Source organism: Lepisma saccharinum, chromosome 4, assembly GCF_977018435.1.
Source record: "Lepisma saccharinum chromosome 4, izLepSacc3.1, whole genome shotgun sequence".
In the NCBI taxonomy this organism is placed as follows: Eukaryota; Metazoa; Arthropoda; class Insecta; order Zygentoma; family Lepismatidae; genus Lepisma; species Lepisma saccharinum.
Genome location: NC_139232.1, coordinates 105,556,216 through 105,671,667, shown reverse-complemented (window position 1 = coordinate 105,671,667; position 115,452 = coordinate 105,556,216). Strand labels below are relative to the sequence as shown.

The following is a 115,452-nucleotide window of genomic DNA, read 5'->3' as shown; positions in this document are numbered from 1 at the left end:
GGGTAGGAGCTTGCTTTTATCATCTCAGGCGTCGAAAGGTTGTTAAACCTTTCGAACGCGGTAGATCCTGTTTAGATCCACGCGTTTGCCTTTCCAGTTCCTGGTTTTACGGAAGTTACAAGTTAGCGCATTCTTGGGATCACTCGCTGGTCGGACAAGTTCAGGAAATAAACAAGTGTGAATATTAACATGACGAGGTTTTCTCGGTTTAATAGTCTCCATATCTCTACAATATATATATATATATATATATATATATATATATATATATATATATATATATATATATGGGTCATTCCATGTCAAATCACGCAGGTGTTGACACGCATAGTCACCGATTTTGATGATATTTGTTACACAACTTCACTTTGCTCCAAAACCGACACCTGTGAACGGATTTTGCTGAAATATGATTATTGCGAATTATATGAGGGTTGTTCAAAATGTCATTTTAGAGCAACATGCTCTTTTCAGTTAAGTATATCTCGGGAACGAATGAAAATACAGAAGCGTTCTTGAGCTCGTGTAAAGAGGAAAGATGGTTGCATATTATGCGATGGATCAAATATTGAAACTTAGTAAAATTTGAACACTATGATCAAATGTTCAAAATTCAAGTTTCAACAGCTCAAAACACCCTCCCCCCCAAATCGATTTTTCTCAAGTTTGAATATTTTTAACAACCATCCTTCCTCTTCATACTGAGAAAGTTTTATCGACGTGTTATTTTATATAAGGGAGAAACATTAGATTGAAATTTGTCCTGCATCAGCAATGAACTGCGCTGCAGTTTTCCTATGATGAGACTTTTCATTGTGTCGCGCTAAAGGATAAATAATACTTACTGTTCACGGACAGATTATATTCCACTTGATAATTGGCTTCATTTTGTGCTGTTATTGCTAATTTATACGTTACTGTTTTCCATATTTTTAGCCACGCTCGTGGTACGTGATGTGGGCGTTTGTGAAAACTTCTGTGTTAGCCAAAAAAATGAAGGGGAAAAAACGACGAATGTCGGGAATAATTCCGTAAAGATTGATTTTGGTCAGTTGTTAGATCACTACTAGAAGTACAAAATCTCAAAAGTTCACGCCCTTCTCCCCTGTGCTTCCCCTCTAGCATCGAATTCACAGACTTAGTTACTGGCCTGTATCTAAGCAGATATGTTCTATTAATCTTTTGATCCTCATTAGATGGACTGCAGAAAAGGTAATTTTCCCTTGTTCAATAATGTAAGTGGCTTTCACGTTATGTAAGAAATCATCTTTTAAAAAAGACAAGTCTTCCTGTACTTTTAGAAGTTTCTCCATTGATTATTCGACAGAAAAGTATTTGGAATAAGAATTATAACCTAATTTATAAGCGTTAAACTGATATAAGTTTGAATGTATTTAATCAAAAAATCGTCATAAGACGTGTCTCCAAATAGAGAACTTCGTACCCACTATCTTCATTACTGTCCAGCGGCGAAGTCCTCAATGATTGATGAATTGTTACACTTTTTGATAAAAGCAAGAGACTTGGTATTATTAATTTTTATGCCATTTAAGGTTGATTTCCTGTACTTCTCTATTGTTGTCGGGGTGCCAGGAATAAACATCCGTAAATCAAACAATACATAGCTGCCGGATAGTCGACAGTTTACGAACTGTTTGCATAGCACTCCCCGTTTCTGTAGTGTGTTTTCGGGATAGCGACGCGTTGCTCGGTAGTGAGCCCCTCCTTGGCAACTGAACTGAACATCTGGGGGGTAAAAAAATGCAACTGTTGCAAACAGGGGTTGATATCAAATTTTACAAATAAATAAAAAATCAGAACATCCCGGGAAAATAAAAACAAATGTTTTTCTTAATTTCTTCAGGATGATAAAGAAATGGAAGTAGCATGGATTATGGAGGTGGGAAGAAAGAATGGGTTCACCAAACATGAATTGAATAGGATAGCCAGGAAAGCACAGAAAATTTTAAAAAGAGAGACAAACGTTGACACGAATGAGAAATATGGGAAAGAGGTAGAAAAAAGTAAGGGGATAGTTAACTTTGTTGGGATCCCATACTTCAAAGGGGTATCGGAGAAAATTGAAGACACGGTAAAGGGATATGGAATTAAATGTGGGATGAAGGCCCGCCGGAATTTGGAAAAACATTTTACAGAGTATAAAAAGGGGGATAAAGGGTTAGCTCCTTATTGCATCGAGCCCTTCATATGCGAATGTGGAAAAGAGTATATAGGACAGATGGGTAGAAGCCAGTAGCGGCTCGTGCCTAAAATAACAGGTGAAGAAGTACATTTATAGGCAATGGAAAACAAAGAGTAAGTGTCAGTGCTCCTCCCCCCCCCAATTTAAAACGTCTTTTTTGTCTTCATCCGTTCATCTGGAAAATGGTGTCTGCAACAAATTACACACTCAGTCATTTACTGGGTTCATTGTACCGTGTAATTCTTTAGGAAGGCCTCACTGAGGCCTCACCTTTTACAAACAAAAAACAAACAAGAACCGATATTGAATTGGTAACACTGCAGCTTCAATGCCGAAACTCTATGCAAGATAAGGAAGAGCTGCACAGTTGTCAGTCGTGTACACCACACAGCAGAGCAACGTTAACCATGAGTCATCAAGGAATTAGCACAGTGTTTCTTTCTGTGGTCACTCGGCCTCGGAAGAAATATTTGTTGTCCATTTTGAGCTCTCAAGAAATCAGGTTCTCAGCTGGCCATTTATTTCCTTCATGAATGAAAATAGGTTGCTCAGTTTTTCGTTTCTTTTCTCTCTTTTGTCATTATCTCTAAACCAAATATAAAAAGAAAACGAGCAAGGAAGGTCGTTCCTTTCGGCACGTAACAGGCATGTGGTAACTTTGCTATTTTTACGTCCATAATATATCCCTCTTGTTTACTTTCAACGATAAGGACGAATGTTGGAGTGACCGGAAAAAAATGAAGAAACACAATAAGCTCTTAAATATTACCCACGCTTCGAAAATAGATTCCGGCCCCAGTGGCAGAGTTGTTACCACATCACGCTACGACGCCAGGCGTCCCGCATTCGAATCCTGGCCTGGGCATGGATGAGACGAAGACGAAATTTGTGAAAGCCAATCACAAACGTAGGACACAGCCCAAACTTCACAGACCATTATACTGGCCTTGTATCTAGACGCCAGATCCTCGTTAGTCTGCAAAATATACTCCATGGTCACAATGACGTAAGCATTCGTAGAATAAATTTGTATATCATTCTCCCCCCCCCCAAGAAACGTGAACTAAACTATTGCGCATTCTATGATATGTTCATTACTTCTCAGGAACCACTCGCGGCCTTCAACTAATATTCAAAGAATACTGTCACATACGCAGAATGCAAAACATTTCTATTTTCTCATTTCTACTACAACCCTGGCGGAAAAAAGGCGGCTGGAGCGTGGTGCTGATCGTATCACTTCCAAAATGGCCGAGCTCGAGAATATGCGGTGCCCTACTATCACATCCCCTAAATGTGCCTTCATAGCACGTTGCTATACGAACGAGGAACATTACCTAACCTTTACTACAACTAACTACTCATGCCAGGAATTTTGGTATTTTTTATACTTTTTTATTTGCCCATTGCTAACCTGGGTCATGCCCAGCCATAACAGGAATTAGTCGATGCAATAAACATACCCCAAACTTAAAAAGAAACAGGTGTCGGCGTGCGCGCGCGCGCGCGCACACACACACAAACACACACACACACACACACACACACACACACACACACACACACCATCACACACACACACACACACACACAGGGAGGGGCGGTAGGAACACAAAAATCCTCCACAAACTGCCCAGATCATGCCTGACAAGACTCCAACAGATAGCTTTCCGGAAACAAGTTTACGTGCGCGTAGGGTAGTGATGGCCTTGTCTGCAACTGCCTTCCCCCACTTTCTTATCCAATACAGGAGTAATGAAGTGTTTCCAACTGCCTTCCAATCTAACTAAGAGGAGGGAGACCTTTTTTTAAAGTTCGCCAGTGTACAAACCACAGCTCAACACATGAACACAACACGCGATAGGAAACGCGAAATACACACGCGGAACAAGATCTCGCGAGAAAGCAAAGATTTTGCCACAACCACTGGATGCAATGTTTTCTGTCGACGAGAGAACTGCTGCACCTAGATGGCGACACCCGTTCAATTCCAACGCTAGGTGACGTCACCGTTGCCATGACAACCGGCTAAAGTCTTCCGCAACCTGGCGGCGTCTGCTCTTGGTTTGTTTATGCTACGACGAACTCTTCACGTGCGTAGCGCCGAGCGGCGTATTATTTGAGTATTATCGTGTGCGTTCTGCTGGGAAATAGTTTAATTAAACAAGCAAATGAAAAATGTCAATATTAATTTGAAAATTAGGTGAAAACATCTGCACTTGTTGCACTTGGCCAGCCGCCACTGGACTAGAAGCATGCGTGTAAGATGGGGCGAACGATGACATTAGAGAAAGGGTCTCCAAAACAGGGCTATCGGACCATATAATCAGGTGCGGGCATAAAGTTATCAAGAGGGAGGTTATCAGGAAGGAAGGGAATGGATTGAATAGAAATGTTTACGAGGCTGCAAATATTTGCATGGGGAGAAATGTAAAACTTAATCGGGATGATGGTGGTTTGGAAGAGGGATGGGCGAGGCTTTTCAAGGGTTGGGGCGGAGCAACGGAGAGGGAACCTAGCATTGGATTTCGTGTTGCTCCGGAGGTCGTCGGAGCTGCCGGTGTGGTGCGTGAGTTCGCGCTGGAATGGTGACGTAGAAGGAGGGGAGAGTGGGAAGGGGACAGAGGGGAAATAGCATTCACCTCTTCTCGGATGGAAGTTGTTTCACCAGTGCCAGCTGTGCAATCGTGCGTGTTTTTATTCTTTTTTACGAGTTCCCGTTTCTAAGGGATCTTAATGGGTACAGGTGTTTTCTTATTTAATAGGTCTTTTAAATGGTGAGGTTTTTATAAATTGAAATATGTTAGGGACGGTTTTTAAGTGTTTCTAACCCAACCCTCTACCTAATCCTCATATTACACTTTGCAACGCAGCATTGTGTTTTAGTGCTTGGAAAGAGTTGTACCCTGAAACATTCTTGAGAGGCCAGACGTTGGTCAACATTTATATCATTAATCGAGCTAATGAAGTGCTCATTTATCTCATTCGCATGGTCAAACATGGAGGAGATAACATTTTAACTTGTAGCAGTGCATACAAATATGAACTGCTTTCATAAATCTTTCACTGTTTTGGTGGTGGTTTATTGATGTGATGTTCAAAGTAACACTTTTTTTCATTTCGAATAACAGATGTTGTAAAATTTCTTAGCTCTATATTCCTTTCAAGCAGATTCAGTTTCGGTTCTCTTGAATTTATGAGTTTCATTAACAGCTTCACGATTTATATAATCTATGGTATTCTAATCAGGCTGAAAGTATTTATCTAGAAATCTAGAAAATAATTAGAGAAATTTTATTAGCATATTCTGTTTAATGGATGTATAACAGTTTTTCTTGCATGTTTAATTAACAGGTTCATTAGGCTGTTGGAAAAACAAAAGAAGTTGTTGAGGAATTACTCGCAAAATATCGATACATTAGAGAAGTTAGCTGGCATCCAAAATGTTATAGAATGTAAAAACCTCCATTCATATTGGGGGTTAGGTGTAGAGCTGACAACTCTGCACTGCAAAAATACATGTCAAGAAACAGCAATATGAGGCCATGGATGTTCCCAAGGTAAAATATTATAGAGGTATAATAGTCCCCCATTCGGATATCCGGGTGGGGACTACTTTGGGAGGTCTCTGGACTAAGGATAAGATCTACATTAGGAATAAGGATATTAAATTAGGCACCTGGAATGTTCTGAGCCTTTACCGACCTGGGGTATTTTAGTGTATAGTTAATGTGATAGTTAAGTATAAATTAGATGTAGTAGCTGTCCAGGAAGTTAGGTGGCCCGGAGAAGGGAATTGCAAAACTAAAAATTATACTTTTCTCTTTGGTGGTACTGAAAATCATAATTTTGGAACAGATTTTTTCATAAATAATAGAATTATCTCGGCTCTTAAAACAGTAGAATGTATTAATCATAGGATATCATATGCAGTTTTACAGGGTAGGTGGTGTAAAATTATTTTAATAAACATACATGCACCAACGGAAGATAAAGATGATAATACTAAAGATGATTTTTATGCAGAGTTAGAACAGATCTTTGATAAATTTTCTCAGTATGATATGAAAATTCTGTTAGGTGACTGTAATGCACAGATTGGCAAAGAAGAGACATTTAAACCCACGATTGGTAAAGAAAGTCTTCATGAATTAAGTAATGATAATGGTATAAGATTGATTACTTTTGCAACCTCAAAGAATTTAATTGTGAAAAGTACCACTTTTAAACATAAAGATATCCATAAATATACCTGGTCTTCTCCAGATGGTAAAACTCATAATCAGATAGATCATATTCTCATTGATAAGAGAAGGCATACTAGTATAATTGACGTTCGTTCACATAGAGGTGTGACCATTATTTAGTAATTGCTAAATGAAGAGAAAGACTCGCAGTGATAAATCATAAGCAACAAAATCTAAAAGTTTTAAAATTTAATACTGGAAAATTTGCTGATGAAAGAATTAAGAAAAATTACCAAATTAAACTGTCAAATAGATTTGATGTTTTGCAGGATTTAAATGATGATGAAAATATAAATGAAACAGATGTAAATAAGAACTGGGAGCACATGCGTAATTCAATAGAATCAGCAGCTAAAGAAAGTATAGTATGCCATAAACCAAGAAAAAGTAAGCCATGGTTTGATAATGAATGTTATACTCTAATAGAAATAAGGAATCAGGCTAGACTTAGGTGGTTAAATAACTCTGATGATACAAATCTAAGCAATTATAATAGAATAAAGCGAGAAGTTAACCGCACGTTTAGAAGTAAAAAAAGAGATTACTTGAAAAGCAAAATTAACGAAATTGAAACAAACAGCAAAAACAAAAATATCAGAGATTTATATAAAGGTGTAAATGAATTTAGAAAGGGGTGGCAACCTAAAGTAAACTTGATAAAAGATAAAGACGGTCATTTTCTAGCTGACCCAAGCGATATTCTAAATAGATGGAAGAACTACTTTAATGACCTTTTAAATGTTCATGTAGGAGATAAATCAGAAGTAAATGAAGTGCACACAGTAGAACCTTTAGTTCCAGAACCTAACTTGACTGAAGTTAAAGATGCTATTAAAACGCTAAAGAATAGCAACGCACCTGGCATTGATTTAATACCAGCTGAGTTAATTAAATATGGTGGAAATTCTTTAATATGTCAAATTCATAAATTAATTTGTTTAATATGGAATAAAGAAGAAATCCCTCAACAGTGGAAAGAATCCATAATTGTTCCTGTGTTTAAGAAAGGTGATAAAATGAACTGCAATAATTACCGTGGAATTTCTCTACTCTCAACAACATATAAAATATTATCTAACATTATTTTATCAAGACTAATACCATATGCTAATGAAATTATAGGTGATTATCAATGTGGATTTGGAATACCTAAGAAGCTTGTTAGTATGATAAAAGTATGCACCAGTGAAACAGAAAGTAAAACTCGTGTGGGTATTAATGTGTCTGACAAATTTACAATTCATGATGGGTTAAAACAAGGAGATTCATTATCTCCATTGCTCTTTAATTTTGCCTTAGAATATGTAGTTATGAAGGTAAAAGAAACTAACGAAGGACTAGAATTAAACGGTATGACTCAGTTGTTAGCATATGCAGATGATGTAGACTTATTAGGGGATGATATAAATACAATAAAGAAAAATGCTAAAATATTTTTCAAAACTGCTCAATAGATAGGTCTGGAAGTTAACAAAAAGAAAACTAAATATATGCTTACAGGCCGAAACCAAGTGCTAGGTAATAATCAAAATCTAATTATTGATAACATCTCGTTTGAACTAGTTTCCAAATTCAAATACTTAGGAGTAATATTAACAAGTGAAAATTATATTAAAGAGGAAATAAAAAGTAGGCTTAATTCAGGAAATGCATGTTACTTCTCTCTTCATCAACTATTGTCTTCTCGTATAATATCTAGGATCTAGGATTTGATTAATACCTAACACTTGGTTTCGGCCCGTATTCATATATATATTAAGTTTTCTCTTTGCTAACTTCCAAACCTATCTCTTTAGCTGCTTTGAAAAATATTTTAGCATTATTCTTAATTGTATTTATGTCCTCCCCTAATAAGTCTACATCATCAGCATATGCTAACAACATATGTCACACAGTTTAATTTTAGTCCTTCGTTAGATTATTTTACCTTCCTAACAGCATATCCTAAGGCAAAATTAATGAGCAATGGAGATAATGCATCTTCTTGTTTTAACCCATCATGAATTGTAAATTTGTCAGACACACTATTACCCACACGTATTTTATTTTCTTTCACTGGTTCATACTTTTATCATATTAACAAGCTTCTTACATTTTCAGTCACATAAGTTAGAGCTCATTCCAACATCTCGAAATGAGGTCTCAGGCAATAAAATTTTGTATATTTGCCATTTGTCCAGTAAATTTATAAATACAAAAATAGTATCTTAAGTATTCAGTTCATCTAAAATTTAAATTAAAACTTCTAACAAACATTACCCAATATCACAATATATATAATATTGTAATATTGATTCGGGAATATATTTTTAAGACTTCTAACTATAGAAGCGGCGATTTGGTGCCGAACCTTGGGGGATTGGGAAAGGGCAGTGAATTTTTTTATTTGACAAAACTTAGCATTAATATTACATAGTGCGAGGCCAGAAAGTGGGAAAAATTTGGGGGTATTTGTCCCAAGTCGTCCTAATCGCCACCATTGCTTCTAACTCACAGTTATTCTCATAAAATATTATAAGTAATAATGTTGACACACTACTTTGCAGTATGAAGAACAAAAGTTAAACAATGACCACATGTCGTCAGGCTGTACAAGAGTTCCAAAGAGGCATGATTGTTGGAGCACGTTCAGCTGAAGCCACGGTGACGGAAACCGCAAACTTTGTGGGGTGTGCAAGGAGCACAGTATCAGCCGCTATGACAGCGTACACAACACAAGGTAAGATGGCGTCTTCAAAGCACAACAGTGGACGAAAGACAAAGTTTGCTGCTCGGGATAGGAGTTTGTTGAAGCGCATAGTGGTCCGAAAGCACAAGCAATCGTTATCCGAGATAACATCTGAAATGAACAGGCACCTCCAGGACCCCATTCCAACCAAAACTGTCAAAAGGGAACTCCATGCTGCAAACATTCATTGCACAGTGGCAATTCGTATGCCGTTGGTGACATCACGTAATGCTGTCAAGCGACGCAAATGGTGCAGAGCTGACGTAAGTTGGTCCCCACAGCAGTGGCAACAAGTCATCTGGTCTGATGAATCAACATTGGCGTTATTTCAGACCACCGGGCGCGTTTATGTGGGGAGAACGCTCCGAGATGCGTTTCATCCTGACTGCCTCTTGCCGACTGTGAAGCATGGAGGTGGGTCCATTATGGCATGGGGTGCGATATCTTGGCACGGTGTGAGACCACTTGTTTTTCTGCATGGTAAGATCAACGTCAATCACTATGGGAGCATTCTGGGGAATCATCTCCTTCCTTTTGTCCAGACTTTATTTCCTGGGGAGCGGCAGCTTTTTCAAGACGACAACGCTCCTATCCACACTGCTGGGTCTGTCCAAACATGGTTCGAAGAACATGACGATGAAGTAGGACATTTTCAATGCCCCCCCCCCCACACTCTCCTGACTTGTACATTATAGAACATTTGTGGGAATATTTGGAGTCCAAACTGCGTACTCGAAGTCCGCCTCCAACCACACTTTCGGAATTGGAGACTGCTCTGGAGGAAGAATGGCTCCATATTCCCTTAAACATTGAGCATGATTTCTATGCGTCCATCCCACGTCTCATACAAAGTTCAGTCACACAAGTTACTTCATTCCTCGAATATATTTTGAGTATATTGCACATCGTTTACTTGCAGTTACACAGTTACACAGGTGTGTGTAATGTCAACTATTTCAAACGGCAACTCCTCCTCCTCCCCCGACACAATTAATAAGAGACTTCCTGAGGTGGGAAAGCATTTCACTAAAATATATAACTGGTAAAGACCAGTTCCTGAGATGGGACTATTCATTGGAATTTTCATAGTTCCTGAGTTGGGAAGTCTTGAATCGGGCATAAATTAATAGTGAAAGTATGTACAGAAACATGCACTAAAGAGACTGTACATATTAGATCAGAATTTCGTTTGCATGCGGTTGATTTGCCTACTAGAGTTTAGTGGAGAAGAGTACGCGGCGGGTAAAAGATCGCAGACCAAATATTCGTGATTCATTGGACATTAGGCTGGCAACAATGAGTCAGCCTGAAGTGTCATGGCGGAATGTAATCAGGTTTAGTTACAGGCATCTGGAACAAAGAACGTTGAAACCACGAGGAAAGCTTGTTTGTTTGAATCAGTAAATCCAATTTCACAGATAGGCTATCCGGGACTGGACCTACAGTTTATACTCTTGACTCTTATTATTATTATTTTTTAAAATTGTTTAGTACCTCAAAGTTGAATCTACTTTATGAACAGGTAGGATAATCTGAACTAAACGTACAGTTTCAAGTGAAACCCGAACCATTACGTGCTCTGCGAGGGATCTAACCCTGGGACCACTTGATTACAAGGCGACGTCCTACCGGGTGATTCTTGTCTGTTCAAAGGCTGCATATGTTGTCTTGGGCACAAATTGTAACTACATTATCACTATTTAAAGAAATTTAATTGATATTAATATAGAACATGAATATTTTTTATGAACATTATGGTGATTATGTACGGACTTACTGGTATGGACATTCACATATCACCAAATAACTTATTTCTTGTTGTCAAACTTCGTTATATTTTATGGACTGAAATGTCTAAATAAATTGCTTGCATGTTTCAATACCGTCTGTCTGTATATTAGTGCCTCCTGCTATATCATACACTGCAAGAATCACAAATATGAAATTTGGTGAAATCCAATAACGTTGTTGCCTTGTAGTCTTTGAGTCCCGGATTCGATACCAGTTGAGGGCACACAGTGGTTCGAATCCAACTTTACACTGTAGGTCCTGTCCCATTTAGCCTTTCTATGCATAAAATTGGCTTTAAACAGAAACAAACAATCTCAAATAAAATACCAAATATTATATTAGTTCGACCGGTATGTCCGCTTTCTCTGCAACTTTTGGCTAATCGCAAAGATGAGGATGAATGATGATATAATGCAATTGATAAATAGACGCTCGCAAGGAACATCCATGCCCGGTCGGGATTCGAACCCCGAACGCCTGGTGTCATAGCACTGTAATACCGCCATGCCAAATATATCAGTATAGTTATTATTAACCACTACAGAGGCAGGCTTATTCTACAGCAAGCCACTGACTCTGGTAGGCCCAGGCACCTAGCAACCCTTTTGAAGGAATAAAATATTCACCAGGTCCGTTCAACTTGAAGTAGGTTGAGATAAACTTTCCTGGGCAAATCATAAAAATGGTGTTTAGAGCAGCTTCTATCGAATCCGAAGTTTAGCGAGTTCTATCAATGGTGGCTGTTCCAGGCCCGCAGCCAGGAATTCTTTGTAGGGGGGCGAATTCAATCCTAGAGGGGCAATTTTTTTATATATTGTGTCGCATTGGCAGATATAGCAGGGTACACAGAAGCACTTGCCCCCTCCCCCAAAAGAGATAAGTAACAGAAAAGGGATGATATCTTGAAACTGCAATGAACAAAAATAAACTTCGAGCAACATCAAATAGCAATATTTCGATAATGACTTTTCAAATTTCCAAAGAATATAAAGTTTAACATAAATAGGCTAATAGGGACTGTATCTACTTGATATTTACAGATCGATAATGTTAATAGACGATTAATATGTACCAACAGCTTTGGGCCTTTCTGCAGAACTGATTAAGGCAGCCTTTTAAAAATCATACAAGATTTTTACGCACAAAGGAATCTAACGAGAATCCAACAACACCATTGGGTTGTGTTATGCAAGAAAAATCGAATTTATTAAATAATAATGGTTACATATTATCTACACTTTGATAAATTACGTAAAAATTTGTAATACCTTTTTTTGTACTTGTTAAAACTTTAAAACATGGGTCCCTTAGTCCACCACGGACTCTATTTACTTCAAAGGGGAGACTCTTGGATCGCTACAGACAATGTTTGCCTACTGTTTACGTTAATCCTTTTGCAAAATATTGTGTGAATTGTATTATACGTATTATAGTTGAAATACATGTTTTGACACCTGACAAACAAATAGGAATCCTTTGAGTGATCAATGACTTCTTGGATTACAGTGCCATCATTAATATTTCATATTAAGTTTCATAGAAATGAATTGTGTTAATAAGGCGCCATGGCATTCTCTTAAACATTTTTTTTTCATATAGATCGTTTGACTCCCGCCGCCCCATAGCAATGACTCTGAACTTGGACTATAAGAATAGCAGACATTGCGAGCGAAGCGAGCAAGAAAATTTTAGGAAATGTACTTTTATTTGTATAAAATTTGAATTCGAGGGGGCAATTGCCTCTCTGTGCCCCTTGCAAGTGCCCTTGGCCATCTGGAAGAAAAATGCAAGGGACACGTAAAAACTAATTCCATCATGAGTATCCAATTGTCCTGCTATTCTTAGATTCTCAGAGTCTTGTTTTTTTACTTCAATGTTTGCTTTCCCTAGAATGGACTTCCGTCCAAGGTGGGAGGGAAAATGCCCACTGTCCCCCTGTGGTTGCAGGACAGTTTATGAGTTTCTCTTCATCAATTTCACGCCATCACTCTTTGTTGCGATTAGCTAGAAGTGGCAGAATAGAAACACTAAGTAACAAAAACAAATATCCACTCCTCTCTCTACCACATGAATCACTATTACCAAACGTTAGACATGGGAAACAAAACTTTAAGCAGTTCCAAGTTAATAGCAACACATCCAAGAAAAACATCCGAACACATTAGGCACATTTGATACAAGACTACTCAAAATGTCACATGTTCTGGATACTGAAAATTGAGAAATCATTTCCTGAAGTCCGAATCTGGAAGGGAATTTTTTTCCCCGCAATCCTGATACATTGTACGGAATCCAATACACCTTAATAAATCACAAAATCAATGTGTGTCTTTGTTATGTTGCTAGAGTAACACTTGATATAATTGTAAAGATTAGTGAGAATTTTAGGTATTAATGTGTTCTGTATTTTCACAGAGGGGGCAAAGCAGGCTCTCAGAGGGGGCAGTTGCCTCCCCCTGCCTTTCCTCTAGCTACGGGCCTGGGCTGATCTCATATTGTAAATTTCGCCAAGAGTTCTTGAATTCATTATTTCGGCATGACATCCGAATTTATGAATTTCATCGTGTTCAGATCCATGAATATGGTTTCAGGACTTCAATATACCTGAAATATTCCAGATTTTTGTTTGACTCGACACTTTCTGGATTGAAGATTTAGAAAAGACTCACCCCTAAGTTTAAATTGACAGTTTTTAAATTGAAGATTTAGATAAATATGGGGTCTAAGTTTGAAGAGGCTTTTTCTGGATTAAAGATCTACATAAACTTCCGATCTAAGATTCGGCTTAAAGATACTTTGTGGCACATTTTACACCTTGCACTGAATTGGCCCCTTTCCTTCTTTCAAACTGATTCTTCATCACTGCCGTCAGTTTCGGACTTTAGATTTTCTATATTTCCAAGAGACACAAGAAAGGACGTAAATTGTAGTCCTGTAGACTCATTGTACCAGACCTACTTCTTACTTTCATTGTGGCAATGGTAATTTGGATTCTGGTGTGATAGGTAACGCCACAGTCACTATCATCATCCACCTTCAATTACACCGTCCTAAAGAACAAACTAAACAAAATCCTTTTTTTATTTTTCTGGAGGAAAAAGTTCTGATTCCTATTGCAAATTTTGAGTTGATTTCAAATCTGTGTTTAGATATTCTCTGTTAGGAATAGTTTACGAGTAATCGTGATTTTATTTTTCTCTAGAATGCTTGCAATTTTAAGGAGAATACTGAGTGAACTCATGGAATAATTTGATCATCCTTTCTCGAATCCTAGTATATTATGTTTAAATGTTATAAATGTGATATGTGAGACAATATTCGCACACAGAATTGTTATATAATACTTATTTTGAAAAAATGTAATTCATTTAATGCAATTTGTATTGCATATAACATTATATCCATAATCTTTTTCCTTTGTCTGTTATACATTCTTCAAACTCTGGATTTGATAAACTTCTCTAATTTGAGGTCCCACAAAACGCCTTCCGTTCCCTTTTCTGATGAAAGACGAGGCAATTTGTTTGAAATACACTTAAATCTTCTTCCAGTTGTGTCCCTAGTTTTACAGATTGTTTCGTAAGGCCTAGCTTGGTGTGAAGAGGGGGAAGAGGAACATCACACGCTGTACAATTTTTCTCCCACTTGTCAATTTCATTGAGACCAATTCTATTTTGTGTAGCATTTCTTCTGTCACAGGTATGACACTTGCAGAGGAAGCAGGGGTACGTTGTGTAGCCATGTTGCATTCCCAATATCATTGCAACTATCTTGAAGTCGCAAATTATCTTGCACTTATGCTCATTATATTCCATGGATTTCTTCTAATATACCTGAACCTATAGGAGATCGACAAGGATGGAAAATGTTGAATAGATATTGCCTAGGATGGGGACAGATGGAATGCTTGTGTTGGTACAGCCATAAGCCTTTGGGTGTAAGAAGCTAGAGAGTTAGTTAGTTAGCTTCTAATATCTCACAAGTTTCTTTGCGACATCAGAAGAACTTATGAACGTTCATTAAACCACTAACGTCGTTGCGATCAGTCAGTAGGTGCTCAGTTTCAAAATAGGCACGTTTGCCTAATTTAGTATTGTTTGCGCTGGGGTGGAGATTATATTTGTCGATTCCAAGGTAATGTTTGTAGTAATTCTTCATGATAGATCGAATCCTCTTATTCTGCCTTGAAAAAGGCCAACTCTCCACAGATGTAGCAGAAGCTATGTGGTTCATTTCAAAGTATATCAACTTAAACAAGAGCTGCAAACACAATGCTTAGTATATTGACAATAACTTGCAGGTACATCATGTAGCATAGTAAAAGAACTGCCAACATCAGAAACAGAAGCAGATGTTACCAGCTGCTCATCTGACATTTCCCTGCATTTATCACGAACGGTGAATCTCAGTAAAATGAGTCTTTTTCTTTTTCTTTTCCATATTACTTAAAAGCATTCTTGATAGCGAAATTCTAATTATGGATGTGAATTTTCCGTACCAAATTCCTTCAGAAAAACTTTTTTCACACAAGAGAAAAAAACCTTTGTAGAAGAGTGTTATCGTGACTGGATAACATCAGCGACGGAAGAAAATCCCCATTGTGTATTTCCTGTTTATGACACGATAACTCTTCGTTAATGTTATCCGCATGCAATGAAAAAATGGTATTCAACACCATAACAATTGTTGACCTCTATATGACTGCTCCAGAATATGACGTTGATGTGCCGGATGGAGAGTCATGGGGGTGGGGGCGAGTCACTAATGAGTCGCTGGCTGCTAGTCTCATTGCTGAAGTTTGAGTGACCAACACGCTGACTATAGTGAGGAAAAACTCTGGGTAGATACAGGGGAATTCCACATTCATAGATACAAAGATCTTGAACTAAATCCTGAAAGTGAGAACGTAAATTTAGATACTAGTGTAATGCAGAAAGTAACTATAAACCGATACTTGGGTTTAACCAATTTTTCAATTCAGAAATTATTAATTAAAATTCAAATGCGAGCTTTATCAAAATATTGAATCGAGAAATCTTCAATTAAAACTTAGATGCGAGCTTTATCGAAATCTTCAATCTGAAAACTGCCAAATAAAACTTAGCTGCGAACTTTATCTAAATCTTTAATCGGGAAACTGCCAAATTAAACTCAAATGCGAATTTTATCTAAATCTTCAATCTGGAAACTTCCAATTAAAAGTTAGATGCGAGCTTGATCTAAATCTTCAATTCAGAAACCGTCAATTACAACTTGCAAAACAAGAAAGGAAGATACATTGGGTATGAAGTTTAGCAATTTGTCTGAATTCCCGGGTACATCAAAATTTTCAGTGATGTGGAAGTGGTATCGCGTACCGTCGACGCAATCAATATTCATGCAATGTCTAAAGTCGTTTAAAACATAATCAACCGAAAGGAACAAGTGACCTTGGGCAGTTTGTAAACTGTGCATTGTCGGTTGTCCGTTCTTCCTGCGTCTGACCGGAATATGTAGGCGTCAGATGATTGTTGCGTTTCAGTCAATGCAAACATGCATCATACAACCATGTAGCTGGAATGTTTTAGTTCTTATTTATGCTTCCTTGCAGATTGTTAACAAGCGCTGGAGAAGATTGTCTCCAAGAACGCTTTTCACTAAAGTCTTTCGCCGAAGATAGAGGATGAAGACCAGACACATGTCGTGGGCTAGCAAGGTCTTCTTGCCCTTATTACTACTTGCAATTGCCCTACAGTCACAGGGATCGTTGGTCGAGGATGAAGAACCTCTGCACAGACTGAAGAGATACGTCAACGGTGAAACCAGGAACCCGATGAAGGACATTCGCTTGCCAGGAAATCTTATTCCCTCACACTACAAGCTGTACATTAGACCTGAACCGGAAGAAGACGCTTTCTCTGGAGAGGTGGTAATCATGGTCAAGTGTTTGTCTGCCTCCAACAACATCACTCTTCATGCCGTGGATCTGGAGATTCCAGCGGAGAATGTCCAGGTGAAGGACGGAGAGACTCCAGTCACTGTTTCCGGCGTGGAGTTCCAGACTGGAGAACAGTTCTTAGTCGTCAATCTTGACGGAGAATTGGAGGAAGGGAAGGACTACCAAATCAGTATCAAATTCAGCGGGAAAATATCCAAATCTCGAGGATGGTATAGAAAGGATTATGTGGATAATGAAAGCGGGGATATGAAGTGAGTATTCACATTTCATACTTCATCCTAATAGTATCAGTCAATCAATTGGAAACAATATACCCACTATTAATTTTCAATTTCAGAGTTCCAATTCTTAATTGATTTACTTTTCTTAGTTTCTAACTTATTTTGACAGAAAATCTATCTATTTGACAGAAAATTATTTATGCAAATGTATGCACATCTTTTATTGCCATTCATAGCATAGTCATGGATATATTAATTCTAATTGCAAGTTCTGTGTTACAATGGTCCCTTCATATTCTTCACAGCGTGCTCCTGATTTCCGACTTCAGACCGACATTCGCCAGAACTGTCTTCCCCTGCTTTGATGAGCCCCAGTTGAAAGCAGAGTTCGAAATCTCTATCGGAAGGAAAGATACCGTCACTGCCCTCTCCAACACACCTCTCGCCTCTTCCCAAGCTCTGTAAGTTGATTTTTTTAAAATCAATTCCTTGTATCATTCACGTCTACAAAAGACCAAGTGAAGCAATTTGTGTTTTCTATAGGGTATAAGAACTGTAGGAACTAAAGTGTGATGGGCCTAAAGGAAGATTGTAATTATGCTTTGATCTTTCCTTGAAAGGCAGAGATGGCAAGTTTCTTTGGCTACCGCAATAAACTCTCTCGCAGGTTAGATACCCGGTTGGTCGGCCCCTGTGGCGGAGTGGTTAGCACATGACGCTACGACGTCAGGGATTCCGGGTTCGTATCCAGGTCTTGGCATGTATGTTTGTGAGTGCTCATTCATAAATTTCGTCATATAATCACTTATCCCCATCTTCGCAAATTAGCCAAAGGTGGCACAAAAAGGAAGTAAAATAAAGCAAATCAATAATAAAAAATCGTTATCCCGTGGAGGCACATAATTGTTGGGATCCCACTTTCAACTGTAGTTCCAGTCCCGATTAAAGTGGACTTAAAACATCAAATCAAACCAACAGCAATAAAGTTCCTGATGTATATGAGAATTTGATATATTTTTTAATTTATTGTTGAAAACATATAATTACATTGCAAAAATATTGCACCAAATAAAGTTGTATATTCTTACAATTTGATCCACATTACCTAAAGAACGGAAAATTGGCACTGACGTTCTCGGGGGAAAATGGGAAAGGGGGGAACACATAGTGGATCTGAAGATATCCGAATAGTTTGTGTACGCCGATCTATTCAATTGTGATTTTTTTTCTTTTTAGAAACCCAGTCGTAGAATAAACTCTTCTTACTTACTCCCTCTCTCTCTCTCTCTTTATCTGTCTCTTGTAAATATCTCTTCCATTATTTTTTTTCTCTCCACTTTCTTGTCATATTTCTCCCACCTCTCTCTCTAACATCTTTAGTTCTCCTATATCTCCTTTTGTGACTCGCTAGTTTACCGCTTTTATTTCTCTTTGTCTCTTTACCTCTTTCATTTCTTATATTTTCTATTCATTCTTTTGTTTCTTTTGTCTCTTCATTTGCTTCTCTCTCTTTCTCTTTCCCTCTCTAACTTTCATTTTGTTTATCTTCTCTCTCTCTCCTTTTAATTATCGTCTTTCTCTTTGTTTATAGCTTTTTGTTTATCTTCTTTCTGTTTCCAATGCATTTTCTGTCTTACGTCTTTAATTTTTGTTTTTCCTCTCTCAGTCTCTATTTAAGCATTTCTATCATAGAAGAACATCTGTGAACACAAGATCACACGGACTTCTACATAGAACACTTCAAGGACAAGACTTGCTGATTATTACACTTGGATTTTTTTTCTGCGGTTACCTAATGTGCCACTTTTACAACGAAATGTGTAAGTAATGAAATCTTATCGAGTAACTTTTTCCCTCGTTTTCTCCAACTAGCCCCGATCATGAAGGCTGGATGCTGGACTCCTTCCAGAAGACGCCTCCGATGTCCACCTACATGGCTGGAATCGCCCTCACGGAGTTCGAGAAAAGAGAGAGGTCTGCTGGAGTGACCAACGTCGCCCTGTGGACCCCCAAAGGATCCCTCGACACCAAGGAGTATCTTTCGGAGTATGTGGTGGACCTCGTCAAGTACTACGAGAACTACTTCGATACTCCGCATCCACTGGGCAAAGTGGACGTGTTATTCCTTCCTGAATCGCGTTACAGGACATCTGACTGTTGGGGAATGCCTAGCATGAAGTAAGTGTGCTTTACATAACTGTAAAATCGTTGACATGTAATGTGTATAGGATGAGATATGAAGAAATTACAAATTGCGTGCACCTGATTTTATATTGCCAAGAGTATGTTAAATGTAACTATTATTTGCACTATAACGACGACTCTGAATAATAGGAGATGTGTTTGACACATTTAACTTCATAACGATTACAAACAAAACTACTAATTTCAATCCTACATTCTCGTTGGTTTTGTACATATTGATTAATTTGGCTTATTTTATTTTCTCAGCTACGTTTGGCTAATTGGAAAGATGAAGAGAAGTGATGATATGATGAATTGATGCAGGGACACTCACAAACAACACCCATGGTGGGAATCTAACAAAGAACGTCGTACCAAAACACCGTGCCACATTTATCATTTGAAAAACCGATTATACAAGGAAGGTACCGAAGCAGGTAGGATCTTTTCAAGACAAACGAGACAATACGAGACAAAGGGCAAGAAGAAGGGCCTCTGTTAAAATGAGACAAGACCAGAAAGAGAGAGAAGTAGGTTAAGAAAGAAAGATGGGAAGACACACGCTCTCACAGTGAGATGTGGGAGGAGAGAAAGAGAACAGAAAAATGGAAACAAAGAGATAGATTAAAAGAATCTGAAAAATGTAAAGGAAGAGAAAATCTGAGGAAAAAGCAGAGGGGGAGAGAGAGATCGATGAGAGCCAAAAGAGAAGCAGAGGGGAAAAGAGAAACCGAGAAAGAGAAAGTGGCTATGTGTAAGAGACAAGTGTGGCCTATAACGTGCGATATTTCTAAAACAAAATACTTTAGTATGCGATTTCTTCAGACACACGGAATATATATTTACCTTAGCACGTAGTGTTAATGAGACATTATCCATTGGCTAGTGCTTTAAACTATACTTATTCTAACACTCGGTATCAAGAGAAGTGTCAAAAAAGAAATTTCACCTGAAGACAAGAGAAGAGCTTGTTGGAGTAAGTTTAGTTTAAAGCACTAGACATTGGATTAACATTGCATGCTAATGAAGAACAATCGACACTAACATCCATAGAATTATTAGATATTTTTATCTGCTTAGTTATAGGACTTTGTATTTTGCTTATAGTAATTGCAAGAGCGATTCCTTAGTGGCGTGTTCTGCATGATTGTGAAAATTCCAGAACAGCTCCAAAGGGTTTTTCCTTTCTTGGTAGAGTAAGTAGCTCTTAGGCATGCCAAAGGCGATGGCTGATTCCTTATACTTAATGTGTTATATGACTGTTCTTTAATGTCCAAATACCTAAGTATTAAATTTTAATCACAATTAATTGACTTAAATCAGGTTGATAGAAATCTCAATGTAAATCAAGATTATATAACTGGTGAATTTTTAATCACAAGCCAAGTGGATTGACTTAATCAGGTTGATATAAATCGCAATTTAAATCCGGTGATTTTTTAAAAATAAACCACTGATTTTAATCACTTTAAATAAATAATTTATAGAATAATGTACATAAGGATTTTGTAGATATCAGAATCACTTCTGGAGAAAGTACATTAATCTCATAATCATTTAGTGGTGTTTATCAAACTCAAAGAAAGGAAAAGAAAGGAATCTAAATATTTGTACTGATAGGGCTGAGCTCATACGAGAGGAAATGTAATATGTAAACTGCAAACACTTAAATTTATCTTGATTTAAAATTCATTTATTTGTGTAGGGTAAACTGGCAAACATTTTATGAAGAAAAATATACAAAATACTTATCATATTAAACCGTAAATACTGTCATTATCATTAAACTGTAAGAAAAATATGGCAGCTGATAATTTGCAAACTATCATTAAAAAAATTGCAGAATTTAACTTCAAGGACTATAAAAAATATTTTAAGTTACAATTATATAGTAAATCCAGAATGTTTTATTTTGACTGGAGGAAAAGTTAGTGAAATTATGTATTATAGTTTCATTAACACACTCAACAAACGATTCCATAGTTGGTTCATACATATAGAACCAGAAACAGAAAGATGCATATTTACATATAATTTTTTATTTGCTCTAATCAAACTGTTCAATTTCTTTTTGCAGGGCCATTTACTAGAAACAGCCATTCTACGAAGACATATATCTATATTACTTTTCCGGAATGTATGGTGTAAGACAACGCGAACGCGTTCTGATCGCACGTTGCGGGTGTGTCCCTCTTTCAATGACTGTTGGTCAAGTAGTTCTGTAGTAAACATGACAGCTCGCAAGCCTACTAGGGGAATTGTGTATTCTGCACCCTTCCCCACCTAGTCTCACCCCGCCCACAAGATTTCGCCTCTGCAAGTCTTTACCGCAGACATTCCGGAAAAGGAATATATATGTATGGTGCCAAAAAACATACAAGCAAATTTAAACTTTTTTTTAAAAAAATATCGATTTAAATTTTAAGAAATAAATTTAATTTAATGAATCATCAATAATGATTTTTAAATAAAAATCACGATTTTCATCCACCCTGATCACAAGTGTGTTTTTGTAACTATTGTTTCGAACCTAGAGACAAGAACGAGTTTGGCTTCATCAGTCACGAAACGAGACTGTGAAGTCTTTTCTTGGTACCATCATTTCTAAACGTCTTTCGAAAAAAAAATCTACTGTTTTCGAACTATTTAAACTTGTGTATTGTGATATATTTCACTGTGAATGAATACGTTGTCTCTGTCGACAGGAACATTGATTATAAGAGTTCTAAGGATTTGTACATTGGAAAACTTCTAGAAGGTTTTGAAAAGTTGTTCCTTGCAAAAGTTCTAGCAGGCCAATGGCTAGGAGGACTGGTGACTTCTGATTGGTGGGACGACGTGAAGCTCCAAGATGGATTAGCCTTATTACATGCCGTCGAAGCTCAATACGCGGTAAGTGGATGTGGTAATTATTTTCTCAATGTATAAACTTAGTGTCGTGAAGAAGGAATTTCCAATGTCTGCTTCGGATGAAGTCAAATAGTGCAACGTAAGGATATAGCAAAGTTCATTGGTGTGGGCGATTAATTTGGGGCTCTATTGCAATGACCATAGCTACTAAGATATGACTAGGACCATATGTATAGTCATGGAAAAAAATCTTCCCCCATAGAGCCTTAATACGAGTAGTCTTAAGCGGAAGTAATTCTTTCCACGACTGTGCAACTAATTGTTATGACACGTTTATAATTCACACAAGTGTTCTCGGGTTGCCAGTCAGCTTAAATCGGCGTTATCTTCCAACGTTTCGAGCACATACATTGCTCTCGTCATCAGGGAATGTATAAATGGACACAATTTTATGGTTAAACACACGACTATGATGGGGCGGAGTTTGGACGTTTCCTTCCTATTGACTCGCTCTGTATTGTGTTGTGTCATGTGCCAATAAGAACACCGGGATCCAAAGCGAGCCAATAGGAAGGCAACGTCCAAACTCCGTCCCATAATAGTCGTGTACTTAACCCTACATTGGTCTCCATTTCTTACATTCCCTGATGATAAGAACAATGTATGTGCTCTAAACGTTGTAATTTAACATGATGGTAATCCGAGAACACTTGTTGGAATCACGTAGCCAGGAAAGCTACAATTCCTATTAACGTTTATAATTATTAACATACTATTATTTTGCTTTTTCTGTGAATCTTCTATTATCAAGTTCTAGTGTGCTAACTAAACATTCTTCCATGTAGGCAGTTCCCAGCATGCACAAGGAAATGACGTACGTGTACGCATTGTTCTTTGCTTACGGAGACGAGGATGTGTCAGACATATCGCGGGAACCAAAGTGGATAGCACAACATGGTATGAAAGCATTTTTATGTATATATATATATATATATATATATATATATATATATATATATATATACACACACACACAGGGCTATTCATTAGTAACTCCTTGGTTTCTTTTCATTGCAAACTTAAGGTACGTGAGTAGACAACATCTGAACGTTTTTGTAATGTAATTTGATGATTTTTAATAAATCACACTGAGTTTCTTGAGCCGCGGTCTATGGAGTATCCTCCAGACATTTGTTTGTGGCAGGTGAAGTTTCCGACTTGCATCTTTTTGCTGATTTATTTCGGCTTCGTTGGGATAAGGTCCACAGCAGGGCCCAGGAATTTTAAATAAATTCAATTCCGGTTCAGGAGAGAAACTCAGCAAGCATAAACGGGTTCTGGATGGTAAATAGCCTTATTATCTGTAAAGTATCTCCATTCGGTCCAGGAACCTTTCTTCCGAATTAATTTAAATACGGTCCAGGCACCTTTTCTCCGGATCATGTTAAATAGTGTCCAATTTCCGCATTGAAATGAAACAATACGCAAATTGGTCTGAATTTAAATTGTATGAGGAAAGAGGTTCCGGTCCTCTTACGGAACCTAATAGAACCCTTGAGACTTTATGTGTTCCAGTACCTTTAGCTACCCTGGTCCACAGTCTCTTCGGAGGGCCTCGCCGATGGCGCTGTTGTAGCGTCGTCGTCTTGTAATCAAGGAGTCCCGGGTTCGATACCCAGTGGTGGCACATAGTGGTTCGGTTCCCACTTTAAACTGTAGGTCCAGTCCCGATTAGCCTTACTGTGCATAAAGTGGACTTAAAACACCAAACCAACCAAGCAACCACTGATGGCCGGTCTCTGGATTTCCCTTTGCACAAACAAGCAGTAGCTACGAAATGATTGTACCACTTACGAATGCCGTACGATCACAACAGACTTTGTTTCGTGGTATTGCAAGACCCAGAATGTCTTCTTTCCAGACGCCGCCATGTTGCATTGCACACTCCTAGCTACTAAGTATGCGGTTAGCTGTGTACCAAACTATTAGAAGAAAAACTTTTGAACACGAGGCAGAGATGTACCCCCATTAAATTCACCACAATAAAATAAAGAAACCATGGAGTACTTTTTTAATAACCCTGTACATTTTTTAAATCAGTTTGGCTTCATCCTATTTATGTGTACCGCTGCTGTTTATATAGAATATATATAGGAATTAACCAATAAGATTTTTCGTAAATCACGTGGACTTGATTTCACTGACTTTGCTTTAACAGTGGAAAGAGGATAGTCTGGCAAGATTGTCAATACAGCTCTTGTACACTGTGCATTTACTAACATTAGAACTGGTGCTATATAAAGTATTTGCTTAAAATAATGAAATACCCCTATTATTGTTTAGCCTTCGACATACATCGCTTTTAACTATACACAGTGATTTGCACGTTCGTACAGCTTCTGGATGTATCTGTAGAAGTCACCCTTCGCATTGGTGTTTAATGTGTTCGCTGCGGTTTTCTGGATGACCGAAATCGAATAAGATACCCCTTCAAGTGTGATTTCACTTTTGGAAACAAAAGGTAATCAGCTAATCAGCGGGTGCTAAGTCTGGCGAATACGGAGGGTGATTAATCACTTTGTCCAAAAAACTGTGGCAATCAAATCTCGGCAACCTGCAGTTCCTTAGTCTTTCAACACTGAGGCCTCTTCGATGGCGCAGTGGTAGGTAGGGTCGTTGCCTTGTAATTAAGGGATCCCGGGTTCGATATCCGGTGGAGGCACGTAGTGGTTCGGATCCCACTTTAAGCTGTAGGTCCAGTCCCGATTAGCCTTACTGTGCATAAAGTGGATTAAAAACACAAACTCAATCAGTCAATGAATCTTTTAACACTGGAGAAAAAAGTGTGGATCACAGCGCGAATAAACCTGGCGTTTTCTCAAATCTTGAACTACAATCTGTCTCACTGTGTTCTTGCTTATGATATCCTCGTCTGTTGGCGATCTTAGCGAAAGGTGACGGTTTTGAAGCAACAATTGACAAGTTTTCACGACATTGTTTCGTTGCGACACTCGGTTGGCTGGCCGCTCCCGGGCTAGTCTTCAACAGTTTTAATGATTGTATTTTCTTTACAATTATTTATTTTGTGTTAATTGAACATTATTAGGGAATGTTGACACAATGCATACGTACAATTCACTGACGTATAGTCAATTCTCAGGAGAAACAAGTATACAAGGTTTGATCAGAATATTTCAGGACTGCTGCTGCTTAAGGTCAGATATGATCCCACTATGACAGTTCAGGGACGACATGATCTGAAATCATACCGTGCTCAGAATTCTGAATCTAAGAATCGGTTATCACAAAATAGTGCGTGATTAAAATTTGATTGACGTGCCACTGCTTCTATATTTAGCCCTGTGTGTGTCTGTGTAGCATTAAAAAAAAGAATATCTATCCGACATGTTGCTCCTTATTTTTCAGAACGAGTGACATTGTCTATGTTCAACGAAACTCTTTCTCCAGTTAACCACCAGAAGACGCTTAGGAGGTTGATCAAAGAGAAGTAAGTATTCAGATTGTTTTCTTGCATATGTATTTTCATTATATATATATATATATATATATATATATATATATATATCATTGTATTCGTCATCATCTACTTATTCCAGTCTCTTCCCATGTGTGTGTATATTCTGTTTCTCTAGTTTAAAGCCGGTTGTATGTCGTAAATGACGTATTTCGTTTGTTAGCATTATCCAAGATAACACTGTAAGCTTGCTTCAATCTTTTCAGGTAAAGTGAAGAAGCTTGCTGAAAGCATTTGGAAAGATGTAACCTTGCATCTGGCTTGAATCAAGCCAACTGGTTACCACGTGTCAAAATTACAGCAAGCTTGACATGACAGGTTTGCACGTCGAAACGCACGAGAAGCATTTCTGAAAACGTGTTACGTGTGTGACGCTCGAAAAATGATGCAAGGTTTGGCTACATTTGTCTGTAAAGCATATAGGCTACAGATGCTAATGCTTTTTGTTGATGAAATATGCACATTATAGCATTCGCAATTCGCTTTGTTGCTTATTGAGTAGAACCACTTTTCATGGTATTCCACGTTCTTTTTTAAATACGGATTTCTCACCTTTTCTTTGCCTGCCGTACACATACTGGGGATCGTATATGAACTTTACTACAAAAGTTATAATAGCAATTCTCTTCACCAGGAAATTCTCGACCTACACCAAGGAGTATTTCTGGCAAATTTACGATGACATTTGTCACGAGGAAGGAACATTACCGCAGGAGATATCATTTGCTGACATGGCAACCACATGGAGCGACTACCCCAGATTTCCTCTTGTCACCATCAACAGAAACTACGACAACAACACAGCAACGTTGAGCCAGGTAAAATAAGCTTCCATATTTTAATTATACTCTATGGACATTACTTTGCTTACAACGTATAGATTAGGGAATTAGAATGCATAGACACACTTACAGACATATGCAAAATGTGTGTGTGTGTGTGTGCATTATATATACACAATGTTTATGTATATATAATATTAAATTGTAGTGTTTAAGGTAATTCGTATTACAAATTTTGCAAGATATTTGAAATATCTTTTGAGAACTTCTGCACAAATAGAAACAATATTTTCTGTTAACATATTTGTTGCGAATTCTCAGTTTACTATAGTTCTTAACAGTTGTTCTTGACTGTGACAAATATGGTGACAGGTTGCAAGTGTTCGTTTGGTTGTCGGAATACCCGAGATTTGATTGCAGACATAATGAAAATTTTTCAGATGTGCATATTTAAAGATGTGGACCCAACTCAAAGAAAGTGAATGGAATAAACTCAGATACAAACGTACGTTTCTCGTTCCAGAAAGTCTACATTGAGTTTGAGTACAAGGTAGAAGATGAGAACATCTTGTGGACTATTCCCGTGCCCTTCACAACTCAAGACCAGCTTCAATTTGACGACAGAAGAGCCAAAGTCTTCCTTCGGGAGAAGGAACAGGAGATTCAGACAGGGCTTCCAGACAGGAATAACTTCATCCTTGCTAATCCTGAGTATGTAGGTGAGTTACATCGCTGTGTGGTAATGTAACTACTCTGTGAATTTGTTTTGTACCATTGTGCTATTGAATTTGATTTGATTTGATTTGATTTAGTTTATTTTACTTCGCGTTTTGTGCCTCTTGGCTAAATTGCGAAGATGGGGATGAGTGATGAAATGATGAAATTGATGAATGGACATTCACAAACAACCAAGCCCGACCGGGTATTGTGCTATTGAAATAGCATTCAGAAGCTATTGTAGCAATTGGGATATTATCGGGAGGCTTCACCTACGAAACTCTTCATAGATATCGCTGGGACTGTGCAACACATGGCAAGTTTCAAAAATAGTTTCTCTTTCATTTTGTTATCCTGGACTGCATTTTACAGACTATTGAGGCTGTAACGTATGAACTCACGATCAGTATTCTCCTCTTTGGAGCTTGTGCTGTCCTAGTGAGTTTGTGATTGTCTCTTTAACAATTTCATCTAATCCCGTTCATCCTCATCTTCGTAATTAGCTAAAAGTGGTAGAAAAGCAAAGTAAAACTTTCTCACACCTAATGCAATATTATATTTAATAAATATGACAAATTTGTACCTGACATCACAATTAAAACATTCATTTTTTAAACTTGTTCTCCACAAAATCAGTCTTCGGTTATTAGATTCCTAGATACAGATAAGACCCTTTCCACACCCAATGCATCTATTGGACCACTACCAAAATTCCAATGGGCAACTTATGTTAACACGCAACATACTGTATATAAAACAATCAAAACTTATCGACCCGCCTGATGTACCTCTTACAGGGCGTTACACAGTTTGTTTAGTTTTAACGTAATGATTTTTTTATTTGTCTTGCAGTTTACTGTTGATACAAGCATAAAAACACAGTTTTTTGTTTTGACGTTTCAGGAGAACACTCTCCTTTCATCAGATATTTATTTTTAGTTCAGTAAACTGTGTTTTGATGCTTGAAACAACCGTAGACTACAAGATAAATAATTTTACAATGCGAGCAATACGTACAACAAGAAAAAAATATGATTTATTTTATACTAGAGATTTGTATGAAGGATCTTTCAACATATGCATTCAGTTTTCACAGCATTGTTGTATTCTTCCAGGCTTTTACTATGTTAACTACGACACAGACAACTGGGACCTGATCACGCGGTATTTGAACAGCGACAACTTCAAGAACATCCCCGCCCTGACTCGTGCCCAGCTGATCCACAACACTGCCTACATGGGCAAGTCACGTGACCTCTCCTACGCCTACCACCTTCGACTGCAGCTTTTCCTTAGGAGGGACTTGGACACCGACGAGCCATGGTTTATGGCGTTCGTAATGGCAGACCACTTGGGCAGATCCATTGACGGTACAGACGCTTGGAAGCATTACAAGGTATTGTCATAGTTAAATAATTGGCGAATGTGAAGTGTGAAGCACAACTCTTTCCTAAAGTTCGTAATGATTGAAGATTTTGCTCAATTTGCAATGGACTTGTGTACATTCACGTGTGCCTACGTATAAAGTTTTAGACATTTTTCTACCTACTTAAAATTTTAATTTCATTTTCTTGCTTCCCTCTATGGCTGTTTCTATCCCTATCTTACTCCAGTTATGCTCTCTCTCTCTCTCTCTAAAATGTATTTGCATTTAAATATTTAAATAAAGTAGCGTCGTTGTATTATTTTAATATTAAGTTTCGTAGTCTTTCAGCGAGAAAATTGAAAATGTGTATTGAAATTAAGTAGCAATATTGCAATTATTAATTTGTTGCTCTTGATAAGACACGAGACGTCCAGGAATGAAAAGCCCTTATTCCAAAATTTAATACACAGCAAATTGATATTTTGAGATTTCTTTAATGAAATTTATAAAAGTGTTTTGGAAATGCTATTTTTTTACTGCTATTAGTCTAATTGAATGATAATGAAACAAGTAATATCTTTAATAATTTTCTTGCTTTAGTGGAATATAAATCCTGTTCAGTGGCGTCGAATCTGAAGGGATTAGGGATACATTGTTCCTCTCAAATTTAGCAGATCTCACTTGCAAATATTTACAGTGGGTATATTTTATTTAGTAATTAATAATATATATAATGTAAATATATACAATATGTATCAATATATACGTATGTATTAGGTATCTACAGTGATATTTTTATGTGGTTTGTGTACCCCTTTCAACCAAGAACGTACGTACCTACAACACTGCATATACACGACAGGGTTAAATGGCAATGGCTGTCCTTGTCACACCATTTACTTTATCATCATTCATCCTCACCGTCGCGCTAACAACAGAAAAGTGAAAAGTGACTTCAATGAGTGAAATTAAAATTGTTGATTGATTCATTGATTGGGTTTATTTTACTTCACTTTCGGCCACTTTTGGTTATTCGCGAAGATGAGAATGAGTGATTATATGATGAAGTTGATGAAGGGACACTTACAAGGAATACCCATATCAAGGCCGGGATTCGAACCCGGGACTTCTGTCGTCGTAGCACGGTGTGTTAACCACTCCGTCACGGAGGCGGTCGAAATTAAAATTGTCTTGATAGCAAATGTGAGACATGTTTTAGAATTATACATACATTATGTATCTATATTCTTATATGGCTACGCTTTGCAGAATTATCTCATTTACCTGTCAAACCCAGCCTATCAGGAGCTGGGAGAAGAGGACCAGGAAGGGGATTCCCCATCAAGAAAGGAGGCGAGGAGAAACGTACGAAGATTAAGGAGTTCTTTCGGAGCTAGCGAGCAGGTAGCCAAGTACAGGCAGGAAGTGAAGAAGTGGATGGATTTGGAGAACCCCGACAATGAAGTACCGTGAGTATTTCTATAATGTTTTCTAATAGTAACTGCAGTGCTGAATGTAATGTGCTTTGTTGTTAGATTATTGTTTGTATGTAGTGCATGTACAGTCACGGACACTTCTGGGTCGTTACATCTCCATTGACTTTCAATGTGATCATTACAACCCAGAAGTGTCCGTGACTGTACAACTGTTGTGTTCATGTGGTTCATCCTCTTCGCATTATGGCTTACCAGCACAAGATTATCTAATTTGAATCCTGTCCGCCATTTTTGGAAAAGCAGGAAATCTTGGTTGAAAATATTTAAAATCTGGGAAATTTGCTATGTATCAAGGATGGCTGCATGAACAACAGTCAACAATAATTGAAATAGGAACAGCCAGCCGAGAAGAAATTAAGCTTATTCCTAAAATATTCAGGTAACTTAACTAATGGTACATTCCCACAAATATATTTATTTATGTATAGGACTAAGGCTAGTGGCTAAAATTGACTAATATGACTAAACCTAACCTAACCTGAAGTTATTTCTTATTATGCTACCACTTTGTATGGTTTTGTAAATAGATTACTTTCTGTATAACCATTATCCACTTCGTGTTTTGTTTTTATGTTTATGTTAATAATAATAATAATAATAATAATAATAATAATAATAATAATAAGTTGGCGAAGTTCAGCCTGTAGGCTGCTCTGCCACCTAACCCATGTGAATGTAATGTGACACATATAATAACCTGCATATAGAGCAGTAAGCTACGTGCAAAGTGGTACATACGTAGCTGTAAGAGATGGACAAAATTAAATTAATATCCAAAGTGTCTACCCACAAACGGAATATAATAATAATGTTAATAATAAAAATATAATTTCACATAGAGATTGATACCTTCAATATGTAGCACGACTTTGCCATAATTCCATTAACAGTAAATCTTTTACTTCACTTCATAAAGATATACGTTCCAAATTCGTTGATGTTCGCGTTGATCATCATGTACAACAGAAACCATTTCAGCTTAAATTAAGGGAAACAGAAATTCTTGTAACATGTCGGTTGTGTCATAAATCACATTGTCGTCTGCTGATAAGCCATTGAGCGAAACTGGAACACACTGTTCACGTTTTGAATTGAACAATTAAACACACACACACACACACACTTTCATGTTGTGTTACAGTTGTTCTTTCTTTTTTCTAGCATGCATCTACGTCACCTGTGCAATGTTGCAGAATTTGGATCAAGAGAGGAATGGGACTTCCTGTTCGAGAGGTATCTCAACCTACCGACCTCTTTTGACCTTAAGGACAGAAACTACTTCATTGGAGTGATTGCCGGCTGTGCTAGGGACACTTACAAGGTTCAAAAGTAAGTAATGGAATTCACTAATCGAGTGGCGAAGTCATTTTCTTACGCTCTGCTTAAATATAAATATTTGAATTAAAGAGGTGAAACCTAGTGGTATGCGTTGTCCAATGTTTCGTCATTAACCACCAAAAAATAGGGTGACATTGAAAAGACGTCGCTGAAAAAGAAATCACCCTCCTGAAAAATTCATTCCGAATTAGAAAAGAAGCCAACGTTATATTATTATTTCTGCATGTTACTTTACAACGGAAATAAAGTTTATTTAATTCGTGTTCCAAAAGCATAACAGAAATTAAAAATAATTACATCGAAAATTATGTCTACCATGTTTTCATATTCCACCATTTAATCCGTCTACAATTTAGAGAACTCCAAACACAAGATATTTATGTGAGAAACTTACATTTCAAAGATTTTTCTAGAACGAGGGATATAAACATTTAACAACAAAATATAATAGCTACATGGAATGTAAGAGCATTTTTTAAAAACTGTGTAATGGATAACCACCTACTTCTTGCCTTCTCTCCCGAAGTTTATAATAATGTTAATTTTGAAATAAACAATTAATGGTCTATTATTAGTAATAAAAAAACATTTTTTATTTTCTTGCAATTTTCTACTTTATATCACGATCTGAAAACCCCTACGAAAATGTCTGGCAATTTTCTACCACAACTCCAAAACCAATGAACATTGAGACTTAAGCTTTCAAAGTGCTCCTTACATTACATAAAATGTTATCTTCATTTTGTCTCCACAGGTAGCCATTTTTTACATAATTTCTACCTGAAGTAAAAAAAATATTAAAATTGCTATAAAAATAAGTTTCATTGAAGAATAAAATATTCAAGAGAAAAATGTGAAGAAAGCCGATACTTGGTGACAGATTCCTTCATTCCTAAGATTTGTCGTGGAGAGGATAGATCACTAATTGACTATGTGTTTTAATTCTTGCAGGGTTCTGGATCATATTTTGGAGGGGAAGGAGGGAATAACCAAGCAGCAGGCTAATATGGTGTTTATTAAATTGACAAGTAACTCTTATGGTTGGAACAATCTTCTGGACCATCTTGCGGAACATTATGATCAATGGAAAGACCTGTGAGTATCGGTTTAATGTGTACTGAAATGCATTCCTTGTGAGTAAAAAGTATGTCTTGGCTGCTAAAACGTTGGCCATTCTTCCTGGCTGATCGCCCTCTCCCCCGTTTGACAATTCTGTCTGAATTTGATTCCTTCTTTTTTTGCATCTCCATCCCTTCTTCTCCTGGCCCCCCTCTGTCTTTGACCCTTCCGTCTGTTTATTTCTCTCTTGCCTGTTCATCTCTCTTCCTCCTCTCTCTCTCCCCTCCGACTCTGTCTCTGCTGCCTATCTCTCCCTCTCTCTGACTCTCTCTCTATTACTGATTACCCAGAAGTCTTTTATTATATCGCCCTTTGCATTAATCCCCATCCAGTACAATCTTCTGTATTAATCGATGATGTATGTGTTGAGTGCTAATCTACAGCCTCTGATTTTATCAATAATGTGAAGATTTTTGTACTCGCGTATCTGTATTTGTTATATTTGCTGTTAGGGGGTTCATTTCGGTGACGTGAATTATATTTCAGGTACTCCTGCTTGTTTCTACACTGAGGAAAAAGTTTGTTATCCTAGTTACAGCAACCAAATCCCTTGTTTGTTATACGCGAGCAAAACGTGAAGGTTGAGAGTACGAAATTATTTGATTGACTTAATCTTGTTCATCCAAACAAATCAGCTGTTTGTTGTATCTAATTGGGTCCAGTTCTCTGAACAAGATGCTTGGTACCATCAACCAAATCAACTTGTTGGCAGTAAAGGTTATTCTGTTGGAATTATTATTATTAAAAATATTAATGAAATCCTGGGGACGGCGGGGGGATTTCCCGCCACAAACAATTTTGTCCTGCAAGAATCCAGTTGGTAAACGAACTGGTTTGTTAGTTTATGAATACCTGATGTGTATGTTTGTGTGCATATACACATATGTATATAAAAATACACATATACTTATACATATCAGGTATTTAAAAGTAGCAAGCCATTTCCTATACCAACTGAATTTTCGTAGGACAAAATTGTTGGTGGGTTGAAATTCTCCCATCCCAGGATTTTACACTGCTTTTTAACATAAACTATGACTATATAAACACACACACACACACACACACACACACACACACACACACAGAGATTTTTTTTAAGTTTACAGGATTATTCTCCAAGTTTACTCCAATAACATGATTTAAATGTGTTTTGAATTAAATTTTGTACACACGAAGTGTGTTTTGTCAAGTTTAACCCTTTCCGGTACACACAAGGTCTACGCGGAAAGAAATCGTGTAAGCGCTCCTTTTCTCACCGCACCACCACCCGAAACGTCCCCCCTTACTCCACCTGCCCCCGGGTACCAACAAGGGCGGTAAAACCAGAGCGTGTGGTATGTAACGAGGACGCTACTTTTCTGCCACCTGGTGTGGAAAATAGTAAGCTCATCCCACACGTTGCATTGAAATTTGCCACCCTGTGGGGACACGTGAAAAACAAATTTGCCGAAGTAAGGATGCTATGCATCAGGTTCTTGCATATATTTCCTATTAGGTAATTCCGTTATCATTCCTCAAAAATTCAAGGGCAGTGATCCGAGGCTTGTAAATGTATTTTCGTAACGATTTCCTTGTGGGGACCGGACTTTGGTCCCCACAAGGTGGATTCACAACTGACGAGTGTCCCCATAAGGTAGCATCTGCAAAAGCAAACACACACACACACACACCATCACACACACACACACACATGTATATATATTGTTGTAATCCCGTCTTACCTGGGATCTGGGGTCACAGGGATGTTTCAATTATACATTTTAGGTAGAGCTTAATTGTACCTGTTAGCTGAATCTGCTCCGATTAAGAGGGAAGAGATATGGAAGGTTGAATTTAAAGGTTATTCACGCTTGTTCATACCTGGTAGGCGAGTGATGTTCTTGTCCAGATGGTTCTTGCAGACCGAATGGTGACTGATGCCAAGGTTCGATTCCGTGACCCTTGGCTCACAAATCCGAGCGATCCCGCGCGACTCGCTGCATGCTAGGCAGCCGTAACTTCGTGTTCCGTCGTCGTAGTTCTGTAGTTGTAATGTGTCGTAGAGTAATTCAAATGTAATCTGAGACTAATGATCCAGAATGAGCGTCGAATGAGAGTCAAAATCCAATCAGAGTGAGCTCCCTTTTATAATCTTAGGCTTCGAAAGGTTGTTAAACCTTTCGAACACGCTGGATCTTGTTTAGATCCACGCGTTTGCCTTTCGGTCATTGTTTTCACTGAAGTTACAAAGTTAGCGCATTCTTGGGATCGCCCGCTGGTCGGACAATTCCAGGAAATAAACAAGCGTAAATATTCTCTTGACGAGGTTTTCTCGTATTCGTAATCTCCATATCTCTACAATATATATATCATAATAATAATTCTCTCACACATACATACATATGTACTTGTGTGAATTAAGTTTTTCCCCCTCCTTCACCAGTCTTCAATGATTTCTTTCCATCCTGAAGTAAAGTAATTCGCTGTTAATTACAGCGGCATGCTGGTGCAAAGGGGCATAGAAGGCCCCCATATATTTCCTTTTTATCTTCGAAAGTGGAGATGTGATCAGAACTATGCTGTAGCTTCCTTTACACCCCCAGTGATATGAGGGTGGATGTGTGCCATAGCTGCTTGTACTAGGACAGATCAAAAAATTTCCTCCCAAAATCACATATCTTGATAACCAAAACCAGGTGTCCTATATGGTAGTCGGACATCCTACCGACTGGATCAACATGTTAAACAAGACCACCGGTTACAATGGACATAGGAAATCTACACTTAGCTAAAAAAAAATGGAACTTTATTTTTGAGGCACTGCCTTGTGAATGTTGCAAATACAGATTGCAATTTCATTATTTTTTTTGCATTATGTTTCGTAAAGGCATATTCACCATAGCTACAAAATCTATATGGTATATTTCATTTCTTCACACTGACATTATAGACAACAAATAATATCTTAAAGTATTATTAACCCTAGAACACTAGCACGTTCCCATACTACAGTGTAACCTTTAACAGTAGCATGTTCCCATATTTCAGTGTAACTAGCACTAAAGTGTAAATCAAAAACACTGAGACCTTCTGTAAACAAAAGGTCTCACCGATTCGATGTATCACTCCGCGTCAGCTGATTCATGACCACCATCATCTGCTGTTACACTCATAGTTCGCCGCACTTATTCATTTTATATAAGAGCCTCTGAATGTGAGAACCCGCTCTCAAAACATCAGACGAATATGCAGCCGCATACATTGTTACTCTCCCGATCATTCTCTCTTTCATAACCCTTAAAACTGCAGACACTGACACACCACTGCACTGGGATACCAACTTAAGCACTTCATTTACTGGATTCTCAGGATACCACTGACAGAACGTTACATAAATATTGAGTAGAATCTGTTTCTCACCCCTTTTCAAAGGCTGTCCTTGCTGGTGCTTTGAAAACAAGCTCCGAGAACACGGAGACCTTCCCGCACGCATAGAACTCGGCATGTTATTTTTCTAAGGATAAGTCAGGCAATATTACTAAGTTGCACTACTTCCTTGCTGTTCACATGATTATTTTTAGAAAATAACCAACGTTATAAAATATCATTATGTACACAAATCTCTAAGCTCATTGAAAGTTACAATGCATATTACTACAAAATGTTCACACTTATCTTGCCTTGCCATGTCACCAAGTTATTTTACGAAGTGCACTATACTTGGCGGAACAAAAATCGTTATTAGGATGCTTGTCAAAGTTTCCAACCGCAATAAATTTACGAACTTTTTGTCTTGTTTTGATCATCATCATCAATATATTTATCGGACTTACAGCAATGCATATGGCTGTTTATGCCCATTATATATTTTATTTACATAAGATACAATATACATAAAATCTACAAACAAATTTCAAATACACTCCTACCTATATCATCCTTAGAAATATACATTACCATGTTATATCATTTTGTCTAAAAAAATGCAAGTAAAATATATTCAATTCACATGCAAGAAAGAAGCCAAATTTATGGGAAATGATTACTGGTGCAACGAGTTAACCATAAAGGTGAAGCAATAAGTAAAAAAGAAAGAGCATTGGGTTTAAAGTGAGATTTCATTTGCGGCAGCGTTTCCCATACTACAAATTGGCCATTGTTTTACCTTACGTAATGAATCCTGTAACAACGCTGGATTTTCGTGTGGATTATTTTACTTCTATGAGTTTGCAATGCTTTCCGCATGCAGGTGGTTTTGTTTACAGAAGGTCTCAGGGTTTGTGATTTGAACTTTACATAAATTTTACTTACATGAAGCAATCTATTTTCAACACAACCTCTACACCATGAAAACAGTGTGACGATTCCTTTTGAAAATCAACTTACGTATATTCCTTATATTGGGGTTTTATTCTTCATTTTTAAAAGTATAAACATGGTTTTATTAATTCTAGTTTTTGGACTTTTAACAACTGTAAACTAGAATGAATAAATCACCACTGATTAGCTACAAAGAAGAATGGTTTTATTAAACATATAACATTTTAATAGAATGTCTTGATTGTCAAGCCAATATGTACATTAAGAATGAAGGTGAAAAGTTCAAACAATGAAAAGTAAACCAAAAAAATATTCATAACACTGTAAATAAGGAACGAATGCAATATTGTAATCCTGCAAGAAAATAGTGCATGCTTCTAAACGTTTTTTCAAAATCTAACTATCCAAGTCGAATTTACGAATGTCAAAATTGTGATTTTTTTTCTCGTTTTACTAGAGCTACGCAAAATTGACATACATTGCACAACATAACACACAAAATCAATATGATCAGCACTTACCTTCTCCGTATGTCTGACAGACTGGTCGAGGCACTGCTAGGTGGAGGGACTTGTATCTGAGAGGTAGGGAAGGGATTTGAGAGAACACCACATGTAAATTTTACTTACACTAGTGTTCTAGGGTTAAACCATTCGATATATGGAAAAAAAATATAAATCAGTCCTATTGTTGTGTTAAAAGATAAAATGCAGGTCACCTTTTGTCACACAGGCAGAGTGGTGAGATTGTTTGCAATGGAAAGAGCCAACATGTGGTCGGAAGTTATTAAAGGTTAGGAAGGTGGGTGGTTTTGGTTATTTTTGCGTGAACTTGTGCTTGTTGATATTTCATGATGGGTTTTGGAGCAGTAGTCAAGTAGTTTCGAAGCACATGGCAAAGTGTCATCAGCTCACAGACCTTTCACATCATACACAATGGTGTCTCGCATAATGAATGCAATCCATTCCAGGACAGCATGTGTTAAGTGGCACACTGTGTTAAACAAGTTTACTACAGGAATCATTTTAGTCTGTTTCCAAGCCAGGTTCAAGACCTGGAAACATCATAAAAAAAACTAGTAGAGGAAATATAGAACACACCACAAAGGCAAGAATGTTGAAAATGCTATGAATTTACCAAATTATAAGTTGTAGAAAATACAGTATGTACTGTACAATAGTTCTAGAGTGTGTGCACATGTTTGTTATGCGGGATGTTCACTGTGTGAGCAACCTCTGTATTTTTAACATGCATCGTAATATTCAATGAAGGATAGAGAGAAAGGGGAAAAAGTATGAATACTTCTTTATTGATATGAAGTTTCTCAATATATTTAAATTTTGATTGTCTTTCACCATTACACTACTCCAGTGCACAAACATAAAAAAAAATATTAACGCAGGGGCATTTAATGTTACAGCAGTTGCACTAAATTGCTGTAAAAAGTAGTCGAACTACAATTAAAGAAAACATTTTAATATTATATCATCATTGATATATGCATGAGAAATAATAAGGGAACACATATTAGTGTTCCAAAATGTCTGCGAAAGTTGCATGCATTTTAGAAACTTCTTTTACACGTGTGAGCACAAGCAGTTAAATAGGTGCCTCAATGTTTAAAAAAAAAAAAAAAAACATTCCACACTAGCAATTTAAGAGTACCAAAATTCTTCTTGCACATGTAGCAATTAAACATATTGATGTGGAACAATAATATTTTTATTAGGAATAGTCAAGTATCATGAATTTTTTGTGATCACATACCCACACATACACCACATATTAAAACTTTTTTGATCACATAAAAAAGTTCTTCTGTATTAGATTTCTGGAGACATTCAAAGGATGAAGTACAAGAGTTGTTAACGTAAATATTGATTCAATGTTCCATATCCTCCTGAATCGAAACGTGTATGGTTACTTTTTCAGCTGGCAATCCATCAAAATAGGAATAAAAGAAAATCCTCGACTGTTTGAAACAGATAGTGCTCTCCAGTGGATTCACGGAAGATGTTATTTGCTAAGAAAGAAAGAAAAATATAATAAATAACAGAGTTAGCTGGTTGGTTGGTTCGTCAGATCAATTAGAATTATAAAATTCTATGACCATCAAAAATGTTGAGAAACATTCTGAACTTACACGTAAGGAAATATTTGCTGCAGAACGTATTGTCAAAATAACATTCTGTGAAGTATAGAGAGTGGTTCGAATCCCAGTTAGGGCTATTCCAAGTTAGCCTCTGTGGAATTTGCAACTTTTTTGTATTTATTTAACCAAAACTGTTTTCAAATTATCCTCTTTCTTTTGTTTGTTCAGTGGATGTACGAGTGTTGCTCGGCAAACTAACCATGACTATTTCCATTGATTTTTTTCTCTTGCACCCTGGATGTTTTTAGCTGGGTTTTCACCTGGTGGTTGCAGTGTTTTTCAGCAGCTTCTTTGGCATGTTGTTTCAGTTTTGTGCTTTGAAGGTATCATTGTCTAAAACAAAGAATAAACACGTTCGGGGAAAATTTGCTTGGTAATACTTATATATCACACTCAGTAGCAGCGATTAGGGGGGAGTTGTAATGCCCTCTACTCAGAGTTACCTTTACACATAGTTCCCATTTCGTTAGATGCATCTGAGCGAGAGTTTTACCCAGGCCTCAAAAGAAGTTTGGAAAAATTCTACAGAACGCTCCCTGTCCAACCGTTTACCAATGTGATAACATTATGAAACTATTACATCATAAAAATATAGTCAGGAAATATCCTTTGGTCAATAAGAAATAGCAATGGAAATACTGTATACACCAGCAAAAAATAGAAAAATGAAGCTCCTGGGAAAGATAGATGTGTGTAGCACCCAAATAACAGGAAAAAAGTATTGAGCAGTTTAAATTGTTTATAAATCTTTCAACTTATTCCCTTACAAATAAATGAGACAAGTGCTTACGAATATGCGTACATCCCAGTTTCTGCTGTAGCACTGCCTAATGCTCCAGGTATTGTGGCAATGCATTAGCACCTCTGGCCATGGTTCATTGCTTTGGCCAGCCAGGACTTACTGTTTTATTGGTTGTCTATAAGATATACAGAAAACAAGTAAATATTAATCTACATATTCCACTCCAACACATTTCTGAACTTCAGTAATGATACAAATAAATTTAAAATATTTTATTTTTGGCTAAGCTCATAATTCCATTGATTCCTGTCATATTAATTCTTGAGTATTTCTTAGCAATTTAAATAAAGCTAAATATATACTAGAATGAATGAGGCAGGCTAATCGAGAATACACAGAAGTAGGTTAAGTGATTAGGCTTAGCGTTCCCCCTCTCCCCAAATTACATTTAATTCATGTATAAATGTATGATTTTATTATGATTTGATTCACACATTTCAAGCACAAATTATGCAGCTCCAGCGTGCAAGAAACATACCGTTTCGGAATAAATTCTAACTACCATAACTCCATAATTCTAAAACTTCTGACACCACCTTTATGTAGTATATGTGTATGTGTGTGTGTGTGGGGGGGGACAACAAATTGTCACACTAGACTAGCTACTTTCACAATTTAACTGCTTAACATACTAAGCCTACGGATTTTTCACAGATTTTATATATATATATATATATATATATATATATATATATATATATATATATATATATATACAGGGTGACTGGTAATTAGATGTATTCCCTGAAAGGGGTTAAAGTAGAGACAATTTGCAATAAATTTGACCATATGATACCCCATCCGAAAATTAGTAGTTTTCGAGATAATCGAATTTCTTTTGTTTCTTTAAAAAATGACAATTTTCCACATAAAAACATGAATTGAGAAAAAACTGCTCATTGTATGGAACTTGTTTCAGCGTTTTCTGATAGCTAACGAATAAGTGGTAATAATACTTCATTCATCTTCATGTGAATGGAATGAATGAACAATACAATTAAAGAACATTACACGTCTTGCTCAAAGTGGGCACCTCCGTTTCGAATGCAGGCACGCAGGTTTTTACGGACATTTGGTCTCTTAACTCGTGATGTGATGGTTTCCTTGATGTTTTGACCAGCTGTTAAGATCCTCTCCCTGAGCTCTTCTTGCGAGTTTACCTACCGGTGTCTTGTCATGTGGCTCCAAATGTAAAAGTCGCAAAGCGACAAATCGGGGGATCGAGCCGGCCAGGGAAACGGGCCGCCTCTGCCAATCCATTTCTTTGGGTAATTTTCATCCAGCCACTGGCGCACGCCCTGGCAGAAGTATGGATGGGCGTCATCAACAATCATTTGATCGAGCCATTTTTCCTGCCACAAATCTTAAATGGCATCACTTATGAACATGTTTTGAGGAACGGGATGGCAATGTTATTGGAGGATGTGGCTCTAGCTACAAGACGTGACATGATTTATCAGCATGATGACTGCCCAGCTCGATCCCCCGATCGATTTGGCGCCTTGCGACTTTTACATTTGGAGCCACATGACAAGACACCGGTAGGTAAAATCGCAAGAAGAGCTCAGGGAGAGGATCTTAACAGCTGGTCAACACATCAAGGACACCATCACATCACGAGTTAAGAGACCAAATGTCCGTAAAAACCTGCGTGCCTGCATTCGTAACGGAGGTGCCCACTTTGAGCAAGACGTGTAATGTTCTTTAATTGTATTGTTCATTCATTCCATTCACATGAAGATGAATGAAGTATTATTTCTTGTACACAAATATGAATGTTAGCAACATTTGTACCTTGTTGGATAGCAGATGACACAAGGAAGTAATTTAAGTAATTTGTACGCTTCGTGTCATACCATTTTTGTTATTAATACGTTGCCAATTAAACTAAGAGTGCATTTTTTTTATTACCACTTGTAAGTCTAGACCCACCCGGTACTTACATGTGATTGTTATTTGGGAAAAATTCTTTTTTCAACGACCCACTTATTCGTTAGCTATCAGAAAACGCTGAAATAAGTTCCATACAATGAGCAGTTTTTTCTCAATTCATGTTTTTATGTGGAAAATTGTCATTTTTTAAAGAAACAAAAGAAATTAGATTATCTCGAAAACTACTAATTTTCGGACGGGGTATCATATGGTCAAATTTATTGCAAATTGTCTCTACTTTAACCTCTTTCAGGGAATAAATCTAATTACCAGTCACCCTGTATATCTATTTGTAAAAGTCACACTGAATCTAACAACCAGAGGAAACAAGTGTGATTTCATGCAAACCATAAGTAACTACATTACTTATGAACAAAAACTGAACCTGTATCCAAGTGCTTAACCTAATCATCATTACGATTAAGAAATAAATCTTTTTTGGTGAAGACCAAAGGAAATACCACTTTCGGACCACGGTATTCTTTTTTTTACTACTTACAATTGCATTTGTATCCGTACGTGTATACATTTTCGTAATACCAGTGACTTTCGTCTATTGATCCCCCTCCCCCAAAAAAGGATGAAATTCAGAAACTGCTATTCTGCGCCTCTCTTGCATTTGATGCCTTTCTTTACACTCCTGGCAACCCTGCGCTACCAGGTATTATCGTTTCTTCAGCTGCGTTCATGTCGCTTACTTCTGTTTTAACATCCAATTTCAAATAACCTTACTATTCACTTCTCACCTGGCAACCATTTTTGTGTTAAAACTTGGAAATATCCGAGTAGGCAAAGGGAACATAATGACATACTATCACGATGCACCATTTTCATGCGCACAAGCTTAAAATACTTATTTTGTGGAATGTTGATGAGTGAAAGAATAAAAATGTAATAAAAATTTCAAAACTTCATTTCACGCTGTTTGATCTTTTTAACATAACAATGTGTTTAACCCTCTCAAGAAAATGAAATATTTTTTTTTGCATGTTCCCTTGCTTTTAGCCTGCAGAATTGCGTTATTGTGAAAAGAAGTACACCTGTTACTTTAACATGAAGTAGAACAGCCTGAAAGTTTCATGCAAGTGAATGTAGCACCCAACACGACATATCACAACAGCAGTTATAATATTACATTGTTTGGTTAGGAGGGTTAGGTACGGGGCTGATAGCAATTTTCGATGTGTTCTTTAGCTATTTGAGTGTGCACACAACCGGTTTTTACTCATAAAAACTGGCGAAACAACTTAGCATGGCAAGTTGATACTTACGCTGACCATATTTTGGGATTAAATGTCTCAGCTATTTGCGTTTCCACATGTTTGAACCAATTTTATATTACATAAATGGTCGAAATATCTCGTTTAAAAGAAAGCACAAAGTAATTTTCGACGGAGTACAGTGAGACTACGGACCCCATAATGTAACAAGGTGCAATATACGATAGAAACCAACACGATACACGTTGCACTGCTACGTCAGTAGCTTACAAACAAAAGGTAAATTGTTATAAAAGTTATTTTAACTGTTGGGAAAATGCCTGGCCCAGATCATCTAACCCGAGGATCGAACACAGGTCGACCGTATGGTAGTCAAGATGCTATATTGACTGAGCTATTGTGCCTGTGTTAACGTAAAACACGCTTGCACCACTTGTAATGTATTGTAGCTATTTTATATTCAGCATGATCAGATATTACATATTTACTACATAAGAATTACAAATTAAGATACGAGACAAAACCACATTAAAATTTTGCATTGAACTTCTACGCCTGTATGTATATATTTCTATGATTTACACTTCCTACTTAACATATTTAACAACATTTAACATCAATACTGTTACACTTACCAGCAAATGTACGTATCAGTGTTTCAAATCTCCACGACTTTAAAGTACTCGAAGAGTACGGGTTTGTAGATCCGCCATGTTTGCTCTTGTCACACTTGCCAGTACGAGTATCATGTTGTTTTTCTTAACGGAACAAAATATTTCTTTCGATGTAATGGACAATGTTTCAATGGACAAAAGTAACGTCAAACTAATATCTTTGTTAAGATAACTCAACCAAATGATTTATGTAAACAGTCACTCTGTAGGTGAAATGAAACCTTGTTTGACTATAAGAAATTTTCTGGGACATAATATATTTTGCATCTTGAACTCATCCTTTCTTTCAGTGAGTCGTAGTAATATTCAAATATCCTATTCTTTGTAAATTGTGACAGGTGTAAATAAGCCTCATTGTTAACTCAACCAACCAACTGGAAGCACAAAGTGTAACTTATTTAACTCGGTTTAAAGTAAAAGGTACTGGATTTGAAATATGTCGTTAAGGGAAATTAATATTTGAACTACATAGCCTACTAGAAGCTTTTTGAAACTCTTTTTAAGGCATTGAATGTAGTTGAAAGTTAAAAGATGAACCCTACATGAACCTCCTTAATTACTATTCGTACTAATATTTCATTGAATAAAATCATTCTAATATGTTACCTCATGTTTATCTGTGTCTATATATATATCATGTGATTTTTTGGCCAGATATGCCGACGACCCTGATATTTGGAGAACGAGAGTTTCAAAATCTTTTGGGCGCATCAGGACACAGGAATATCTGGACAAGGTATGAACCGTTTTATTCTTTTAATCTAAAGATGCATTCTCGTTATTTCTTGATTACCATCAACCCTTTCGGATCATTAACAGTACAGTGAGATCCTTAAGCTGTTCCTATTTACTTTTATCTTACATGTAGTCAAACCCATTTGTTTTACGCATTGGCATCATTTCAGGATGCTTTATTTCGCCAGCAGGAATATCGGAATTATTTCATTGACATCAGCAGAGAATTTTTCAAGAGGGTGTCTGTTGCGTCTAGAAATCCGAAAGGTTGCGGTCTTTAGCTGGTAAATGGCGTCGTGTTCACTTGTAATTATATTGAGAACCCAAGCTGACGATCGAACCTGTGCAGAACAGCAGGTGCATTGTAGTTGTATGTGGAGGAAAGAGGTCGAGTGGAACAGCTTTCCTTATTGCCCGAGCTGGACGAATGGAGGGGAAGAGGCGCGAGGTCTTCTGGCCGAAGGTTATTTTGTGGTAGCTATAATGAAGATAGTAGTATTTTAAGGTGAAGAAAAAAAGACATAGAAAGGGCGTTAGAAAATGGGAGTAGGGAATAGGAATAAATGAAGGGGAAGAAAGAGCGAGAAATAGAAGGGATGGAAAGAATGGAGAATGAAGAACATAGAGAAAGACAAAAGAAGGGAATCTACGACCAGACAGAGAGAGAGAGAGAGAGAGAGAGAGAGAGAGAGAGAGAGATACAGAATCGAGCAGAAACGAGAAAGATAGAGAGAGAGAGAGAAAAAAGGAAGGAAGAAAGTAAATGTACAAGATAGAGAAAGAGACAGAGAGAGAGAGAGAGAGAGAGAGAGAGAGAGAGAGAGAGAGAGAGAGAGAGAGAGAGAGAAAATAAAAATGGACAGACAACGGGAGAGAAATCAAGTCAAACGAAATGAGCAAAAGTAGAGTAGATAAGTAGGAACTAAGGAAATAAAGGTAGAAAGATACAGGAAAAGGTGGACCTAATAAAGATATAAATAGAAGAGAGAATGGAAGAATACATTTTCATTCCAGAGGGCAGAGAGATGTTGGTGTTGCATTGTGAGCCGTACCTCTCAGGTTCGAGTCCTTGCATGTATCTTCCTCTTCGTTTAGCTGACAAAGGTCAACCATAGGATCTTACACCATCTAGCCTTGTCATTGCCTACATAGTTAATAACATACATAGATATACAATAAACAAAAGATAATGAATACAGAAGTAAAATAAAAACAAAGAATTTCACATAAGCCCATACGTACAGCATATCCGTAAATGAGCATGGAATAATAATAAAAATAATTGCAATTTCAAGAACAGCATGGAAATAATTCATCCTCAGTATCCCGATTAGCTGAACTTTTTAATGTTTGAATACCTTCTCTTCTTCAGTTAAATATTTCCTATGACAATTGAACATAAAATCAAGGATATTTGTTAACTTACTTGCAATGCTAGTAATATCCAGAAAATCAAAGACCTTTATGTGATGTTACTCTACCTGTAAAACGAGTGAAAATTATGTCACTGAGGACCTCCTTACAAAATGTCAGGGTCTACCCTGAGGATAGTGCACACAATCACTAACCAACCGTTGCTTTGCTTGCAGGCGAACAAACTATACGAGGACCATAAAGGAGATTTTGGTGTGGCTGAAGACTTAGTTGAGACCCAACTTGAGAAACTAAAGGTACAGGTTCCGAGGACACAAGTCATCGCCTCTGAAATTAAAGAAGTTTTGGATGAAATTAACCAGAAATTCGAAGACGAGGACTTATAAAAGATTTTCCTTTCAGGTTTTTCTTAGTATTCTTTAGTTGTAACAATTGTGATGTTACAACCAACGTGCGCCATTTGTATTCAAAGTTCTTATCCACCGATGAACTTTTTCATCGTTTCTTGTTTAATTTTTCAATGAGAAAGTACAATACTAACTACTGTTATAATTCTAGGAGTACATGCTCTCAATTGGTACATGATATAATTATAGGTTATGTGCCACGTAAGCAGTATTTGTGTAGTACTTTTGTATAAATAAAGTTTAGTTTTATATGTTGAATAAACAATTTGCACTTCAGTACAATTTTTTCTATCCCCAAATGATCCTTAGATTTACCACAAGTACTGTTACTGTCCGACAGAGACTAACGAATATGCTCGCCATGGGGGGGGGGGGGGTGAGGTGATGTCCCCACTCAGGAACGGTGACCAAATTCACAATTCAGGAACTTATATTTTCATGTGGAATGTTTGAAGTAGAATGTTACCAACTCAGGAACCCCTACCTCGAGAGGAAAGGGGGAGAAGTAAGAAAAGGTTTTTGAGAGGATCTTATCGTTGCTGCACGTTACCTTGGAATACTGCGTTTGGGTGTGTGTGTGTGTATAATATCTATCTATCTATCTATCTATCTATCTATCTATCTATCTATCTATCTATCTATCTATCTATCTATATATATATATATATATATATATATATATATATATATATATATATATATATACATATGTATATGGGTCATTCCATGTCAAATCACGCAGGTGTTGACACGCATAGTCACCGATTTTGATGATATTTGGTACACAACTTCGCTTTGCTCCAAAACCGACACCTGTGAACGAATTTTGCTCAAATATGATTATTGCGAATTATATGAGGGTTGTTCAAAATGTCATTTTAGAGCAACATGCTCTTCTCAGTTAAGTATATCTCGGGAACGAATGAAAATACAGAAGCGTTCTTGAGCTCGTGTAAAGAGGAAAGATGGTTGCATATTATGAGATGGATCAAATATTGAAACTTAGTGAAATTTGAACACTGTGATCAAATGTTCAAAATTTAAGTTTGAACAGCTTAAAACACCCTCCCCCCAAATCGATTTTTCTCAAGTTTGAATATTTTTTAACAACCATCTTTCCTCTTCATACTGAGAAAGTCTTAAAGACGTGTTTTTTTATATAAGGGAGAAAAATTAGATTGAAATTTGTCCTGCATCAGCAATGAACTGAGCTGCAGTTTTCTTATGATGAGACTTTTCATTGTGTCGCGCTAAAGGAAATATGATACTTACTGTTCACGGACAGATTATATTCCACTTGATAATTGGCTTCATTTTGTGCTGTTATTGCTAATTTATACGTTACTGTTTTCCATATTTTTAGCCGCGTTCGTGGTACGAGATGCGGGAGTGTTGTGAAAACTTCTGTGTTAGCCAAAAAAATGAAGGGGGAAAAACGACGAATGTCGGGAATAATTCCGTAAAGATTGATTTTGTTCAGTTGTTAGATCACTACTAGAAGTACAAAATCTCAAAAGTTCACGCCCTTCTCCTCTGTGCTTCCCCTCTAGCATCGAATTCACAGACTTAGTTACTGGTGTGTATCTAAGCCGATATGTTCTATTAATCTTTTGATCCTCATTAGATGGATTGAAGAAGAGGTAATGTTCCGTTGTTCAATAATGTAAGTGGCTTTCACGTTATGTAAGAAATCATCTTTTAAAAAAGACAAGTCTTCCTGTACTTTTAGAAGTTTCTCCATTGTAACTTTCGAATAAATTATTCGACAGAAAAGTATTTGGAATAAGAATTATAAGCTGATATAAGTTTTAATGTATTTAATCAAAGAATCGCCATTAAGATGTGTCTCCAAATAGAGAACTTCGTGCCCACTATCTTCATTACTGTCCAGCGGCTAAGTCCCCCATGATTGATGAATTGTTTCACTTTTTGATCAAAGCAAGAGACTTGGTATTATTAATTTTTATGCCATTTAAGGTTGATTTCCTGTACTTCTGTATTGTTGTCGGGGTGCCAGGAATAAACATCCGTAAATCAAACAATACATAGCTGCCGGATAGTCGACAGTTTACGAACTGTTTGCATAGCACTCCCCGTTTCTGTAGTGTGCTTTCGGGATAGCGACGCGTTGCTCGGTAGTGAGCCCCTCCTTGGCAACTGAACTGAACATCTGGGGGGTAAAAAAAATGCAACTGTTGCAAACAGGGGTTGATATCAAATTTTACAAATAAATAAAAAATCAGAACATCCCGGGAAAATAAAAACAAAGGTTTTTCTTAATTTCTTCATTAGAGCAGGAAGATTATGCAATAAAGAGGATGAAATAGAAAAGGAAGTAGCATGGATTAAGGAGGTGGGAAGAAAGAATGGGTTCACCAAACATGAATTGAATAGGATAGCCAGGAAAGCACAGAAAATTATAAAAAGAGAGACAAACGTTGACACGAATGAGAAATATGGGAAAGAGGTAGCAAAAAGTAAGGGGATAGTTAACTTTGTTGGGATCCCATACTTCAAAGGGGTATCGGAGAAAATTGAAGACACGGTAAAGGGATATGGAATTATATGTGGGATGAAGGCCCGCCGGAATTTGGAAAAACATTTTACAGAGTATAAAAAGGGGGATAAAGGGTTAGCTCCTTATTGCATCGAGCCCTTCATATGCGAATGTGGAAAAGAGTATATAGGACAGATGGGTAGAAGCCAGTAGCGGCTCGTGCCTAAAATAACAGGTGAAGAAGTACATTTATAGGCAATGGAAAACAAAGAGTAAGTGTCAGTGCCCCCCCCCCCCCCCCAATTTAAAACGTCTTTTTTGTCTTCATCCGTTCATCTGGAAAATGGTGTCTGCAACAAATTACACACTCAGTCATTTACTGGGTTCATTGTACCGTGTAATTCTTTAGTAAGGCCTTACTGAGGCCTCACCTTTTACAAACAAAAAATAAACTAAAACCGATATTGAATTGGTAACACTGCAGCTTCAATGCCGAAACTCTATGCAAGATAAGGAAGAGCTGCACAGTTGTCAGTCGTGAACACCACACAGCAGAGCAACGTTAACCATGAGTCATCAAGGAATTAGCACAGTGTTTCTTTCTGTGGTCATTCGGCCTCGGAAGAAATATTTGTTGTCCATTTTGAGCTCTCAAGAAATCAGGTTCTCAGCTGGCCATTTATTTCCTTCATGAATGAAAATAGGTTGCTCAGTTTTTCGTTTCTTTTCTCTCTTTTGTCATTATCTCTAAAACAAATATAAAAAGAAAACGAGCAAGGAAGGTCGCTTATTTCGGCACGTAACAGGCATGTGGTAACTTTGCTATTTTTACGACCATAATATATCCCTCTTGTTTACTTTAAACGATAAGGACGAATGTTGGAGTGACCGGAAAAAAATGAAGAAACACAATAAGCTCTCAAATATTACCCACGCTTCGAAAACAGATTCCGGCCCCAGTGGCAGAGTTGTTACCACATCACGCTACGACGCCAGGCGTCCCGCATTCGAATCCTGGCTTGGGCATGGATTTGTGAGTGTCCATTCATTAATTTCATCATATCGTCACTCATCCCCATATTTGATTGAGTTCGATTGATTGAGTTTGTGTTTGAAGTCCACTTTATGCACAGTAAGGCTAATCGGGACTGGACCTACAGTTTAAAGTGGGATCCGAACCAGTATGCGCCTCCACCGGGTATCGAACCCGGGAACCCTTGATCACAAGGCGACGATGATACCACTGCGCCATCGGGGAGGCCTCCCCCATACTTGCAACTTAGCCAGAAATGGCACAAGAAGCGAAGTAAAATAAAGTAAATCAATCAATCAATCGAACATAGGGTCTCTTGTTTCATAGAGCTGTATGCAAAGCACTCGGCCATGAAGACCAATTGATAACATGGATGTGATGGGGCAAACATGCCTTAATCATGGTTCGAACTTAAGACCTCTGTCTTCAAAGCACGTTACAATCTGCCACGTGTGTCTTTTCATCTCCAGTCACCATTAATTTCAAGAGGTAGAAAACGACGTTACTCAAACAAATTGTATAAATAATTTTCATGACCATAAAGATTTGTTGCACTTGTTGAGAGAAATCCATACCCTCGTAATGTTATAAGTAAACGTCGAACTAGTTAATGTCCCAGGAACCCTTCCTTGCACGAAAATCACACTGTGTCCACAGGATTTACGACTGAATGCTTACTAAAGTAATAGAAATGTGCATCCCCATTTCCATTAATCGTTCACTCTTCGTATATTTTGAGGTCGGCTAATTCGAACATACGACCCTAAGACAGCTACGCACTGCCAAAAAAACTGTAGTGTCAACAAAGTAATTACTGTATCTTTATATATTTTATTTTTGGTAATGGAATATTTTTCCCTTCAGATTCTTATTTATGTTTGATTTGGTTTATTTTACTTCGCTTTTCTGCCACTTTTGGCTAAACGCGATGATGAGAATGAGCGATGAAATGATGAAATTGATGAAGGGACACTCACAGTGAAAACCGAATGAACACAATGCCAAGGCCGGTGTTTAAGCAAGCTGTGTAAACCACTCTAACACGGAGGCCGGAATCCTTTTTAGTTATGAGAAATCGTTCCTTGACAGCGAACCAAGAACAGGTAATATGCGTCACGTCAGAGTTATAATATTTTAAATTTCTAACAATCAATCGCGATTTACTCCTAACCATTTTTTTTCCTACGTATAAACTTCCACACAGTTAAGATCGTTTACGCTAAGGACAACAGCGTTAAAGTCTATGCTTTAAGGAATGATTAAGAACACTATGATGACGGAAAATAATAATACACATGACTATAGTGACGCATTACATCGGTGGAACATTAATTTTCGATCAGAAAGAAATATTGAAAAACGCAGGGACACAATGACCAATTGATTTATTTATTTTACTTCGCTTTTCTTCCACTTTTGAGTAATCACATAGGTAAGGATGAAAGGTTTGTTAAGACGAAATTTGTGAAAGGCAATCACAAACGTAGGACACAGCCCAAACTTCACAGACCATTATACTGACCTTGTATCTAGACGCCAGATCCTCGTTAGTCTGCAAAATATACTCCAATGGTCACAATGACGTAAGCATTCGTAGAATAAATTTGTATATCATTCTCCCCCCCCCCCCAAGAAACGTGAACTAAACTATTGCGCATTCTATGATATGTTCATTACTTCTCAGGAACCACTCGCGGCCTTCAACTAATATTCAAAGAATACTGTCACATACGCAGAATGCAAAACATTTCTATTTTCTCATTTCTACTACAACCCTGGCGGAAAAAAGGCGGCTGGAGCGTGGTGCTGATCGTATCACTTCCAAAATGGCCGAGCTCGAGAATATGCGGTGCCCTACTATCACATCCCCTAAATGTGCCTTCATAGCACGTTGCTATACGAACGAGGAACATTACCTAACCTTTACTACAACTAACTACTCATGCCAGGAATTTTGGTATTTTTTATACTTTTTTATTTGCCCATTGCTAACCTGGGTCATGCCCAGCCATAACAGGAATTAGTCGATGCAATAAACATACCCCAAACTTAAAAAGAAACAGGTGTCGGCGTGCGCGCGCGCGCGCGCACACACACACAAACACACACACACACACACACACACACACACACCATCACACACACACACACAGGGAGGGGCGGTAGGAACACAAAAATCCTCCACAAACTGCCCAGATCATGCCTGACAAGACTCCAACAGATAGCTTTCCGGAAACAAGTTTACGTGCGCGTAGGGTAGTGATGGCCTTGTCTGCAACTGCCTTCCCCCACTTTCTTATCCAATACAGGAGTAATGAAGTGTTTCCAACTGCCTTCCAATCTAACTAAGAGGAGGGAGACCTTTTTTTAAAGTTCGCCAGTGTACAAACCACAGCTCAACACATGAACACAACACGCGATAGGAAACGCGAAATACACACGCGGAACAAGATCTCGCGAGAAAGCAAAGATTTTGCCACAACCACTGGATGCAATGTTTTCTGTCGACGAGAGAACTGCTGCACCTAGATGGCGACACCCGTTCAATTCCAACGCTAGGTGACGTCACCGTTGCCATGACAACCGGCTAAAGTCTTCCGCAACCTGGCGGCGTCTGCTCTTGGTTTGTTTATGCTACGACGAACTCTTCACGTGCGTAGCGCCGAGCGGCGTATTATTTGAGTATTATCGTGTGCGTTCTGCTGGGAAATAGTTTAATTAAACAAGCAAATGAAAAATGTCAATATTAATTTGAAAATTAGGTGAAAACATCTGCACTTGTTGCACTTGGCCAGCCGCCACTGGACTAGAAGCATGCGTGTAAGATGGGGCGAACGATGACATTAGAGAAAGGGTCTCCAAAACAGGGCTATCGGACCATATAATCAGGTGCGGGCATAAAGTTATCAAGAGGGAGGTTATCAGGAAGGAAGGGAATGGATTGAATAGAAATGTTTACGAGGCTGCAAATATTTGCATGGGGAGAAATGTAAAACTTAATCGGGATGATGGTGGTTTGGAAGAGGGATGGGCGAGGCTTTTCAAGGGTTGGGGCGGAGCAACGGAGAGGGAACCTAGCATTGGATTTCGTGTTGCTCCGGAGGTCGTCGGAGCTGCCGGTTTGGTGCGTGAGTTCGCGCTGGAATGGTGACGTAGAAGGAGGGGAGAGTGGGAAGGGGACAGAGGGGAAATAGCATTCACCTCTTCTCGGATGGAAGTTGTTTCACCAGTGCCAGCTGTGCAATCGTGCGTGTTTTTATTCTTTTTTACGAGTTCCCGTTTCTAAGGGATCTTAATGGGTACAGGTGTTTTCTTATTTAATAGGTCTTTTAAATGGTGAGGTTTTTATAAATTGAAATATGTTATGGTCGGTTTTTAAGTGTTTCTAACCCAACCCTCTACCTAATCCTCATATTACACTTTGCAACGCAGCATTGTGTTTTAGTGCTTGGAAAGAGTTGTACCCTGAAACATTCTTGAGAGGCCAGACGTTGGTCAACATTTATATCATTAATCGAGCTAATGAAGTGCTCATTTATCTCATTCGCATGGTCAAACATGGAGGAGATAACATTTTAACTTGTAGCAGTGCATACAAATATGAACTGCTTTCATAAATCTTTCACTGTTTTGGTGGTGGTTTATTGATGTGATGTTCAAAGTAACACTTTTTTTCATTTCGAATAACAGATGTTGTAAAATTTCTTAGCTCTATATTCCTTTCAAGCAGATTCAGTTTCGGTTCTCTTGAATTTATGAGTTTCATTAACAGCTTCACGATTTATATAATCTATGGTATTCTAATCAGGCTGAAAGTATTTATCTAGAAATCTAGAAAATAATTAGAGAAATTTTATTAGCATATTCTGTTTAATGGATGTATAACAGTTTTTCTTGCATGTTTAATTAACAGGTTCATTAGGCTGTTGGAAAAACAAAAGAAGTTGTTGAGGAATTACTCGCAAAATATCGATACATTAGAGAAGTTAGCTGGCATCCAAAATGTTATAGAATGTAAAAACCTCCATTCATATTGGGGGTTAGGTGTAGAGCTGACAACTCTGCACTGTAAAAATACATGTCAAGAAACAGCAATATGAGGCCATGGATGTTCCCAAGGTAAAATATTATATAGGTATAATAGTCCTCCATTCGGATCTCCGGGTGGGGACTACTTTGGGAGGTCTCTGGACTAAGGATAAGATCTGCATTAGGAATAAGGATATTAAATTAGGCACCTGGAATATTCTGAGCCTTTACCGACCTGGGGTATTTCAGTGTACAGTTAATGAGATAGTTAAGTATAAATTAGATGTAGTAGCTGTCCAGGAAGTTAGGTGGCCCGGAGAAGGGAATTGCAAAACTAAAAATTATACTTTTCTCTATGGTGGTACTGAAAATCATAATTTTGGAACAGATTTTTTCATAAATAATAGAATTATCTCGGCTCTTAAAACAGTAGAATGTATTAATAATAGGATATCATATGCAGTTTTACAGAGTAGGTGGTGAAAAATTATTTTAATAAACATACATGCACCAACGGAAGATAAAGATGATAATACTAAAGATGATCTTTATGCAGAGTTAGAACAGATCTTTGATAAATTTTCTCAGTATGATATGAAAATTCTGTTAGGTGACTGTAATGCACAGATTGGCAAAGAAGAGACATTTAAACCCACGATTGGTAAAGAAAGTCTTCATGAATTAAGTAATGATAATGGTATAAGATTGATTACTTTTGCAACCTCAAAGAATTTAATTGTGAAAAGTACCACTTTTAAACATAAAGATATCCATAAATATACCTGGTCTTCTCCAGATGGTAAAACTCATAATCAGATAGATCATATTCTCATTGATAAGAGAAGGCGTACTAGTATAATTGACGTAAGTTCACATAGAGGTGTGACCATTATTTAGTAATTGCTAAATTAAGAGAAAGACTCGCAGTGATAAATCATAAGCAACAAAGTCAAAAAATTTAAAATTTAATACAGGAAAATTTGCTGATGAAAGAATTAAGAAAAATTACCAAATTAAACTGTCAAATAGATTTGATGTTTTGCAGGATTTAAATGATGATGAAAATATAAATGAAACAGATGTAAATAAGAAGTGGGAGCACATGCGTAATTCAATAGACCAGCAGCTAAAGAAAGTATAGGATGCCATAAACCAAGAAAAAGTAAGCCATGGTTTGATAATGAATGTTATACTCTAATAGAAATAAGGAATCAGGCTAGACTTAGGTGGTTAAAAAAATTTTATGATAATACAAATCTAAGCAATTATAATAGAATAAAGCGAGAAGTTAACCGCACGTTTAGAAGTAAAAAAAGAGATTACTTGAAAAGCAAAATTAACGAAATTGAAACAAACAGCAAAAACAAAAATATCAGAGATTTATATAAAGGTGTAAATAAATTTAGAAAGGGGTGGCAACCTAAAGTAAACTTGATAAAAGATAAAGACTGTGATTTTCTAGCTGACCCAAACGATATTCTAAATAGATGGAAGAACTACTTTAATGACCTTTTAAATGTTCATGTAGGAGATAAATCAGAAGTAAATGAAGTGCACACAGTAGAACCTTTAGTTCCAGAACCTAACTTGACTAAAGTTAAAGATGCTATTAAAACGCTAAAGAATAGCAACCCACCTGGCATTGATTTAATACCAGCTGAGTTAATTAAATATGGTGGAAATTCGTTAATATGTCAAATTCATAAATTAATTTGTTTAATATGGAATAAAGAAGAAATCCCTCAACAGTGGAAAGAATCCATAATTGTTCCTGTGTTTAAAAAAGGTGATAAAATGAACTGCAATAATTACCGTGGAATTTCTCTACTCTCAACAACATATAAAATATTATCTAACATTATTTTATCAAGACTAACACCATATGCTAATGAAATTATAGGTGATTATCAATGTGGATTTGGAATACCTAAGAAGCTTGTTAGTATGAAAAAAGTATGCACCAGTGAAACAGAAAGTAAAACTCGTGTGGGTATTAATGTGTCTGACAAATTACAATTCATGATGCGTTAAAACAAGGAGATTCATTATCTCCATTGCTCTTTAATTTTGCCTTAGAATATGTAGTTAGGAAGGTAAAAGAAACTAACGAAGGACTAGAATTAAACGGTATGACTCAGTTGTTAGCATATGCAGATGATGTAGACTTATTAGGGGATGATATAAATACAATTAAGAATAATGCTAAAATGTTTTTCAAAACTGCTAAATAGATAGGTCTGGAAGTTAACAAAAAGAAAACTAAATATATGCTTACAGGCCGAAACCAAGTGTTAGGTAATAATCAAAATCTAATTATTGATAACATCTCGTTTGAACTAGTTTCCAAATTCAAATACTTAGGAGTAATATTAACAAGTGAAAATTATATTAAAGAGGAAATAAAAAGTAGGCTTAATTCAGGAAATGCATGTTACTTCTCTCTTCATAAACTTTTGTCTTCTCGTTTAATATCTAGGATCTAGGTTTTGATTAATACCTAACACTTGGTTTCGGCCCGTATTCATATATATAATAAGTTTTCTCTTTGCTAACTTCCAAACCTATCTCTTTAGCTGCTTTGAAAAATATTTTAGCATTATTCTTAATTGTATTTATGTCATCGCCTAATAAGTCTACATCATCAGCATATGCTAACAACATATGTCACACAGTTTAATTTTAGTCCTTCGTTAGATTATTTTACCTTCCTAACAGCATATCCTACGGCAAAATTAATGAGCAATGGAGATAATGCATCTTCTTGTTTTAACCCATCATGAATTGTAAATTTGTCAGACACACTATTACCCACACGTATTTTACTTTGTTTCACTGGTGCATACTTTTATCATATTAACAAGCTTCTTACATTTTCAGTCATATAAGTTAGAGCTCATTCCAACATCTCGAAATGAGGTCTCAGGCAATAAAATTTTGTATAGTTGCCATTTGTCCAGTAAATTTATAAATACAAAAATAGTATCTTAAGTATTCAGTTCATCTAAAATTTAAATTAAAACTTCTAACAAACATTACCCAATATTACAATATATATAATATTGTAATATTGATTCGAGAATATATTTTTAAGACTGCTAACTATAGAAGCGGCGATTGGGTGCCGAACCTTTGGGGATTGGGAAAGGGCAGTGAATTTTCTTATTTGACAAAACTTAGCATTAATATTACATAGTGCGAGGCCAGAAAGTAGGAAAAATTTGGGGGTATTTGCCCCAAGTCGTCCTAATTGCCACCATTGCTTCTAACTCAAAGTTATTCTCATAAAATATTATAAGTAATAATGTTGACACACTACTTTGCAGTACGAAGAGCAAAAGTTAAACAATGACCACATGTCGTCAGGCTGTACAAGAGTTCCAAAGAGGCATGATTGTTGGAGCACGTTCAGCTGAAGCCACGGTGACGGAAACCGCAAACTTTGTGGGGTGTGCAAGGAGCACAGTATCAGCCGTTATGACAGCGTACACAACACAAGGTAAGATGGCGTCTTCAAAGCACAACAGTGGACGAAAGACAAAGTTTGCTGCTCGGGATAGGAGTTTGTTGAAGCGCATAGTGGTCCGAAAGCACAAGCAATCGTTATCCGAGATAACATCTGAAATGAACAGGCACCTCCAGGACCCCATTTCAACCAAAACTGTCCAAAGGGAACTCCATGCTGCAAACATTCATTGCACAGTGGCAATTCGTATGCCGTTGGTGACATCACGTAATGCTGTCAAGCGACGCCAATGGTGCAGAGCTGACAGAAGTTAGTCCCCACAGCAGTAGTAACAAGTCATCTGGTCTGATGAATCAACATTGACGTTATTTTAGACCACCGGGCGCGTTTCTGTGTGGAGAACGCTCCGAGATGCGTTTCATCCTGACTGCCTCTTGCCGACTGTGAAGCATGGAGGTGGGTCCATTATGGCATGGGGTGCGATATCTTGGCACGGTGTGAGACCACTTGTTTTTCTGCATGGGAAGATCAACGTCAATCACTATGGGAGCATTCTGGGGAATCATCTCCTTCCTTTTGTCCAGACTTTATTTCCTGGGGAGCGGCAGCTTTTTCAAGACGACAACGCTCCTATCCACACTGCTGGGTCTGTCCAAACATGGTTCGAAGAACATGACGATGAAGTAGGACATTTTGAATGCCCCCCCACACTCTCCTGACTTGTACATTATAGAACATTTGTGGGAATATTTGGAGGCCAAACTGCGTACTCGAAGTCCGCCTCCAACCACACTTTCGGAATTGGAGACTGCTCTGGAGGAAGAATGGCTCCATATTCCCTTAAACATTGTGCATGACTTCTATGCGTCCATCCCACGTCTCATACAAAGTTCAGTCACACAAGTTACTTCATTCCTCGAATATATTTTTGAGTATATTGCACATCGTTTACTTACAGTTACACAGGCGTGTGTAATGTCAACTATTTCAAACGGCAACTCCTCCTCCTCCCCCGACACAATTAATAAGAGACTTCCTGAGGTGGGAAAGCATTTCATTAAAATATATAACTGGTAAAGAACAGTTCCTGAGATGGGACTATCATTGGAATTTTCATAGTTCCTGAGTTCGGAAGTCTTGAATCGGGCATAAATTAATAGTGAAAGTATGTACAGAAACATGCACTAAAGAGACTGTACATATTAGATCAGAATTTCGTTTGCATGCGGTTGATTTGCATACTAGAGTTTAGTGGAGAAGAGTACGCGGCGGGTAAAAGATCGCAGACCAAATATTCGTGATTCATTGGACATTAAGCTGGCAACAATGAGTCAGCCTGAAGTGTCATGGCGGAATGTAATCAGGTTTAGTTACAGGTATCTGGAACAAAGAACGTTGAAACCACGAGGAAAGTTTGTTTGTTTGAATCAGTAAATCCAATTTCACAGATAGGGTATCCGGGACTGGACCTACAGTTTATACTCTTGACTCTTATTATTATTTTTTTTAAAAATTGTTTAGTACCTCAAAGTTGAATCTACTTTATGAACAGGTAGGATAATCTGAACTAAACGTACAGTTTCAAGTGAAACCCGAACCATTACGTGCACTGCGAGGGATCTAACCCTGGGACCCCTTGATTACAAGGCGACGTCCTACCTGGTGATTCTTGTCTGTTCAAAGGCTGCATATGTTGTCTTGGGCACAAATTGTAACTACATTATCACTATTTAAAGAAATTTAATTGATAATGTAGAACATGAATATTTTTTATGAACATTATGGTGATTATGTACGGACTTACTGGTATGGACATTCCACATATCACCAAATAACTTATTTCTTGTTGTCAAACTTCGTTATATTTTATGGACTGAAATGTCTAAATAAAGTGCTTTCATGTTACAATACCGTCTGTCTGTATATTAGTGCCTCCTGCTATATCATACACTGCAAGAATCACAAATATGAAATTTGGTGAAATCCAATAACGTTGTTGCCTTGTAGTCTTTAGGTCCCGGATTGGATACCAGGTGAGGGCACACAGTGGTTCCAATCCAACTTTACACTGTAGGTCCAGTTCCATTTAGCCTTTCTATGCATAAAATTGGCTTTAAACAGAAACAAACAATCTCAAATAAAATACCAAATATTATATTAGTTCGACCGGTATGTCCGCTTTCTCTGCAACTTTTGGCTAATCGCAAACATGAGGATGAATGATGATATAATGCAATTGATAAATAGACGCTCGCAAGGAACATCCATTGCCGGCCGGGATTCGAACCCCGAACGCCTGGTCATAGCACTGTACTACCGCCATGCCAAATATATCAGTATAGTTATTATTATTAACCACTCCAGAGGCAGGCTTATTCTACAGCAAGCCACTGACTCCGGTAGGCCCAGGCACCTAGCAACCCTTTTGAAGGAATAAAATATTCACCAGGTCCGTTCAACTTGAAGTAGGTTGAGATAAACTTTCCAAAGCAAATCATAAAAATGGTGTTTATAGCAGCTCTATCGAATCCGAAATTTAGCGAGTTCTATCAATGGTGGCTGATCCAGTCCCGTAGCCAGGAATTCTTTGGGGGGGAGCGAAGTCAATCCTAGAGGGGGCAATTTTTTTATATATTGTGTCGCATTGGTAGATATAGCAGGGTACACAGATGCACTTGCCCCCTCCCCCAAAAGAGATAAGTAACAGAAAAGGGATGATATCTTGAAACTGCAATGAACAAAAATAAACTTCGAGCAACATCAAATAGCAATATTTCGATAATAACCTTTTCAAATTTCCAAAGAATATAAAGTTTAACATAAATAGGCTAATAGGGACTGTATTCATTTGATATTTACAGATCGATAATGTTAATAGACGATTAATATGTACCAACAGCTTTGGGTCTTTCTGCAGAACTGATTAAGGCAGCCTTTTAAAAATCATACAAGATTTTTACGCACAAAGGAATCTAACGAGAATCCAACAACACCATTGTGTTGTGTTATGCAAGAAAAATCGAATTTATTAAATAATAATGGTTACATATTATCTACACTTTGATGAATTATGTAAAAATTTGTAATACCTTTTTTTGTACTTGTTAAAACTTTAAAACATGGGTCCCTTAGTCCACCACGGACTCTATTTACTTCAAAGGGGAGACTCTTGGATCGCTACAGACAATGTTTGCCTACTGTTTACGTTAACCCTTTTGCAAAATATTGTGTGAATTGTATTATACGTATTATAGTTGAAATACATGTTTTGACACCTGACAAACAAATAGGAATCCTTTGAGTGATCAGTGACTTCTTGTATTACAGTGCCATCATTAATATTTCATATTAAGTTTCATAGAAATGAATTGTGTTAATAGGGCGCCATGGCATTCTCTTAAACATTTTTTTTTTCATATAGATCGTTTGACTCCCGCCGCCCGATAGCTATGACTCTGAACTTGGACTATAAGAAAAGCAGATATTGCGAGCGAAGCGAGCAAGAAAATTTTAGGAAATGTACTTTTATTTGTATAAAATTTGAATTCGAAGGGGCAATTGCCTCTCTGTGCCCCTTGCAAGTGCCCTTGGCCATCTGGAAGAAAAATGCAAGGAACACGTAAAAACTAATTCCATCATGAGTGTCCAATTGTCCTGCTATTCTTAGATTCTCAGAGTCTTGTTTTTTTACTTCAATGTTTGCTTTCCCTAGAATGGACTTCCGTCCAAGGTGGGAGGGAAAATGCCCACTGTCCCCCTGTGGTTGCAGGACAGTTTATAAGTTTCTCTTCATCAATTTCACGCCATCACTCTTTGTTGCGATTAGCTAGAAGTGGCAGAATAGAAACACTAAGTAACAAAAACAAATATCCACTCCTCTCTCTACCACATGAATCACTATTACCAAAAGTTAGACATGGGAAACAAAACTTTAAGCAGTTCCAAGTTAATAGCAACACATCCAAGAAAAACATCCGAACACATTAGGCACATTTGATACAAGACTACTCAAAATGTCACATGTTCTGGATACTGAAAATTAAGAAATCATTTCCTGAAGTCCGAATCTGGAAGGGAATTTTTTCCCCGCAATCCTGATACATTGTACGGAATCCCATACACCTTAATAAATCACAAAATCAATGTATGTCTTTGTTATGTTGCTAGAGTAACACTTGATATAATTGTAAAGATTAGTGAGAATTTTAGGTAGGAATATGTTCTGTATTTTCACAGAGGGGCCAAAGCAGGCTCTCAGAGGGGCCAGTTGACTCCCCATGCCTTCCCTCTAGCTACGGGCCTGGGCTGATCTCATATTGTAAATATCGCCAAGAGTTCTTGAATTCATTATTTTGGCATGACATCCGAATGTATGAATTTCATCGTATTCAGATCCATGAATAGTTTACGAGTAATCGTGATTTTATTTTTCTCTAGAATGCTTGCAATTTTAAGGAGAATACTGAGTGAACTCATGGAATAATTTGATCATCCTTTCTCGAATCCTAGTATATTATGTTTAAATGTTATAAATGTGATATGTGAGACAATATTCGCACACAGAATTGTTATATAATACTTATTTTGAAAAAATATAATTCATTTTTTGCAATTTATATTGCATATAACATTATATCCATGATATTTTTCCTTTGTCTGTTATACATGCTTCAAACTCTGGATTTGCTGAACTTCTCTAATTTGAGGTCCACAAAACGCCTTTTGTTCTCTTTTCTGGTGAAAGACGAGGCAAATTGATTGAAATACACTTAAATCTTCTTCCAGTTGTGTCCATAGATTTACATATTGTTTCGTAAGGCCTATTTTGTGTAGCGTTTCTTCTGTCACAATTATGACACTTGCAGAGGAAGCAGGGGTACGTTGTGTAGCCATGTTGCATTCCCAATATCATTGCAACTATCTTGAAGTCGCAAATTATCTTGCACTTATGCTCATTATATTCCATGGATTTCTTCTAATATCCGTGGACCTATAGGAAATCGACAAGGATGGAAAATGTTGAATAGATTTTGCCTAGGATGGGGACAGATGGAAGGCTTGTGTTGCTACAGCCATAATCCTTTGGGTTTAAGAAGCTAGAGAGTTAGTTAGTTAGCTTCTAATATCTCACAGTTTTCTTTGTGACATCACAAGAACGTATGAACGTTCATTAAACCACTAACGTCGTTGCGATCAGTCAGTAGGTGCTCAGTTTCAAAATAGGCACGTTTGCCTAATTTTAGTAATGTTTGTGCTGGGGTGGAGATTATATTGGTCTATTCCAAGGTAATGTTTGTAGTAATTCTTCATGATAGATCGAATCCTCTTATTCTGCCTTGAAATAGGCTAACTCTCCACAGATGTAGCAGAAGCTATGTGGTTCATTTCAAAGTATATCAACTTAAACAAGAGCTGCAAATACAATGCTTAGTATATTGACAATAACTTGCAGGTACATCATGTAGCTTAGTACGGGAACTGCCAACATCAGAAACAGAAGCAGATGTTACCAGCTGCTCATCTAACATTTCCCTGCATTTATCACGAACGGTGAATCTGAGTAAAATGAGTCTTTTTCTTTTCCATATTACATAAAAGCATTCTTGATAGCGAAATTCTAATTATGGATGTGAATTTTCCATACCAAATTCCTTCAGAAAAACTTTTTTCACACAAGAAAAAAAAACCTTTGTAGAACAGTGTTATCGTGACTGGATAACATCAGCAACGGAAGAAAATCCCCATTGTGTATTTCCTGTTTGTGACACGATAACTCTATGGTAATGTTATCCACATGTAATGAAAAAAATTGTATTCAACACCATAACAATTGTTGACCTCTATATGACTGCTCCAGAATATGACGCTGATGTGCCGAATGGAGGGTCATGGGGGTGGGGGCGAGTCACTAATGAGTCGCTGGCTGCTAGTCTCATTGCTGAAGTTTGAGTGACCAACACGCTGACTATAGTGAGGAAAAACTCTTCGTAGATACAGGTGAATTCAACATTCATAGATACAAAGATCTTGAACTAAATTCTGAAAGTGAGAACGTAAATTTAGATACTAGTGTAATGCAGAAAGTAACTATAAACCGAGACTTGGGTTTAACCAAATTTTCAATCCAGAAATTATTAATTAAAATTCAAATGCGAGCTTTATCAAAATATTGAATCGAGAAATCTTCAATTAAAACTTAGATGCGAGCTTTATCGAAATCTTCAATCTGAAAACTGCCAAATAAAACTTAGCTGCGAACTTTATCTAAATCTTTAATCGGGAAACTGCCAAATTAAACTCAAATGCGAATTTTATCTAAATCTTCAATCTGGAAACTTCCAATTAAAAGTTAGATGCGAGCTTGATCTAAATCTTCAATTCAGAAACCGTCAATTACAACTTGCAAAACAAGAAAGGAAGATACATTGGGTATGAAGTTTAGCAATTTGTCTGAATTCCCGGGTACATCAAAATTTTCAGTGATGTGGAAGTGGTATCGCGTACCGTCGACGCAATCAATATTCATGCAATGTCTAAAGTCGTTTAAAACATAATCAACCGAAAGGAACAAGTGACCTTGGGCAGTTTGTAAACTGTGCATTGTCGGTTGTCCGTTCTTCCTGCGTCTGACCGGAATATGTAGGCGTCAGATGATTGTTGCGTTTCAGTCAATGCAAACATGCATCATACAACCATGTAGCTGGAATGTTTTAGTTCTTATTTATGCTTCCTTGCAGATTGTTAACAAGCGCTGGAGAAGATTGTCTCCAAGAACGCTTTTCACTAAAGTCTTTCGCCGAAGATAGAGGATGAAGACCAGACACATGTCGTGGGCTAGCAAGGTCTTCTTGCCCTTATTACTACTTGCAATTGCCCTACAGTCCCAGGGATCGTTGGTCGAGGAGGCGGAACCTCTGCACAGATTGAAGAGATCCATCAACGGTGGAACTGAGAACCCGAAGAAGGACATTCGTTTGCTAGGAAATCTTATTCCCTCACACTACAAGCTGTACATTAGACCTGAACCTGAAGAAGATGCTTTCTCTGGAGAGATGGACATCACAGTCAGGTGTCTGTCTGCCTCCAGCAACATCACTCTGCATGCCGTGGGTCTAGAAATTCCAGCGGAGAATGTCCAGGTGAAGGACGGAGAGACTCTAGTCGCTATTTCCGGTGTGGAGTTCCAGACTGGAGAACAGTTCTTAGTCGTCAATCTTGACGGAGAATTGAAGGAAGGGAAGGACTATCAAATCAGCATGAAATTCAGCGGGAAAATATCAACATCTCAAGGATGGTATAGAAAGGATTATGTGGATAATGAGGGTGGGGATATGAAGTGAGTATTCACAACATTTCGTACTTCAGCCTAATAGCATCGGCCAGTCAATTGGAAACAATATATCCATTATTAATTTTCAATTTCAGAGTTCCAATTCTTAATTGATTTACTTTTCTTAGTTTCTAACTTATTTGGAACATGTGCTATTTGACAGAAAATTATTTATGCAAATGTATGCACATCTTTTATTGCCATTCATAGCATAGTCATGGATATATTAATTCTAATTGCAAGTTCTGTGTTACAATGGTCCCTTCATATTCTTCACAGCGTGCTCCTGATTTCCGACTTCAGACCGACATTCGCCAGAACTGTCTTCCCCTGCTTTGATGAGCCCCAGTTGAAAGCAGAGTTCGAAATCTCTATCGGAAGGAAAGATACCGTCACTGCCCTCTCCAACACACCTCTCGCCTCTTCCCAAGCTCTGTAAGTTGATTTTTTTAAAATCAATTCCTTGTATCATTCACGTCTACAAAAGACCAAGTGAAGCAATTTGTGTTTTCTATAGGGTATAAGAACTGTAGGAACTAAAGTGTGATGGGCCTAAAGGAAGATTGTAATTATGCTTTGATCTTTCCTTGAAAGGCAGAGATGGCAAGTTTCTTTGGCTACCGCAATAAACTCTCTCGCAGGTTAGATACCCGGTTGGTCGGCCCCTGTGGCGGAGTGGTTAGCACATGACGCTACGACGTCAGGGATTCCGGGTTCGTATCCAGGTCTTGGCATGTATGTTTGTGAGTGCTCATTCATAAATTTCGTCATATAATCACTTATCCCCATCTTCGCAAATTAGCCAAAGGTGGCACAAAAAGGAAGTAAAATAAAGCAAATCAATAATAAAAAATCGTTATCCCGTGGAGGCACATAATTGTTGGGATCCCACTTTCAACTGTAGTTCCAGTCCCGATTAAAGTGGACTTAAAACATCAAATCAAACCAACAGCAATAAAGTTCCTGATGTATATGAGAATTTGATATATTTTTTAATTTATTGTTGAAAACATATAATTACATTGCAAAAATATTGCACCAAATAAAGTTGTATATTCTTACAATTTGATCCACATTACCTAAAGAACGGAAAATTGGCACTGACGTTCTCGGGGGAAAATGGGAAAGGGGGGAACACATAGTGGATCTGAAGATATCCGAATAGTTTGTGTACGCCGATCTATTCAATTGTGATTTTTTTTCTTTTTAGAAACCCAGTCGTAGAATAAACTCTTCTTACTTACTCCCTCTCTCTCTCTCTCTTTATCTGTCTCTTGTAAATATTTCTTCCATTATTTTTTTTCTCTCCACTTTCTTGTCATATTTCTCCCACCTCTCTCTCTAACATCTTTAGTTCTCCTATATCTCCTTTTGTGACTCGCTAGTTTACCGCTTTTATTTCTCTTTGTCTCTTTACCTCTTTCATTTCTTATATTTTCTATTCATTCTTTTGTTTCTTTTGTCTTTTCATTTGCTTCTCTCTCTTTCTCTTTCCCTCTCTAACTTTCATTTTGTTTATCTTCTCTCTCTCTCCTTTTAATTATCGTCTTTCTCTTTGTTTATAGCTTTTTGTTTATCTTCTTTCTGTTTCCAATGCATTTTCTGTCTTACGTCTTTAATTTTTGTTTTTCCTCTCTCGGTCTCTATTTAAGCATTTCTATCATAGAAGAACATCTGTGAACACAAGATCACACGGACTTCTACATAGAACACTTCAAGGACAAGACTTGCTGATTATTACACTTGGATTTTTTTTCTGCGGTTACCTAATGTGCCACTTTTACAACGAAATGTGTAAGTAATGAAATCTTATCGAGTAACTTTTTCCCTCGTTTTCTCCAACTAGCCCCGATCATGAAGGCTGGATGCTGGACTCCTTCCAGAAGACGCCTCCGATGTCCACCTACATGGCTGGAATCGCCCTCACGGAGTTCGAGAAAAGAGAGAGGTCTGCTGGAGTGACCAACGTCGCCCTGTGGACCCCCAAAGGATCCCTCGACACCAAGGAGTATCTTTCGGAGTATGTGGTGGACCTCGTCAAGTACTACGAGAACTACTTCGATACTCCGCATCCACTGGGCAAAGTGGACGTGTTATTCCTTCCTGAATCGCGTTACAGGACATCTGACTGTTGGGGAATGCCTAGCATGAAGTAAGTGTGCTTTACATAACTGTAAAATCGTTGACATGTAATGTGTATAGGATGAGATATGAAGAAATTACAAATTGCGTGCACCTGATTTTATATTGCCAAGAGTATGTTAAATGTAACTATTATTTGCACTATAACGACGACTCTGAATAATAGGAGATGTGTTTGACACATTTAACTTCATAACGATTACAAACAAAACTACTAATTTCAATCCTACATTCTCGTTGGTTTTGTACATATTGATTAATTTGGCTTATTTTATTTTCTCAGCTACGTTTGGCTAATTGGAAAGATGAAGAGAAGTGATGATATGATGAATTGATGCAGGGACACTCACAAACAACACCCATGGTGGGAATCTAACAAAGAACGTCGTACCAAAACACCGTGCCACATTTATCATTTGAAAAACCGATTATACAAGGAAGGTACCGAAGCAGGTAGGATCTTTTCAAGACAAACGAGACAATACGAGACAAAGGGCAAGAAGAAGGGCCTCTGTTAAAATGAGACAAGACCAGAAAGAGAGAGAAGTAGGTTAAGAAAGAAAGATGGGAAGACACACGCTCTCACAGTGAGATGTGGGAGGAGAGAAAGAGAACAGAAAGATGGAAACAAAGAGATAGATTAAAAGAATCTGAAAAATGTAAAGGAAGAGAAAATCTGAGGAAAAAGCAGAGGGGGAGAGAGAGATCGATGAGAGCCAAAAGAGAAGCAGAGGGGAAAAGAGAAACCGAGAAAGAGAAAGTGGCTATGTGTAAGAGACAAGTGTGGCCTATAACGTGCGATATTTCTAAAACAAAATACTTTAGTATGCGATTTCTTCAGACACACGGAATATATATTTACCTTAGCACGTAGTGTTAATGAGACATTATCCATTGGCTAGTGCTTTAAACTATACTTATTCTAACACTCGGTATCAAGAGAAGTGTCAAAAAAGAAATTTCACCTGAAGACAAGAGAAGAGCTTGTTGGAGTAAGTTTAGTTTAAAGCACTAGACATTGGATTAACATTGCATGCTAATGAAGAACAATCGACACTAACATCCATAGAATTATTAGATATTTTTATCTGCTTAGTTATAGGACTTTGTATTTTGCTTATAGTAATTGCAAGAGCGATTCCTTAGTGGCGTGTTCTGCATGATTGTGAAAATTCCAGAACAGCTCCAAAGGGTTTTTCCTTTCTTGGTAGAGTAAGTAGCTCTTAGGCATGCCAAAGGCGATGGCTGATTCCTTATACTTAATGTGTTATATGACTGTTCTTTAATGTCCAAATACCTAAGTATTAAATTTTAATCACAATTAATTGACTTAAATCAGGTTGATAGAAATCTCAATGTAAATCAAGATTATATAACTGGTGAATTTTTAATCACAAGCCAAGTGGATTGACTTAATCAGGTTGATATAAATCGCAATTTAAATCCGGTGATTTTTTAAAAATAAACCACTGATTTTAATCACTTTAAATAAATAATTTATAGAATAATGTACATAAGGATTTTGTAGATATCAGAATCACTTCTGGAGAAAGTACATTAATCTCATAATCATTTAGTGGTGTTTATCAAACTCAAAGAAAGGAAAAGAAAGGAATCTAAATATTTGTACTGATAGGGCTGAGCTCATACGAGAGGAAATGTAATATGTAAACTGCAAACACTTAAATTTATCTTGATTTAAAATTCATTTATTTGTGTAGGGTAAACTGGCAAACATTTTATGAAGAAAAATATACAAAATACTTATCATATTAAACCGTAAATACTGTCATTATCATTAAACTGTAAGAAAAATATGGCAGCTGATAATTTGCAAACTATCATTAAAAAAATTGCAGAATTTAACTTCAAGGACTATAAAAAATATTTTAAGTTACAATTATATAGTAAATCCAGAATGTTTTATTTTGACTGGAGGAAAAGTTAGTGAAATTATGTATTATAGTTTCATTAACACACTCAACAAACGATTCCATAGTTGGTTCATACATATAGAACCAGAAACAGAAAGATGCATATTTACATATAATTTTTTATTTGCTCTAATCAAACTGTTCAATTTCTTTTTGCAGGGCCATTTACTAGAAACAGCCATTCTACGAAGACATATATCTATATTACTTTTCCGGAATGTATGGTGTAAGACAACGCGAACGCGTTCTGATCGCACGTTGCGGGTGTGTCCCTCTTTCAATGACTGTTGGTCAAGTAGTTCTGTAGTAAACATGACAGCTCGCAAGCCTACTAGGGGAATTGTGTATTCTGCACCCTTCCCCACCTAGTCTCACCCCGCCCACAAGATTTCGCCTCTGCAAGTCTTTACCGCAGACATTCCGGAAAAGGAATATATATGTATGGTGCCAAAAAACATACAAGCAAATTTAAACTTTTTTTTAAAAAAATATCGATTTAAATTTTAAGAAATAAATTTAATTTAATGAATCATCAATAATGATTTTTAAATAAAAATCACGATTTTCATCCACCCTGATCACAAGTGTGTTTTTGTAACTATTGTTTCGAACCTAGAGACAAGAACGAGTTTGGCTTCATCAGTCACGAAACGAGACTGTGAAGTCTTTTCTTGGTACCATCATTTCTAAACGTCTTTCGAAAAAAAAATCTACTGTTTTCGAACTATTTAAACTTGTGTATTGTGATATATTTCACTGTGAATGAATACGTTGTCTCTGTCGACAGGAACATTGATTATAAGAGTTCTAAGGATTTGTACATTGGAAAACTTCTAGAAGGTTTTGAAAAGTTGTTCCTTGCAAAAGTTCTAGCAGGCCAATGGCTAGGAGGACTGGTGACTTCTGATTGGTGGGACGACGTGAAGCTCCAAGATGGATTAGCCTTATTACATGCCGTCGAAGCTCAATACGCGGTAAGTGGATGTGGTAATTATTTTCTCAATGTATAAACTTAGTGTCGTGAAGAAGGAATTTCCAATGTCTGCTTCGGATGAAGTCAAATAGTGCAACGTAAGGATATAGCAAAGTTCATTGGTGTGGGCGATTAATTTGGGGCTCTATTGCAATGACCATAGCTACTAAGATATGACTAGGACCATATGTATAGTCATGGAAAAAAATCTTCCCCCATAGAGCCTTAATACGAGTAGTCTTAAGCGGAAGTAATTCTTTCCACGACTGTGCAACTAATTGTTATGACACGTTTATAATTCACACAAGTGTTCTCGGGTTGCCAGTCAGCTTAAATCGGCGTTATCTTCCAACGTTTCGAGCACATACATTGCTCTCGTCATCAGGGAATGTATAAATGGACACAATTTTATGGTTAAACACACGACTATGATGGGGCGGAGTTTGGACGTTTCCTTCCTATTGACTCGCTCTGTATTGTGTTGTGTCATGTGCCAATAAGAACACCGGGATCCAAAGCGAGCCAATAGGAAGGCAACGTCCAAACTCCGTCCCATAATAGTCGTGTACTTAACCCTACATTGGTCTCCATTTCTTACATTCCCTGATGATAAGAACAATGTATGTGCTCTAAACGTTGTAATTTAGCATGATGGTAATCCGAGAACACTTGTTAAAATCACGTAGCCAGGAAAGCTACAATTCCTATTAACGTTTATAATTATTAACATATTATTTTGCATTTTCTGTGAATCTTCTATTATCAAGTTCTAGTGTGCTAACTAAACATTCTTCCATGTAGGCAGTTCCTAGCATGCACAAGGAAATGATGTACGTGTACGCATTGTTCTTTGCTTACGGAGACGAGGATGTGTCAGACATATCGCGGGAACCAAAGTGGATAGCACAACATGGTATGAAAGCATTTTTATGTATATATATATATATATATATATATATATATATATATATACACACAGGGCTATTCATTAGTAACTCCTTGGTTTCTGTTCATTACAAACTTAAGGTACGTGAGTAGACAACATCTGAACGTTTTTGTAATGTAATTTGATGATTTTTAGTAAATCACACTGAGTTTCTTCAGCCGCGGTCTGTGAAGTATCCTCCAGACATTTGTTTGTGGCAGGTGAAGTTGCCGACTTGCACCTTTTTGCTGATTTCTTTCGGCTTCGTTGGGACAAGGTCCACAGCAGGGCCCAGGAATATTAAATAAATTCAATTCCGGTCCAGGAGAGAAACTCAGCAAGCATAAACGGGTTCTGGATGGTAAATAGCCTTATTATCTGTAAAGTATCTCCATTCGGTCCAGGAACCTTTCTTCCGAATTAATTTAAATACGGTCCAGGCACCTTTTCTCCGGATCATTTTAAATAGTGTCTAATTTCCGCATTGAATTGAAACAATACGCAACTTGGACTGAATTTAAATTGTATGAGAAAAGAGGTTCCGGTCCTCTTACGAAACCTAATAGAACCCTTGAGACTTTATGGGCTCCAGTACCTTTAACAACCCTGGTCCACAGTCTCTTCGGAGGGCCTCGCCGATGGCGCTGTTGTAGCGTCACCGCCTTGTAATGAAGGGGTCCCGGGTTCGATACCCGGTGGAGGCACATAGTGGTTCGGATCCCACTTTAAACTGTAAGTCCAGTCCCGATTAGCCTTACTGTGCGTAAAGTGGACTTAAAACACCAAACCAACCAAGCAACCACTGATGGTCGGTCTCTGGATTTCCCTTTGCACAAACAACCAGTAGCTACGAAATGATTGTACCACTTACGAATGCCGTACGGTCACAACAGACTTTGTTTCGTGGTATTGCAAGACTCAGAATGTCTTCTTTCCAGACGCCGCCATGTTGCATTGCACACTCCTAGCTACTAAGTATGGGGTTAGCTGTGTACCAAACTATTAGAAGAAAAACTTTTGAACACGAGGCAGAGATGTACCCCCATTAAATTCACCACAATAAAATAAAGAAACCATGGGGTACTTTCTTAATAACCCTGTACATTTTTTAAATCAGTTTGGCTTCATCCTATTTGTGTGTACCGCTGCTGTTTATATAGAATATATATAGGAATTAACCAATAAGATTTTTCGTAAATCACGTGGACTTGATTTCACTGACTTTGCTTTAACAGTGGAAAGAGGATAGTCTGGCAAGATTGTCAATACAGCTCTTGTACACTGTGCATTCACTAACATTAGAACTGGTGCTATATAAAGTATTTGCTTAAAATAATGAAATACCCCTATTATTGTTCAGCCTTCGAAATACATCGCTTTTAACTATACACAGTGATTTGCACGTTCGTACAGCTTCTGGATGTATCTGTAGAAGTCACCATTCGCATTGGTGTTTAATGTGTTCGCTGCGGTTTTCTGGATGACCGAAATCGAATAAGATACCCCTTCAAGTGTGATTTCACTTTTGGAAACAAAAGGTAATCAGCTAATCAGCGGGTGCTAAGTCTGGCGAATACGGAGAGTGATTAATCACTTTGTCCAAAAAACTGTGGCAATCAAATCTCGGCAACCTGCAGTTCCTTAGTCTTTCATCACTGAGGCCTCTTCGATGGCGCAGTGGTAGGTAGGGTCGTTGCCTTGTAATTAAGGGGTCCCGGGTTCGATATCCGGTGGAGGCAAGTAGTGGTTCGGAACCCACTTTAAGCTGTAGGTCCAGTCCAGATTAGCCTTACTGTGCATAAAGTGGATTAAAAACACAAACTCAATCAGTCAATGAATCTTTTAACACTGGAGAAAAAAGTGTGGATCACAGCGCGAATAAACCTGGCGTTTTCTCAAATCTTGAACTACAATCTGTCTCACTGTGTTCTTGCATATGATATCCTCGTCTGTTGGCGATCTTAGCGAAAGGTGACGGTTTTGAAGCAACAATTGACAAGTTTTCACGACATTGTATCGTTGCGACACTCGGTTGGCTGGCCGCTCCCGGGCTAGTCTTCAACAGTTTTAATGATTGTATTTTCTTTACAATTATTTATTTTGTGTTAATTGAATATTATTAGGGAATGTTGACACAATGCATACGTACAATTCACTGACGTATAGTCAATTCTCAGGAGAAACAAGTATACAAGGTTTGATCAGAATATTTCAGGACTGCTGCTGCTTAAGGTCAGATATGATCCCACTATGACAGTTCAGGGACAACATGATCTGAAATCATACTGTGTCTCAGAATTCTCAATCTAAGAATCGGTTATCACAAAATAGGGCGTGATTAAAATTTGATTGACGTGCCACTGCTTCTATATTTAGCCCTGTGTGTGTCTGTGTAGCATTAAAAAGAGAATATCTATCCGACATGTTGCTCCTTATTTTTCAGAACGAGTGACATTGTCTATGTTCAACGAAACTCTTTCTCCAGTTAACCACCAGAAGACGCTTAGGAGGTTGATCATAGAGAAGTAAGTATTCAGATTGTTTTCTTGCATATGTATTTTCATTATATATATATAATATGTATATCATTGTATTCCTCATCATCTACTTATTCCAGTCTCTTCCCATGTGTGTGTATATTCTGTTTCTCTAGTTTAAAGCCGGTTGTATGTCGTAAATGACGTATTTCGTTTGTTAGATTTATCCTAGATAACACTGTAAGCTTGCTTCAACAATCTTTTCAGGTAAAGTGAAGAAGCTTGCTGAAATTATTTGGCAAGATGTAACCTTGCATCTGGCTTGAATCAAGCCAACTGGTTACCACGTGCCAAATTACAGCAAGCTTGACATGACAGGTTTGCACGTCGAAACGCACGAGAAGCATATCTGAAAACGTGTTACGTGTGTGACGCTCGAAACATGATCCAAGGTTTGACTACATTTGTCTGTAAAGCCTATAGGCTACAGATGCTAATGCTTTTTGTTGATGAAATATGCACATTATAGCATTCGGAATTAAAAAATAATAATTTTCAGATTAGTTCGTCTTGTTGTTTATTGATTAGAACCACTTTTCTTGGTATTCCACGTTCTTTTTTTAATACCGATTTCTCACATTTTCTTTGCCTGTCGTACACATATTGAGGATCGTATATGAACTTCACTACAAAAGTTATAATAGCAATTCTCTTCACCAGGAAATTCTCGACCTACACCAAGGAGTATTTCTGGCAAATTTACGATGACATTTGTCACGAGGAAGGAACATTACCGCAGGAGATATCATTGGCTGACATGGCAACCACATGGAGCGACTACCCCAGATTTCCTCTTGTCACCATCAACAGAAACTACGACAACAACACAGCAACGTTGAGTCAGGTAAAATAAGCTTCCATATTTTAATTATAAGCTATGGACATTAGTTTGCTTACAACGTATAGATTAGGGAATTAGAATGCATAGACACAGTTACAGACACAAGCAAAATGTTTGTGTATATATAATATTAAATTGTAGTGTTTAAGGTAATTCGTATTACAAATTTTGCAAGATATTTGAAATATATTTTGAGAACTTCTGCACAAATAGAAACAATATTTTCTGTTAACATATTTGTTGCGAATTCTCAGTTTTCTATAGTTCTTAACAGTTGTTCTTGACTGTGACAAATATGATGACAGGTTGCAAGTGTTCGCTTGGTTGTCGGAGTACCCGAGATTTGATTGCAGAAATAATGAAAATATTTAATATGTGCATATTTAAAGATGTGGACCCAACTCAAAGAAAGTGAATGGAATAAACTCAGATACAAACTTACGTTTGTCGTTCCAGAAAGTCTACATTGAGTTTGAGTACAAGGTAGAAGATGAGAACATCTTGTGGACTATTCCCGTGCCCTTCACAACTCAAGACCAGCTTCAATTTGACGACAGAAGAGCCAAAGTCTTCCTTCGGGAGAAGGAACAGGAGATTCAGACAGGGCTTCCAGACAGCAATAACTTCATCCTTGCTAATCCTGAGTATGTAGGTGAGTTACATCGCTGTGTGGTAATGTAACTACTCTGTGAATTTTTTTTGTACCATTGTGCTATTGAATTTGATTTGATTTGATTTGATTTAGTTTATTTTACTTCGCGTTTTGTGCCTCTTGGTTAAATTGCGAAGATGGGGATGAGTGATGAAATGATGAAATTGATGAATGGACATTCACAAACAACCAAGCCCGACCGGGTATTGTGCTATTGAAATAGCATTCAGAAGCTATTGTAGCAATTGGGATATTATCGGGAGGCTTCACCTACGAAACTCTTCATAGTGTAGAGATATGGAGACTATTAAACCGAGAAAACCTCGTCATGTTAATATTCACACTTGTTTATTTCCTGAACTTGTCCGACCAGCGAGTGATCCCAAGAATGCGCTAACTTGTAACTTCCGTAAAACAAGGAACTGGAAAGGCAAACGCGTGGATCTAAACAGGATCTACCGCGTTTGAAAGGTTTAACAACCTTTCGACGCCTAGAATGATAAAAGCAAGCTCCTACCCGGAGCTAGCGCTCTTTGGATTCTGACACTCATCGACGCTACATGGATACTAGTCCGATTACTTAAACAACACTTTACACTGCTGAACTACGACGATGGAACACGGAGTTACCGCTGCCTAGCATGCTACAAGGCGCAAGGGATCGCTTGGCTTGGTGAACTGAGGCTCGCTGGATAGAACCTTGGAACTGTCACGATTCGGTCTGCGAGAAGCATTAGGACAAGACATCACACACATCTACCAGGTATGAACAAGCGTGAATAACTTTACACCAACTTTCCATATCTCTACCCTCCTAACGGAGCAGGTTCAGCCATCAGATATTATTAAGCTCTACCTAAATGTTTAAATGAAACTTCCCTGTGACCTCTCTAACCCCGGGAAACGGGGTTACAACAATAGATATCGCTGGGACTGTGCAACACATGGCAAGTTTCAAAAATAGTTTCTCTTTCATTTTGTTATCCTGGACTGCATTTTACAGACTATTGAGGCTGTAACGTATGAACTCACGATCAGTATTCTCCTCTTTGGAGCTTGTGCTATCCTAGTGTGTTTGTGATTGTCTCTTTAACAATTTCATCTAATCCCGTTCATCCTCATCTTCGCAATTAGCTAAAAGTGGTAGAAAAGCAAAGTAAAACTTTCTCACACCTAATGCAATATTATACCGTGCGTCCATTTCGATCTGCAGCCGAGAGATCGGGAGAAGCGTGGCGGGCGGCGCTGGCGGAGATGCCGACATTTGCGGCCTGAAATGCCCGCTTATTTTTATGGACATATGCAGACATTTATATAAATATTGCAAAACGAGCACTAACCTGTGTTATAAGAGTATGGTTTTAATTTTAGTAGCTTAGTGGCTGTATGTGCTGATGATTTTGACACTCCCATCTCCTGTGAAACACGGCGTAGAGGTTTGTTTGGATAACTTTCTAACGCTGCCCCAATTTCATCGAGTTCATCGAGGAAGCTCACGAAAACCATTGACTTTTAATGGTTTCGTCGGCAGCGTAATCTTGATACAGTGTTGCACATTCGAAACCTCCAAACGATCCCCATCGACACAAAACTCTTTCAAGGATATAAACTTAAGCAGGACGTTGCTGGTCAAAACTATGATTAAAATGTTTTATTATCTGTGACTCTTATCGTCACTTCTAAAGCGTATTTTTTTGTGTATATAATTGCAGAACTTGGATGAATTACAAATGATGAATTATAACCCAGCTTAGTGCTCGTTTTGCAATATTTATATAAATGTCTGGGTATGTCCGTAAAAATAAGCGAGCATTACAGGCCGCAAATGTCGGCATCTCCGCCAGCGCCGCCCGCCACGCTTCTCCCGATCTCTCGGCTGCAGATCGAAATGGACGCACGGTATTTAATAAATATGACAAATTTGTACCTGACATCACAATTAAAACATCCATTTTTTAAACTTGTTCTCCCCAAAATCAGTCTTCGGTTATTAGGTTCCTAGATACAGATAAGCCCCTTTCCACACCGAATGCATCTATTGGACCACTACCAAAATTCCAATGGGCAACTTATGTTAACACGCAACATACTGTATATAAAACAATCAAAACTTATCGACCCGCCTGATGTACCTCTTACACGGCGTTACACAGTTTGTTTAGTTTTAATGTAATGATTTTTTTATTTGTCTTGCAGTTTACTGTTGATACAAGCATAAAAACACAGTTTTTTGTTTTGACGTTTCAGGAGAACACTCTCCTTTCATCAGATATTTATTTTTAGTTCAGTAAACTGTGTTTTGATGCTTGAAACAACCGTAGACTACAAGATAAATAATTTTACAATGCGAGCAATACGTACAACAAGAAAAAAATATGATTTATTTTATACTAGAGAATTGTATGAAGGATCTTTCAATATATGTATTCAGTTTTCACAGCATTGTTGTATTCTTCCAGGCTTTTACTATGTTAACTACGATACAGACAACTGGGACCTGATCACGCGGTATTTGAACAGCGACAACTTCAAGAACATACCCGCCCTGACTCGTGCCCAGCTGATCCACAACACTGCCTACCTGGGCAAGTCACGTGACCTCTCCTACGCCTATCACCTTCGGCTGCAGCTTTTCCTTAGGAGGGACTTGGACACCGACGAGCCATGGTTTATGGCGTTCGTAATGGCAGACCACTTGGGCAGATCCATTGACGGTACAGACGCTTGGAAGCATTACAAGGTATTGTCATAGTTAAATAATTGGCGAATGTGAAGTATGAAGCACAACTCTTTCCTAAAGTTCGTAATGATTGAAGATTTTGCTCAATTTGCAATGGACTTGTGTCCATTCACGTGTGCTTACGTATAAAGTTTTAGACATTTTTCTACCTACTTAAAATTTTAATTTCATTTTCTTGCTTCCCTCTATGTCTGTTTCCATCCCTATCTTACTCCAGTTATGCTCTCTCTCTCTCTCTCTCTAAAATGTATTTGCATTTAAATATTTAAATAAAGTAGCGTCGTTGTATTATTTTAATATTAAGTTTCGTAGTCTTTCAGCGAGATAATTGAAAATGTGTATTTAAATTAAGTAGCAATATTGCAATTATTAATTTGTTGCTCTTGATAAGACACGAGACGTCCAAGAATGAAAAGACCTTATTCCAAAATTTAATACACAGCAAATTGATATTTTGAGATTTCTTTAATGAAATTTATAAAAGTGTTTTCGAAATGCTATATTTTTACTGCTATTAGTCTAATTGAATGATAATGAAACAAGTAATATGTTTAATAATTTTCTTGCTTTAGTGGAATATAAATCCTGTTCAGTGGCGTCGAATCTGAAGGGATTAGGGATACATTGTTTCTCTCAAATTTAGCAGATCTCACTTGAAAATATTTACAGTGGGTATATTTTACTTCGTAATTAATAATATATATAATGTAAATATATACAATATGTATCAATATATACGTACTATTAGGTATCTACAGTGATATTTTTATGTGGTTTGTGTACTCCTTTCAATCAAGAACGTACGTACCTACAACACTGCATATACACGACAGGGTTAAATGGCAATGGCTGTCCTTGTCACACCATTTACTTTATCATCATTCATCCTCACCGTCGCGCTAACAACAGAAAAGTGAAAAGTGACTTCAATGAGTGAAATTAAAATTGTTGATTGATTCATTGATTGGGTTTATTTTACTTCACTTTCGGTCACTTTTGGCTAATCGCGAAGATGAGTGATTATATGATGAAGTTGATGAAGGGACACTTACAAGGAATATCCATATCAAGGCCGGGATTCGAACCAGGGACTTCTGTCGTCGTAGCACGGTGTGTTAACCACTCCGTCTCGAAGACGGTCAGAATTAAAATTGTCTCGATAGCAAATGTGAGATATGTTTTAGAATTATACATACATTATGTATCTATGTTCTTATATGGCTACGCTTTGCAGAATTATCTCATTTACCTGTCAAACCCAGCCTATCAGGAGCTGGGAGAAGAGGACCAGGAAGGGGATTCCCCATCAAGAAAGGAGGCGAGGAGAAACGTGCGAAGATTAAGGAGTTCTTTCGGAGCTAGCGAGCAGGTAGCCAAGTACAGGCAGGAAGTGAAGAAGTGGATGGATTTGGAGAACCCCGACAATGAAGTACCGTGAGTATTTCTATTACGTTTTCTAATAGTAACTGCAGTGCTGAATGTAATGTGCTTCTGTTGTTAGATTATTGTTTGTATGTAGTGCATGTACAGTCACGGACACTTCTGGGTTGTTATACCTCCATTGACTTTCAATGTGATCATTACAACCCAGAAGTGTCCGTGACTGTACAACTGTTGTGTTCATGTGGTTCATCCTCTTCGCATTATGGCTTACCAGCACAAGATTATCTAATTTGAAACCTGTCCGTCATTTTTGGAAAAGCAAGAATTCTTGGTTGAAAATATTTAAAATCTAGGAAATTTGCTATGTATCAAGGATGGCTGCATGAACAACAGTCAACAATAATTGAAAGAGGAACAGCCAGCCGAGAAGAAATTAAGCTTATTCCTAAAATATTCAGGTAACTTAACTAATGGTACATTCCCACAAATATATTTATTTATGTATAGGACTAAGGCTAGTGGCTAAAATTGACTAATATGACTAAACCTAACCTAACCTGAAGTTATTTCTTATTATGCTACCACTTTGTATGGTTTTGTAAATAGATTACTTTCTGTATAACCATTATCCACTTCGTGTTTTGTTTTTATGTTTATGTTAATAATAATAATAGTAATAATAATAATAATAATAATAATTTGGCCAAGTTCAGCCTGTAGGCTGCTCTGCAACCTAACCCATGTGAATGTAATGTGACACATATAATAACCTGCATATAGAGCAGTAAGCTACGTGCAAAGTGGTACATACGTAGCTGTAAGAGATGGACAAAATTAAATTAATATCCAAAGTGTCTACCCACAAACGAAATATAATAATAATGTTAATAATAAAAATATAATTTCACATAGAGATTGATACCTTCAATATGTAGCACGACTTTGCCATAATTCCATTAACAGTAAATCTTTTACTTCACTTCATAAAGATATACGTTCCAAATTCGTTGATGTTTGCGTTGATCATCATGTACAACAGAAACCCTTTCAGCTTAAATTAAGGGAAACAGAAATTCTTGTAACATGTCGGTTGTGTCATAAATCACATTGTCGTCTGCTGATAAGCCATTGAGCGAAACTGGAACACACTGTTCACGTTTTGAATTGAACAATTAAACACACACACGCACACACACACACACACACTTTCATGTTGTGTTACAGTTGTTCTTTCTTTTTTCTAGCATGCATCTACGTCACCTGTGCAATGTTGCAGAATTTGGATCAAGAGAGGAATGGGACTTCCTGTTCGAGAGGTATCTCAACCTACCGACCTCTTTTGACCCTAAGGACAGAAACTACTTCATTGGAGTGATTGCCGCCTGTGCTAGGGACACTTACAAGGTTCAAAAGTAAGTAATGTAATTCACTAATCGAGTGTCGAAGGCGTTTTCTTTCGCTCTGCTTAACTCGTTGTACATCGAGTTCAGGGCAAGCAGGCTTTGAGGTAAATATTTGAATTAAAGAGGTGAAACTTAGTGGTATGCGTTGTCCAATGTTTCGTCATTAACCACCAAAAAATAGGGTGACATTGAAAAGACGTCGCTGAAAAAGAAATCGCCCTCCCTGAAAAATTCATTCCGAATTAGAAAAGAAGCCAACATTATATTAATCGAAAATTATGTCTACCATGTTTTTATATTCCACCATTTAATCCGTATACAATTTAGAGAACTCCAAACATAAGATTTTTATGTGAGAAACTTACATTTCAAAGATTTTTCTAGAACGAGGGATATATACATTTAACAACAAAATATAATAGCTACATGGAATGTAAGAGCATTTTTTAAAAACTGTGTAATGGATAATCACCTTCTTCTTGCCTTCTCTCCCGAAGTTTATAATAATGTTAATTTTAAAAACAGTAATTAATGGTTTATTATTAGTAACAAAAAAGCATTTTTTATTTTCTTGCAATTTTCTACTTTATATCACGATCTGAAACCTCCTACGAAAATGTCTGGCAATTTTTTACCATAACTCCAAAACCAATGAACATTGAGACTTAAGCTTTTAAAGTGCTCCTTACATTACATAGAGTGTAAAATTTTATCTTCAACTTGTCTCCAAGGGTAGCCATTTTTCACATAATTTTACCTAAAGTAAAAAAAAAAAATATTAAAATTGCTATAAAAATAAGTTTCATTCAAGAATAAAATATTCAAGAGAGAAATGTGAAGAAAGCCGATACTTGGTGACAGATTCCTTCATTCATACTTGTGGTATATTGGACTTCATTCCTAAGAATTGTCGTGGATAGGATAGATCACTAATTCACTATGTGTTTTAATTCTTGCAGGGTCCTGGACCATATTTTGGAGGGGAAGGAGGGAATAACCAAGCAGCAGGCTAATATGGTGTTTATTCAATTGACAAGTAACTCTTATGGTTGGAACAATCTTCTGGACCATCTTGCGGAACATTATGATCAATGGAAAGACCTGTGAGTAACGGTTTAATGTGTACTAAAATGTATTCCTTGTGAGTAAAAAATATGTCTTGGCTGCTAAAACATTGGCCATTCTTCCTGGTTGATCGTCCTCCCTCTCCCCCCTTTGAAAATTCTCTCTGAATTTGATTCGTTCTCTGTTGCTTCTCCATCTTTCCTCTCCTGTCCCCCCTCTCTCTTTGACTCTTCCGTCTGTCTTTTCTCTCTTGCCTGTTCATCTCTCTTCCTTCTCTCTCTCTCTCTCCCTCCCCCCTCTGACTCTGTCTCTGCTGTCCATCTCTTCCTCTCTCTGACTCTCTCTCTATTACTGATTACCCAGACGTCTTTCTTATATCGCCCTTTGCATTAATCCACAGCCAGTAGAATCCTCTGTATTAATCGATGATGTATATGTTGAGTGCCAATCTACAGCCTCTGATTTTATCAATAATCTGGAGACTTTTGTTCTCGCGTATCTGTATTTGTTATATTTGCAATTAGGGGGTTCATTTCGGTGACGAGAATTATGTTTGAGGAACTCCTGTTTGTTTTTAGTCGCAGTAATTGTCAAATATTCTATTCTTTGTAAATTGCGACAAGTGTAAATAAGACTCATTGTTAACTCAACCAACCTACTGGAAGCACAAAGTGTGACTTATTTAACGTAAAAGGTACTAGATTTGAAATATGTCGTTAAGGGAAATTAATATTTGAACTGCATAGCCTACTAGAAGCTTCTGGAAACTCTATTTATGGCATTGAATGTAGTTGAAAGTTATAAAATGAACTCTACATGAACCTCCTTAACTACTATTCGTACTAATATTTCATTGAAGAAAATCATTGTAATATGTTACCTCATGTTTGTCTGTGTCTATATATATATATATATCATGTGATTTTTTTGGCCAGGTATGCCGACGACCCTGATATTTGGAGAACGAGGGTTTCAAAATCTTTTGGGCGCATCAGGACACATGAATATCTGGACAAGGTATGAACCGTTTTATTCTTTTAATCTAAAGATGCATTCTCCTTATATTTCTTGATTATCACCAACCCTTTCGAAGCATTAACAGTACAGTGAGATCCTTAAGCTGTTCCTGTTTACTTTGATCTTACACGTAGTCAAACCCAATTGTTTTACGCATTGGCATGGTTGCATATCATTTCAGGATGCTTTATTTCGCCAGCAGAAATATCGGAATTATTTCATTGGCATCAGCAGGGAATTTTTCAAGAGGGTGTGTGTTGTGGATAGAAATTTGAAAGATTACGGTGTTTAGCTGATTATAATGGCGCCATGTTCACTTGTTATTATATTGAGAAACCAAGCTGACGATCGAACCTGCACAGAACAGCAGGTGCATCTTAGTAGTAAGTAGAGGAAAGAGGTCGAGTCGAACAGCTTTCCTTATGGCCAGAGCTGTACGAATGGAGGGAAAGATCCGCGAGGGCTTCTGGCCGAAGGTTATTTTATGGTAGCTATATTGAAGATAGTAGTATTTTAAGGTGAAGAAAAGAAGACATAAAAAGAGCGTTAGAAAATGGGAAATCTACGACCAGAGAGAGAGAGAGAGAGAGAGAGAGAGAGAGAGAGAGAGAGAGAGAGAGAGAGAGAGAGAGAGAGAGAGATAGATACAGAATCAAGCAGAAACGAGAAAGATAGAGAGAGAAAGGAAGGAAGAACAGAAGGAAGTAATTACAAGATAGAGAAAGTGACAGAGAGAGAGAGAGAGAGAGAGAGAGAGAGAGCAAAGAAAAATGGACAGACAACGAGAGAGAAATCAAGTCAAAAGAAATTAGAAAAATTAGAGTAGATAAGTAGGAACTAAGGAAATAAAGGTAGAAAGATACAGGAAAAGGTGGACCTAATAAAGATATAAATGGAAGAGAATGGAAGAATATACATTTTCATTCCAGAGGGCAGAGAGATGTCAGTGTAGAATGGTGAGCCGTAGCTCTCAGGTTCGAGTCCTTGCATGTATCTTCCCCTTCGTTTAGCTGACAAAGGTCAGCCGTAGGATCTTATATCATCTAGCCTTGTCATTGCCTACATAGTTAATAACATACATAGAAATACAATAAACAAGAGAGAATGAATACAGAAGTAAAATAAAAACAAAGAATTTCACATAAGCCTACACTTAACAGCATATCCGTAAATGAGCATGGAATAATAATAAAAATAATTTCAATTTCAAGAAGAGCATGGAAATAATTCATCCTCAGTATCCCGATTAGCTCGACTTTTTAATGTTTCAATACATTTTCTTCTTCCGTTAAATATTTCCTATGACAATTGAACATAAAATCAAGGATATTTGTTAACTTACTTGCAATGCTACAAATATCCAGAAAATCAAAGCCCTTTATGTGATGTTACTCCACCTGTAAAACGAGTGAAAAATTATGTCACTGAGGACCTCCTTACAAAATGTGAGGGTCTACCCTGAGGTTAGTGCACACAATCACTAACCAGCCGTTGCTTTGCTTGCAGGCGAACAAACTATACGAGGACCATAAAGGAAATTTTGGTGTGGCTGAAGACTTAGTTGAGACCCAACTTGAGAAACTAAAGGTACAGGTTCCGATGACACAAGTCATCGCCTCTGAAATTAAAGAAGTTTTGGTCGGAATTAACCAGAAATTCGAAGACGAGGACTTGTAAAAGTTTTTGCTTTGAGGTTTTTCTTAGTATTCTTTAGTTGTAACAATTGTGACGTTACAACCAACGGGCGTCATTTGTATTCAAAGTTGTTATCCACCAATGAACTTTTTCATCGTTTCTTGTGTAATTTTTCAATGAGACAGTACAATATTAACTGCTGTTATAATTGTACGAGTACATGCTCTCAATTGATACATGATATAATTATAGGTTATGTGCCACGTAAGCAGTATTTGTGTAGTACTTTTGTATAAATAAAGTTTAGTTTTTTTGGTTGAATAAACAATTTGCACTTCAGTACAATTTTTTCTATCCCAAAATGATTTACCACAGGTGCTGTTACTGTCCGACACGCCATTGGGGGGGGGGGGGGTGAGGTGATGTCCTAACTCAGGAACTTTTACCAAATTCATAATTCAGGAACTTAACTTATATTTTTATGTGGAATGTTTGAAGTAGAATGCTACCAACTCAGGAACCCCTACATCGAGAGGAAAGGGGGAGAGGTAAGAATAGGTTTTTGAGAGGATCTTATCGTTGCTGCACGTTAAATTGGAATACTGCGTGTGTGTGTATATAATATATATGTATATATATATATATATATATATATATATATATATATACTGGGTGATTTTTTAACCTGAATCATTTGAATATCTTGAAACAAAATCATTCTCCAAAAAAATGTTCCAAATAAAAAGTTGATAGTTTGGAGTGGAAAGTTTAGTGGTGCAAAAGAAGAACACCCTCTCCCCCTCTTGTAGGTGCGGCGGGCGGCAACTTTGAAATTTCAAATAGTAGTAGGAAAGTATATAGGGAGAGCACCACTTACAAGTGTAGAAAAGGAGAGGCTATTTGATTGAACAATCCGATTTGCCTACACTTATAACAATGCCAAGAGGGGCTTATACCCCAATTCTTCCAGTGTGATATGCTCTTAATTTTAAGAATTTTGAATTCTAGTGTAGAAAGGGTGAAGCCCCTCAGACAGATTTGCTTATACTTAAAACTATGCCAAGTTCCCATATGATCTTATTGTTTATAGTGTGTTTTTCTGTCAAAATCCCAGGAATTGAATTCTAGTGTAGAAATGGTGATCCCCCCCCCCCTCAGATTGATTCTGCCATGTATATTAATATAAAGCTCATAGCTACTGGGTTCTGAGATCCAGTAGAGTGTGGTGCATGGTTTTTATTGCCTTGTAATCGGGAGGCTCGGGTTTGAATCCTGGTAAAATGTGAAGCCTCTTCTGATAGCAAAATGTTAATATTGCTGCCTTGTAATCGGGAGGCTCGGGTTTGAATCCTGGTAAAATGTGAGGCCTCCTCTGATGGCAAAATGTTAATATTGCTGCCTTGTAATCGGGAGGCTCGGGTTTGAATCCTGGTAAAATGTGAGATTGAAATACATGTGGCAAAATAATATCTCCATATGTGAGATTTTGAGAATAATTATTGCTAGTTGATAGCCCCCAGATCTGAATCCCCCCTTTTTTTCTCCTCAGACAGATTCGGCCATGTATATAAAAACTATATCTGTGTGATTGTTGTTCATAAACTTATCAAAAATATGGCTTTTTTTATATTATTTTTGTCCATATTCCTATGCTCTACAACTTACAAATCTAATTCAATACAAAAAGCAAGCAAAATTTGAGCTGTTGCCTGCTTTTTTTCTAATCTCTGATTAATTCTATTGAAGCAATTAATTAGCTCAGAAATGCATGAATTGATATTAATCTATCAAAAAACTAATGTTTTGTTTGCATGTCTTGCCGGCACGCAAGAGATATAATCTACATAGCTAAAAGAGGCTATTAATCTTTCTGTACGACATGTAAAAATGTAACAAAGATTATTGAGATAAAGATATATTTTTTCTGTGCGATTCACTGAAGAGGCCATTAATCTTTCTGTGCGACATGTAAAAGTGTAACAAAGATTATTGAGATAAAAATACATATTTTCTGGCATAGTGGCAATGAACTGCTCTTCATGCTAAAAGCAATTCTATTCCGATAATATGAACCTAGGCAAGACTTAGAGGATATTATGGCAGTTCAAAATCCAATTTTGTCTGTATTAGGGTCTCAGAACCCAGTAAAATATGGATATATTCCATATGGAGAAGTGTTAATATTGCTGTTTTGTAATCAGGGGCTCTAGGTTTGAGTTCTGATAAAATATGTAAGATTGAAATACATACAACAAAATAATATGCCCACACATAAGATATTCACTGCTAGCTGATATACAGTTGAGGTTTGTGTGTTGTACAACAGGATAATAGAGCAAATATCTTCTAGAATTGCTCTGTGACCCTCTCATTTCTTACATCATAAACATATGATTTTTCTCCTATGAGAATAACACTACATATGGTGTCATCAGGTAATGCCTCATGGAATTCAGATAATTTTAATGTTTGTCCTGTCATTAACCACAACTTGTTTTCTTTTTGAAGTGCTAATTACAAACATGGGTCTCTGTGCTTTGGATTCATCTGGTGTGTAATACATGTCAGTATTGCCTGTAGTGACCCGTTTGAATGCCGAAAATGCCTCATATAATTTGAGGAAATCATCCTTGGACATGTCTAAATTGTAATTTTCTCTAGGAAATACCTCATTTCTGCCATTTTTAAGATAAATGTTCTTGATGTTGCAGTTATCAAATTTACTTGAATTTTTTTCCTGATTATTGTGTCTTCCAGTCTGAAACAATACCACTACAAAATCAGGCATGTCGTATTGTATGCTGGAGAATGAATTTGTAGCATCAAACTCATAATAAGAACCAGATGCGGGCTTCTGTACACATTGATATGTATAAAATTGTAGAGAAATTTGTGGATTTTTTATTATATCAGCTTTGTATTTAAGAGCATAACTGGCCTCATATTCAACAACTGGGATTCTTAACTCCATAGTCTGAATAATGCATTTGCCTGCATCAGGTAGGGTATTAGGCAGAGCTTCCCCTGTAGAGTTTAATGTGCTGTACCTCATCAAAGCATTGTTATCATTTGCAGCTCTTCTAAATGTAATTCTTAAACCACCCTTCCACATAATTTCTTTGTAATCTGAGAAGAATCCTGGCAATAGGCGCATAGGGAACAGCACTGTGTGGTTTTTAGATAATATTTTATCACCAGCCTCAAATCCACCTATTTTGTAGTATGAAGCCTCGGTTTTGGATAATTTTAATGTGGCCAAAGCTGTGGAGGTAATGCCGGGATAATCTATTCTGTTTATAACAACACCATGCTTTCTGATCTCAATTTCAGAGAATAGATGTGGCACAAAATTGTCTACAAGTCTTATATTTGAATTTGCCGCACAATCTGTTCCATCGAGCTTTACAACATCAAATTTGATGTATAAATCTGCTCTGTGAGGGTGTATAAATCCATCCCCTACATCAAGATCAACCTCAATCTCTGTGTTGGGTTGATTTAAATTTGCAAATGTCCTCCTGTTTGGAGGGAATGATTGTAGCTCATAACTCTCAATATTTTCCATTTTTTTCTTGTATGTATTTTTATTTAAATATTAATCTCTATGATGGCAGTTGTTGTGGCTCCAGCAAAATCAACTAATTCTTCTTTTTCATTAGTGACCATCAATTCAATATAATCTATTCTATTATGACACACAGGAAAATATAATGTTGGGGATGGATTGTAGATGATGGGCTCCATGAATTCAGAATTAGGTTTGAATGTTGCAATTATGCCAGTTTGTTTGTGAGTTCCTATGCCATTTGATTTGGTGATCATACCCTCAGCCACATTACAGTGAATATTCAGAGTCTCTATGGCTAAGAATTTAGGTATATTCATAGCAGTGTGTTTGATGCCTGGTTCAAGTTTTGTGTTGTTCTCAAATCCTAACAGCTCTCCTATAGTACCCAGATCCACTGTTTCTGTAGCAGATACAATTTCTACTCTGTGAGTGACAGAATTTTGACTTAACACTACACCTCTGGGTAATTGAGCATTTAGAGTGGATAGATTATACTGCCCTGGAGTAATGACAATTTTTTCATCCCCTACTGCAATTGTATTGTTGTGGTGTGTAATATTGGGGATTAGGTACATGCCATAAAATGCCCTGAGAGCTATTGTTTTGGGATATACTATGTCATCATGCAATTTGAGTTTCAATATTGAATTTTGGCTGGTGAGATGGAATACCCCCATGATGTTTTAAATACCACAAGGCTTTTTGAAAATCTTCAATTGATGGTTTATTTATTTGAGACATATATCTAAGAACTGATAAACACAAATGTCCACAATTAACATCTTTGAAGTTTTGAACACGGGCATTATTGTAATAAAGATTAGATGAATTTAGATATTTTATTAAATTTTCAGGTGGAACACCTCCAAATGAATCAAATACAAATGCCTCATTTTTTAAATATTTAAGATAACAAATCCAGTGAGTGCCCTGATTTTTGTACTTATCCAAATTAACAATGCCACACTCTTTGTTGAGTGGTTGTTCTGGTAAAGAATCAGACATGTACACACCTCTAAAATGTTTGATGCCCAGTGGCTTGATTAAAGCTTCAATATCTTGGTTTGTAAGCGGCTCTTGTTTTTTTTAAACTTATTCATGGCTCTCTTAACACCTTTGCCTTGTTTCTCAATGGCCAGGTTATGGCGCTTCAATCCATCTAATTCTGCCCTATTTTTCTTGGCATCTATTACTGTTTTTGCTATGGCAGCTGATCCCCCGGCCAAGCTCCCCACAGCCCCGAGAGCAGCTAAGATGGCAGGGATGGTAAATATAAATCCCCCCACATGTGATTTTTTTCTTGATTGCTGTAATTTTTTTAATTGGGGGGTACTAAGTAACAATTTCATACCATGCCCCTTTGCAATACAAGAATTTTTTTTCTTGCGCTGCTTTTTAGTCAAAAGACTGTCAATAGTTTTAAGAGATTTGAGACCTGCATAAGGTATTTGATACATAACACCCTTGGCCTTCATTGTAGGTTTATTATATACATATTCACAGCCCCCACCCCAGTTTTTGTTTGGTGCTCATAGCTATGGTGGTTCCCAATGCTGCTATTTTTTCACTCAAAGAAGCATCTTTGCTTACAAATCTGCCAAATGCAGCCTCTTCTAATTTCTTGTCTGCAACATGTCTCTTGTCAAGATCAGAATGTGTGTTGTGTGCTATGTCATGGTCTCTACAAGCAGCATCTAGAGGATTAACACCAGGATCCCCTCTGTTTAATCTGTGGTCCAATTTTGTACCGGGACCACAATATTGATAGCCTGGAATGTGTAGTTCAAATGGCAGCTTGTTTATAATGTCATTAACAAGGCCCCGACCCTCAGAAATATTCCAAAATTTAGGTGGTAGAGTATTAATAATTTTTATGAGATATCCAATCCCCTTAGTGTCATTCACTATAAAATTGGACAATTTGGTGCTTATCATGTCCATAATTCCAACTTTTTCATTGTAAAAATTGTGGTTCCCAGCATTTTCCTCCCCAGCTATTACCAATAACCTATCTACAAGTTTCCTGACATCATCAACCCACACAAATTCTTTAGGCAGGGTGTTGTATTGTTTGATTCCACTACCAGTCTTAATTTGTGACCATATGGGCTTGATTAAATTATTGTATTTTGCCCCACTGCTCGACTTAACTCTTTTTTGTGTGGGATCATTGTTCTGGTATAGAGCATCTGATTTTATTAATATTTCTTTGTAATATTCATAATCTTGATCTGTATAGCTGCCAGGCCTTTTCCTAGTCATCAGTTCCCACAATCCAGGTGTGCCGGGGTACTTAACAAAAGCACCTTTTTCTCCAAGATGAGATTCTGAATAAACAATCAGATCATCCCCCATAAATGTTACTCTGAAATTGCCAATTCTATGTATGATGCTACCATCCCGCTCTGTGTCAGCATATAAGCCAAATACCTCATCTTTATTGTCTTTAGGTGTGGTTAAATATTTTTGAGCAAGAAGACCCAATTCAATAGGATCCTGAGTAGCTTCAATTCTTCTAGGAGCAATAGGACTGGGTGTATGAATACTGGAAAGTGGGGTGAGTGGATACTCTAATATGTTCCTTGCAGCTACAGGTACAAGCTCTGTGATCAAATTTTGATTTTGCTCTGTAACAGTTTTGATATTTTTACCTAATTCACTAATAGCATCAATTATGGGCTGTTCTGTTTGTTTGTGTTTTTCATAAATTCCACGGTTCTCTGATTTCCATCCCTTAAATCTTTTTACAAGATAATCTCTTAATTTAAGATCATCAATTATTGGCCTTTTCATGTTTATTTATATATGTTTCAATGTCTAGAAAATTGTTGATTTTATTTCTGTATTTGCCACTATTGGGTGTTCTTGTCATATCAATTGTGACAAACCCATAACTGTCCTGGTTCCAGCACCAGCTGCAAATCTTAGAAAAATCATTGTAGCTCAGGTCCCCACCTACATATTCATCATGTATGTGTTTGAGGTTGGTATGGTCTTGATGAAACACACATATAAAATTGCTGTTGTCTCGGATCAGTTGCTTGGGTATTTTTGAAAAAGTCTGTGCCAGGTAGAAACAATCAATGTTTTTGTGTCGGCCCTGTGTAAAAAAATTCCTAACCTTGTTTTGATTATCCAATGTAATGTCATCAAACACAACAACAGAATTATCGAGACATTCATGAAGTGGCTTAACATCTGGTTCAAAAGTGGCAATATCCAATCCATCATAAAGCTTCATCAGCTGCTGATATTTTAATTGTTCCAAGCTCTTAGAAAAGACATACAAGTGCCTGTTTTTCCAGTCTAACCAGTTGGGTGCCAATAAAAAATTATCAACCATTAGTGTAGTTTTACCACAAGCAAATGGCCCAACAATAAGACACCTAATATTATCAGGTATCAATTTGCCATTTCTCTTATTTTGTTGTTCAGGTTCTGGCAGCCTCTTTATAACATCCCAGGTGCTCATATTATTATTTTGTTTGCATCGATCCAGCTGTGTTCTGGAAGTCCTAGCCATTTGACAAGTAACTTGTTGCCTTTTCTGCGGATAATTTTTTCTATGAGATATGTGTCAGGCTGTTTAGTTTTGCTGAGCTCTTGTTCATAGAACCTGCCTTTGAGAATTTCTCCTCGGTGATCCTTTATTATATATGTGTTAAGGGTCCCGGGTTTAACTTGAACCACTGTAAATAATTCAGTGCTCCAGTTTCTTGTAAAGCCTCTCTTGAATAAGTGCTTATATTTGCTGATTCTTACTTGATCACCCACCCTGTATTTGGCCTTTCTTGTTGTTGGCTGATATTTAGGATAATAAACAGTGCTGATCAATTTTTGCTCATCAGATGAAGTTACTTCAGAGGGTTTCATGTTGATTGTGGAATGGACAGAATTGTTATATTTTTGTATAAGTTCTGGAAGAATATTAATCCATTTATAATTACCTTGAAGTGTAAATTGTTTATACATAAGATTTTTTAAGGTTCTGTTGAATCTCTCTACAATTGAGGCCTTGAGGTCACTGTAACTCGAATAATGTTGTATTGCCTGGCTTTTAATAAATTGTTGAAACACTGAATTATAAAATTCTTTGCCATTATCTGTTTGCAAATAGCGCGGGGATCTTCCACTCTGATTGATGATTGTTCTGATGGCTTCTGTAACACATGTTCCAGTCTTGGATTTGAATGGCACAGCCCAGGCAAATTTTGAAAATGTGTCTATCACAGTGAGTAGATACTTGTAGCCCTTGTTGATTTTGTCTAAGTTTTTCAACTGTCCACTTGCCATTTCAATCAAGTCGCTTTGCCATAAATCATCTATGCCCTTTGTGACTACTGGGAGTCTCTTAAAATTATGTCGGGCTTGTCTGTGTAATTCATCAACAATAATTTTTCTAGACATAATATGTAAACAAGAATATTGCAACTATGGGGTGTTCAGCAGCTGAGACTGCAGGATTTTCTAAATATAATTTGTCCCCTATTTGTATTTTAAATTCGAGAGAGCCGTCATCTTCAGTATAGGCTGTTTCCAATGTATTGGGATCTGTAAAATCCTCCAATTCTACACTGGTGATTTTCACTTTGTTATCAGCATTTGTTATTGATAAGGTGGGGTAGTGGTGTGCCTGTGGTTGAAGCCAATATTTGATCTTGATAGGTCTCAATGTGCCCCCAACAAAAAACTGGTAATAAAATTGTGCAGGGGACAGCATATATATTTTGCCTCCTGGTGTAAATGGAGAATCATATTCTTTGTTGGGGATGCTGTACAATTCAAGAATTACTGTATGTTTAGGATTTTCAATTATGCCTGTTATTTCCTTTTCTGCTGTAAGCAATCTGCTTGTTACAGATTCAAGGTGCTCATTGATGGTTCTAACAACATCATCATGGCCTGACTTGATTTTTATGTCCACAACAAGTATCTTGTATTGTTGCACAATTTCTTGTAGCTGGGTGGCAAAAACAGACAGAGCATTTGCTTGATTGGATTCCATGGTCCCTAGCTGCTGCTTGATATTAGCTACAATTTGTTGCAAATTTTCAACAACTGCCAATTTTGAATTTTGAGCAGTAAGATCATGGACCTGTCTTCTGATATCCTCAAACAGGGCATGCAGTTCATTAATATGTTGATTTGTTGGTAGAGTGGCCACTGTCTGAGTGAGATGTTTGATCTCTGCCTGGATATTCTTGATATCTTCTGATTTCAATATGCGATTCACTGCTCTCTTAATATTTTTAAGTTCCTGTGATGTAGGAAGATTTGATACTGTATTTTGCAAAAATTCAAGTGCCAATTTCACATTGTTTAATTCAGAAGCATCAGCCACATTTTGCATAGCATTTTGGAGCAGGGCTATATCTGCCTGAGTGGGTGTGGATTGTTGTAAAATTTCAAGTTTTGTTTGGATATCATCTATCAAGTGATGAAAATGAGATAGTTCAGATTCAGTGTTGAGGTTTTCAAGCTTTGTGATTTGTTGCTGGACACTAACAAGAGTATCTACAATCCCAGGCAATCGGGATTCTAGTACATTTGCCAAATCACTTTGCACTGCTCCTATTGTACCTTCAAGATGGGTTATGGAACTTTGAATTTTTCCAAAACCTTCATATGTTTCAAGTTGCAGCTTAATATTTGCTACACTCCGAGTTATTGCATTCAAAGCATCAGAAGATGGCAAATTGTTCATAAAATTTTCAAGTGTCTCAACTTTTTCTTTAACCTCGGCTATGGCATTGTTCAGAGGATCCAGATTAGGTATTTGGAGTGACTGAATCTGTTCCTTTAGAGTGGAAATCACTAGATCAAAATCTTCTTGTGATTTTATGCTTTTGACAATTGTTTGGAGCTGTGCCTGGACATTATTTATTTGCTCTTCCAATTGTTGTTTCAATTGCTCAGAGTTGTTAGCCTGGGTCTTAAATTTGGCTTGAAGAGCTGCTACAGCCTCTTCTAAACTTTGAAAATTATCTAATGTGGCCAAATCAGTATATTTCTGAAGCAACAATTTGAGTTCAGAATCAATTTTAAGAAGAGGGTCCATGCATTGTGATTGTAAATTTGTAATTTCTAATTGAAGACTGGCATTGAGTGTAGTTTGTAAAGCTTGTAAATCACTTCTTAATTTCTTGACTCTGACATCAAGCATCAGAATCTCATCACTGTGATCTTCATGCCTTGTATGGCCAAAAATGTCATTAGGCATTTTGTTTAGTGGTTATTTATTATAGAGTATCTGATTCTTAATTCTATAAAAAAAGGTATAAGCTTGTCATAAGATCCAGGGACCTCAATATATAAGCAATCACCAGCAGAAACAGTATAAACAGTGCCAGAAATCATGTTTGAGTGCTTAATTCTGTAAATATTTCTCCCTACTGAAATTTTAACATTGCCCTCAGGGGTTGTAATAAATTGCAATTGCCACCTACAGGTAATTGGTAATGATTTAAATTATTGTTAAATATGTATAATATTTTGCCTGTTTTATCATCAACATCTGTAAGTATGCTGTTCAGATGAATAATTAACAAGCCACTCAGTTTAGATATTATATCAGGAGAGGCTTGTGGTGTTGGCAGGTCCATAATACCTTGTTTTTTGAACCCAAATAAGTTCATAGGCATGTTTATTTATTTCAAATCATGCTCTGTAATTGGGCATTGATCCCCATTTTTCAAATCACAATGACCCCATGGTAGAGTATGTATGCCACATGATAAAATAAATCTCTTATCATCATGTGGGTCCAGAGCCACTTTTCTTACAATATTGCTAGTCAATAAGTGATCCACACTCTGGATTCTGGATTCTGATGTTTTGATTGTGCTACATGATTTGAGGCAATTTTTATAATCTTCAAATTGGAGCTCTTTTTCAACAGTTACTCTGCCAATGCCCTTGGCTTTTTTGGCAACAACACCACTACATGTCTCAAAACTGTACATTTTGGCCCTTAACCCAGCAAATGCCACAATAACATCATCAAGTGTCTCATCTTTTAACTTGCCAGGCACCTTTTTGTTGTGGGGTTGAATTATTGTATGTTCACTGGTATCAAAATATTCAAGCAATTCAGGCTGTGACATATCTTCATAAACATCTTCTGTTTGAATATCAAGAACAAAACTATCCGTGTCCATGTACATCAATTTTACATGATCCTTATAAAAAGGTTTCAACACATCATAATACAATATTAACATGTGTAATTTGGCCAATTCCAATATTGTAGCCCCTACATAAATAGGTTTATCAAACTTAATTTTTGTTTTATTCATGTTGAAAAGTGCCATATTTTCATCATAAATTCTTCTATAATTGAAATTAGGCTTTGCAACCAATTTTTTGCTCAGGCTGGGGTCAGTAATTATTTTAACATCGGTATGTTTTCTGACATTTTCAATTGTTTTGCCATACACAGAATTGACCATCAATTTAAACAAGGCCTTATCAAATTGGCTCTTTGCAGATGTTCGAAGCTCTGTATTTGTATTAATGTATGGTTTCAACCATCTTGAGTGCCTGAACCTCAAAACTTTGCCAAGTTTGGTCACTTGAACACCATGTTTTATCAGGAACTGGAGGTTCTTGTAATATATGACATAACCCTGTTTTGGCTCCAGTGTCATCATCAATTTCTTCTGTTTAGAGCCAGGTGAGCACTGAACCTCGGGAATTGGGGGCAGATCAGAAAATTTGTTATGTAAATCATCAGGAATTGTCAGATCAACCTCTAAGAAGAGGCCATAGTGACTGTCATCAAAGTCCTGAAGATCCTCAATATTAAAATCTTCAACCCACTCAAGCCCTCCCTATGGCAGTTTATCCATCATGGCATAACGATACAGGCTGTTTGCATCCACATACAGTATATAATTTGATGGCCGTGCTGGATCATAATCAGGCATATATTTGTTATTTGCTCTGGCATATCTCTGAGAACATTGCACCATGCCTCCTCTTATACATTGCTCCATAAACAGATACATGTCTTGATCTTGGATAAGATCCAATTGTATGTTAGTGTTTAAAAACATTGCAGCCCATGCTAGGCCCGGGGCGCTGTAAAAATACACTGGATCCAGTTCATAATTTTGCATGGAAGATTTTCTGAATGCCTGCAATATATCAGCTAAGAGGGTCACATCAAGTTTTAAATATGCCATGTGATAATCACCAAATGTCTGGCATTTTAAATTGTTCCACATCAATTGGGCATGGTGATAATCATCATCAGTGATTCCAGATCCTCTGATTTTGCTGTAAAACTCTTCTTGTGGTGGCAAAGAACACTCATCAAATTTAGAAAAATCTGTAACATAATCATATGGATATACACCCTTCCTCCTAATTAATTTCAGGTCCTGATTTGGAAACAAGGCACATGTGATTTTGAATTGATCATCAGATAATTGAGTGGCCAGTGTGGCCAGGCTAGCAGATAAAATTCTGTAAGAATCAAGAAATCTTATGTGAATAGGAACACCATTAACTTTAATTATTTTGCTAATAGCAATATATTTCTCATCATTTTCAGCTAAAATATTTAAATTCTGCTTGTCAAACCCCTCATATCTGATCAAATGATGGAAATCATAATTGGATGCTCCATGGCAAAATATAGGGACAAATTTTGGTCTCTTGATCTTAATATTACAGCTATTACACAGGGCCATTTTGAATTTACCATCTGTATGAGAATGGTGTTTCACCTTGATTTTTGTATCTGAAAATTCAGAATCACATACCGGGCATTTTTCTGCATTGTTGAAATCTTCAATCTGTTTCTCTGTTAAAGGCAACATAGATTTTGATTTTAATAAGACATTAGATGCTATGTCACGGCACTCATTTTCTATTCTATGTGCAAATTCTTTGATGGCATCTGCTCCCATGTATGAATATTCTTTACTAACAACACCATCCTGTACAATCACATAATAAAAGCTGGAAGGTTCATGTAACTGGTATGGTGTAATTGAAGATTCTTCAGGATCTGGGCTACAGAATGCAAGAGGTTTGAGATTTGATTCAAAATCACAGACAATATATGCTGGGTGTTCCAACAAGGCTTCAAACTTATTGAATTTTGCATTTTCACTTGGCATTGGCATCACAATATGAACAGGTTTATAATTGCCACAGTATTTCAGATGCTCAATTAAATTGTTTTTAGCAATTTCTGCATTCACTTTACAAACCCCTTTTATTATTTTTTTACCATCAAATACACTTAAACATCTTCTACACAACTTGAATATTGTATTGGATTTGTCTAGTTGTGTTCTCACTAAAGCTTCAAGATTATGTATCAGAGTGTAATGATATGTGCCATCCCCTTCAATTAAGAGCAGATCAATCGGAACAGCAGAATCATCATCAAATATACTGATTCTGAGAGGTTCTATCAAGCAATTGCCACGGCCAGTGGAACAAATAAATACATTAATAGATAATTGTTTGCCATTGATATCCCGGGCCTTTTCTTCAAATTTATCAATATTCTGAACAGACATTGGATATTCTAAGCCCTTCATTGCCTCATCAAAATCGTGCTCATGTTGTTTGTAATAAGTTATTCTCTGAGGATTCCTTGAAACTGGAAACAAAGCAGCTAATATACACCACAAAAAGCATTTCTGGTCGGTATTTTCTATATTAACCACGGCTCTTTTGTTTTTAATATTGGCAGGTAATGGCAGATATGTAGATCCTTGTAATGGGCTGAATTCAGAAATATTAACATATAACTTGTGTGGAGATCCGCATAGGCTCCATCCAGACTCTTTTCCAGCAAATTCAGAGTGTTTAATATTCAATTGATCTATTAAACTGTTTATTATTGTGTCTGAATTTGCATTTGAATATACCGGTACAGTTTCTGTTATGTGGGGCTGTGTAAATTTTGTGCCATTTGGTTTCTTATATTGTGTAAACAATTTGAGGGACAGCTTATAAGAGCCATTTTGTGCATTTAGAATTGCCTGCAGATCAGGATTTATATTGTTCAAAAAATTCTCAATACCACATCTTGGCTCTGATACAAACCGATAATCCCTTAATTGGCCATTAAAACTGCTATGGATAGGTGGTGCATAGCGTGGCTGTTTTGCCGGTCCAGCATTAACTGGTGCTTCATGCTTTCTTTTCAGACCAGATGTAGATGGTTGTGAGGGCAATATTGATGACTGTACATAAGAATTACACTTATGCCATTTGTAATATGCCTTGCTTAATATTTTATGGCATCTTGGACATATTTTTGTGGCCTTTCTGCTTTTCTTACGGTCGCAAATATGCCGGTGCCTGGCCCAATGAGAACTAGATATATTTTTATTACACTGATTGCAATATTTTTGATTTGGCATTTTTGTTGTTTATTTATATAAAATTTCCTGGTCCGAAAAAACAGAACTATGGACAATATGTCAAAACAATTATAACAGCAGTTAATAGCTGAGCTGGTGCTTTTATACCCAAACAACAGCAATACCTAGGCTCGGGTGATCCCCAAATATAAAATAATTTTGCTTTTTTATGCTGTTGTATAACACTTTTACCAGGTTTCAGATCTGGGGGCTATCAACTAGCAATAATTATTCTCAAAATCTCATATATGGAAATATTATTTTGCCACATGTATTTCAATCTTATACATTTTATCAGGACTCAAACCCGAGCCTTTTGTTTACAAGGCAGCAATATTAACATTTTGCCATCAGAGGAGGCCTCACATTTTACCAGGATTCAAACCCGAGCCTCCCGATTACAAGGCAGCAATATTAACATTTTGCTATCAGAAGAGGCTTCACATTTTACCAGGATTCAAACCCGAGCCTCCCGATTACAAGGCAATAAAAACCATGCACCACACTCTACTGGATCTCAGAACCCAGTAGCTATGAGCTTTATATTAATATACATGGCAGAATCAATCTGAGGGGGGGGATCACCATTTCTACACTAGAATTCAATTCCTGGGATTTTGACAGAAAAACACACTATAAACAATAAGATCATATGGGAACTTGGCTTAGTTTTAAGTATAAGCAAATCTGTCTGAGGGGCTTCACCCTTTCTACACTAGAATTCAAAATTCTTAAAATTAAGAGCATATCACACTGGAAGAATTGGGGTATAAGCCCCTCTTGGCATTGTTATAAGTGTAGGCAAATCGGATTGTTCAATCAAATAGCCTCTCCTTTTCTACACTTGTAAGTGGTGCTCTCCCTATATACTTTCCTACTACTAAACCCCTATTTTTTATTACAGATTCGGATTTTACGGGGAAAAATACATAAGTTTTGTCTGAAACATTTTTTTCGATTCATGATAGAAGGCGCTAGAATCGACAAATTTTCATTTCTTGAATGTTTACACTTTAAAACCAATGTATTTCATTTTGCAATTCATCTAAATTCAAAAAATAAAACATTTTTGTTCCAGAACTTGAAATTGTTGTAAAACAAATAAATTTATTTTGAAAATTCAAAATTACTCGACAATTCTTAGCTCTAGATATCTCGATGGCTAGTAAACTACATTGAATTCTCAATTAAATTAAGTGTTCAAAATGTTGACCTTCAACTTCAATACATTTATTGATCCGCGCTTCGAATGAATGTACACAACTCAAAAGTACCTCTGGTTCAATTATGGCACAAGCGTTTTGGATTCGCTCTATCATATTTTCACGAGTAGTTGGCAATTCTCGATACAATTTATCTTTTAGGTAGCCCCACAAAAATAAATCTGGTGAAGCAAGATCTGGTGATCTGGTGATCTGGCAGGCCAATTTACAGGACCAGCTCTGCCGATCCATAGGCCATTCAAGTCACGGTCGAGTACTTCACGTGCTGCTCTCGAATAGTGCGCTGGACATCCATCATGTTCTGTCTCAGTTCCAGGTTAAGATCTTCAAGTAATATTGGCAGTTCATTTTGAAGAATGTCGCGGTACTGTTGACCATTCAAATTTCCATCAATGAAGTAGGGACCGATGAGTTTGTCATCAATAATTCCACACCACACGTTTACAGTTCATGGACACTGATGCTCAACTTGGCGCAGCCAGTGCGGATTTTCGACACTCCAGTAATGCATATTATGCCGATTGACCGTTCCGTGGTTTGTAAAAGATGTCTCATCAGAGAACAATACCAGAGGAAAGAAATTTGGGTTTATTTGTATTTGTTCACGTGCCCACTGACAAAACGTCACTCGATTTTGAAAATCATCGCCATAAAGATCTTGATGCAATGACACATGATATGGATGATATTTATGACGCTGTAAAATCTTCAAAACACTGCTCTGGGACAATCCGGAACTTCGAGCTACTTCTCGCGAGCTGACATGAGGATCATGGGCCACAGCAGCTAACACATTAATTTCATTTTCTTCTCCAGTAACTGTTCTTCGACGGGTCCTTTGTTTAGGTTTAGGTTTCCTTCAGTAGTAAATTGATTAACTGTACGTTGAAACGAAGCGAAAGAACGCACCCTGTCTGAAAACGCTGAGCATAAACAACAACAGTTTGACGAAGATTCCTGCCAGATTCTCCATACACGAGAACCATTTCAATTTTCTCTTCTACAGTTAATACATCCATTGATATTAAAAAGTATCAACACCTTAGTCAAATTAATCGCTCGGAGCATTGTTGTGATCTAAAAAACAATGAAAAACAAACAATGATAAGCAAACAATGATTTAACAGGAAAAGTCTAAAAAGGAACTGTTTCTTGACATTGTTTTATTTTATAATTTTTTTCTGTTGTAGCTTTGTTAAGCATCTTTGACACAAGAATACAAAAAAATTAAACAAATATCGAATCTAACTTTTAAATGTTGTAAATAGGTGAATTACCAGCTTAATGAAATCTCAAAAGATTTGTCAAGAATTAGTACGAAGTTCATGCACGAGAATATTTTATTTTTTGTATTTAGATGAATTGCAAAATGAAATACATTGGTTTTAAAGAAAAACTAATTATGCTGACCAAGGCGGTAATTTATTTTATTAAAAACATAAACTAAAACGTAACGTTTCAACCTTCAAGCAAGGTCTTCATCAGACTCTGTATCAAGTACAAAAGTAACAAGATACACAAAAAGGGCATTATATATACACAAACATTACTCCCTCCAGAATATTAGAAAGTTGTTAGGAACTTTCTAGCAGGTGACTTTCACTTTCCAACTGTACTTTCACCTAAAAGGCTGAACATAATTACTTTCATATAGAATGTGAAGGGACATTCATATGGAATATTTCACGCTCTTTTTCCTTCATTTTTCTCCCTTCTCCTCTCCTCTTTCTCTCTTGTCCTTTCCACTCTTTCTAACACCTTCTTCCATTCTTTGTTTAACTTCAGTCCCCCATTCCAGTTCATTGTGTCTTCTTCACCTTTCTTCTCTATTTCCTTGGCTTCCTTCCATTTTCTCACTAGCATTCTCTTCTCCCTTCCTATCTGCTTAGCCTCATCCCACTCTATGTCATGTCCTGTTTCTCTCAAAGAAAGACAGGTTGAAACAACATAGGGATGATGTACGACTTGAGAGAGAGAAATGCTATATTTAAACACGAGAGAAACAGGACTTGACATAGAGTGGGATGAGGCTAAGCAGATAGGAAGAGAGAAGAGAATGCTAGTGAGAAAATGGAAGGAAGACAAGGAAATAGAGAAGAAAGGTGAAGAAGACATAATGAACTGGAATGGGGGACTGAAGTTAAACAAAGAATGGAAGAAGGTGTTAGAAAGAGTGGAAAGGACAAGAGAGAAAGAGGAGAGGAGAAGGGAGAAAAATGAAGGAAAAAGAGCGTGAGATATTCTATATGAATATCCCTTCACATTCTATATGAAAGTAATTATGTTTAGCCTTTTAGGTGAAAGTACAGTTGGAAAGTGAAAGCCACCTGCTAGAAAGTTCCTAACAACTTTCTAATAGTCTGGAGGGAGTAATGTTTGTGTATATATAATGCCCTTTTTGCGTATCTTGTTACTTTTGTACTTGATACAGAGTCTGATGAAGACCTTGCTAGAAGGTTGAAACGTTACGTTTTAGTTTATGTTTTTAATAAAATAAATTACCGCCTTGGTCAGCATAATTAGTTTTTCATAATCATGGAAACAAGGCTTAATGGTGTTATAATTGGTTTTAAAGTGTGAACATTCAAGAAATGAAAATTTGTCGATTCTAGCGCCATCTATTACGAATCGAAAAAAATGTTTCAGACAAAACTTATGTATTTTTCCCGTAAAATCCGAATCTGTAATAAAAAATAGGGGTTTCTATTTGAAATTTCAAAGTTGCCCTCCGCCCCACCTACAAGAGGGGGAGGCGGTGTTCTCCTGTTGCACCACTAAACTTCCCCCTCCAAACTATCAACTTTTTATTTGGAACATTTTTTTGTAGGATGATTTTTTTCAAGATATTCAAATGATTCAGGTTAAAAAAAATCACCCAGTATATAGTATTTATGGGTCATTGCATATCAAATCAGGCAGGAGCTGACCCTCACCTCATAGTCATCGATTTTGATGATATTTGGTACACAACTTTGCTTTGCTCTAAAACCGATACCTGTGAACGGATTTTGGTGAAATATGATTATTGCGAATTATATGAGGGTTGTTCAAAATGTCATTTTAGAGCAACATGCTCTTTTGAATTAAGTATATCTCGGGATCGAATGAAAATACAGAAGCGTTCTTGAGCTCGTGTAAAGGAAAGATTCTTGCATATTATGAGATGATCAAATATTGAAACTTAGTATAATTTGAACACACTGTTCAAATGTTCAAATTTCAAGTTTGAACAGCTCAAAACACTCTCCCCCATATCGATTTTTCTCAATTTTGGATATTTTAACAACCATCCTTCCTCTTCATACTGAGAAAGTTTTATCGAGGTGTTTTTTTGATATAAGGGAGAAAAATGAGATTGAAATTTGTCCTGCATCAGCAATGAACTGAGCTGCAGTGTTCCTATGATTAGACTTTTCATTGTGTCGCGCTAAAGGATATGTAATACTTACTGTTGAGGGACAGATTATATTCCACTTGATAATTGGCTTCATTTTGTGCTGTTAATGATAATTTATACGTTACTGTTTTCCATATTTTTAGCCGCGTTCGTGGTGACGAGATGTGGGTGTGTTGTGAAAACTTCTGTGTTAGCCAAAACAATTAAGGGGGAAAAACGACGAATGTCGGGAATAATTCCGTAAAGATTGATTTTGGTAAGTTGTTAGACCACTACTAGAAGTACAAAATCTCAAAATTTCACGCCCTTCTCCCCTGTGCTTTCCCTCTAGCATCGAATTCACAGACTCTTAGTTACTAAGCAGATATGTTCTATTAAACTTTTGATCCTCATTAGATAGACTGAAGAAAAGATAATGTTTCGTTGTTCAATTATGTAAGTGGCTTTCACGTTATGTAAGAAATCATCTTTTAAAAAAGACAAGTCTTCCTGTACTTTTAGAAGTTTCTCCATTGTAACTTTCGAATAAATTATGCGACAGAAAATTATTTGGAATAAAAATTATAACCTAATTTTTAAGCGTTAAACTGATATAAGTTTGAATGTATTTAATCAAAGAATCGCCATAAGATGTGTCTTCAAATAGAGAACTTCGTACCCACTATCTTCATTACTCTCCAGCGGCTAAGTCCCCAATGATTGATGAATTGTTACACTTTTTGATAAAAGCAAGAGAGTTGGTATTATAATTGTTATGCCATTTAAGGTTGATTTCCTGTACTTTTCTATTGTTGTCGGGGTGCCAGGAAAAAACATCCGTAAATCAAACAATGCATAGCTACCACATAGTCGACTGTTTACGAACTGTTTGCATAGCACTCCCCGTTTCTGTAGTGTGTTTTCGGGATAGCGACGCGTTGCTCGGTAGTGAGCCCCTCCATGGCAACTGAACTGAACATCTGGGGGGGTAAAAAAAATGCAACTGTTGCAAACAGGGGTTGATATCAAATTTTACAAATAAATAAAAAATCAGAACATCCCGGGAAAATAAAAACAAATGTTTTTCTTAATTTCTTCATTAGAGCAGGAAGATTATGCAATAAAGAGGATGCAAAAGAAAAGGAAGTAGCATGGATTATGGAGGTGGGAAGGAAGAATGGGTTCACCAAACATGAATTGAATAGGATAGCCAGGAAAGCACAGGAAATTATCAAAAGAGAGACAAACGTTGACACGAATGAGAAATATGGGAAAGAGGTAGAAAAAAGTAAGGGGATAGTTAACTTTGTTGGGATCCCATACTTCAAAGGGGTATCGGAGAAAATTGAAGACACGGTAAAGGGATATGGAATTAAATGTGGGATGAAGGCCCGCCGGAATTTGGAAAAACATTTTACAGAGTATAAAAAGGGGGATAAAGGGAAAGGAGACCCCGAGGGATTTAAAGGTGTATACAGAATTATATGCGAGTGTGGAAAAGAGTCACCTTGTTGCACAGAACTTTCCGATCGTATGTTCCTTTCGAAGAAGGGTACCATGTGATTGGACTCGAATGTGACACAGCACCAGCACCACCTTTTGGTGAATGCAGCAACGTTCATGCCGCACGTACTGCACGGTGTATCTCAATTTTGACAGAAGTGAGGGTTAGCTCCTTATTGCATCGAGCCCTTCATATGCGAATGTGGAAAAGAGTATATAGGACAGATGGGTAGAAGCCAGTAGCGGCTCGTGCCTAAAATAACAGGTGAAGAAGTACATTTATAGGCAATGGAAAACAAAGAGTAAGTGTCAGTGCCCCTCCCCCCCCCCCCAATTTAAAACGTCTTTTTTGTCTTCATCCGTTCATCTGGAAAATGGTGTCTGCAACAAATTACACACTCAGTCATTTACTGGGTTCATTGTACCGTGTAATTCTTTAGTAAGGCCTCACTGAGGCCTCACCTTTTACAAACAAAAAACAAACAAAAACCGATATTGAATTGGTAACACTGCAGCTTCAATGCCGAAACTCTATGCAAGATAAGGAAGAGCTGCACAGTTGTCAGTCGTGAACACCACACAGCAGAGCAACGTTAACCATGAGTCATCAAGGAATTAGCACAGTGTTTCTTTCTGTGGTCATTCGGCCTCGGAAGAAATATTTGTTGTCCATTTTGAGCTCTCAAGAAATCAGGTTCTCAGCTGGCCATTTATTTCCTTCATGAATGAAAATAGGTTGCTCAGTTTTTCGTTTCTTTTCTCTCTTTTGTCATTATCTCTAAAACAAATATAAAAAGAAAACGAGCAAGGAAGGTCGTTCCTTTCGGCACGTAACAGGCATGTGGTAACTTTGCTATTTTTACGACCATGATATATCCCTCTTGTTTACTTTCAACGATAAGGTCGAATGTTGGAGTGACCGGAAAAAAATGAAGAAACAGAATAAGCTCTTAAATATTACCCACGCTTCGAAAATAGATTCCGGCCCCAGTGGCAGAGTTGTTACCACATCACGCTACGACGCCAGGCGTCCCGCATTCGAATCCTGGCCTGGGCATGGATTTGTGAGTGTCGATTCATTAATTTCATCATATCGTCACTCATCCCCATATTTGATTGAGTTCGATTGATTGAGTTTGTGTTTGAAGTCCACTTTATGCACAGTAAGGCTAATCGGGACTGGACCTACAGTTTAAAGTGGGATCCGAACCAGTATGCGCCTCCACCGGGTATGGAACCCGGGAACCCTTGATCACAAGGCGACGATGATACCACTGCGCCATCGGGGAGGTCTCCCCCATACTTGCAACTTAGCCAGAAATGGCACAAGAAGCTAAGTAAAATAAAGTAAATTTATTTATTTATTTATTTATTACTAAACACAACAGGCGAATGCCCAATTACAGTGTTCTACATTTCTTATTTATCTTTACACTCAGTATATCAGATCTTTACCACCATGTACAATATATATAAGATACAGATATAATATATTATAAATTACATAAAATATGGAAATAAAATAAACAAGGATAAATCAAGGATAGAAGTTATTTACATTAAAGAAATATATTAATTATGTGTGTAATAAATTACCTGTAAATAATTGACACACTAGAAAGTACGTACATATATGTAATTGAGTATAAACTACGAAAGAAATATATATTTACAAATATTACGTTTATGTTTACATTGTTGACATTTATTCTTCCATTCCTTGAATAACATTTTTGAATGTCCCAATAGGCATGTGAAATATGTCTAATTTTGATTCCCTTTCGGAACATCTGTTGTACAGTTCACACATTCTCCTGATAGGTGATTTATTTATAATGTTCGATCTTCTGTTACTACAGTAAAAGAGGCCCCCTTTGGATCGTGTCTTGGAGATAGTAACACGTATGTGTATTTGTTCTAGAAGATGTTATACCTGGATATTATTGTTCATGATTTTGTATAAGAAACAGAGCAATTGCATCTTCCTTCCTTTGCTGAGAGAAGGCAGGTTGTGGTGTTTACAGAGGGAAGTGTAAGATTCATATCGGGGATATATGCCTGTTTCTTTATAAGTAGCGTACCTTACGAATTTAGACTGCAGCATTTCTATTTTATGCGTGTACTTTTTGTCCTGAGGAGCCCATATTTCTGCTGCATATTCTACTTTGCTTCGGACTAAAGCGTTAAATATTATTTTCATTATTTCTTTGTTCATAAACTCTTTACTCATTCTAATTGCGTACCCTAGGTTCCTGTGTGCCTCATTTACGACCCTTTGAACATGTGTTGCAAATGTAAGTTTTGAATCAAATGTAACTCCTAGATCTCTCATCTCGTTAACACTTTTAATTTTTGTGTTATTTATTTTGTAATCGAATTCAATTTGCTTTCTGTTGCGCGAGTATGTCATCGTGCAGCATTTTGCTATGTTCAGATTAAGATCATTTATTTCGCACCACTTTGTTACTGTATTGATTTCACTTTGTAAGGATTTGCAGTCATCAATATTACAAATAGTCTTACCGAATTTCAAGTCATCGGCGTATAAGAGTCTGAATGAGTCACACAGGTACTTTGGTAAGTCATTGATTAGAATTAAAAATAACAGAGGTCCGAGATTCGAACCCTGGGGGACTCCTGAGAAAACTGCGAACTCTTCTGTTAAAATTCCATTATAAGATACGTTCTGCTTACGGTCTTTTAGATAAGAAGCAAAGAAATTTAGTGCTGGTTTGGAAAGGTCGTAACACGAGAGTTTACTCAACAAGATATCGTGGTTTACTCTATCGAAGGCTTTGGATATATCTGTATAGATGACATCTACTTGCTTTCTTTCTTCTAGATTAGTTGCTACGAAATGACTTAGGAGGGATAGGTTCGTAACAGTGGATCTACCCGGGACGAAGCCATGTTGGTTGGCAGATATTACTGGGGATATGTGTGACAACAATCTTTGATAAATAATACTTTCAAAAACTTTTGCGGGCCCAGACAATAAAGATATGGGCCTATGCTCTTCAATGTTACCGGTGCCACTATTTTTGGGTACGGGACGCACTGTAGATGTTTTCCATTTCCTGGGAAATACAGATGTGGTTAGGGAAAGATTGAATATTTTCATTAAGGGTAGGGCTAATAAGCTTGCACAACCTTTTAACACGTAGGGCGGAATGCCGTCAGGGCCACAAGATTTCTTTGGTTTTAACTTTTTTATTGCCTTTTCAACATCATCAATACTGATTGCGTTTAGTACAAATTCTTCGCCTACGTCTATCTTTTGGTGGTCTTCGATTAAATTGCAGTCGTAATTCGCGGGCGTGCTCTTATAGGTGGAAAGGAAATGCTGGACGAAGGCGTTCGCAATTGCCTCGTCATCGTCTAGTGTAGTGTCATTGTATTTGAGGGGCATGGACGTATTTTTCCTCCCTTTATTTTGAACGAAGGACCAAAAGTGTCTAAAATCGAGTTTTATATAATTTTCTGTTTCTGATATGTAATTCCTGTAAGCTTTTTCAATTTGCCTTTTGGTTATTTTGCGGAGAGTTTCAAACTGTGCACGATGAAAGTTGGTATTACCAATTCCACGTTTCCATTTCTTATGGTGGTGGGATTTGCTTTTAATGTTTTTAATTATGCCACTGGTGAACCAACTAGGATATCGTGATGTTATGGATTTCTTTTGTACGGGACGGTAGCTTCGAAAACTTTATCCAGATTTTCGTAAAAGATATCAAGCGCGTCATTTACATTCTTTTGATTGGATATTTCTTCCCAGTTGATGGTAGCAATTTCACGGTACATTAGTTCAAAGTTTGCTTTTTGGAAATTACGCATGCTAATTGTTCTCTCTTTATTTGCTTTAACATGTTTCGAAACAAAGAATTCGATGCTAAGTTGGGGGTGATGTTCATCCTCCGGTACTAACGTTTCAGTTTCTTTACAGACCGACACGTTTTGGATGTTAGTCAGAACTAAGTCTAGTGTTTTGTTGTTGGTGTTTAACACATTGTTTACACTACTTAAATTGTAGTAAGACATAAAGTTGGAGAGAGTTTTAGATTTTTGCGAGCCTTTGCTGAAATCATAATTAGAACCTGTTACTTCCGGCAAGTTAAAATCACCTACGAGGAGTATGCGTGAATCGGGAAGACATACAGAATAAATCGCTTCATAAAACGCTTCATAAATTGAAATAGTACACAAGGGTGGGAAATATACTATGCATATATACAGAGACATAATATCGTTAATTACAGTTTTTTCGAGGACACATTCAATTGGTAGGTCAGCTAATTCTATGGTGGTTGATCTGTATTTGTTTTGTATTCCTAAAATAACCCCCCTCCATCCTTTTTTCCCAAGGTTTTCATTTTCCGGTCACATCTAGTTACGCCATATCTGTCATCAAACAGTTCACTGTCCCTGATGCCAGGTACCAGCCAGCTTTCGACTACAGCCACTGCAGCATAGTCGTTGGCAAAAACGCTTTGAGAGAAAGTCCTGATTTTCGTACGGAGTCCTCTGGTATTTTGAAATGCTAGATTAAATAATGCTTTACTCACCGTCTCTTTCCCTTTTTCTGGGGATGACCGTTGACTGCCTGTCCATCATTGGGTGGAATGACCTCTCTCCCTATTGTTGTTCCTTACCCTCGGGTCCCGACGGGAAGAGAGGGTGGATGCGGATGGCGAACGTTGCTTCGGTCCCTGCCCTCCTGCTGCTCCAGCTGCCGTCGCGGCCTCCGACGGAGGCGCGGAAGGGGTAGGTGGAATTCCTTTGTCACGTTGACGAGAGACTGGTACTTCGTCCGGTTGCATACTCTCCAGGTCGCCGAGTGTGTAACGCCTCCCGTCGATGAACAGATACCGAAACTGCAGGTATGCATACTTTCCTTGATTCCTGGCCTCGATCATGTGGTACTGGAGCTTCTTCCGTTCTTCTCGAACCTTTGCAGAGTAGTCCTGCTCCAAATACACACGGCTTCCTTTCAGTTCTTTGCTGTTGCGTAACACTTCTTCTTTCTTTTTGTCAGACAGAAATTTGCATATCACAGGTCTGTTCTTGTTTCCTTGCTTTTTCTCGAGACGATGCACACGATCGAGATCGAGCTCACCGAGGGACACTTTGAGCTTTCCTTCGATCAGTTCCCGGATTTTTGCCTCGGTCGTGGCATACGATTCGCGATCTTCTTCCTCGATGCCATGAAACACGAGATTTTGCCTTCTCGACCTGTTCTCTTGGTCTTCAACACGCCATTCTAAAAACTTACAGTATCCCTGTAAGTCACTCACTTCGTCTGCCAACTTATCCATATCCTGTTCCATGCTTGTGACTCTGTCCACCAGCTTGGTGACCGTATCTTTCATTTCCTTGATTTCATTCATAATAGCCTCGTTCGAACTTTGGAGAGACTTGAGGATATCACGGATTTCACTTAACTCGCTTCTGTCTACTTTCGGGGGACCGGGGTTTAGCTCGACGCCGCCAACAATTAATATCGTCAGTAACACCAAGCCGTAAGCTTGATAACATTTCGACGATTTAACACTGTCACTGGAGGATTCTTGTCGTGTCTTGAGGAAAGATCTCGATGCACAGAAGAGTCCGATCCGTGCTCGGTACACGGCCAACGACACACCCATTTCCGCCAATGTCAGGTAGCGCACCCCGCAGCTAGGACCTCAAGAAAACACGTCTGCAAATCAATCAATCAATCGAACATAGGGTCTCTTGTTTCATAGAGCACTCGGCCATGAAGACCAATTGATAACATGGATGTGATGGGGCAAACATGCCTTAATCATGGTTCGAACTTAAGACCTCTGTCTTCAAAGCACGTTACAATCTGCCACGTGTGTCTTTTCATCTCCAGTCACCATTAATTTCAAGAGGTAGAAAACGACGTTACTCAAACAAATTGTATAAATAATTTTCATGACCATAAATATTTGTTGCACTTGTTGAGAGAAATCCATACCCTCGTAATGTTATAAGTAAACGTCGAACTAGTTGATGTCCCAGGAACCCTTCCTTGCACGAAAATCACACTGTGTCCACAGGATTTACGACTGAATGCTTACTAAAGTAATAGAAATGTGCATCCCCATTTCCATTAATCGTTCACTCTTCGTATATTTTGAGGTCGGCTAATTCGAACATACGACCCTAAGACAGCTATGCACTGCCAAAAAAACTGTAGTGTCAACAAAGTAATTACTGTATCTTTATATATTTTATTTTTGGTAATGGAATATTTTTCCCTTCAGCTTCTTATTTATGTTTGATTTGGTTTATTTTACTTCCCTTTTCTGCCACTTTTGGCTAAACGCAATGATGAGAATGAGCGATGAAATGATGAAATTGATGAAGGGACACTCACAGTGAAAACCGAATGAACACAATGCCAAGGCCGGTGTTTAAGCAAGCTGTGTAAACCACTCTAACACGGAGGCCGGAATCCTTTTTAGTTATGAGAAATCGTTCCTTGACAGCGAACCAAGAACAGGTAATATGCATCACGTCAGAGTTATAATATTTTAAATTTCTAACAATCAATTGCGATTTACTCCTAACCATTTTTTTTTCCTACATATAAACTTCCACACAGTTAAGATCGTTTACGCTAAGGACAACAGCGTTAAAGCCTATGCTTTAAGGAATGATTAAGAACACTATGATGACGGAAAATAATAATACACATGACTATAGTGACGCATTACATCGGGGGAACATTAATTTTCGATCAGAAAGAAATATTGAAAAACGCAGGGACACAATGACCAATTGGTTTATTTATTTTACTTCGCTTTTCTTCCACTTTTGAGTAATCACATAGGTAAGGATGAAAGGTGTGTTAAGACGAAATTTGTGAAAGGCAATCACAAACGTAGGACACAGCCCAAACTTCACAGACCATTATACTGGCCTTGTATCTAGACGCCAGATCCTCGTTAGTCTGCAAAATATACTCCATGGTCACAATGACGTAAGCATTCGTAGAATAAATTTGTATATCATTCTCCCCCCCTTCCAAGAAACGTGAACTAAACTATTGCGCATTCTATGATATGTTAATTACTTCTCAGGAACCACTCGCGGCCTTCAACTAATATTCAAAGAATACTGTCACATACGCAGAATGCAAAACATTTCTATTTTCTCATTTCTACTACAACCCTGGCGGAAAAAAGGCGGCTGGAGCGTGGTGCTGATCGTATCACTTCCAAAATGGCCGAGCTCGAGAATATGCGGTGCCCTACTATCACATCCCCTAAATGTGCCTTCATAGCACGTTGCTATACGAACGAGGAACATTACCTAACCTTTACTACAACTAACTACTCATGCCAGGAATTTTGGTATTTTTTATACTTTTTTATTTGCCCATTGCTAACCTGGGTCATGCCCAGCCATAACAGCAATTAGTCGATGCAATAAACATACGCCAAACTTAAAAAGAAACAGGTGTCGGCGTGCGCGCGCGCACACACACACACACACACACACACACACACACACACACACACACACACACACACACACACACACACAGGGAGGGGCGGTAGGAACACAAAAATCCTCCACAAACTGCCCAGATCATGCCTGACAAGACTCCAACAGATAGCTTTCCGGAAACAAGTTTATGTGCGCGTAGGGTAGTGATGGCCTTGTCTGCAACTGCCTTCCCCCACTTTCTTATCCAATACAGGAGTAATGAAGTGTTTCCAACTGCCTTCCAGTCTAAATAAGAGGAGGGAGACCTTTTTTTAAAGTTCGCCAGTGTACAAACCACAGCTCAACACATGAACACAACACGCGATAGGAAACGCGAAATACACACGCGGAACAAGATCTCGCGAGAAAGCAACGATTTTGCCACAACCACTGGATGCAATGTTTTCTGTCGACGAGAGAACTGCTGCACCTAGATGGCGACACCCGTTCAATTCCAACGCTAGGTGACGTCACCGTTGCCATGACAACCGGCTAAAGTCTTCCGCAACCTGGCGGCGTCTGCTCTTGGTTTGTTTATGCTACGACGAACTCTTCACGTGCGTAGCGCCGAGCGGCGTATTATTTGAGTATTATCGTGTGCGTTCTGCTGGGAAATAGTTTAATTAAACAAGCAAATGAAAAATGTCAATATTAATTTGAAAATTAGGTGAAAACATCTGCACTTGTTGCACTTGGCCAGCCGCCACTGGTAGAAGCATGCTTGTTAGATGGGCGAACGATGACATTAGAGAAAGGGTCTCCAAAACAGGGCTATCGGACCATATAATCAGGTGCGGGCATAAAGTTATCAAGAGGGAGGTTATCAGGAAGGAAGGGAATGGATTGAATAGAAATGTTTACGAGGCTGCAAATATTTGCATGGGGAGAAATGTAAAACTTAATCGGGATGATGGTGGTTTGGAAGAGGGATGGGCAAGGCTTTTCAAGGGTTGGGGCGGAGCAACGGAGAGGGAACCTAGCATTGGATTCCATGTTGCTCCGGAGGTCTCTATGGAGGTTACGAGTTCCCGTGTCTAAGGGATCTTAATGGGTACAGGTGTTTTCTTATTTAATGGGTCTTTTAAATGGTGAGGTTTTTATAAATTGAAATATGTCAGGGACGGTTTTTAAGTGTTTTTAACCCAACCCTCTACCTAATCCTCATATTACACTTTGCAACGCAGCATTGTGTTTTGGTGCTTGGAAAGAATTGTGAACCTGATGAAGAGGGCAGTTGTACCCTGAAACATTCTTGAGAGGCCAGACGTTGGTCAACATTTATATCATTAATCGAGCTAATGAAGTGCTCATTTATCTCATTCGCATGGTCAAACATGGAGGAGATAACATCTTAACTTGTAGCAGTGCATACAAATGTGAACTGCTTTCATAAATCTTTCACTGAGACCTGGTGGTTTATTGATGTGATGTTCAAAGTAACACTTTTTTTTTTCATTTCGAATAACACATGTTGTAAAATTTCTAAGCTCTATATTCCTTCCAAGCAGATTCAGTTTCAGTTCTCTTGAATTTATGAGTTTCATTAACAGCTTCACGATTTATATAATTTATGGTATTCTAGAAAATAATTAGGTAAATTTTATTAGCATATTCTGTTTACTGGATGTATAACAGTTTTTCTTGCATGTTTAATTAACAGGTTCATTAGGCTGTTGGAAAAACAAAAGAAGTTGTTGAGGAATTACTCGCAAAATATCGATACATTAGAGAAGTTAGCTGGCATCCAATATGTTATAGAATGTCATGGTGAGTACTGGATTATCTTTTTCTCTGCCACTTTAATGAGAAATTGCAACCCAGGTTTATAAGCTTACTTTAAGAGAGTAAAAACCTCCATTCATATTGGGGGTTAGGCGTAGAGCTGACAACTCTGCACTGTAAAAAGACATGTCAAGAAACAGCAATATGAGGCTATGGATGTTCCCAAGGTAAAATATTCCGGAGGTAAAATAGTCCCCCGTTCGGATCTCCGGGTGGGGACTACTTTGGGAGGTTCCTGGACTAAGGATAAGATCTACCTTAGGAATAAGGATATTAAATTAGGCACCTGGAATGTTCTGAGCCTTTACCGACCTGGGCTATTTCAGTGTACAGTTAATGATATAGTTAAGTATAAATTAGATGTAGTAGCTGTCCAGGAAGTTAGGTGGCCCGGAGAAGGGAATTGCAAAACTAAAAATTATACTTTTCTCTATGGTGGTACTGAAAATCATAATTTTGGAACAGACTTTTTCATAAATAATAGAATTATCTCGGCTCTTAAAACAGTAGAATGTATTAATAATAGGATATCATATGCAGTTTTACAGAGTAGGTGGTGTAAAATTATTTTAATAAACATACATGCACCAACGGAAGATAAAGATGATAATACTAAAGATGATTTTTATGCAGAGTTAGAACAGATCTTTGATAAATTTTCTCAGTATGATATGAAAATTCTGTTAGGTGACTGTAATGCACAGATTGGCAAAGAAGAGACATTTAAACCCACGATTGGTAAAGAAAGTCTTCATGAATTAAGTAATGATAATGGTATAAGATTGATTACTTTTGCAACCTCAAAGAATTTAATTGTGAAAAGTACCACTTTTAAACATAAAGATATCCATAAATATACCTGGTCTTCTCCAGATGGTAAAACTCATAATCAGATAGATCATATTCTCATTGATAAGAGAAGGCATACTAGTATAATTGACATTCTTTCACATAGAGGTGTGACTATTATTTAGTAATTGCTAAATTAAGAGAAAGACTCGCAGTGATAAATCATAAGCAACAAAATCTAAAAGTTTTAAAATTTAATACAGGAAAATTTGCTGATGAAAGAATTAAGAAAAATTACCAAATTAAACTGTCAAATAGATTTGATGTTTTGCAGGATTTAAATGATGATGAAAATATAAATCAAACAGATGTAAATAAGAACTAAGAGCACATACGTAATCCAATAGACCAGCAGCTAAAGAAAGTATAGGATGCCATAAACCAAGAAAAAGTAAGCCATGGTTTGATAATGAATGTTATACTCTAATAGAAATAAGGAATCAGGCTAGACTTAGGTGGTTAAATAACTCTGATGATACAAATCTAAGCAATTATAATAGAATAAAGCGAGAAGTTAACCGCACGTTTAGAAGTAAAAAAAGAGATTACTTGAAAAGCAAAATTAACGAAATTGAAACAAACAGCAAAAACAAAAATATCAGAGATTTATATAAAGGTGTAAATGAATTTAGAAAGGGGTGGCAACGTAAAGTAAACTTGATAAAAGATAAAGACGGTGATTTTCTAGCTGACCCAAGCGATATTCCCTCAACAGTGGAAAGAATCCATAATTGTTCCTGTGTTTAAAAAAGGTGATAAAATGAACTGCAATAATTACCGTGGAATTTCTCTACTCTCAACAACATATAAAATATTATCTAACATTATTTTTATCAAGACTAACACCATATGCTAATGAAATTATAGGCGATTATCAATGTGGATTTGGAATACCTAAGAAGCTTGTTAGTATGATAAAAGTATGCACCAGTGAAACAGAAAGTAAAACTCGTGTGGGTATTAATGTGTCTGACAAATTTACAATTCATGATGGGTTAAAACAAGGAGATGCATTATCTCCATTGCTCTTTAATTTTGCCTTAGAATATGTAGTTAGGAAGGTAAAAGAAACTAACGAAGGACTAGAATTAAACGGTATGACTCAGTTGTTAGCATATGCAGATGATGTAGACTTATTAGGGGATGATATAAATACAATTAAGAATAATGCTAAAATATTTTTCAAAACTGCTAAAGAGATAGGTTTGGAAGTTAACAAAAAGAAAACTAAATATATACCTACAGGTCGAAACCAAGTGTTAGGTAATAATCAAAATCTAATTATTGATAACATCTCGTTTGAACTAGTTTCCAAATTCAAATACTTAGGAGTAATATTAACAAGTGAAAATTATATTAAAGAGGAAATAAAAAGTAGGCTTAATTCAGGAAATGCATGTTACTTCTCTCTTCATAAACTATTGTCTTCTCGTTTAATATCTAGGATCTAGGTTTTGATTAATACCTAACACTTGGTTTCGGCCCGTATTCATATATATAATAAGTTTTCTCTTTGCTAACTTCCAAACCTATCTCTTTAGCTGCTTTGAAAAATATTTT

General features: G+C 37.3%; 1 protein-coding gene across 6 annotated transcripts; it reads left to right on the top strand.

Moving 5' to 3' along the window:
* Nucleotides 1–4,878: 4,878 nt before the first annotated feature.
* On the top strand, nucleotides 4,879–84,036 carry LOC145986704 (aminopeptidase N-like). 6 transcript variants are annotated; one of them, XM_083121025.1, is made up of 15 exons: nucleotides 4,879–4,943; nucleotides 16,560–17,158; nucleotides 17,434–17,589; nucleotides 19,001–19,306; nucleotides 22,018–22,204; nucleotides 23,008–23,119; nucleotides 25,589–25,670; nucleotides 26,332–26,515; nucleotides 27,003–27,198; nucleotides 28,312–28,592; nucleotides 29,832–30,031; nucleotides 31,220–31,387; nucleotides 80,955–81,098; nucleotides 81,996–82,077; nucleotides 83,584–84,036. In XM_083121025.1, exons 2-15 carry the CDS (start codon nucleotides 16,632–16,634, stop codon nucleotides 83,752–83,754), a joined length of 2,796 nt encoding a protein of 931 aa, XP_082977151.1. In that variant the 5' UTR covers nucleotides 4,879–4,943; nucleotides 16,560–16,631; the 3' UTR covers nucleotides 83,755–84,036. The 6 variants fall into 6 exon arrangements, with proteins under 6 accessions (XP_082977151.1, XP_082977152.1, XP_082977150.1 ...); XM_083121026.1 differs by lacking the exon at nucleotides 4,879–4,943 and adding an exon at nucleotides 15,736–15,809; XM_083121024.1 differs by lacking the exon at nucleotides 4,879–4,943 and adding an exon at nucleotides 15,794–15,867.
* Nucleotides 84,037–115,452: the final 31,416 nt, after the last annotated feature.

What these genes read in the sequence shown, in the direction of transcription:
- LOC145986704 (XM_083121025.1), top strand. Translation starts at nt 16,632, where the DNA reads ATGAAGACCAGACACATGTCGTGGGCTAGCAAGGTCTTCTTGCCCTTA. An exon ending in CTCGCCTCTTCCCAAGCTCT is followed by an intron (nt 17,590 to 19,000) that starts GTAAGTTGATTT and finishes TTCTCCAACTAG; the next exon opens with CCCCGATCATGAAGGCTGGA. An exon ending in ACACAGCAACGTTGAGCCAG is followed by an intron (nt 26,516 to 27,002) that starts GTAAAATAAGCT and finishes TTCTCGTTCCAG; the next exon opens with AAAGTCTACATTGAGTTTGA.